At 43.7% G+C, this 138558-nt stretch overlaps 1 protein-coding gene across 3 annotated transcripts; it reads left to right on the top strand.

The window, feature by feature from the left end:
* Positions 1–22284: 22284 nt before the first annotated feature.
* MAP2K4 (mitogen-activated protein kinase kinase 4) lies at positions 22285–132721 on the top strand (the record flags this gene model as incomplete). Of its 3 annotated transcripts, none has more annotated exons than XM_080712573.1 (12): positions 22285–22402; positions 41102–41134; positions 59066–59168; positions 73526–73700; positions 90250–90369; positions 101964–102083; positions 105377–105428; positions 108383–108510; positions 117272–117349; positions 120284–120432; positions 130450–130495; positions 132608–132721. In XM_080712573.1, 12 exons carry the CDS (start codon positions 22285–22287, stop codon positions 132719–132721), a joined length of 1236 nt encoding a protein of 411 aa, XP_080568699.1. The 3 variants fall into 3 exon arrangements, with proteins under 3 accessions (XP_080568699.1, XP_080568698.1, XP_080568700.1); XM_080712572.1 differs by having other exon boundaries at positions 41069–41134; XM_080712574.1 differs by lacking the exon at positions 41102–41134.
* Between the last annotated feature and the right edge of the window lie 5837 nt (positions 132722–138558).

The following is a 138558-nucleotide window of genomic DNA, read 5'->3' as shown; positions in this document are numbered from 1 at the left end:
AGAGGTGGAGCCTGACCTGGAATAGTGGCACACACCTATAATTCCAACGACTCAGGAGGCTAAGGCAGGAGGATCATAAGTTCAAGGCCAGCCTGGCAAATTAGTGAGACCCTGTCTCAAAATAAAAAGAAGTAAACTGGGTGTGGTGGTGCACACTTTTAATCCCAGTACTTGAGAGGCTGAGACAGGAGGATCTGGGTTTGTGGCCAGCCTCAGATACTTAGTGAGGCTCTCTACAACTTAATCAAACCCTGTTTCAAAATAAAGAATAAAAAATAGAGCTGGGGGTATAGCTCAGAAGTAGAATGCCCCTTGGTGTAATCCCCAGCAGCACAATAAAAATTAAAAAAAAAAAAGAAAGAAAAAGGGTCAGAATGTAGTTTGGTAATAAAGTGCTTGTCTAAAGCCGGGTGTGGTGGCACACACTTGTAATCCCAGTACATGGGTATCTGAGACAGGAGGACAGTAGGTTAGAAGCCAGCCTCCATAATATAGCAAGGCCCTTCACAACTTAGTGAGACCCCATTTCCAAATATGAAATAAAATTGGAAGCCAGGTGTGGGGGCACACGCCTGTAATTCCAGCATTTGGGAGGCTGAGACCAGAGGATTACAAGTCTGTAGCCAGCCTCAGCTACTTAGTGAGGGCCTTTGCAAATTAGTGATGATAAGTCGAGTCCCTGCTCTCCACCATGTGATCTTGCAGCAGGGACAGGAGGCAGAACCCTGGAGGTGAAGATATCACGAGACTCCAGGTACCTCGAGACTCCAAATATCCCGAGACTACAGATGTCACGAGAGAGTCGGCATGCCTATAAAACATCAGTGCCCTGGATCCACCATGTGACTCAGCCCACCAATCAGGACTATGCACAAGTCTCTAGACTATGGCCTGTCGGTCCCTTCCCCCACGGCCGGCTGACTCCCTGGAGGGTGCCGTGTTGGGTCTGAATAAAGCAGCAGTCTCTGATAACCCAGTTGGTGTTTTTACCTCCCTCCTAAACTCCCTAACTCTATTTTCAACCTTTCAACTAGTGCTGAAACCCAGGAGGATTTTTGGTCCCCCCCCCCTTTTTTTCCCCTTTTTTCTCTCCTTTTAAGTTCTGGACTCTCCAACCCACCAGGCTTGACCAAGAGGTCCCACACTGGCGCTCAGCTTGAAGGCGTGGCTCCAACCACCATTGCCACCGCCACCACTTGCCGGCTCCATGCAGCCGCAGCAGGCACTACTAGCCGCCTGGCTGCCAGCTACCAGTGCCACCCGCCACAGGCACCTCTGCCCACCCCATGACGGGCTTGACTTGCAGGTGCAGCTCCACACACAACCGCCATTCCAGCTTGGCGCTCAGGCTGCCACCGGAACCACTGACCATTCTGTTGCGCCTGCTCCAAGCCAGGCTCACTGGGCAGTGCGCACCCCATGGCCTGGCCTCAGCATATGCTGCCTGTCTGGCAGCCATTTTTTTTCTGCATCGAGGGCCCAGCAGCCACGCCGCCTGCACTACTGTTTGATTCTGCCCACGCACCAGCTGCCAGTGCCGCCCACACCAGGCACCTCTGCTGCTCACCCCGGCTCCACCGCAGCCCCAGCAGCTTCTCAGCGTTTCTGCCACAGCCTGCACTGGCCAGCAACACTTCACTCCGATAAGTTTCCTCCCCTTCCCTTAGCCAGCGGGTCCTGCCCATTCTCCAGATTTGGGTTCTATGCAGGTCCACTGGGACCCCAAAATTGTGTAAAGAGAGTGGAGACGTCATTCTCAACCATGACCGCCATTTCGGGCTTTAAGCAGGATTATCGGGGACGTCTGTTTCCTGTTTTTCATTCTCACCCGTAGACCAATTATGGGAAGCCAGCGGGAGCACCTGTCTGGCCTCAATACCAGTTGGGTAATGGGTTGTGGTGCCTCAATGTGGGGAGCCATTAAAGCTTTCCCCTAAAAGAAAATTTCTGACTCAGCTGACTGTCCTTTGCCCAGAGTCAACAAGGTTTGGGGTCATGGAAGGTTCAAAGTAAAAAGTCTTAGAGAAGATCAGGTGGTGATGTTCAAAGTATAAGGTCAGAGAAGATCAGGTGGTGATGACACCAGGGTATTTATTAATCTACCTGTAATTTATGTGCTTTGGATTGGTCTGTATTATATTCTGGTGGTGATAACATGAGAATGTTGATTGACCTGTATCTGTATAAATATCCCAGGAGTAATAGACGAGAGGAAGAAAACAGAAGGAGAGATGATGATATTGACCCAGAAGTAGTCGTCAGTGCAATAGAGAATACTGACCCAGGAGTAGTCGTTGACCAGTAGAAATACTGACCCATGAGCAGGGGTCGGCCAGTAGAGATAGTAGGTTGGTGGCCCCCCCATGTTAGAATAAATTAAATATTCTGAGAATCAATTTCTTAAGAGTTGAATTCTTTATCCTCACGCCTCTCTTCAGAACCCGTACTTTTGCCGGCTGGCTCCGGCACCCAAAGAATGGTTAGCAACTTTTGAAAGTGGTCCAGTACATGGTTGGAACCCAGGGGCATTTGACCCACAAGCTACACCTCCTGCTCTATTTTTTTAATTCTTTATTTCTTGAAACAGGGTCTCACTGAGTTGCAAAGGGCCTCATTAAGTAGCTGAGGCTGTCCATGAACCGTGATCCTCCTGTCTCAGCCTCCCAAATGCTCTCCCCCATCAGTCACCCATTTTTCCGTCAGCTGCCATTTTGTGATGGTGCGTAATCGCTACCTGGTGACATCACAGTCCCCATCTTGGTCGCCATCTAGTCACAACTTTGTGACGTTGTACAGTCACCATCGTGGCTCATACTAGCCTATAATTTTGCTGAGTTACAGGCACAGTTGCCATTTTGTGGCAACACGTGGATGCCGAAGTCTGACCCAGCCGAGTTACAGGCCCCAGTTTCTGAGGGCCCTGATCCACAAGATCTCTGCTCACCACCGCAGCCACCATTCTATTCCGGGGCAGCCTCCTACACTAACCCACTCCTTTCTGTCCCATCATCCTCCCTTAAAGAACCAACTCAGGAGGCTTTTACCCTCTATACCCTCTTAGATCCATCTACTGAGGCAGGATATGTGGTACTGGCAACTCATTTTATTGGGCAATCATCCCCTGATATTCGGAAAAATTTTTAAAAAGGCTGAGGATGGTCCTCGACCCCCTATTTGAGATTTGGTGGACATGGCATTTAAAGTTTTTAATTCCAGAGAGGAACAGGCGGAAGTGGAGCATACACTCCGACTTCGCCAGAAGGCAGATTTGCAAGCCGGAGCCGTGGTAGCTGCCCTGCGGCCAGCGGAGGAGGCTCAGCCCTTGGGGTGACGATCGCCACCTAGGGGTGGAGATCAGCAATGACAACTACCTCCGGGAGCTTGTTTTAAATGTGGACTCAATGGTCACTGGGCACATAGCTGCCCTCAATCGCATCCACCAACCAGACTGTGCCCGGCGTGTGGCCAGGAGGGACACTGGAAAAGTGAGTGCCCTTGGAAAACGGTAAGCCCCAGGTGCCTCAACACAGGGGTACCACCTTTCCAGACCAGGCTCTGCCACTGGCCCTATTCAGCCTGGCTGAGGACTGATGGCTCCTGGATCCCTCAACCTCCATCCTCCTTGCCTGCCCAGGGTAACTCTCCAGGTAGCGGGTAAGCCAGTCTCCTTTTTGGTTGCCTGCTCAGTCCTTCCATCCTTTCTGGTCCTAGTTTTCCTTTTCCAATCTCGGTACAGGAGATTGACGGCAAGCCCTTTTGCCCACGTACTACAGGCCCTCTTTTACAGGACAAAATTTCTCTGCCTGAGGCTCAGGCCAGAGATAGTCATTAGTCTAATATATAATTTCCTACATGTGGGACCTACGGCACTCAAGCATTTTCTAAGCCCCTTGTTTTATTTCCTCTCCTGCAACAGCTGATTAGTAAAGTCAGTGCCTCCTGTTCTACTTGCACTGCTGTTTCTCCCCAAGGAGGCCTTTGCCCCTCCTTTCCTACTCACCAAATGAGAGGTGACACCCTAACAGGTTGGGTAGAGGCTTTTCCCTCAAAGGACGAGACAGCCAGCATGGTGGCCAATGTTCTATGCTTTTACATCATCCCTTGATTTGGACTCCCTAATTACTTACAGTCTGATAATGGACCAGCTTTTATTTCTAAGGTTACTCAACAGGTGGCACAAGCCCTTGGCATTTCTGGGAAGCTCCACATCCCATATCAGCCTCAGTCATTAGGAAAGGAAGAACAAATGAATGGGATTCTTAAAAATCATCTAAGGAAACTCTCTCTGGAGCTGTGGGTATCATGGCCCGAACTCCTGCCACTGGCTCGAAGCCCCACCTTCATGAGCCCCTTTGAACTGCTTTATGGTCGTCCTTTTTTGCTTAATCACACTCTCCCTTTGGACCCCCCTCCTTTGGCTTCCTATCTCCCTTACTTGTCTTTTATCAGGCACCTTCTTAGGGAACATGCTGACCAGTATCTTCCCCAAGCTGGTACTGGAAAAGCAGCTCCACACCCTGCAGTCAAGGCTCTTAAGCCAGAGGATCAAGTCCTCCTCAAGTTGCTTCAACCAAAACATCTACAATCTACCTCATATCTGGAAGGACTCCAAGAGCCAACAGCTGCTGGGCTCCTTCCCTTCCAGGCAAGGGGCAGTAGCTGATGGGCTTCTGCCTTTCCCAGGACCCACTCTCATGATTTGCCTCTTCTTTTAATAGCTCCTCGTCTGTTAAAGTCCATCCCAGCACACATTACCAAGTTGTCCAGGGTAACATCCAACTCCCGCTGCAGCAATACTCCCACCTGCCCGCTTACGGAACACCCGACCTCTCCCAGCCAAGGGGCCCCCTACGATGACCCTGACAGCAGGAAGTAGCTTAGACTCGGTCTCCACCCATTATGACCAAAAGGCCAGGATAATAAGTCAGGTCCCTCCTCTCCCCCATGTGATTTTGCAGCGGGGAAAGGAGGTGGAAACCTGGAGGCGGAGATATCGCGATAATCCAGGTTCCTTGAGACTCCAAATATCGCGAGACTACAGATGTCATGAGAGAAATAGCATGCCTATAAAACATCAGTGCCTCCGATCCTCCACGTGACTCAGCCGGCCGAGCAGGACTGTGCGCAACTCTCCAGACACGTCCCCCACGGCCGGCTGACTCCTCGTAGGGTGCCGGGTTGGGTCTGAATAAAGCAGCAGTCTCTGATAACCTGGTTGATGTTTTTACCTACCTCCTAAACTTCCTAACTATATTTTCAACCTTTCAAGTGAGACCCTATTTCAAAATAAAGAATAAAAAAAAGGGCAGGGGGTGTAGCTTGGGGGTTAAATGCCCCTGAGTTCCATCCCCGGATCTGCAAAAAATAAAAAATAAAATGAAATTTGGCTGGGGGTTTAGCACAGAGGTAGAATGCCTCTGGGTTCATCACCAGTCAGTGCCACAAAAATTAAAATTAAAAAATAAATAAATAAAGTGCTTGCTTAGAATGCATGAGGTGCGGGGTTCTATCCACAGTATTCCCCCCACCAAAAAAATAGTGGAGCCTGAAACTATGTTTTATTTTGTTGGTATTGTTTTTGTACTGGATATTGGAGCCAGGGTCATTCTCTTTCCAAGCCAAATAAGCCAGTCTTATTTTATTTTTATTTTGGAACAGGATCTTTCTATGTTGAAGAAAGTCTCACTCTTTGCTGAAGCTGTCCTTGAACCTGAAATCCTCCTGTCTTCGCCCCCCAAGTACTGAGATTTTTTTTTTTTTTTTTTGGTGGTGGTACTGGTGTTCCTGGAAGCCCTTCTACCTCCGGGCTACACTCCCAGACCTATTTTTACATTTTTATTTGGAAACAGGGTCTCCTAAGCCAGCACGCGCGGCTGGCTTCAAACCCACGTGATCCTCCTGTCTCTGCCTCCCAAGCACGGGGATTACAAGTGTGCACCACCACGCCCGGCAAGTACTGAGATTATAAGCATAAGTGTGTGCCCACCATACCCTGCTTTTAAAATTTTTAATTTAATTTAATTGATACTGGGGATTGAATCAAGGACTATTCTCTCTGAGCTCCACTCCAGCCTCAGCAACATAGCCAGACCCTATTTCAACATAAAAATAAAATTTGGCTGGGGGTATAGGTCAGAGGTAAAATGCCTCTGGGTTCAATCCCCAGTACCATAAAAAAGAAGAAGAAGAAAAAAGAAAGAAATAGGGTTATTCTAAGTTGCTGAGCAGGTCTTGCTAAGTTGCTGAGGCTAGCCTCAAATCTGCAATACTTATATCTCAGCCTCTCAAATACTGGGATTACTGATATACACCACTATACCTGGCTATTTTTTATAATTGTAATTTTTATTATTATAATTAGTAGTAGTAGTAGTAGTAGTAGTAGTAGTAGTAGTAGTGGTGGTGGTGCTAGGGATTGAATCCAGGAGCATTCTACCTCTGAGCTACACCCCAGCCCTTTTTATTTTTTATTTTGAAAGAGAGTTTTGCTAAGTTGCTGAGGCTGGCTCCCAACCTGTGATCCTCCAGGCTCAGCCTCCGAAGTACTGGGATTACAGGCATGTATCACTACCCCAGCTGGGGGATAGTCTAGATCCAAACTCCTATAGTTTGTTTCTAGACTATTGTAAGCCTAATTTCTGTGGGTAGTAGTTATGATAACACAACGCCAGATGTAACACCATTGTCTGGCCATCAGGATGCCTTTGGAAGCAGTTAAAATGGCAAGATTTTTTTGTGCTGGTTTTTATCAAGGAACTTTTAGAGTAGGAACTCCTGTAATATAATAGTATAACAGATTACAACAGTGGAATAGTTCAGCCTCTCATCAATTAAAAAAGTGATAATAAATCTTGCATGATAGTGCATGCCTGTATTCCCAGTACTTGGGAGGCTGAGATAAGAGGATTTCAGGTTCAAGACCAACTTCAGCAACTTAATTAAATCCTGTTTCAAAAGAAAAAATAAAAAATAAAAAGAGTTGAGGAGCCGGGCATGGTGGCACACCCTTGTAATCCCAGCATTTGGGAGGCTGAGATGGGAGGATCCCGGTTTACAGCCTGCCTCAGCTACTTAGTGAGGCCCTTTGCAACTCAGTGAGACCCTGTTTCAAAATAAAGAATAAAAAATAGGGCAGGGGGCGTAGCTCAGAGGTAGAATGCCCCTGGGTTCCATCCCCAGACCCGCAGAGAAAGGTAAAAACAAAAATGAAAAATAGGGCTGGGGGTATAGCTTGGAGGTAGAATGCCCCTGGGTCCCACCCCGGTACCAAAAGAAACCCCAAAAAACTAAACAACAACAACAACAACAAATAGTTTTAGGTTAGGAGGCTGAAACAGGAGGATGGCGGTTAGTGGACAGCCTCAGCTACTTAGTAACGCCCTCCAAAACTTAGTGAGACCTTGTTTCAAAATAAAGAATAATAAAAAATAGGGTAGGGGATGTAGCTCAGAGGTCAAATGCCCCTGGATTCCAACCCCAGACCCACACACATACACACACACAAAAAAAACCCGAAAGAAACCATGTTACCTTATAGAGACACCTAGCTATAATGAACAGTTTTCAATGACAAGCAAATTTTTATTTTCATATTATTATTGTTGTTGTTGTTGTTGTTGTTATTATTATTATTATTATTATTATTATTATTATTTGTGGTACTGGGGATTGAATCCTGGAGTATTCTACCTCCAAGCTATATCTCCAGTGCTATTTTTTTATTCTTTCTTTCTTCTTCCTCTCTCTCTCTCTCTCTCTCTCTCTCTCTCTCTCTCTCTCTCTCTCTGAAGTACTGGGAATGAAATCCAGGGTCATTGTACATCCAAGCTACTCCCCCAGCCCTATTTTTTAGTCTTTTTTTTTTTGTGTGATACTGGGGATGGAACCCAGGGGCATTGTACCTTCGAGATATACCCCCAGTCCTATGTTTTAGTCTCTTTAGGTTTTGTTTTTTGGTTTTTTTTTTTTTTTTTTTTTTTTTTTTGGTGGTACTGGGGATGGAACTCAGGAGCCTTCTACCTCTAGGCTACACTCCCAAAACTACTATTTTATATTTTATTTGGAAACAGGGTCTCGCTAAGTTGCTAAGAGCCTCACTCAGTAGCTGAGGCTGGCTTTGAACCTGTGAGATCCTCCTGTCTCAGCCTCCCAAGCACAGGGATTATAAGCATGCACCACCACACCCAGCTTAGTCTTTTTAGTGTTTGAAACAGGGTCTCACTGAGTTGCAAAGGGCCTCACTAAGTAGCTGAGGCTGTCCACGAAGCACAATCCTCTGTCCCAGCCTACCAAATGCTGGGAAGCATATGCCACCACGCCTGGCATTTATTTATTTATTTATTTATTTATTTATTTATTTATTTATTTATTTAGAAACAGGGTCTCACTACATTGCAGAGGGCCCCATGAGGTTGTTGAGGCTGGCCATGAACCTGCGAGCTTCCTATCTCAGTACTGGGATGACAGGTGTGCACCACCACTCCAGCCTATACCAAGGATTCTTGAAAGTTTCAGGAGTTCTGATCATGTATTCATTTTAGAGAGATTGGGTAAGAGACCTCAAAACCCCTTAAGCTTTCACTATACAGTAATCCCAGTGCTTGGGAGGCGGAGACAGGAAGACTACAGGTTTGAGGCTAGCCTCAGCAACTTAGTGAGACCCTTGGCAACTTAGCAAGACCCTTTTTAAAATAAATACATAAGAGCCAGGTGTGGTGGCACATGCTTGTAATTGTAGTACTTGGGAGGCTGAGATGGGAGGATTGCAGAATTGTAGGCCAGTCTCAGCTACTTAGTGAGGCCCTGTTTCCAAATAAGAAATAAAATTGGACTGAGGGTATAGTTCAGAGGTAGAATGGCCCTAGGTTTAACGCCCAGTGCCACAATAAACAAACAAACAAACGACTGTGGTGGCACATGTCTGTAATCCCAGTACTTGAGAGGCTAAGACAGGAGGATTTCAGGTTCAAGGTCAACCCTATGCAGCAGTGAGACTCTCATCAATCTAGTGAGACTCTGTTTCAAAAATAAAAATAAAATAGGGCTGGAAGTATAGCTCAGAGGTAGAATGCCTCTGGGTTCAATCTTAAGTACTAAAAAATAGAATTATAGTAGATAATAAATATAGGGGTCAGGGGGTTTTGAGGTATAACTCAGAGATTCAATGCCCCCTGGTTTTAATCCCCAGTACCAGGCCGGGCATGGTGGTGCACGCTTGTAATCCCCACGATTGAGAGGCAGAGACAGGAGGATCACGCAGGTTCGAAGCCAGCCGCGCGCACTGGCTTAAGAGACCCTGTTTCCAAATAAAAATGTAAAAATAGGTCTGGGAGTGTAGCCTGGACCAATAAATAAATAAATAAATAAACCCCAGTACCAAAACAAGCCACCCGTTCAGCCGGCTATGGTGGTGCACACATGTAATCCCAGTACTTGGGAGGCTGAGACAGGAGGATTGCACGTTGATGGCCAGCCTCAGCAACTTAACGAGGCCCTTTGCAACTTAGCGAGACCCTGTTTCAAAGTAAAGAATAAAAAATAGGGCTTGAGGTATAGCTTGGAGGTAGAATACCCTTGAGTTCCATCCCAAGTACCACACACACACACACACACACACACACACACACACACTCCCCCAACCTCCCTTTCACCCTCCAGAATTCTCTTTGTGTGGTTCCTCAGAGCATCTCCTCTTGGTCCTTTTTGAACTGAGCTTTCCTTTGTCTGTGGTCACCTGATGTCAACCGGCGTCTTTTTTACTCTGGGGTGACACTCTAACCTTTGCTGGCCCGATGGCTCTGCCAGCTTTGGAGAAGTCAGACTTCGTCCTCACTGAGCCTGTGACCTTTACCTCACCTTGGTGGCCAAGACTCCCCCCAGTCCTCTCAGCTTGAGCAGTGGGAGGCCCCATCTGTCCCTGCTGCCTGTGCCGGGGCTGGCTGGCTGGCTGCCCGCCCTCGCAGAGATGCTGCCTGCGATGGTTTGTTCTTACTGAACTTGCCTCCTTCTGACAGAAGCTTTCAGGAGCATGCGGTGGCTCCCGAGGTCCCCGAGGTCCTGAAGATGAAGAGCAGCTAGCTCCTTCTTCAAGACGCAAGCCCTGTGTGACTCATCTGTCATTGCTAATCAGCACAGAGGGGCTGAACATTAGGGACACAGAGAGAAAAGGCTTGGGTTGAACCAGACACCAGAGTTTTCAGTTGCTGTTATCATTGTTTTTTGTTTTTAATTGTTTTTCAGAATGCAGCCTCTGCATCACGCAGCGTTAGGAGAACAAAAGGAAACCGGCGTGGTGGCGCACGCTTGTAATCCCCGCGCTTGGGAGGCTGAGACAGGAGGATCGCGCAGGTTCGAAGCCAGCCTCAGCTACTTAGTGAGGCTCTCAGCAACTTAGCGAGACCCTGTTTCCAGATAAAATATAAAAAAGGTCTGGGAGTATAGCCCGGAGGTAGAAAGCCTCTGCCCACCCCAGTACCACCAAAATAAATAAATAAATAAATAAATAAATAAAATAAAATAAAATAGCCAGGTAGAAAGTCCTACAGAGGGCCACTGCAGAGAGCTTCGGGCTGTGCATATGGAGAGGTGCAGAAGAAACAGCATGAATCCAAAGCACAAACTATAAGCCTCATCTTGGAAGAAGTGGGTATCAAGAATTAAGCAAGAAAGCTGGGCAAGGTGGCACACACTTGTCATCCCAGTATTTGGGAGGACTGTGGCTCGAGGACAGCCTCGGCTACTACTTAGGCCCTTTACAACTCACCGTGTTTCAAAATAAAGAATATAAAATAGGGCTGAGGGTATAGCTCGGAGGTAGAATCCCCCTGGGTTGCATCCCTAGTACCACAAAAAAAAAAAAAATTAAACAAGAGCTGGACGTGGGGGTGCACGCTTGTAACCTCTGTACTTGAGAGGCGGAGACAGGAGGATTACAGGTTTGAGACCAGCTTCAGCAACTCGACCCTCAGCAACTTAGTGAAATTCTGGGGAAAAGAGTACAAATCTGTAGCCCTGTTGGAGACAGGGAGAGAGAGAGAAGTTTCTATGGGTTTTATCAGGTTTTTTTTGTTGTTGTTGTTTGTTTTGTTTTGGTTTGGTTTTTTTTGGTGGTACTGGGGTTCCTGGAAGCCCTTCTACCTCCGGGCTACACTCCCAGACCTATTTTATATTTTTGAAACAGGGTCTCTTATGCCAGCACGGCTGGCTTCGAACCTGCGCAATCCTCCTGTCTCCGCCTCCCAAGCGCGGGGATGACAAGCGTGCGCCACCATGCCCGGACTGGTTTTATCAGTTTAATAAGATAGTTGGGGTCTGGGGTGTAATTCAGTACTAGAGTACTTGTTTAGCATGTCGGAGGCTTTGGGCTCAATCCCCAACACGCAATGCAAAAAAAAAAAAAAAAAAAAAAAAAAAGACTTCCGGGAAGATGGCGACCGAGAAAAGCGGGGCTTAAGAGTCCCGCTAACAACCAATCTCCATTACCACAAAAAGAGCGCCTTTCATAGCCAGAAAACACCATCACCAGAAAACAAAAAAAAAAAAAACCACCAGGCTCCAGAGAGAAAGCAGACTGAGAACAGAGCTCAGGGCCACAGAGGAGACACATGCGCCCGAGGACGCGGCAGCAGCGCCATACTGCCGGCGGCAGTGGCGAACTCAACGGACGGCTACAGCAAGCCAGGTGAGCCGCTGCGGAACAGCCAGGCGGGATCTTTCAGCGCAGACAGCATTTAAAGCTCCCAGTGGCTGAGCTCAGCACACGCTGCAGGGATTCAGAGTGGAAATCAAAACCAGAGAAGAAAAAATACGCCAGCCTCATGGCCGAGGGCGTGGCAGCGGCGCCATATTGCCACCGGCGGCGGAAGCAGCAGTGAATTCACCGAGTCCAGTACAGCTACATCTGCGTACTCAAGAACAGTGAGTCAAATTGCGGGCCACAGAGGAGAAATCGCAGTATTGGGCCTCCTGGGACTTGACCCAGTGAGGGAGTGGTGGTGGCAGAGATATCACACCATAGGAGAACGTGCAACCTGGCACCCCCCATAGTTTAAAGCAGCCTCTATCGACTCCCTGGGTCGGAGACTCTGTGATACAACCCAGTAAAGGAGTAGTGGGGTCTGAGATAATACAGACTCGAGATCCAGAGCACCTTAAGTGAAGTCATAGTGACCCAAGGGAAGAACCCAGAGAAGGCACAAACTTCTGAAATCATGGGAAAGAGGAATAACACTGGAGCAATGAATGCCCACAACTCCACAACATCAGAACCCGATAAAACAGAAAATCAGAGATTTCTAGAAGATCAAATCAGGAAAATAACTGTAGAAATAATAGAGGTGCTTCGAAAAGAACTCAGAGAGAGCCAAAAAGAGATAAAGGATGCAATTAATGAAGTAAAGGCCTCAATTCAAAGCACAAACAACCGATTAGACCACATGGAGAACAGAATATCGCTCTTAGAAGATGAGCAATCCAAAAATGAATGCATAGTTTCTAATCTAGAAAAAAATATCCAACAGCAGGAATCTGACATTGAAGAAATATGGGCCCATCTTAAGAGAGCTAACCTAAGAATAATTGGAATAGAGGAGGGAAAAGAAAGTGAAACCAAAGGGATCAACAATCTCTTCAAGGAAGTAATAGCAGAAAATTTTCCAAATATAGAGCAAGAGGTTGATACACAGATCCAGGAAACTTATAGAACTCCCTTTAGACAGGATCGGAGAAGAGGATCCCCACGCCATATAATTGTCAAAATGACCAATGTGGAAGCCAAGCAGAGAATCTTAAAGGCAACAAAAACAAAGGGCCAACTGACATTCAGAGGCAAACCAATTAGAATCACTCCAGACTTCCCAAACCAAGTAATGAGAGCCAGAAGGGCTTGGAGTAACATATTCCAAACTCTGAAAGAAAACAACTTCCAGCCAAAAATTTCCTATCCAGCAAAACTTTCTATCAAATTAGATGGAGAAATAAGAAGCTTCCATGACAAACAGAAACTGAAGGAATTTATGTCTTCAAAACCAGCGCTAGAGAAAATACTCAAAGAGATTAACTACAAAGAAGAAATAGGTAACACTCACCAGAACCAGAGAAACAAGAGTTTCCATCCAACAGACAACTAAGATTGGTTATCTGTGGAGATTCATTATTTTAGTCTTTTACCTATCTCTAAGTTGTATTGTTTGCCTTTATTGTTGTTAATTTTTAGGATTTCTAGTTGGAATATTAATATACCTTCAGATATAGCATTTGGAAATATTTTATCCAATTCTATTAGTAACTTTTAACTCTGTTTACATTGTCTTTGGATATACAATATTTTCTTTTATTTTTTAGGGAGTTTGTATATTCTTCTGTTGCCTGTGCCATTGAAATCATATCCAAGAAATCACTGCCAATTTCAATGTTGTGAGGTTTTATGACCCAGATTTTCTCCTAAAAGTTTATAGTCTTAAGATTTATATTTAGGTCTTTTATCTATTTTGAGTTAATACTTGTATATGGGATTAGGTAAAGGTCCAATTTTATTCTTTTCCATGTAATTATTATTTTTCAACAATATTTAGTTAAAAGATTATTATTTCCACCACCAAATGTTCGTGGAAACCTTGTCAAAAATAACTTGACAATATAGGGAAGAATTTAGCTCTAGGCTTGTATTTAACTCCAATGGTCTATATATCTGCCTTTAGAACAGTACTACACTGTTTCAATTATTGTAGCTTTATATGGTTTGAAATCAGAAAATATATATCTGCTAGCTTTGTTCTTTTTCAAGATCATTTTGGGTATCTAGAATTCATATTCCATATTAGGATAGAATTTTTTCTGAAAAATAAATATATAAATATATGATAGTTTCACCTAAAAAAACAGAAAAAAATATGCTCTAGTAAGAAAGAAAGCAAAAAGAAATATTGAAATGCTATCTTTAAATCATCAAACGCTTGGTATCAGACAAATGAAACTGTTATGTGAGATTATCATTTTTAATTTTGGATAAATTGCTATAATACTAGATGTCAACCACTAAGCCAAGCATGGGAAGGAGGGATGGGGAGAGAATGGGGTGGGGATCGGGTGGGGGCTGACTGGGCGATGTGTGCATGTATGTCTACAAAAGTTTGTATCCCACTATGATGTATGAATACAGTGCACCAATAAAATAAATTAAAAAAAAAAGTATCTTGAAGATTTTTTCCCCATTAATGAAGAAGCCACTAAATTATCTCAGATTTCCTCTATACATACGAAAAAATATATATCAAAGAGATATGAACTGGTGTAGACAACTTGCTTTTGTGGACCTTTCTGTTCTTACAGAGCAGCTCCCAGTATTACAAGTACCACTTGGTTCCAAGAGGAGAGCTTTGTGTTAAGGGAGGCATTTCCTTCTTTCCTTCCTTCCTTCCTTCCTTCCTTCCTTCCTTCCTTCCTTCCTTCCTCTTTCTCTCCCTCTCCTCCCTCTTCCTCCCCCCTCTTCCCCCTCCTCCTCCTCCTCCTCCTCCTCCTCCTCCTCCTCCTCCTTTACTGGAGATTGAATCCAGGGGCATTCTACCTCCTAGCTATACCCCCAGGCCTTTCTTATTTTTTGTTTGGAAACAGAATCTCAGTAGGTTGCTAGGGGACTCCAAACATTGCTGAGGCTGGCCTTGAACCTGCAATCCTCTTGTCTCAGTCTCCCAAGTATTGGGATTACAGTTGTGCACCACCATCTCCTGCATATCTGTATTTCTTATAATTTCTTGGTGTTCAGGTTGAATCAGAGAATAAAAACTCAGTAGAAGTGGGGTGGGGTGCTGGTGTGCATCACCACACCCAGAAACATGACCATTTTATCATGCTTGCTTTAGCACATATCTCTTTTTCTATTCCTTTATCCTTTTTCATTCACCCATATGAGTATGAATTTCCTTAAGCACTTTAGCGTCCATGTAATTAGCTAGAGTTTAGTGTCTGTTTACAGCCTTTTTCTTTGGAATAAAATTTTACATACTATAAAATGTACACATCTTTTTTTTCTTTTTTATAGTACTAGAGATTGAACTCAGGAGCATTCCATCTCTACCCTAAGCCCTATTATGTATGTATGTATTTATGTATTTGTGGTACTGGGAATGGAACCCAGGGACATTTTACCTCCAACCTATACCCCCAGTCCTATTTATTCCTTTATTCTGAAACAGCGTCTCAACTACGTTGCAGATGGCTTCACTAAATCGCTGAGACTGGCCATGAACCTACAATCCTCCTGTCTCAGCTTCCTGAGTACTAGAATTACACGCATGCGCCACCGTACCCGGCTCCTATTTTACTCTTTTTTTGGAAACAGGGTCTTGCTAAATTGTTGAGAGCCTCACTGAGTTGCTGAGGCTGGCTTTGAACTTACAACCTTCCTGTTTCAGCCTGCTAGTTACTGGGGTTACGGGCGTGTGCCACCACACCCGTTTTCTTAATTTTTGTTTGGAAACAGTCTAGCTAGGTTGCTGAAAGTCTCACTCTGTTGCTGAGCCTGGCTTCAAACCTGTGATCCTCCTGTCTTGTCTTGGCCTCCTGAGTACTGGGATTATAGGTGTGCACCACCAAGCCTGGCAAAATGCACAAATCTTCAGTATACATTTTATGTGTGATTGTGACATATGTTTGCACTTGTGTAACAAAAATCCCTTTCAAGTTACAGAATATGGCCATTGCCCCCCCCCCCAATGCTCCTTATTACCCCTTCTAAGTTTATTTCTAAGTTTCTGCTCCTACCAAAGAACCTCCTGTTCCCTGGTTTTTTTTTTTTTTTTTTTTTTTTTTTTTTTTTTGGTGGTACTGGGGATCCTGGAAACCCTTCTACCTTCGGGATACACTCCCAGACCTCTTTTTATATTTTTAAAATTTGGAAACAGGGTCTCTTAAGCCAGCGCGGCTGGCTTCAAACCTGTGTGATCCTCCTGTCTCTGCCTCCCAAGCGCAGGGATTACAAGCGTGCGCCACCACGCCCGGCCTGTTCCCTTTTTTTTTAATTTTTTTTTTTCTGTCAAGTGAAGTTAGAGGAACAGAAAACAGAACTTGAGGCCAGGTAATGGATGTAGTTCTTGCGTAATAAAAATCATATTCTTTTGAAATATATATTTGTGTCTGCTCAGACTATGACTGATACCATTGATGTTACTCTTCACTTGTGGGTAGTGACATAAGGATTTTTTTTTTAATTCATATAAATAAGCTGTGATGAACATTTGCCTATAAAGCTTTTTATGCATGCCTGACAGTTAGTGGTCAAAATTAATATCTCCTTTCATCTGAATCCAGTTGGAACTGGTTCTTTTGATGGCAGGAAATGGGTCAAAGAGGCTCACCTGCCCTGTATTTCCAGTGGAATGCAATGCTCAAATGATATTCGAAAGCTTGAATGGCTTCTAGCCCTTTGCCTGAAGGGCAAAGCTAGTCATTGGCTGGCCCGATCCTTCCTTGATTTGGGAATGAGCAGGAGATGGGTTTTGCTCAAAGTTAACTGCTGAGCTATTACAGAGAATATCTGGTGACCGTTTCGGCTATAGAAAAGGTGTCTGACTCTTCTTATTACTTACTCCGAGGCTGAAATTGGGGTCTTAAGGTGAAATCCACTTGCAAATTACTTTTGCTTTATGTGGGATGGAGAATAAAAAGTGTGCTCTTAATCTAACTGCAGAGCCATGAATGATGAAGAACAAGCTAGAATTCTCAAAGGGGCCCCTAAGCAGGGGATCTGCACACAGTATTCTTGCCCCGAAGCCTCTTTCAGGACCAGGTGCTTTGGTCCTGATATATCTTGCTCTTATCAATGATATTAGTTCATTATTCTAAACCTCTCTGGCAGGAAGAAAAAAGCAGAGTCCAGTATTTCCAGCCTATTTGGAGGATTTCCTTATGTCCATCATCATCATCATCATCATCATCATCATCATCATCATTATTATTACTGTTATTTGTGGTACTGGGGATTGAACCTAGAGGCATTTTACCTTTAAGCTATACCCCTAGTTTCTTGTTGGAAACATGGTCTTGCTAGGTTGATGAGAGTCTCACTACTTGCTGAGGCTGCCTCAAACCTTTTGATCCTTCTGTCTTAGCCGCCCAAGTACTGGGATTACAGGCGTGCGCTACCACCTATTTTGTGTGTGTGTGTGTGTGTGTGTGTGTGTGTGTGTGTTACTGGGGGTGGAACTCAGGGGATTTTCTACCTCCCGGCTACACTCCCAGACCTATTTTATACTTTATTTGGAAACAGGGTCTCACTAAATTGCTGAGAGCCTCGCTAAGTAGCTGAGGCTGGCTTTGAACCTGTGAGGTCCTCCTGCCTCAGCCTCCCAAGTGCTGGGATTACAAGCATGCGCCCCCATGCCTGGATCCACCCGTTTTATGTACCTCTTTAAAGACCAAATCTCCACACACAGTCATGTTATAAGTATTAGGGGTTAGGATGTCAGCACATGATTTTTTTTTAGGGGGGCACACATTTCAGTCCTACAAATACAAACAGAGCCAGGCATGGTGGCACACACCTATAATCCCAGTACTTGTGAAGCTGAAAAAGAAAGATCACAATTTTGAAGCCAGACCAACTTAGAGACCCTGTTTAAAAAAAAAAAAAAGGGTTCAGTAGATCAGATGTAAAATGCTCCTGGGTTCAATTCCTGGTACAACAAAATAAAACAAAATTAAAAATCTAAACCAAAAACCCAAACCCAAATATAAAAAATAAATTTTGGGGGGGAGTACTGGAACTGAACCCAGGAAAGTTCTAGCTCTGAACCACACCCCCAGCCCTATTTTATTTATTTTTTTATTTTAAAACAGAGTCATGTCAAGTTACTAAGGGTCTCATTAAGTTACTGAGGCAGTCCTTCGATCTGTGATCCTCATGTCTCAGCCTCCGAAGTGCTAGTATTACAGGTGTACACCATCATTCTTGGCTATATTGTTCTTTTTTTTTTTTTTTCCTTTTGGTACCGAAATTGAACTCTGGGCATTCTACCCTTACCTACACCCTCAGACCTTTTTTATTTTGAAACAAGTTCTATCTAAGTTGCTGAGGCTAGTCTTGAACCTGCAATCCTACTGTCTCAGCCTCCCAAGTACTGAGATTACAAGTGTGCACCATCATGCCCAGCTTCATTTGATATTTATTATTTATTTATTTATTTATAATGGGATTTGAACTCAGGAGCATTTCACCTTCAAACTACACCCCCAGCCGTATTTATTTATTTATTTATTTATTTATTTATTTAAGGAGAGAAGGTTTATTGGGACTCAGTTTCAGAGGTTTCAGTCCATAGGACCAGATACAAAGCATAAATGTCAGCAGCTACCTTGGCCGGGAACATAGAGGGACTTTGTTCTTTCAGGGTGGCCAGAAGCTTCTCTCACATCATGGAGGAGAGAAGCTGTTCTCACACCATGGAGGCCAGAAATCACTCCCACATTATGGAGGTCGCAAGTGGCTTTCCCATCGTGGAAACCGGAAGTCGTCTCATCATGGAGGCTGGAAGTCATTCTCACATCATGGAGGCCAGAAGTTGATCTCCCATCATTGAGAACAGAAGCTGTTCTCACATCATGGAGGCCAGAAGTCACTCCAATATCATGGGGGACAGAAAGTTGCTCCCACATCATGGAGAATGGAAGTCTGGATATTTTTTTATACTTACTTATCCTAGACCTAAAATAAAAGCCCTCTGCAAAGGAGACAGCCACCTTCTAACCAGAAACTTAAAAAAAAATGTTGGGAGCCACAAAGGAAAGCCACTTTGTTATGTCATTTCTTTTCCCATCAGCATTATACAAAAGTTGTAGACATTTTTTTTTTTTTGGTACTGGGGAGGGAACCCAAGGGCATTCAACCTTTGAGCTATACCCCCAGCTCTATTTCCTTATTCTTTATTTTGAAACAGGGTTTCACTAAGCTCCAGAGGGCCTCACTAAGTAGCTGATGCTGGCTGCCAACCTGCGATCCTCCTGTCTCAGCCTCCCCAGTACTGGGATTACAAGTGTGCGCCACCATGCCAGCCTGCTAGCCTGGACTCTGGACTAAACAACCTGCATGGAAACCTTCCTTTTGTTTTTTTTTTTTGTTGTTTTTTTTGTTTTTTTTTTTTTTTGGTGGTACTGGGGTTCCTGGAAGCCCTTCTACCTCCGGGCTACACTCCCAGACCTATTTTTACATTTTTATTTGGAAACAGGGTCTCCTAAGCCAGCGCGCGCGGCTGGCTTCGAACCTGCGCGATCCTCCTGTCTCTGCCTCCCGAGCGCGGGGATTACAAGCGTGCGCCACCACGCCCGGCTGGAAACCTTCCTTTTGGAAAGTAAGATTTCTCCTTTGAGGACCTCACATTTACAATACCCCAGGACCAATGAGATCACCGTGAGCTATTGATTTCAAGAAATATATTTGGCTAATGTTTATAAAAACCCAGACTTGGAGATTTGCTCATCTGGGCCCTGGGAGAAGAGTTCTAATAGGCTCTGCATTTAGTATACTTATGTGTTTTCATCTTCAATTTGCCTTTATTGCCCTCCAGATGACTTTCCCTGAGTCCTATGGGTAACCACTGTTAGGGGTCTAAGTAATTTCGGTGATGGATGAGGTTGGGCTTGGAGCAAGAAAGCAAAGATTTTGACCTAGGACATATATCCAACATGCTATGCAGAAATTCTAGCAACAGATAAGACCTAGTTGGAGGGACTTTGGAAAAGAAGGTCCTGGTATACAATGTACAATGCTTCCAAAGGGCAGAAAACACCCAGTTCCATGATTTAGATTTGTTGAGCTATAGGATAGTTGACTATTATATTATAGGCAAGACATACTTTTTGTCAGAAATCCATGTCTTACCGTTATAATTACATTGTGGTTCGACCACAAACCCGTAGTCTCATAAGGTACTTGAGACTTTTTTTTTTTAATTTTGCTTTTAGTGGCTGCCTTCCTACAAACAGTTGCTTCCTAAAATCAGTCTTCCTAACAGCATTGAAAGAAACCCGATAGTGTTTTGAGGGCTTGTCATTTTGTGCAATTCGTAACGATGGCTATGATTGGTCTTAGAAGTAGAGGACTGGGGAGAGGAAATCCAGTGTATTTTTAGGGGAAGATGGTGAGGTAGAGGGTACATTTGGGGAGGTAAGGAAGTTCGGGGTGTGCATGGCAGTGTTTTATAAATTTAAAGTGTATACAAATTATTTTGGGATATTATTAAATACATAGGCTCTGATTCCGAAATGTGTGGGGATGGGTCTGCAACAGCATTTTTTGGTAGAACTCTTAGGGCTCTCCTTTGGGAAATGTAGAGCTCTGGGATATTAGTTGGGGCCAGAATGGGTTCTCAGATTCCAAGAAAGAGGTGTGTGTGTGTGTGTGTGTGTGTGTGTGTGTGTGTGTTGTACTTGGGATTGAACCCAGGGGTATTCTCCTTTTGAGGTACACCTCCAGCCGTATTTTGTTTTCTCTTTTGAAACAGGGTCTCACTAAGGTGTTGAAGGCCTCTCTGAAATGTTGTGGTGTCCTAGAACCCGTGATCTTCCTGTCTTAGCCTCCTAAGTACTGAGATTATAAGGCTTGTGCCATCATGCCTGGCTTCAAGAAAGAGGTTCTTGGCAGGCTTGGTGGCTGCACGCCTGTTATCCCAGAATTTGGGAAGCTGGGGCAGGAGGATCAGATTGGAAATCAGCCTCATCGAATGTACCAAGACTTTCAGCAACCTAGTAAGATCCTGTTTCAAAACAAACAAACAAACAAACAAATAGGAGACAAGCAAACAAAAAATAGGGTTGGGGGTGTAACTTGGATGGAGAATGGACTTGGTTTTAACTCCAGTACTACATTAAAAAAAAAAAAAAAAGGAAAGAGGCCAGACGTGGTGCTCCTTTGTTATCTCAGTACTTGGGAGGCTGAGGCAGGAGGATCGCAGTTCGCAGACAGCTTCAGCTACTTAGTGAGGCCCTCAGCAACTTAGTGAGACTGTTTCAAAATAAAAATAAAATAAAAAATAGGGCTGGGGGTGTAGCTCAGACATAGAATACCCCTGGATTCAATCTCCAATACTGGGAAAAAAAAAAAAAAGACTAAAAGCCGGGTGTGGTGGTACATGTTTGTAATCCCAGCATTTGGGAGGCTGAGGCAGGAGGATCCGGGTTCGGGGACAGCTTCAGCTACTTAGTGAGGCCTTTTGCAACTTAGTGAGACCCTGTTTCAAAATAAAGAATAAAAAATAGGGCAGGGGGTGTAGTTTGGAGTTCGAATGCCCCTGGGTTCCATCCCCAGATCCGCAAAAAGAATTTAAAAAATAGGGCTGGGGGTGTAGCTTGGAGGTACAATGGCACTGGGTTCCATCCCTGGTACAGCAAAAAAAAAAAAAAAAAAAAAAAGATGAGGGGGTGTAGCTTGGAAGTAGAATGCCCCTGGGTTCAATCTTAAGTATTGAAAAATAAATAAAAAGCTGTGTGTGGTGATGCACGCTTGTAATCCCAGTACTTGGGAGGCTGAGACAGGAGGATCGCGCAGGTTGGAAGCCAGCCTCAGCTATTTAGTGAGGCTCTTAGCAACTTAGTGAGACCCTGTTTTCAAACCAAATATAAAAAATAGGTCTGGGAGTACAGCCTGGAGGTAGAAAAGCCCCTGGATTCTACCCACAGTACCACAAAAACAAACACACACAAAATAAATAAAGAGGTTTTGTTTTGTTTTTGTTTTTTGGTGGTACTGGGGTTCCTGGAAACCCTTCTACCTATGGGCTACACTCCCAGATCTATTTTATATTTTTATTTGGAAACAGGGTCTCCTAAGCCAGCGGGGCTGGCTTCGAACCTGCGCGATCCTCCTTATCTCAGCCTCCCAAGCGCGGGGATTACAAGCGTGCGCCACAACACCGGCTGAAATAAAGAGGTTTTTAAGTTTTGGGGTCACAGACCTCTGTGGAATGTTATGAACACTCTTTTCTTACACACACACACACACACACACACACACACACACACACACACACACGCCTGTTTTGGGCTGGCCGGCAGCAGCCCTGGTCCAGGTACCCGGGCCCAGGGCACTAGAGACCTGGGCGGTCCAGCGCCCGAGCATCTCTGTCCCAGGGCCTGCGGAGGAGCGCACATCAGCCCGGGGGCGTGGCCTGCGCCGGGGGCGTGGCGGAGGGCGTGTCGGGGGCGTGGCCAGGCGCACGCCGCGCCCCCGGCCGTGCGAGAGGCCGAGCTTGCTGCATTGCAGCCGCCGCGGCGCCGCTCGGCTCCTCACTCCCAACAATGGCGGCTCCGAGCCCGAGCGGCGGCGGCGGCGGCTCCGGGGGCGGCAGCGGCAGCGGCACCCCGGGCTCCGTCGGGTCCCCGGCGCCGGGCCACCCGGCCGTCAGCAGCATGCAGGGTAAGGACGGCGGCCGCGCCGAGACCCCGGGCCCCGGGCGGCGCCGTCCGCCGCGTCGCGGCCTGCCTGCCCGAGCGGCCGCGGAAGCCGCCCGCGCCTCCGCCCTCGCCGCTCCCGCCCGGCCGCCGGCCGCGGGGCCTGGGTCGGGGCTGCGGGCCGCGCAGGCCCGGCCGCGGCCTCCGCGGGCGCTCGGCCTCCGAGCCCCCGGGCCCACCTGGCCCCCGCGGCCCCGCTCACCTGGGCCGCCGCTCCCGCTTCCGGGGACGCCCAGGTAGGCGGCGGCTGCAGGCTGCAGGCTGCAGGGCTGCAGCGGCGCCCCTCGGCCCCGCGGCGCAGGGCCATCTTGCTTCCAGCCGGGACGCAGCTGGAACCAGACCCCCCGAGCCGGCCTCGGGGCTCCGCGGGGCTGCTGGAGCCTCGGCGTTGCCAAACTTTTGCATGCACGGTGTGTGTGCGCGGGGAGGAAGGTGCCCGTGTGTCTGGGGAAGGGGAAGGGGGAGGGCGAGGGCTCAGGCCTGTGCCACCTGTAAGTAAGGTAGGTAAGACGGCTCTGGGCCTATGGGGAGAGGAGGCATATTTTGGTGGCAGGCCGGAGATGATTTTTCTGTGCTCGCGTTGCATGCAGAAGAGAGAATAAGGGTAAAAATAGAAGGCTGGATTTGGGTTTAAATGGTAGAGGTAACCATAGAGGGGATAGGAGAGCGAGGGGTCAAAATGATGGTGTCTGGACATCTTGAGGCAGCTCTCCTAATTAATGGCTTCGTCCACTCGGAAGGCTTATTTGCTTTCTATAGCTCTTTGACAGGGGTGTCGGGAAAATACCAGGCCCGACCCCTTTACAACCATTTCCTTAAGTTTACTGGGGAATTTTGAGTAGTAATGGTGTTTTCTTTCTTTTTTTTTCCTTTCGTGTGTGTGTGTGTGTGTGTGTGTGTGTGTGTGTGTGTGTGTGTTACTGGGGAGTGGAACCCAGGAGCTTTTCTACCTCAGCGCTATACTCCCAGACCTATTTTATATTTTATTTGGAAACAGGGTCTCACTAAGTTGCTGAGAGCCTCACTAAGTAGCTGAGGCTGGCTTCGAACCTGTGCGATCCTCCTGTCTCAGCCTCCCAAGCACTGGGATTACAAGCGTGCACCATCATGCCTGGCTAGTATGCTTTTTTTAAATTTTATTTTTTGGTACTGGGGGTGGAACCCAGAGGCTTTTCTACCTCCCGGCTATGCTCCCAGCCCTATTTTATATTTTATTTGGAAACAGGGTCTCACTAAGTTGCTGAGAGCCTCACTAAGTAGCTGAGTCTGGCTTCGAACCTGCGTGATCCTCCTGTCTCAGCCCCCCAAACTCTTGCTGTTCCACCACGCCTGGCTAGTAATGCTTTTTTTTTTTTTCAAGACAGGGACTCTCAGAAATTTCTGGATGACTTTAGCACACTATTTATGTTGGATTATTAACAGAATCAGTGGGGTTATCCTTGTTAGTGGGTATAAATATGGTTGCCTTTTGGCTAAACGTTTTCTGAAGGGCTCTTTGTGTCTAGGTGGGGTTCAACAGACATTTGTTGAATAATTTGTGATTATAAAAGCAGCACTTTGATTCAGGAAGTAGAGATAGGATTTTTTTTTCATCTTTATATGACTTCCCATAAGGTAGTTTCAGTATATATAAGAAACGGTGATAGATATGGAGACTGGATGATGTCAGCTCTCAGAGGACAGTTTTTGTGGGGGCCCTAAGCCATTTAATTCAAATTGAGTTCGTTACTGGATGGCCAGTATGATGCACAGCAGGTTAAAGAAACAAGTTTCTGATTGTAAGCTTTTCAGTGTATGTGGTTTTAAGGGGGAACGAAACAGTGAGATGATAGTTTAGGATTGTCTGGTCTATCTGCAGTAGTTGTTGCATAAAACTTGTAAAGACATTTCAGATTTTGGAGGAGGGAGAAGGTTGACAGTTGGAAAAAACAGTATACATTTTTGTTGTTGTTGTTGACCAAAAAAAAAAAAAAAAATATATATATATATATATATATATAGCAATTACTGAGAGTCAGGCTCTTTTTTTTATTTTATTTTTTTTGGTGGCACTGAATATATAGAGAAGAGTGAATTGGACTGTTGTACCTTGATGGAGCTAACCCCTTTGTGAGGATAGAGGAGGGAAAACTGTAAGCAGGTAAAGAAGAAAAATTACTCATTGAGGAAAAGTGTTACAGGAAGGTGACAAGCCAGTTTTGTGATGAAAGACATAGGGGAGGGCAGTCTGCTTGATAAAATGGTCAGAGAAAGCCTGTCTGGAAAGAACAGAAGAGGGTTGTTGTTGGTAGAGGTGAGTGTGAAGGTCCCAAAGCAGGTAAGAGCTTGGAGTGTTCTGGGAACTCAATCTAAGTCCTGTAGTAGAATTACTCTGATGGTCTGCATCCTCCTTTCATATATATATATATATATATATATATATATATATATATATATATATATATATATCCAGTAAACTGAACTTTTAAAGTTTTTAAAAGAGAGAAGAGTGCCGGGCGTGGTGGCGCACGCTTGTAATCCCCGTGCTTGGGAGGTGGAGACAGGAGGATCGCGCAGGTTCGACGCCAGCCGCGCTGGCTTAAGAGACCCTGTTTCCAAATAAAAAAGTATAAAAACAGGTCTGGGAGTGTAGCCCAGAGGTAGAAGGGCTTCCAGGAACCCCAGTACCACCAAAAACAAGATAAATAAATAAATAAATAAAAGAGAGAAGAAGGACCTCAGACCTCTGTTGGAATTGTGTTGACTTTTCTTTCTTTCTCTTTAGTGTCAGGAATTGAACCCAGGGCCTTGCACATGCTAGAACAGTACTCTTACCACTAAGCTACGCCCCCAGCCCCTGAGTTTTCTTTTATCAATACCGTGCCTACCTTTAATCAGTGCAGGAACGAATTAGTTATATCTTGTTCTAGAACTGCTTTGATCACTCAGAATGAAGAGAAGCACTTGAAATTCGCAGGATGTTGTTCAGCCAGTCCAAGGTAGAAAGCTTGAGCAGAAGCGGCAACTTCGGATCTCTCTTTCTTGTGTATTTTGCTATTTTGGAGCCAAACCTCCCATTCTTGATCTACCAAAGACCTTTTATGGCATTTATTTATTTACTTATTTTTGCGGTACTGAGGATGGAACCCAGGGACATTTCTACTTCCGAGCTACGCCCCAGCCCTATTTTTTATTCTTTATTTTGAAACAGGGTCTCATTGAGTTGCAAAGGGCCTCACTAAGTAGCTGAGGCTGTCCACAAATGGTGATCTTCCTTTCTCAGCCTCCCAAATGCTGGGATTACAAGCGCGCACCACCACGCCTGGCTTCTCAGCCCTGTTTTTTATGCTTTATTTTGAAACAGGGTCTGAGTTGCAAGGGGCCTCACTAAGTAGTAGCTGAGGCCGGCCCGGAATCGCGATCCTCCTGTCTCAGCCTCCTAAATGCTGGGATGACAAGTGTGCGCCACCACACCTGGCATTGGCCTATACTTCAACCGACAGATACTGGACATCATTTTATGAGCTAGACACCGTGGTGGGCACTGGATAACCCTGCACACTTTTGCATGGCTTGACATTGTGGCCCAAGAGCGGTCAGAGTTGGGAAACACGGTTTTCTTTCTATCATAATGCTGAAGAATAGAAGCTCCAGAGTCCTGGGTTTGTGTCCCCTCACCAGAATTTAAGCTTTCTGTGAGTATGGGCAAGGTACTTCATCCCTCCAAGGTCTCAGTAGGAAAGTAAGAATAATGCTCGTTTTGTAGGAATTTTGAGAATGCATGTGAAGCATGGGACCTGGAGGATAGTAAAGATGGCAGTGCTTGTTGTCATCGTGTGTAGCAACAATCCTGTTATCCGTGGTAGTTTCTCCTTAGTAAAGGAGTCCCTAACCCCTCCAGACCTACCACACAGTTTTATCAGCTTCAGTATTAGGGTATCTTACTCTGTAGCCTGTTGCTATCAACCATTTTTTTTTTCCTTTTTTTTTTTTTTTTTTTGGTACTGGGGATGGAACCCAGGGGCATTCTACCTCCGAGCTACATCCCCCAGCCCAACTTTTTTATTCTTTATTTTGAAACAGGGTCTCACTGAGTCGCAGAGGGCCTCACTAAGTAGCTGAGACTGTCCGCGAACCCGGATCCTCCTGTCTCACCCTCCCGAATGCTGGGATTACAAGCACGCCCGGCTGATGTCAACCATTCTTCAGTACTGAGCAATTCCTTTTTTAGAATATTCTAGAGGAGACTCTATTCTGCTTCAATAGCCGATCGTCTACCTATTCTGGATTTGAATATTCTTTTTTTTTTTTCCCCCCCTTGTGTGACACTGGGAATTGAACCCAGGGATGTTCAACCTTCAAGCCACACCCCCCAGCCTTTTTAATTTATTTATTTTTTTGCCAAAACAGGTGCGTTGGTCTCGAACCTAAGATCCTTCTGTCTTGGCCTCCTAAGTACTGGTATTACAGCTGTGTAACGCTGCATCCAACTAGCCCGAGAAATTTTTAAGTCAACTTAAAAGTATGAGATTGACCTGTTCATATTTGAGAACCTTCCTACCTGTGACCTGAGTTTTCTGTTGTGGCAAATGAAAAACCCAGTGGATTTAGCCAGGTTCGGATGAGGCGTGCGAAAAGCCGCAGGTGTTTAGTCTCAGGTGAGCAAGGAGAATGTCTAGAACATAATATGAGGTAGCATCACTGCTGGCATGTGGGGAGATGGCTTATTCTGGTTTATAGTGCTTTCCAGTTAGTGGAGAGTTCAGCAGCTTCTGTAATAAAAGTGTTTTAGTCTGTGTGATCCCCCTCCCCCCCGTAGTTGGTAACAGCTGGCTTTAACTTGCAGATAGCAGTGTTTTAAGAAACAACAACAAAAAGTAAGGAGAGTGTTGGGTTTGCACCCCCAAAAATGTAGCCTCAGGTAGCTGCTCTGCTGTGTATAAGCTCTGTACCCTCGGGGTCATTACCAGCTTCTCTCAATTCTGGAGTTTCTCATTTGTTTAAACAGAGATAATACGTAACTTAGAGGACGCTTGCGAGAACCATAGTATTTAATTAATGCATATGAAAGTGTTTTGAAAAATCATAAAACAGTTATAAGTATATGAGGATTATCAGAAATGGTATTTAATAGCCAGGTGCGGTGGCCAGACTGAGCAACTTAGTGAGGTCCCTCGGCAACTTGGTGAGACCCTGTTTCAAGATAAAAAAATCATAAGGACACTGGGGATGTAGCTCAGAGGTAGAATGCTTCTGGGTTCAACCTCTAGTACCAAAAAAAAAAAAAAACCAGTATTTACCTGCTTGAGTTACTAGTCATTTAAAATGTAATAGATAGAAAAAGGTCTCTTAAACATGAGTAAACTTTATTATAAAGATAAAATAAAGCCTTTCCCTAAACTTTTTACTTGGGTGGATGAGGAAGTGTGTGTGTGTGTGTGTGTGTGTGTGTGTGTGTGTGTGTGTGATATTGAGATTGGACTGAGGGGTGTTCTACCTCTGATCTCTACCCCAAGCTCCTTTTAAAAATATTTATTTAAACAAGTTTTTGCTAGGTTGCTGAGACTCGCTACTTACTGAAACTGACCTTGAACCTGTGATCCTCTTGTCTCATCCTCCCAAGTACTGGTATTACAGGTGTGTGCCATCATGCCCAGCTCAAAATGTCAGTATTTATTTATTTATTTATTTATTTATATTTTTTTGTGGCACTGGGGATTGAACCCAGGGGCATTCTACCTCTGAGCTACACTCCCAGCCTTATTTAATTTAATTTAATTTTTTTGGTGGTACTGGAGGTGGAACCCAGGAGCTTTCTACCTCCAATCTATACTCCCAGACCTACTTTATACTTTATTTGGAAACAGGGTCTAAGTTTCTGAGAGCCTCACTAAGTAGCTGAGTCTGGCTTTGAACCTCTGTGCGATCCGCCTGTCTCAGCCTTCCAAGCGCTGGGATTACAGGCTTGTGCCTCCAAGCCCAGTTTTTATTTTAATTTCAAAACTGTTGTTAGGTTGATGAGGGTCTCACTACTTGCTAAGGCTTCTGTCTTAGCCTCCCAAGTACTAGGATCACAAATGTGTGCCACCACACCCGGCCAAAATGTCAGTTTTGAAAAAATATTTTCCTAAAGTGGTTAGAATAGTTTGAATTCATAATTCTGAAGAACACTGAGCCATAGGTAAAGCACTTGTTACAAGGAATAGCTATAAAGTACATGTTGTAGGTGCCTCTGGTTTCTAATGCGCTGATTTGAGCAGTTGTTTTATTTTTCCTTCTTAGGACTTAAATATGGGTATATAGCAGTAAACTTCTGGTCCATTATTTACCTACATAACCTCATTTGAGCATTTTGTATGTATCAGTTTAAGTAAAAGGATGATAACTTGGCTTCTATTTTATAAAAACACATAAAGCTTTAAAATGTAATAAAATGTGTCAGTTAAGAAAATGTGAAGATTTAAAGTCAGTTTACTTTTTTCCCTCCCAATAATATTTGAATATATAAAATATAAGTCAGGCATGGTGTACACATATCTGTAGTACCAGGTATTAGGGAGGGAGAGGCAGGAGGATTGGCCAGCCTGGGCAACATTAAAAGCCCTGTCTTAAAAGAAAAAGAAAAGATATTTTTTAAAAAAAGTGTGTGTGTGTGTGTGTGTGTGTGTGTGTGTGTGTGTGTGTGAGTGATTATATTTGGCTCTCTATTTTTAACATTTAGTCTGTAGTTTAAAAAGCTGAATTGTAGCCAGGCGTGGTGGCGCACACTTGTAATCCCAGCATTTGGGAGGTGGAGACTGGAGGATCGCAGTTCTCGGACAGAGGCAGCTACTTAATGAGGCCCTCTGCAACTCAGTGAGACCCCCATTTTTTAAAGAATAAAAAATGGGGCAGGGGGTGTGGCTCGGAAATAGAATGTCCCTGGGTTCCATCCCCAGGCCCACAAGAAAAACCAAAACTGAATTGTGAAGCCAGGCATGGTAGTGCACATTTGTAATCCCAGTACCTGGGAGGCCTAGACAGGAGGATTCAGGTTCTCGGCCAGCCTCAGCTACTTAGTGAGACCCTCTGCAACTTACTCAGACCCTGTTTTGAAATACAGACTAAAAAAATAGGGATTGGGGTTGTAGCTCTGAGGTGGAACCCCCCCCCCCCCCCAATCCTCAGTACTGCGAAAATAACCCGAATTATGGAATTATGCAGGCACTGAAGAGTTTCAAACTTGGAATTGTTTGCTTCTTCCAGTGTGTTACATAGTACATCGTTTACTATTTATTTATCATAATCTGATACAAATCTAGCTCATCATATTAGTCCTAAAGCACCGATTGCATTTCTCTTTTTTTGGTGTGTGGTACTGGGGATTGTACCCAGAGACATTCTACCTCTGAGCTACACCCCCAACTTTATTTTTAACTCTTCATTTTGAAACAGGGTCTCACTCAGTTGTGGAGGGCTTCCCTAAGTAGCTGAGCCTGACTGCAAACCTGCGATCCTCCTGTCTCAGCCTCCCAACTACTGGGATTGCAAGTGTACATCATGCCTGGCTTGTCCTTTTTCTTTTTTTTTTTAATATTTGAATTTGAAACAGGGTCTCCTAAGTTGCTACGGTTGGCTTTGAACTTGAGATTCTCCTATCTCAGCCTTCCTAATACTGGGAGTACAGGCATGTGCCAGTCTGCCTGGCTGTATTTCTCTTATGTTCCTTTAAAAACGAGGCCATTTTAATTTTAATGAGAGCAACATCTTACTTTTAAAGTACACATTTTCTTTCATTTTACTGTAATGTGCCTTATCAGAGTGAACATGTGCTGAAACTTGCTTAGGATGGGTATTAATTAATCCTGTACATTGAGCTATTCCTTCCCTCCCTTCCTTCCTTTCTTTTTTGGTGTAAAAAAAGATATCTCTCCATCCCCACTTACTTTTATTGTTTTGAAATAATTAGATTAGGCAACTGACATTTGAGTAATGTGTCCAACTAGGGGTGGGGTGGTTTTATTTTTTATTTTTTGTCAAATCGAGCTCATATTTTTAATAACACTATATATATATATATATATATATATATATATATATATATTTTTTTTTTTGGTGGTACTGGGGTTCCTGGAAGCCCTTCTACCTCCGGGCTACACTCCCAGACCTATTTTTACATTTTTATTTGGAAACAGGGTCTCCTAAGCCAGTGCACGCGGCTGGCTTCGAACCTGCGCGATCCTCCTGTCTTTGCCTCCCAAGCGCGGGGATTACAAGCGTGCGCCACCACGCCCGGCTTAATATATATTTTTATTGGTCCATTGTAGTCAAACATCACAATGGAATACATGACTTGTGAGGGTATACAAGCACACATCATCCAAGTAGCCCTCATCCCCTCCCATTCCCTCCCCTCCCTCAATCCCATGCTTGATTTGGTGATTAACATTGATTCATTTGTTTACGTATATCATGCGCTTTGAAGAAATTCCATCTTCCCCCATCCCATCCTCTCTGATTGGTCACCTTAATTGCTCTTCCATGGGGCTTTTTCATCAACTAGGTCTCCTCCCATTATCCATTTTTTCCTAGTTTTTGCATATTAGGGAAAGCATCTGATTTTCTATTTTCTGTATGTTTCTCTCTGTATGCCGCATTGCAAGTTTTGATCCCGCTCCTGAAGGCCCTGGCGCCAGTCTGGCGCCTCTGCAGACTCTGATCCCGGCCTCGCTGGCTCAAGCACTGGCCTTGCCTCATAGGAGGCCCCAATCCCGGCCTCACTGGCCCCAGCTCCTGCCTCACCCCTCGGCAGGCTCCGATCCCGGCCTCAGAGGCCCCAGCACCGGCCTTGCCTCACAGCAGGCTCCAGTCCTGGCCTTGCTGGCCCTGTCACTGTCCTAACCCCTCAGCAGGCTCCAGTCCCTGTCTTGGAGACCCCAGCACTGGCCTTGCCTGGGGTGGTTTTATTTTTAACTAATTAAGTATTTAATTTTTTTTATGGTGTTGGAGATCGAACCCAGGATAATCTACTTCTTAGCCACACCCCAGCATTTATTTATTTATTTATTTATTTATTTATTTATTTATTTATTTATTTGTTTATGGTATTCGGGGGGTGGAACCCAGAGGCTTTCTACCTCCGGGCTATACTCCCAGAATTATTTTCTATTTTATTTGGAAACAAGGTCTCACTAAGTTGCCGAGAGCCTCACTAAGTAGCTGAGGCTGGCTTTGAACCCGTACCATCCTCCTGTCTCAGCCCCCCAAGCGCGGGGATTACAAGCGTGCGCCACCACGCCCGGCCACTGTTTTATGTTTTATTTTGAAACAGGGTCTTGCTAAATTGCGGAGGCTGGCTTTGGGTCTGTGTTTCTCCTGTGTTAGCCTCCCAAGCACTGGGACGGCAGGTGTGTGCCATCATGCCGGAATTCAACTTGCCGTTGTTCTTTTTCCTGTTCTTCATGGGCTCACACTCCGAGCTCTCCTTAATCATGTCAGCCATTCAGAGTTTGGAGCAACAGTCTTTTCCAGAAGAGATGCAGATTCAGAAACAGATGAGAGGTTATTTTAGGCTTCAGCCATGCAACTAGGCACTATTTAGGTTGATTTTGATTTTGAAGGCTTGTTGCTTCTTTTTTGTCTTTTTTGTGCTGGGAATTGAACCCAGAGGCCTTCTACCTTCAAGCAACACCCCATCCCTTTAGTTTTTATTTTATTTTTGAAACAGGGGCTTGCTAGTTTGCTGAAGCTGCCCTCGAACCTGTAATTCTCCTTTCTTAGCCTCCCAAGTACTGGGATTACAGGTGTGTGCCACCGTGCCTTGTCTTTTCTTGTCCCTGGGGTTGGAAACTAGGAGCTTTCTACCTCCAAGCTATATACTCTGAGACCTTTTTATTTTTTAATTTTGAAACACGGTCTGAGTTCCTGAGGGTCTTGCTAAATTTCTGAGGCAGGCAGGCCTCTAACCTGCAGTCCTGCTGTTTAGCCCTTCAGATACTGGGGTTACGGGCTTGCACCATCAGCTCTGGCTTCTTTGTCCTGGGGATTGAACCCAGGGCATTCTGCCTCCAGCCCTATTGTTAATTTTTATATTGAAACAGGGTCTCACTAGGATGATGAGAGGCTGTCGTCCTGTGTCGGCCTCCCGAGTGCAGGATTACAGGGAGGTGCCCCATGCCTGGCTCTCCTGGCCCTCCTTGATGTTCTTTGGGTAACAGAGTTCAATAGTGGCATCTTAATCCGGAGGCATTGTGTTTGGGAATCTGCAAGTGAATAGAAGACTTGAATTAGGTATTGACCCAAGATGCCAGTATGGACTCGAAAGTTAGGATCCCCTTAACACTGTATATGGTATGTAAAAGGAACTTGTTTATTTTAAAGATGAATAACTGTTATGTTTTTATTCTGATTTTAGTTGTCATTTGGGCAAATTACTGTCTTTGTTAAGGGGCCTGCCTATCTCTTTCTCCCACCTCTGCACAGCCCTCAGGTGTCTCTTCACACTTTAAGCAAGGTTGGGAGTTTAATGTGTACTTACAGAAAGGATTCAAGGATGTGAACTTGGGAGGTTGGCCTAACTGGCTGCACTGAAAACGACCACTGGCTAGTCGTTAACACCACTCAAATTGGGCCTCTTTTTTTTTTTTTTTTTTTTTGTGTGTGTAGTACTGGGGATTGAGCACAGGGGTGGTGTATACCTCTGAGCTAAACTTCCAGGCCCATTTTATTTTTTATCTTGTTTTTTTAAAATTTTCTTTTTTTGTGGTACTGGGGATTGAACCCAAGGGCATTCTACTTCTGAGCTACACTTCTAGTCCTGGTTTTTTTTTTTTTTTGAAACAAGGTGTCATGAAATTATTGAGATTGGCCTTGTGATCCTCCTGTCTAAGCTTCCCAAGTATTGGGATTACAAGTGTGTGTTATCATGCCCAGCTTTATTTTTTACTTTTTTGTAGCACAGGGATTGAACCCAGGGCCAGTCTACCTCTGAGCTAACCTCCAGCCTTTTTGTTTCTTCTTTGTTTTGAAACAGGGTCTCACTAAAGTGCAGAGGTCCTCACTAAGTAACGGAGGCTGGCCGCGAACCTGTGACCCTCCTGTCTCAGCCTCCCAAGTACTGGGATTATGAGCATGCGCCAGCATGCTTGCTGGGCTTCCAGCTCTGTTTTTCATTTAATTTCAATTCAATTTATTTATTTATTTAGTGCTGGGGATGGAACCCAGGGACATTCTACCTCCAAGATAAACCCCCTGTCCTATTTTTTACTCCTTATTTTGAAACAGGGTCTCACTGAGTTGTAAAGGGCCTCACTAACTAGCTGAGGCTGGCTTCAAACCTGCGATTCTCCTGTCTCAGCCTCCCAAGTACTGGAATTACAAGTGTGCACAACCACGCCCAGCTCTCACTCTTTATTTTTTAATTTTTTTTAAAATTTTTTAAAATTTTTTTATTTTTGCAGTATTGGAGATGGAACCCAGGGGCATTCTACCTCCGGGCTACACCCCAGCCCTATTTTTTAATCTTTATTTTGAGACAGGGTCTCACTGAGTTGCAAAGGGCCTCACTAAGTAGTAGCTGAGGTTATCTGAAAACTGCTATCCTCCTATCTCAGCCTCCCAAATGCTGGGACTACAAGCGTGCGCCGCCACGCCTGGCTCTTCATTCTTTATTTTGAAACAGGGTCTCGCTAAGGTGCAGAGGTTCTCACTAAGTAGCTGAGACTGGCTGTGAACCTATGATCCTCTTGTCTCAGTCTCCCAAGTACTAGTATTACAAGCATGCGCCACCATGGCAGGCTCTTATCTTTTATTTTGAAACAGGGTCTGAATCGCTGAGGACCTTGTTAAGTTGCTGAGGCTGGCTTTGACCCTTGGGTCCTCCTGTCTCAGCCTTCCAAGTATTAGGATTACAGGCATGTTCCACCGTACCTGGCAAGATGGAGTGTGTGTGTGTGTGTGTGTGTGTGTGTGTGTGTGCGTGCACGCATGCGCGCACATGCGGGAGTACGTGTGACTGTACATGTGTGTTACTAGGGATTGAACCCAGGGGCATTCTGTCTCTAAGCTACATCCCAACCCTATTTTTATTTTTATTTTTATTTTTATTTTTATTTATTCATTGTTATTTTTGAAACAGGGTCTTGCTAGGTTGATGAATGTCTCACTTAATACTTCCTGAGGCTGTCCTTGAACTGAACTCTGTTCTCAGCCTTCCAACTATTGGAGTGAGAGGTGTGTGCCACCATGCCCAGCTAAGGTGGGTCTTTTGAAAGAAGAAAGCAGCTGCATCAGACACATCTTGATCTTCAAGAAAAACATATCATTCCCCACACTGAGAAAGAGGAGTAAGTGGATACCGCAGAGCTCTTTCAAGGTGTATTTCATTTTACTCAGAATCGCTCAAACAGAATTTCAAAGAAAAAAAAGCGTTGCCAGACATTAACTCAGATATATATCCTCTCAGCGTGTGAATGTATATATTTGGGAAGCCATTATTTATTTTTTTTATTGCCTGGCTTTGGTAAAAAGTAAATGGTGCTGCGTGGTTCCTTTGCTTTCGGCAGTCTGCTTGGAATCTGGGTTAGGTGTCTGTGAGGGGAAAGTATTTACTTTTTGGGATTGCTGTTCCTCAGGACAGCAATCTACAGTTTCTCTGTAAAACCAGAGAAACAGTATCTTCCTCTGTTCTCTTTCCATCACAGTAAGTAACAGGCAAGACTGCTGTGACCTCAAAAGGTGCAGAGACTTCTCTCCACCAGCAGGCAGATGCTCAGTTCAGTAGCAGACACCACTGGGCATCCTCGGTTCAGCTCTGAGGCCCCTGGAGGCGGCATCCGCTCCCACAGGTCGGAGTCTCTCAGCCGCCCTTGGGATGCCAGTCACAAGTCCCGGGAGTTTCCCCATGTCTCTTACCCACAGCCTATAAACTGGAGTTCCCACAGTCCCTTCTTCAGGTCCAGCTAATATGCTTGACACACTTAGGAGTTTATTATAAAGGGTATTTACAAAAGATATGAAAAGATGCAGAGGCTGAGGGCTGAGGGGAGGGGCTGGGAGCTCCCAGGCATTCCCTAGCTATCCACGAGTTCTCGAGCCCTGTCCTTCGGGTTTTATGGATCCTTCCTTGCATGTCAAGTGCTGATAGACTGGGTAGGGAAACCTAGCCGGGCCTGTCTGCGTTAGGCTTTCTGTGTAGCATTCTTCCTTCCGTGCTAGACGCCTCTGGAGCGAGGAGGTCTTTTAGACAAGGGGCGGTCAGAGAATTAATTTATTCCACGCTTCTTTCTAGGGATGGAAGTCGGGCCTAGCACATGCCGATCAGGTGTCCTGCCGTTGAGCTACACGCCCAAGACAGAAAGGAGAGACTTAGAGTTCCAGTGAAAGGCTTAATTGTGGAAGAGAAATTCTAGTTTCTGTGGCCTGCCATCGGCAGAGTTATGAGCCAGGAACCACGGCCGAAAACCAGAAGATATGTATCGTATCGTGGGTAGAGAGTGGCAGGCGGCCCCGGGGGTCCTCCAGAGTCCTTTCCTTTCAATTTCCTAAAGGTGACGAACGAAGGGAGAAGGGCTGGCTCGGGGCAGGTTAAGCTGGCCTCGTGAACACCTGGAAGGTAGGGAAGATCCCCTGATTATTGCTCTCCCAAGGGAAGGATCGGGAATGATGTCTGACGGAAGCCACTTGCCCTGTCCTCGGCTCCGTTTTGGGCATTTTAATCAGCACAAGACAATGGTTATTATCCCATTTTACAGATGAGGAAATTGAGTCGGATAGAGGTTAGATCCTTGGCCAAAGTAAAAAAAAAAAAAAAAAAAAAAAAAAATTGTTGCTTTCCCCGAGTCTACTGTGCTTCACGGCACGGGCTTGAGAAGATGACATGGTGTGAATTACATGGCCGAGGAATAAATAAGGTGGCCAGTGGCCGCAGGAAGAAAAAGAACTGGCATGTCCAGACAACAAAATCCTGAGTTTAAAAAACGTGGAAAGAATTTGGTTTATGAAACCATGATGCAAACAGCTTGTAACTGCTAGAGTAAGGATGCTCCCTTTTGACAAAGTTTAAGAAAGGCGAAGAAAGGAAACTTAAGGGGAAAAATTCAGCAGGAAGTTTGTGGAACAGATTTAGGACAAGCTTAGGTTACAGCCTAGATGATGTAGGATGGGTAGCCGTAGTGTAATGCGTGTGTCAAAATTTTAAGGTTGAAGTTGGAAATTGACCAGCAACTAGACTGTGTGTGTGTGTGTGTGTTTGTGTGTGTGTGTGTTTGTGTGTGTGTGTGTGTGCGTGTGTATGTGTGTGGTGTGATTGAAAACAGTGACATTTATTTTGGTTAAGTGTATTTTTTCAAGATAAATAATTTTTTTTTTTTTTTTTTTTGTGGTACAGGGGCTTTTTACCTCCGGGCTACACTCCCAGACTAATTTTTTATACTTTATTTGGAAACAGGGTCTCACTAAGTTACCGAGAGCCTCACTAAGTAGCTGAGGTTGGCTTCGAACCTGTGCGATCCTCCTGTCTCAGCCTCCCAAGCGCGGGGATTACAAGCGTGTGCCACCACGCCTGGCCTAAGATAAATAATATTTTAATGTATGTATGTATGTATGTATGTATGTATGTATTTATTTATTTATTGGTGGTACTGGGGTTCCTGGAAACCCTTCTACCTCTGGGCTACACTCCCAGACCTATTTTATATTTTGATTTGGAAACAGGGTCTCTTAACCCAGCGAGGCTGGCTTCGAACCAGCAATCCTCCTGTCTCTGCCTCCTAAGCACGGGGAATTACAAGTGTGCACAACCACGCCCGGCTTAACGTACTTTTTTACAACTAGACTCTTTATGCTTATGGCCAGAGAAGATTTTGTGGCCTAGTCTAGGGGCCATGGCTCAGAAAAGCAGCCGGTTTCCTTTTATGTTAGCCTGAGTTAATAGTGTGGTTCTTAATACGCTTTCGAAAGCAGCGCACAAATCCAGAAGTCTAAGGAATAAGAAGGAGCCGTGGAGGATGTGGGAAACCATGTAGGCCCAGCCTTGTGCCGGCTTGTACTGTCCACCTAGAGGAAGGAACTGTAAAACCCCAGAAGGGCTCTTATGAAAGCAAAATTAGCTGAAGACACAGTTTTCTTTCCTTTTTTTTGTAGTGGTGGGGATTGAACTTGGCCATTCTATCTCAGAGCTACACCTCTAGCTCTATTTTATTGTGAAATGGGGTCTCAGTAGGTTGATGACTCACACTACTTGCTGAGGCTGTCACTGAACCTGCAGTCCTCCTGTCTCAGCCTCTCACGTCCTGGGATTACAAGGTGCACCACCATGCCTGGCTGAAGACAGCTTTCAGATTCTAAAATTACCTGAATTTATTCTTAATGTTATGAATAAGTGAGAAAACAAGGCTTCAAGTGAACCTCATTTCAAGTGAAAGAAACTAGACGGCTGTTCTGATACTCTTCTACTTTATAATAATGTTTGCTTTTTGTTTCTTACATCTTAAACAGGCTTTTTAGCTACTGTGGGCTAACTCACTTTTTTCTTTTTTATAAATACATTATATTGTAGGATTGGGTTGTAGCCAGTTATTAGATCTCAAAATTGAAGAGTGAGAAGGAGGGAAAAGGGTGTGAATGAGGGCGGGAGAGGCCAGGGAGAGGAGGGGGAGCAGCAGACCCTGATGCACAGCTGTATTTCTTTTGTAACTTTACCAGCTTTTTACCCTGTTATGCCTTGATATTTATTCTTGGAAGGATCTAAGAGTTACTTAAACTTGCCCGGGACCAGGAAAAGCGAACATGATTCAGATATCTCTCATCTCTTGTAATAAGGGAGTTGAAGTGGATGACCATGTAAAATTAAGTCCCAGGTACAGATAACTCTCAGGAATATAAAGGAGTCAGGCACACAAGACTTAAAATAAGCACTTACCTGCAGGCTCAGCTGATACTTAGTGTTCCCAGAGACACGTCAGTGAATGGGAAGAGAGCGTGTGGGACAGGGGAAGCGCAAGCTGAGTCTGTGTGAACGGAGTTAGTAGACTCTATCCACAGCCACAGACTTGCACTTTGGGAAGATGAGCACCTGGGGAGGCGTTCTCAGATCTCCTTCCGCCATCTTGTACCAGCGCTTTGAGCCGTTAGGCGCTTTCCCCAAACTAACTTTCTGACTTTCCCAGGTCTTCTTTGTGAATAGGTATACGCCCACATGTGTGCACGTGTGCCCATACACAGTCTTCGAGAGGTGTAAAATGATTTAGCTGAAATAGCTTTTTACCTTGTTTAATTAACAATATTTAGAAAAGTCATGTAATTCACAGAAATGGTGAGCCATTATATTTGGTGCTGGCTAATTTAGCCCTTGTTTTGCCAGTACTTACTACTAAGTCTTTGCTGAGTGAGAAAGAACGCTGACGGGTGAATGCTTGTTTTAGGACTCAGAATTCATTCAGTTGGTGATTACTTTACCTCTCAGTAAAAAGAGCAAGTTTATAGTTATGCCTTGAGAATTTTTCCCCCTCCCACTGTAGCGACTTGAATTGATTCTGTACTCATGTCAGAAGTTTTAAGTTTTGAGAGTTTTTTTTAGCATTTAGACTGGGTTTAGTCCGTAATGTGTTAGAATACTAATTGGTGACAGTCTACTATTCTCAGTCACATATACCTTAAAAAATTCTTACTTAGCCATTTGTGGCGGCTCACACCTGTAACCCTAGTACTTGGGATGCTGAGGCAGGAGGATGGCAAGTTTGAATCCAGCCACTGCAACTTCATGAGACCTTGTTTCAAGAGAGAAAATTTAAAAAAGGCTGGGGGTATAGCTCAGTGTAGAGTGCCCCTGGGTTCAATCCCGAGTACTGGTAAAAATATTTATTTATTTGTTTGTTTGTTTGTTTGTTTAGAATGTTAAGAGCAAACCCAGGACCTTGTACATGATAGTCAAGCACTCTACCACTGAGCCATAGCCCGGCCCTTTTTCCTTTTTCCTATTTATTATACATTCTATCTTGTATTTTTTTTTTTTTTTTTTTTTTTTACAGTTCCAACTCTGGTTCTTCAGACACCTTTCATTTTTTGCCCATTGGCCATTCAGACTGCTCATCTGTTCACCTCTCTCTCACCTCCTTTTTTATCTTGCCAGTAAAGAGCAGCCACCCGCCATCTTTAGAGCCACAAAGAATCCTGCCTTGAGATTGTTCCAGGCTTGCCCAGCCTCCTGCTGCTGTGGAGGAGGAGCGGTTCCCTTTGGGGCCCCTGTGGGGAGGCTCCTTTCTGAGCTCTGTGCAGGCTCCTCAGTGCTCTGTCCCTCCCACTGGTGCACCCAGAGAGCTCCCCTGACTGGCTCTGCCCATCTTTCCTGGTAGGAAGCCGGACGTCTGACTGACAGATGCTTAGGCTTAGAGTGCCGCAGATGTCCGTCTCTCTTCCTGGATTCTCTCCTGCTGCACGTTCAGTGGGAACCATATTGATTTTCGTGGCGCACTGCCTTCCGGGTCGGCCAGGGCTGCTTCCCACAAGTCTTTGCGTTCCCAGTGGTAGCCGGCAGTGAGTTGCTTTTGTTGAGTGCCAGAGGAGCCTTGGGTCAGAGTAGCTACAGTAGCCTTTTGCATTGTAGTGCTGTGTACATGATACCCGTCTCTTAGAATCCTAAGAATTTTAGCTACTGGATGAGAAAGACTACTTAAACATAACCCCCCGCCCCCGTATGTATGTATGTAGTGGTACCAGGGATTGAACCTTGAACCCAGATGCATTCTACTCCGAGCTACATCCTCAGTACTTTTTTTTTTTTATTATTATTCTTTATTTTGAAACAGTCTCACGAAGTTGTGGAGGGCTTCACCAAGTAGCCGAGGCTGGCCATGAAACTGCAGTTCTCCTGTCTCAGCCTCCCAAGTATTGGGGTTACAAGTGTGTGCCACCATGCCTGCCTTCCTTACATGTTTCGATTGAATTTGTATAAGCAAGAACTAACTCTAATTTGTTTTCCTTATTTTATTCTCCAAAGCAATAATAAATAAAAGTATGGGTTGACTACTCATGAGGCTACATATTCATTCAATAAACTAGGCAGGGACGAGTGTGAAGTAATATTTTGTGAAGGCTTTGTGTGTGTGTGTGTGTGTGTGTGTGTGTGTGTGTGGGTGTGGTGTTAGGGGTTGAACTCAGATTCCAAGACAGCTGCAGCAAATAGTGATACTCTCATCAACCTAGCGAGACTCTGTTTCAAAATAAAATGGGGCTGTGGGTATAGCTCAGTAGAATGAGTGTGGGTTATTCTACCTACAGAAACAAAACGAAACTACTAACACTTTTGAATCTTGGGTGGTAATTAATTATGGGTACTTCTAAATCTAATTTGAGCTAGTAAGATAGCTTGTGGTATATTCTGAGGTTGTAGGTCGAACACATCGCAAAAGTTGATGGGGCTGTAGTAAAACTTCCAGGGGCTAATAGCTCCTCTCTTATTGAATAGATGCAAAAAGTGAAGATTAAGACGGTGTAACACTTAAAATTTAAACCTGGTTGTAGAGCTTTACGATACAGCTGAGCTTTTAAAGATGCCCTCGTGCTGTCTTTGTATTGGTGGGGCAGTGTGATTCGAACTGTTCTTGGATTCGTTTTATTCAAAATGTAATATACAAATGCAATGTCATGTTCTAATTTTGGTTTGTTTGATTTACAGTAAATGAACTGGAACTTATCTCTTTTACTTTAGGCTTTCAGATAAACTTCTGTGAAAAGGCACAAAGTAAGCTACAAATTTTGATATTCTCCTACTTTTCATATCCATCTTGGTATTGGGAATGTGTCCACTATTGTTTCAACTAACCAACCATGGTAATTTTACGTTAAAAGAGCTTCCATTTTTCATTACACCTCCCCAGTCAAAAAGCAAAACCCCCTCAAAAAACCTCCAAAGCAAATAAAGCATTGTTACATTCTTGTCTGAAATTGTTCTTGTTTTTGCTTATAATTGAGATAGAAAAAAATAAGTATATAGATATTCAGATATACAGGTATAGAAAAATATTATAAATATTGAGGCTTAACTATAAATCACAAGTTGAGGAAAGTCCATTTTTTTTTTTTTTTTTTTGGTGGTACTGGGGTTCCTGGAAGCCCTTCTACCTCCGGGCTACACTCCCAGACCTATTTTATATTTTTGAAACAGGGTCTCTTACGCCAGCGCTGCTGGCTTCGAACCTGCGCGATCCTCCTGTCTCCGCCTCCCAAGCGCGGGGATTACAAGCGTGCGCCACCACGCCCAGCAAGGAAAGTCCACTTTTAAGATGATGGTACATAAAGTACATAGTTGCATTAAAGACACTATGCTTTAAAAATTCGCTTATTTTAAAGCAGACATTTAATGCATTAAAATTTTTCTTCAAAACAAAACTGATTTCTTCTCTCTCGCCCTTCCCTTTCCCACATTTGCATTAGGGCACTAGTCCTTATAGAATACAGTATAGATTTTTCTATAAAATACATTGATAAAGCTAAAACAAATGCATTTTGAACTTTAAACTTGTATAAATACATTTACAAAAAAAGCTCATGTTAAGATGACTATTCTCCAGTTAACATAAAAGTATTTCAGAATATAATGTAGCTGGGTATGGTGGTGCATGCCTGTGATCTCAGTGTATGGGAGGCTGAGACAAGAAGATTTCTGGTTCACAGCCAGCTTCAGCAAGTTAGCAAGACCCTGTGTCAGAATAAAAAAAAATACAGAGTTAGGGATGTAGCTCAGTTGTAGAATGCCCTGAGTTCAGTAACACGCACACACACACACACATTTCATCTTCTGTTTATTTACTTATGGTCTGTGAAAGAAAGATGACTATCTTTTATAATTATCATTTTTAAGTAAATTTGTAATAGGGGAAAAGTTTAATATGGAGAGAGAACATTTCTAGTATGTAAAAAAATTTTATGTAATAAAAATGCTTAGTCATTATTGGCTGAACATTGACTTCCTTTGAAATACAGTGACAAAAACTTTCTTGAATGGTTCACCCATGATGTAAATATATAGAAAGCAGAGATAAGGCAGCTATGGCCTAGGTTAACATTTTTTTAATTTATCCATTATCATCACCTTTTTTCCTTAAATAATAATCTACGAGTTTATCCTGCCCATTGTGAACCTATGTATGTGATGCAAATGTAATGTATTGAAGTTACCACTTTTGATTTATGCTATCTTAATTTCATTAAGATAATTTTTATACTGTGATAATTTTTATCTTTTAGTACATTTTCACAAAATACTGTTTAATATTTAGTATGACAAACTTTCAGCGTTTATTGACATAAACTAAGAAAAAATGACTGAGCCGGGCGTGGTGACGCACGCTTGTAATCCCAGTACTTGGGAGGCTGAGACAGGAGGATCGCAGGTTTGGGGCCAGCCTTAGCAAGGCCCTCTGCAACCTAGTAAGACCCTGTCTCAAAATAAAGAATATAAACATAGGGCTGGGGGTGTAGCTTGGAGGTAGAATGCCCCTGGGTTCAATCTCCAGTACCTTTGAATTAAAAACACACACAAACACACACACAAAAAGAAAAAAGGCTGACTTAGGGTCTCACTAAATTGCCGAGGTGCTTGTTATTTTGCGGAGGCTCCTCTGGTTCCCATCCCGGCCTCCCAAGTACTGGGATGACTAGTGTGTGTGTCACCACATCCCACACTTTTCTAAAATTTAAAGTTGGATTCACGTTATTGCTGTTTTCTCTTAGTTCTCCTTGTATAGATAAAACAAGAGAAACATTGGTTAAGTTTAAAACTGTGTTCAGTGTCTGCAGAGAGCTCTGTAGGGTAGATGAAAATGCCTTTGGAGCCTCTGAGTGGTTCTGAGCTTTTCTGTTGTTGGAAGGCTCGGTTTTCAGCGCCTCCTACTTTGATACGCGGGGCGGATGTGAGGAGGGCCTCCGAGGAGGGGCGGGGCGCTTCACCGCGTGGGCGGGGCTTGTGCGGCCCCGTCATCTTGTGGGCGGGGCTTGTGGGACCTGCTTGGACGCTGGCTTGTGTCTTCAGGCCGTGGCTGCTTTCTTCTGGCTTTTCGCATCTCTCGTTTCGTTTCTCCCTCTTCTTTTCAGGAGGCTCCTCCTCTTTGTTTTCCAGCCTTTGGAATCTCCCAGTTATTTTCATTAATTTCTGAAACACATTTTAGATACTTCCGAACCATACAGCGAGTGAGGTTTTTGTTAAAATAAGTAGAATAGCAGGCTGTGAGCCTTAGCAGGCTCAGAGTGCAGTGGACTAGAGGCCATTCTCTGTGGATCATAAGCATTCACGAACTGGTGGTACAGATACGTCGACGGGAGCGGAAGCCAGGGTGAGGACACAGAAGCTCAGGTGTCCTGGGCTCCTTTGCTTTGCTGTTCTCATGAGAGAAAAACGAGCACGGGGCTGCTGCGACTCCCATGACCACTGCAATTTTTTTTTGGGGGGGGAGGGTGCTAGGAATTGAACCCAGGGGCATTCTGCCTCTGAGCTACACCCCCCAGCCCTCTTTCATTTTTTATTTGGAAACGGGAGCTTGCTAAGTTGCTGAGAACCTCACTAAGTTGCTAAGGCTATCTAAGAACTTGTCATCTTGTGTGTCAGCCTCCTGAGTACTGGCATTACGGGAGTGCACCACCATGCCTGGCATGACCACTGCTTTTTTTTTTTTTTTTTTTTTTTTTTTTACCTTGAGAAGGGTTCTTGTTTTGTTGCTCGGGCTGGCCTTGAACTCCTGGATTTACGGGCTCCAGCCTCAGCCTCCTGACAGCTGGCCAGGCAGGTGCTGTTGTAGGTGGCGAGCACTGCTTTCTTGATGAGAGCGCAGCTCACAGATACAGCAATGGGCTGTTAACCTGGGCTGTGTGTGCTGGCTCCAGTCTCAGCTGAAGACTGAGGACCAGGGTCCACTTAGCAGGGACAGGAGGCGCCGGGCCGTGGTAGGAACGGCCAGCCCTGAGCTCACTGATTCTGCGCTCTTAGGACCCACGCTTTCAGCCAGACTCTGCCGCTTACGTACATTCATACGTTTTCTCCAGGGCTGGTCTTCTGATGGCATGACTCAAAAATTAAAAGTACAATTTATAACATTTCCAGTCTTTTGGTTTGCTTGGAATACAGACATTAACTTTAGTTGAAGATGGTCACTTATTTTTGAAAAATTAAGGCCTAAAGTCATCAGAGGACTGATTTTTTTCCCCCCCTGCTGGGGCACAGTCCATTTCAGAATCTTCAGTTTTCTTTTAAGAGTATTTCAGAATTATCAGAGAAATTTACATTTAGTAGATAATTGCATATCACAGTAGTAGGGTGGGGCAGTGAGCACAAAAATTAGTTATGAGTACAGTCCAGTAAGTTTGAGTACTGCTGGCTCAAACGCTCAGTTCACCACCGATCAGAAAGATTTATTGTAAGATGACTCACATGACTAATGGAAGCTCTGAGGATTAATTTTTCCATTGTTTGACTTCACATAGTTTTTTTGTTCTTTATATTGTTACATCACTTTATTTCCATCAGTATATTACAATTGTTTGTTATAAGTTAGTGGAGTTTTATTGGAGGCTTGTGTGTCTGTATTTACATGCACAATGGGTGTGAGATTACATAGCTAATTTGGGATTCAGATTTCTGTAGAAATTTAATAAGTCTACTACTATGTGCCTCCTGGTCGTTCTTATTATAAGTGAAAGCTTATAAATGATTAGATATTTGGTTCCCCAAGTATATATACTTAAGATAATATTTATTTTAGATGATAAGAAAATTAAGTTTTACCTAAGACAGTAGTGTTATATATATATTTTTAATACTGTTGGATCATTGAATTTTTTTGAAGTCTGATATAAAATACTGTAGAGAAAATATCTTTCCATTTGTAAACAGGGTTCCTGCATATTTGAAAGATTTATTTGTTAATCACTTGAAGATAATGCTTTTGTACACGTAAAGGTATTTATGTAAATTTTTTTGCGGTTTGTATTTATGTAATTTTCGACCAAGTTTGAATTACCATATCTCATTGGCTTTAATACGCTAACTTATAGTTCTTTAGAATATAATTTGCTTGCTTTATAAAACCAGGTGTTGGAATGGGAGTTTACGTAGAAACATAAATGTTTAAGAAATGCTTTTATAAACATTGAATTTACCCTTGGTGTTGTCTCATTCTTATTTTATCTTTTTTTTTTTTTTTTTGGTGGTACTGGGGTTCCTGGAAACCCTTCTACCTTTGGGCTACACTCCCAGACCTTTGGAAACAGGGTCTCGTAAGCCAGCACTGCTGGCTTCGAACCTGCGTGATCCTCCTGTCTCCGCCTCCCAAGCCCGGGGATTACAAGCGTGCGCCACCACGCCCGGCTTATTTTTGGTATCTTTTGAATGAAAACTTGGACTCATGAAGGGTCTCTGGGCCTAAGGATTTTCCTTAGAAAATGCCAGAAGGGGTCCCGTGCTAATCTGAGTGAGAGCAGTTAGCAGTTGAGCTGGTGCTCCTTTACTGATGTAGTGTGTACTCAGTGGTGGCCTCAGCCTCCCCCTCACTGCATTATACCATCAGCCCACAGCTGGAGAGATCTTGGGCTCCGAGGGACCTTTTGAGTAGCACTGAGTTTCTGTAGCTTCGCCTTTTACACTTTTGGTAGCTTTAAACCTTTTCTCCCCCCTCAACTCCGTGGACTAGAACTCAAACCCAGGGCCTTTTGGAGCGTGCTAGACAGGCACTTTTCCAAGGAGCCATATCCTCAGCCCATTGCGTGTGCGTGCGTGTGTGTGCGCGCATGTGGGGTGTGTGTGTAGTTTTTATTTACTTTTTTACTGCGGATTGAATCCAGGGGCATTCTACCTCTGAGCTATACTCCCAGCCCTTTTTATATTTTATTTTGAAACAGGATCTTGCCGAGTTGCTGAGCCCTTTGACTCTTGCTGAGGCTGGCCTTGAACCCGTGATCCCTGTGTCTCCGCGTCCCGTGTAGTGGATTACAGGCGTGTAACATCACGCCTGGTTTGTGTTTGGCTTTTAAGAATCGTTTTACTTGGGAATGTTTGCATAGCAACTGACTCTTTATTTAGGAAATTATATGCTTCGGAGCTGTTATCCTGTACGGCAGTAATTGAAATTAGACTACAGGTGGTAGTTATTTTTGGTGACACTGCGCACCAGTGTATTTGGAAGAAAAAAAGAAGGCATTCTAATGACTTGACTCATTTAATTGTAAAACTATTCCTTTATACAATTAGTATCCCTAATTGCTTTTAAACTGGTGATAATAAAAAGAAATAAAAGAAGAAGGATGTTTTGTAAACCTTTTCTAAAATTTTGGGGAGATATTAATAAAATGTGCTGTTATGAAAAATGTCTGTAAGGCGCTGTTTTGACTTTATAGGAAATGGGGTAGAGAAAGAAAGGTGTGGAGAGAGGGCCTAGCCTTCCTGCATTTAAAATAAGAGCTCAGCAAATTCAGATGATTCAGTTTCTAAATCTTCATTTTTTTTTTGGTAGCAATAGTCTACAACTATAATGGCTAAGATTTTTATCATTTGGAAATTATTAAACTCAGTTTAGCTTTTCAGCAATCTCAGGAAACAAAATGAACACATTTGCTTCTACTGGATACTAGTGCAGTTTATTTAAATTTATATAGATGGCAGAGTTAGTTGAAAAATGAGATTTTTCTAGGATTAGCCACAAGCCAGACTGACATCTAGTCTTCCTCCCTATCCGTGGGGACTAGGTTAAATGGCTAGCACAGAGTTTATCTGCTTGGAAAAAGAGCTTTTCTACTAGTTAAAGACCAAGAGTTGTAGTAGTGTTATAGGTTGAATGAAGATTTACCTTTTTCTCTTTATTTCCTATATGCCTTATACTGTTCCAAGAGGAATGTTTCCTACTTATTTTTTATTTTTGACCTTGGAAGTTGGTTAAAGTATGAATTCTTGAAAATTATTTTTGTTAATAGAAGGAAGGTTTCTAATAGCTGCTGCGCCTTAAAAGTAATTTGATGAAGGGCAGTGTATGATTCTTTTGGGGAAAAAATTTTGTGATTCTCCCACATTTCAGAAAGTTTCCCTTCATATGCCAGTTGAACTTCACTACTAACGACAAAGGGATGCTTGACTAAACTTTTGGGGTCACACAGTAGAAGGAACAGTTTCCAGGTGATTCCCAACTGCATCCCCAGTTAATTAAAGTGATTTTGACTTTAGCTTATAAATTTAGGATGATGGTTTTCAAGTGTGGTATAGTGAACACTTGATTTTTCACTGCACACTTTTCTGTTTTTCAAATCTAGAGAAATAATGTCCAGATAAGAAGGATATTATACTCTGCCAGGCATGGTGGCGCACACTTGTAACCCGAGTACTTGGGCAGCTGAGTCAACAGGAGGATTGCGTAGGTTCAAAGCCAGCCTCATCTATTTAATGAGGCTCTTAGCAACTTAGTGAGACCCTGTTTCCCAATAAAAATATAAAATAGGTCTGAGAGTGCAGCTCAGAGGTAGAAGGCCCCTTCGGGAGAACAGCCAAGTGAACCCGAATCAGAGAAGCAGATCAGGGGTGTCTAAACAGATTCACTCCCCTTCAGAGAGGCTTTTACAAGGACGAGGAAGCAGAGGCACCGACCTAATGTACTTTATCTCTGTAGATAAATAGGCATCACCAATAGTCAGAATGATTGTGTCCTTCTTTAAACATGAAGGAAATCCAGAGCCTCTTCCAGGATTCGTATGTTCTTTGAGAAGTTGAACTTGTGTAGACAGGCTGTGTGGAAGCAACAATAATAGATGACTTGCCGTGTGCCCGTCCTGGTTCTGCACGCTTTAGATTGACCCTGTAATTCCCGCAGCAGTCTTCAGAAGTGGCATAGTTTGTGTGGCAGGGGAAGCTGAAGCCCAAGGGGTGAAGTGAACTTCCTAGTCCTGCACCTAATGAGTGGCAGGATCGAGTTGGCCATGATCTGCTCACAGGTTACAGGTTGTGAACTAGTTACTGTCTTACTGTTTCTGGGGAAGCCAAAGAAGCAATGGGTGCCCAGGGGAATGCTCGACTAATCCCAGTGGCCCTTGAGGGCTCTCTCTTCACTTGCAAATGGTCCTGAGCTCCAGACCTTTTATTTAGATCATTTTTGGTTTTCTGGTACCAGAGAGTTCCAAGCCTTACTGAATGTTACAGTAGAGTTTTCTTTCTGTGACTCTGAAGCCAGGAGAATTGGGGCAACTACCACTGGAGAAAAAAAATGTTTAATGAAAATGCCAAAACTCTTCTGGCCTAGACAGGATCCTCAAATGACTTGTGTGCAGGGGGGGCACAGCTGAGCGAGATTAGTAGGTTAGGAGATGGGGTTGTGAGCTGTATGAGGACGGGTATGTGCCTCTGTACCCGATGTCTCCACACGTTGATGCTTTTAGCAACAGGTCTGTGCCTGTCATGCACACTTCCTTTTTTGGAGGGTAAAAGAAAGAATATAATTTTAATTTTGCAAATGTTTGATAGAATTTTTCAGATATATACAAAAAAGTATAATGCTCATTATACCTATTACATAGCATTGACATTTATCAATATAATGGCCGATGTTAATTTATTTCATTTGTTCCTCTTCCTTCCACTGACATGTACTGATCTATTTATGTAATTAGATAATTTTTCTTTTTTTTTTTTTTTTTGCGGTTCTGGGGATGGAACCCAGTAGCATTCTGCCTCCGAGCTACACCCCAGCCTATTTTTTATTCTTTATTTTGAAACAGGGTCTCACTGAGTTGCACAGTGTCTCACTAGGTGTAGCTGAGGCTGTCCAAGAACTGCAATCTTCCTGTCTCAGCCTCCCAAATACTGGGATTACAAGCCTGTGCCACCATGCCTGGCAGATAATTAATTTTTGGAGTTGCTGAGGGTTGAACCCAAAGCCTTACACATGCTAAGTACATGCTGTACCACCAAGCCATACTTTCCAGCCTACTGAAATACTTTAAATTATCGTTATAATTTTATCCATGTAAATGTCAGTCGCAAGTCTTCTGAATGAATAATTAACCTTCAATACTATTATCATCACTGTTCAAAAATGATCAGATAGTTACTCAGTGTTCACATTCCCCCCAAAGCTTTATAGACGCTTTATTTTTAGTTTGTTTAAGATTTCAACAGGGTCTACGCACATATTTTGTTTGCTTGATATGTCTCTTCAATTTCTTTAAACACATAATAGCTTTCTTTTTATCTCTTATTGTTGAAGAAATTAGGTGATGTATTTTGTAGTATTTCACATGTCCTGTTAATGGTCTTTAACGTGTTTCTCTTTGTCCATATTCCCTTTAATTATAGAAGAGAAGCTTGACCAGGTAGAGATTCGGAGTTTGGGAAGAGTGCTTCCGAGGTGCTGTCTGCCTCCCGTTGTGTTGCATCGGGGCCTATGGCTTCCGATTGCAGGCTTGTTAAGATCGATCAGGAGGTGTCAGTGCTCCTGTGATCCCAAAAGGAGAAGTTTTCCATCAGTCAGCCTTTCATCTGATGGTGCTGGCCAATTAATTTTGTCTAAATTAATTCTTATTGCTTATTCAGTTTTATTAATTACTTAAGGACTCTGCAAATACTTGCTGGATCTAGGTGAAAAACCAAAGTTTATATTTAGAGTGCAAAATTGAAAGCAAATTCTAGACCTAAGTATTGATTGTAACTGTGCCAGTATTAAAGGTTCTGGAAGTGTACGTTTAAGCACACACACATTATATACAAACTGTACGTTTATCCTTCAGACTCTGAAACGTGACTCGACTTCCTCGTACATCAAGCTAGCCCCCTCCTTTACTTTTAAAAATCCATTAATCTTTCAATGTAATTAAAAGCCACATCATGTAATGAGACATTATCTGGTAAAATTGAAGAACAGGTGTTCTAAATTAACAGTCTAGCTGGGCATGGTGGCACAGGCTTGTAATCCTAGCTCCTAGAAGGCCGAGGCAGGAGGATTGCGAGTTTGAGACCAGCTTGGGCAACTTACTGAGACTCTGTCTCAAAATAAAAAATAAAAAGGGTTGGGGCTATAGCTCAAAAAAACAGCAAAACAAAACAGAAAAACCAGCTTTTTTATACTAGTCAGTCTCATAGTGCTTAGAATACTCAGGTTGTTTAAGTGCCTTCCCGGTACTTGGGAATCAGAATTATGAAGGAGTTTGGTTGGTAGAGAAGTAAATAAGAGTTTTCATCCAAGACATATTAAGAAAGAAAAACAACAAAAAACCTTAGCTGGGCGGGGTGTGGTGGCACATGTTTATAAGCCCCGCTTGGGAGGTGGAGACAGGAGGATCGCGCAGGTTTGAAGCCAGCCTTAGCTGGCTTAAGAGACCCTGTTTCCAAATTAAAAAATATGTGTGTGTGTGTGTGTGTGTGTGTGTGTGTGTGTGTGTGTGTGTGTGTCTGGGAGTGTAACCCGGAGGTAGAAGGGCTTCCAAGAACCCCAGTACCACCAAAACCAAAACAAAAAAACCCAACAACCTTAGCTGGGTGTGGTGATGGTGGTGTACACTTTTAAGTCCAGTATTTGGTAGAATGAGACAGAAGGTTCACAGATTTGCAGCCAGCCTCAGCAACTTAATGAGGCCCAGTTTCAAAATAAAAATGGGGTGAGGGTATAGCTCAGAGGTAGAATGCCCCTGACTTCAATGCCCAGTACCATATACACACAAAACAAAAAAGAAAAAGAAAAAACTGGATGAACTTTCTGTGTTCCAATCAGCAGTTACTCTTTAGTGCCCACTGAGTTGTCTTCCAATAGGTGATGGACTCTTCAGCGCTAATAATTCCTTCACCAGTCTTCTTTTTTGTCATGGTTATTCAGTCATACAACTGTATGTATGTAGTAAGGCGTCTAAAACTGATGTTTTGATTTTCTTTCTTGGGGAATGATAAGATACAAATTGTAAGTAAATTTACAAACCTCTCAGTCAAGATGTTTTCATGTCCTGCATTCACACCAAGTAGGTAGGATGCATATCTTCTAAGTGTTATTCACTCTTGATTATTAATTTAGTGTTAACTTTTTTTTTTTTTTTGGCGGTACTGGAGATGAAACTCAGGGGCATTCTACCTCCGAGTTACACCCCCAGCCCTGTTTTTTATTCTATATTTTGAAACAGGGTCTCACTGGGTTGCAAAGGGCCTCCTTAAGTAGCTGAGGCTGTCCACGAACTGTGATCCTCCTGTCTCAGCCTCCCGAATGCTGGGATTACAAGCGTGCGCCACGACGCCCGACTAATTTAGTGTAATTAAAAAAAAAAAACTTTTATAGAATACATTTACAGGCAACAAATAGTTCTTCATTGTTTCCACTAAGAAACGAAAGGTTTATTCACATCTTAATGTTTTTGAAATTGGGAGGTATTTAACAAGGGTCAAAAGAAGCTATTCAGGCGGGGAGAGGAGTATAATGGTGCTGTAGTTACTGCTGATACATGTACAATACCAGCTTTGTGTAGAGGACACCTGTTCCTGTCCCACCTCTCTTATTGCCTTGGTAATAACACAGTTGGAATTTTAATTTAAATTGAACTGTGCTTTGTTTCCTTGGGCCAAGGGTTACGTTCACTGAGAAATTGTCCGCGTCTCATAGCTTTCTTTATCCTAATCTGTTTGGTAATGGAGCTCTTATAGAATTGAAGTCCACAAGAGTTAATCACTCGGTGCTGGTGGGAATCCTTCTTGGTAGAGAATGGATCCAGTTCATCTTTGTTAAAAATCTGGCTTCTATGGTTGGTACCATTGTCCTCAGTAAACTTTCCAAGAAGGAGAAGTCAGATGTGCTTGTTTTGGTAGCTTCTCCGTTTGCGTGCTGCTGTGAATACCTTACCTGTCGGCTGAAATCTAAATGGCCTTGGCTCGGGGCTGTTCAGTGGAGCTCCAGGTCAGTGTCCTTCAGCCAAGAACACTCTTTATTGTTTCTTCTTCATTGTGTAGAAAAAATGTTTTCATGACATTATGGTCCAGATGAGGGGTTTGGCAGTGCTTATTGAAAGAATGTTGGTGGTGTAGCTAGAAAATGTGGCTGGGTGCCTATTTAATTCATGAGCGGTGAGGTAAAGCAGAACAGGGATAGGGTGTTGTGGGCTCTGCGGTGTGGTGAAAGTCAGCGTGGCCTGAGCGGGCTGTGGAGTTTGCTTCCATCTAGAGTTCAAGGAAGCCATTCTTCTGAGACTGTCTGTTGGTGTGAGGGACGGCTGGAGGCCACTCATGGGCCCTGGGGTATGGATGGAAATCAGAACAAGATTTAGGACTTTTCTTGACATAACTTATAACCTTTGCATATTGGGGTTCTTGTCCCTAGAAAGATGACTTACAAAAAAGTAAGAGTCGGCTATGTGGGTGGTTTCCCAGAAGTCCTAGTACAGTTCTGTTGGGGCAGAGTGAGGAACCTCTGCGGGAAACTTAATCGTCATGTTGAAGAGTCTGATCAGGGGGCAGAGGGTCATCATAATGAAAGAGACCGCTTTGCGCTGTTCTCTGTAGAAAATGTTGCTGGGGTTGGTCACGTAGGGTTTGAGCCTCCCTTGACTCCTTTGGGCTCTGTCTGCTGATATGTTCACAAGTTTGAGGCTTCTGAACGTAATTGCCGTGTGGGTTACACAGTGTTGTAGGTGCTCGGTGGATTTGAAGTGGCTTGAGCACCTAAGCTGCTGAGCACCTTTACTGATACTAGTTATGCTGTGAACCTCCCTTCCTTCTTCCTGGCTAGAACTTTTAGTAGCATGTATAACGACAGTGCTTCTGTGTGAATGACATTCGTTCAGGTATGTGGCAGATTAGGCCTTTGTTTCTTATTAAGAATTATGAGAGATAAAGGGATAAAAGAACTTTAGACATGAGCTAGGGACAAATCAAGGACACAGAGAATTCAGCATTCTTTCTATTCTCCCCTAAACTTGGGGTGGAGATATGTTAACAGTTAACAGCTGCCATCCTTTGTATATCCACTTGGAACTTTTAGGGTGATTATGTAACTGTGGAATTCCAACTCGCAAATTCCCATGGAGTCTGCTTGCAGAACCATTGGAGCATGGAGTTGGGGTTTGGGGATCGTATTGTATTTTCCTATTTTATTACTCCTTAAAACATCATTAAATTTAGCAAATGCCCCTGGAAGTCACAAAAGATATGATCCATCCAAAAAATGATAGGAATATGGGAATGTCCAGGTGTATGAAAGGGCCTATTTTGAAAGCATTTTTATCATATTTTTAGGCCTTTTTTTTTTTAAACTCGTTCCCTAGTCCTCAGTAAAATTGAGCTAGAGAACAGGGTGTTCCTTCTTAGAACGGTTTGGAGTAAGTGGCAAGGAGATTGTAATTAAAACACAGACAGCAAATGCTTAGTGTAGAGAACCCGAGACAAGGAATTTTAAGAAGGGAAAAATCACTTAACAATTTTAGTGTCTTGAATTAATTACAAGGGATATTTTAGAGACCTGTGTGTGTATGGATAAGTTAGGATACATTCATATATTTTCCTAAAATGATAATTTATTAGTTATATTATTTACTACTCAGGATTTTTTTTTTTTTTTTTTTTTTGTACTAGAGATTGGACCCAGAGGCATTCTACCTCCAAGCTACATCCCCAGCCCGATTTTTTATTTCTTATTTGGAAGCAGGGTCTCACTAATATGTTGCTGAGAGCCTCACTAAATTGCTGAGGCTGGCTTTGAACCTCCTGTCTCAGCCTCCCAAGTACTGAGATTACAAGTTTGTGCCACCATGCCTGGAGACTGCTCCAGTAACTATTGTATATTAATGTTTTCTAATGTTAATATTTTTATGGTTTTTTGATAGCAATATGGTTACAATTATGGATATGCCATAATTTTTGTAAGTAATTTAGCATAAATATTACTGCTTTGCATAATCTTTAATTTTCTCAGGATAAAATCTTCTGGAATTATTGGTTGGTCCTAAGGGTATTTTGAGATGTTTGTTAGATACTGCTTTTTAGTAAGTAGGCTCACTGTTTTTTTGGTGCTGGGGATTGAACCCATGGGTATTATACCTCTGAGCTATACCCCTAGCTCTTTTTATTTTTTGTTTTAAAACAGGGTCTCACATTGCTGAGAGTCTCACAATGTTTCTGAGGCTGTCCTCGAACCTGCTGTCCTCCCGTCTCAGCCCCTCAAGGACTGGGATTCCAGGATCCTGGCTAAGTGTGGGTTCATTTGTACTCACAGCTGTAATTTGTTCATTCGTTTGTCTGTGTTCATTTGTTTCCTGAGTAAATGTTAAAGACTTAGGGATCTGGAATAATTCCAGGGACTGAGATATGTAACCAGAACATTGAATTTCTGCCCTCTTAGCGTATGACAAAGGTGCGGTCGGGAAGGCAGACGTTGACTAAATGCCCACAGATGTCAGAGTGTGGGAGTGATGTTTCTGAAGAGTACCCGATGCGTGCCTTTGTTAGCATCGATAGTAGGATTCTTTTTGTGTGTTGTATTAAAGCAACTGTAGTTTAGATTTTTGTAAAACTAGAAGAATTTGATTACTTTTCATGCTAGCGGTCTATTTATACTGCCATAAGTACGCCCCTTTTGAGATCCCCACTCCCCTTCACTTTGGACTCTGCAGCTGAGACAAAGGTATATTTGTTTTGTCCCTTAATGAATCTAGGAGAATGGGCCTGTAAAGATCCGAAGGCGAGATTTTGCTAACAGACAGAATCTTTTGAGCATCTGTGGGATTGTTGTAGACATGCATCTCCAGCCCTTTACAGTTTTGCTTTTTTATTTTTTATTTTCATTTTTTGGTGGTAATGGGGGTGGAACCCAGGGGCTTTTCTACCTCTGCGCTATACACCCAGGCCTATTTTATACTTTATTTACACTTTATTTGGAAACAGGGTCTCACTGAGTTGCTGAGAGCCTCACTAAGTCGCTGAGGCTGGCTTCAACCTGTGCGATCCTCCTGTCTGAGCCTGCCCAGCGTGGGGATTACAAGCCTGCGCCACCACACCCGGCATTATTCTTTTATTTTTGAAACAGGATCTCACTAAGTATCTGAGGCTGGCTGCGAGCCTGCGACCCTCCTGTCTCAGCCTCCCAAGTACTGGGATTACAAGATGTGCCACCACGCCCGGCTGGCTCTTGTGTTATTTTGATAACCCCAGGTCTTTCTGGATTAGCTGCCTCCCTGAATATTTTTCATGTGGTTGGGATATTCAGGACTTGGTCAGAGGGATTTTCAGTATAACCTGAAGAATTATTTACTTATTGGTATATACAAGTAAGTAATTCAGTCTGATTAAGATGCTATTATTGACTTGATTGATAGCTCAAAGGCATGGATACCTATAGATCCCCATAATGATTCTCTGTATAATTGAAGTAAAATTACTGGTGATCACAGGAAGGCATATGTAATCAATGTCTGATTATCAATGAGTAGCTGAACCAGAATGAAGAATGAATTTCTCTTAATAGGTTTGGAAGACACCTAGTAGGGTATATTGTTAGCTTCATCTCGTAAACTCGACAAACTCTTTTACTAGGACTGAAATGTTTACTTTTTCTTTTTTTCTTTTTTGGTGGGCAACTTGAGAACAAGTTTGGAGCTTTTAAGCCTTTAAGCTCTCTCTGAAGATTTGGGATTACCAAACAAGGGCGACCTAGTAGTGTGCAACAAATAGAATGCTTTTTTTTTTTTTGCCATTGTCTGGAGACCATGAGAATTGGCCAGGAGCTGTTAAGCCTTTCGTATCAAAAGCAGTACCTTTTCAGGAACTGATAAAGGAAAACAGAATCTGTGATATTTCAGGTTTAGAAAAATCTTCCTACCCAAGGAAGGGTTCTGAATCGCCTGCTAGAGGTCAGGAATACTGAGGGTGAATCATTCTAGTCTTTTCCTTGGCAGAGGAGCTTCTGAGGCTCAGGCTTGCCAAACGTGGAAGTGTTTAACATTTAGGAGGCACTGGCTGTTAGGGCTATGACGCTCTAGGGCAGGCTTTCACCCTCAAGCAGAACTGGATACGATTGGTAATGATGTTATCCAGAATGATCAATAGTAAAGCTGGGAAAAGTTTTCTTTCAGAAAGGGAGAAAATGGAAGAACAGAGTCACTGGTCTCAAAATATCTTAGAATACAGTACAGCAAATTCCATTAGCTTTCAAGGTCCGGGAATAATCCTCTGTCTTTAAGTGTGTTACAAAGACAAATTTCCAAGAAATCAAAAGGCATATTCATTAAAATATTTTTTGTGTGTTGCTAATCTCTCACCAGAAGGTTCTATCAATTTTCTTTTCTACCAGCAATTTATTATTAGTGATTCGTTTGCCTACTCACTCTGATCTCCGTGTTTTTTTTTTTTTTTTTTTTTTTTTTTGTGGTCCTGGGGGTGGAACCCAGGGGCCTTCTACCTCTGGGCTATACTCCCAGACCTATTTTATATTTTATTTGGAAATAGAGTCTCACTAAGTTGCTGAGAGCCTCACTCAGTAGCTGAGGCTGGCTTCTCACTTGCGTGATCCCTCTGTCCCAGCCTCCTAAGCGCAGGGATTACAAGTGTGCGCCACCGCGCCCGGCTTATCCGTCTTCTTATCTTTCATAAAAAACCTTCAATTTTACCTGTTTCACGTGATCACAAGTTTAATATGTTTTTGGTATTAGTACCTTTTCATATATTTAGTCTAGTTTGCCTTTATGTTCATATCCTTGTCAGACGTTTTGTTTCTTGACTTGTGCGATGTCTTTGTGTGCATGTGCATGTGTGTTCGTCTGTGCAGTCAGTTGTTCGTCCATCTGTCCATCCTTCCTTCCTTTTTTGAGATGGGATCTCACTATGTTGCCCAGACTGGTCTGGAACTCCTCCACTCCAGTGACCCTCCCTCCACGTCCTCCCTAGTGTTGGGATTGTAGGTGTGGCCACCGTGCCCAGCTTTGAGCTTGTTCTCACTGACTACCTGAGGGATTTTTTCCCCCCAATACTGGGAACGAAACCCCGGGCCCCATACACGGTAGGCAAGCGCTCTGCCACTGAGCTCCAGCCCCAGCGGCTGCGCGTGCGGCTTCATGTCCTCTTCTATTTGCTGTCAGGTAAAAGTGATTTCAAAATCATGTAGAAAATTCATACGGCCCTATTCTTACTTCCGGAAACAACATGTCTGGTGTTCTCGGGAATTCGCACAGTCCCATGGCTGAGGGAGGAGCCAGGAGGAGCGCCGCGGCCCTTGCAGTCTTCCTCCAGCCCTCAGATCCAGGGCTATTCTCCTGAGTCCTCTGAGGTGGGAAGACTGTGGGTTTCAAAGATATTTTTTATTAGTAAGTATAGTTACATGTTTAACAAACTGAAGAGAATAAGTACAGGAAAAAGGAACCTTGATATAAGAATGAAACTCAGATTTGCCACAAATGCTTAAAGATCCAGTTGTGTTGCAGAGTATCCTTATCCATCCTAAAATGATTTTGTGAGATCTGTTGATGTAGAAAGCAGTCTGGTCAGTGAGTAAAGCATGTTAGAAACAGTGTCATAGTCACGGGCACCACAGGACAGCCTGTCCTCCCAGGAATTGGGAACCTGAGACAGGAGAATCGCAGGTTTGAGGCCAGCCTTACCGACTCAGTGAGACTTTGTCAGGTTAAAAAAAAAAGGGGTGGTATAGCTCAGTGGTATATCACCCCTGGGTTCAGTTCCCAGTACCACAGAAACAAAACCAGTATCATGGTCTGATTTAAACTGTAGGGGAAAATACACATCTGTGTCTGTGTGTAGGAAAGAAGTCTGCAATAGAAAGTAAGCAGTGATTACTTTAGTGTAATTGGATTGATAATCATATATAATTTTTTTAAGACTTCACACACGGTGCGGCACACCTGTAATCCCAGGACTCAGGAGGCTGAGACAGGAGGATCACAAGTTCAAGGCCAATTTGGGTAACTTAGACCCTGTCTCAAAATAAAACAAAAAAGGGCTGGAGTTGCAGCTCAGTGGCACAGCACTTCTGGGTCCAATCCCCAATACTGGGAAAAGAATGTTTAAGAACTTCACCTATTATATGGATGTCTATAATTTTTTTTTATATATTTTTGTTTGTCTTTGAACTTTCTAGTATTTTTTATAGTGGACATGATTTTTACTTGTGTAATTAAAAACTGTTGATACCTCTATCTCCTTCTCAGCCCAAAGAAGCTGCTCTTCAGGAAATATTTGAAATACTTGTATTATTAACTAGAAGGTGAATGTACCGTAATGTTTTAGCCCATTGTGGTCGAGAATGCTACAGATCTTCCACTCAGATGTTTATATTAAACTTGAGGGAAAATGATTTTATTAAACTGGAGACACTAAATTATAACACTGGTGAGATGGTAATATATTACAGTTTTTCAGTATATCTGTTGAGATAAATGATTTCCTACAGACACTCATATTTTCCTTTCCAAAACTGTTAGTACCTGTATAAATTTGAAGTACTGTTTCTGATGTTTTCTAGCATTGTGAGTGATTTTTGGTAACAACTTTAAACAGTTTCTGCTTTTCCTTAATTCTGAAACATTTGTTGTTGCCTTTCAAAATATTGTTCTGCATTCACTATTTGTTAAAGCAAGTTTTTATGCCTTTTTTGTGTGAATTTCCCATGTCCTCAAAATGTCTTATGGTGTGTTTTATTGCACTTGAAACTTTCACTTTTTATTTATTTCTCAGGTAAACGCAAAGCACTGAAGTTGAATTTTGCAAATCCACCCGTCAAATCTACAGCAAGGTTTACCCTGAATCCCAATACTACAGGAGTCCAAAACCCACACATGTGAGTATTTGGGTAATCAAGTAGAAGGCGCAACTCGAGCAAAAGTTTTAAGGTTATTGTGCTTTACGAATTTTTCCAAGCAGAGGGCTTGGTGTTTGCTTTATCTTTAATGGACCATTTGAAGTTTTACTGATTTGGACTTAAATAGAAAATTACTGATTCTGTAGTTTAAGTTGGTAAGCATGATTTTCCTATTTAAAAGTTTACTTGGTAAAAAGAGCCAAAGCTTACATGCATCAGCAGTGTTTTAGTATTCTTCTTAAAGTCTTTGAGAATATTGTCTGTATTTTTTTCCTTCTCTATTTCCAGTTAAATGGCAAGTTACAGTTAGTGACACAATAGATTCCTTTTTTTTTTTTTTTCATTAGTACTAGTAATTGAACCCAAGGGCATTCTACTTCCAAGCTGCATCCCTGGTCCTTTTTATTTTTTATTTGAATGGAATCTAGGATTATTCTACCTTCAAGCTCTGCTCCCAGCCCTATTTTTTATTCTTTATTTTGAAACAGGGTCTCACTAAGTTGCAAAGGGCCTCACTAAGTAGCTGAGGCTGTCTGTGGACCTCAGCCATCCTGTTTCAAAATAAAGAATGAAAACTAGGCCTGGAGGGTGCAGCTCTAAGGTAGAATGCCCCCCTGGGTTCCACCTTCAATACTGCAAAAATAAATAAATAAATACAATGCAGGGCTGAGCATCAAAGCAATGTACCATTTAGAGGTTGGAGGGCGACAAATAGACACTTGAGAAGTAGGAAGCAGATTAGGAATGTGTGGTGTCCGAGAACAGGGGGAAAGGGGTTAGCCTCAGCATTGATGTTTTGAGAGGACTAGCAAGGCGGCTTTGGTGATCGAGCATCCTGAGATACGTGGGTGCAGTGGTGCATGCCTGAAAGCCCAGTACTTGAGGCTGAGACAGGAGGATTGCAGGTTTGAGGCCAGCCTCAGCAGTTTAGCTAGATTTTATTTCAAAAAGACGTACATACATAGATAAAATAAAATAGGGCTAGCAGTGTAGCTCAGAAGTAGAATGCCCCTGGGTTCAATTCCCAGTACTACCCACCCCCCAAAAAAAATATATCTGTAGGTACACTTTTTTCTTTTTTTAAAAATGAATTTAGGTCTGGGCTAGTTAGGCCTCACTAGCCACATTGAAATCATATGCAACTTAATTAACTAATTTGGCAGTGCTGGGAGTAAAACCCAAGTCCCCCTGCATTGCTAGTACTGAGCTGCTCACTCAGCCCCCCAAGACACCCCTTCTGACTTCTCTGATTTCTTATTCTTGGGGATGGGGTTCTTAGCCAGCACTGGGGATGTGGTCCAAAGAGAAAGGAGCCTCGGCGGCCTGCACAGCGCGTTGGCCTGGGCGGCTTCCCCCGGCTGCTCGGGGCTGCGGTCAGTGCTGAGCAAGGCTGGCGCAGGCTCAGCTCCGGGGAGCGTGCAGGCAGGAGGACAGGACGCAGCCGTGAATGTTGGCCTTGTCCTCCTTCATAATTAAGCACTTTTCCCCTCGGTGATAAAACATTTGTTTTTCTTAAATCACGTTGCTTCAAAGTCCTGCATTTATCCAGTTTGTCGAATACCGACTGAATATGTTAGGATGTGAGCGTTTCTATCTGGAGCATTCGAGCAATTCTTCTGGGCATCTCTTTTCCTTTTGCCTCATCTTAGATCTAGGCAAAGATGCTCATTTTGTTAGCAGAGCCAGGAAGCAGGCAGTTTCCATGGTAACCGACAGACTGAGTTTACCGTGGAAATTTCCGGAATTAACAGAGCCGCATTGCAGAAGGATGCAAAAGGCAGCATTCATCTGGGGACCCCAGCAGTGCGGACGCAGAGGAGCATCGCCGCGGTGTGCGGGGTATGTGTGTGTTTACCTTGTCTAAGGAGGACCAGAGCGTACACGTGTGTTGTAGAGAAAAGACCAGGGCCGCGAGGCTGTCGCTACCCGCTGGCTGGCTGTATTCAGCCTCGCTGAGGGGAAAAGGAGGGAGGAATGGCCTGAGAAGGGAGGTCTGCGGAGAGCCTTGCGGGGGTAGGATCAGTGAGGCCGAGAATGTCATGAAGCAGGAGCAGGAAGCACTTCACATTCATCAGATGGCAAAAGGCTCTTATGGATGGAGTTCTAGGCACAAGACTGTATTTATCAAAGGCAAAGCAGTAGGCGTTGGCGTGTTTGGGAAGCGCGGTAAGGTCGTGAGCGGTACCTGCTGACGTCTGTGGATCTGAGATGCCCCCCGGCGAGGGAAGGACGCGTGCGGCCTTTCTCCTGTGTCTGACCTACGTGGCCAGAGAACCCGGAGGCCGCCAGCTCCCTGCTCCTGCTGCGCCCTGCTCATCTGCGGGGGCTTGAGGGAAAGTCGGGAATGTATTTTGAGATTATATTCTTGAAATTAGATGGTAGGATTGGGGTAGGTAATTGGGGTTTCTTATAGAGCAAAATCGCAAGTCTGAAAGAGGAAAAGGATATCGGCAATAGATATAAATTAGATTATTAAATGATAGATGTGGTTTAGATGCCTAAGTAACATTTAGGTAGCACATCTTTTTGTCAGCAAACTACAGCTCATGAGGTGAATCTGGCCTCTTTGCTTTTATAAGTTAGTTTTCTGGAACATATTCACACCATCTGGTTGCATATTTGCAACAGAGACTATTGCTTGGGAAGCCGGAAATATTTACTGTCTGGCTCTTTGGGACTCATGATAAAATTTGGGACTCATGGTTTAAATGATGAATTGGACTCATAGGGCTTTCAAAAGAAATTGACAGAGCAGATTTGGTGGCTTAAAACAAGATAATTTTATTCTTGTTTTTCCTTTTTCTTTTGGTACAGAAAAAATTGAACTCAAGTACATTCTACCGCTGAGCTACAGCCTTATTTTATTTTTTGTGGTACTGGGGGTTGAACCCAGGGGCATTCGACCTCCGAGCTACACCCCCAGCCCGATTTTTTATTCTGTATTTTGAAACAGGGTCTCACTGAGTTGCAGCGGGCCTCACTAAGTAGCTGAGGCTGTCCGCGAACCGTGATCCTCCCGTCTCAGCCTTCCGAATGCTGGGATTACAAGCGTGCGCCACCACGCCTGGCTCCTATTTTATTTTTTATTTTGAAACAGGGTCTCAGTAAGTTGCGGAGGGTCTCGCTAAAGTGCTTAGGCCAGCCTGGACTCTGTGATCTTCCTGTCTCAGCCTCCCGTGTATTGGGATTACAGGTGTGCTACCCGGCTTATTTTCTAATGATTCTAGAGGCTGGAAATGTAAAATCAAGGCATCGCAGGTTCTAGAAGGCCTCCTTCTTTCCCTCCTCCTCGTTCTGGTGGTACTTTTATCTTTTGGGGTACCGGGATTGAACCTAATGGCATTCTACCTCTGAGCCACACCCTGTCCCACTAAATTGCCGAGAGTCTCACTAACTTTCTAAGGCTGGTCTTGAACCTGTATTCCTCTCTCTCAGTTTTCCAAGTACAGGGAGTACAGGCGTGTGCCACTACACCAGGCCGACTGAGATTTTTATTTTTTATACTGGGGATTAAACCTATGGGCGATTTTACTTCAGAGCTCCACCCCCAGCCCTTTTTGTCTTTTATTTAGAAACATGGTTTTTCCAAGTTGCCAAGGCTGGTCTTGAATCTGTGATCCTCCCGCCTCTGCCTTACAAGTACTGGGATTGCTGGCGCATGCCGCCTCGCCGGCCGGCCTTTGGGTGCTTCTAAGTGTCCCTTGGCTGTGCGGCTCAGCTGTCATCCTGCCTGCTTCTTCACTTGACCATCTTCCCCGAGTCCTTTTCCTTTCCCCACTTTGGTCCTGTAGAAGGTGCCTGTATTTAGGGCCTCCCCTAAGCCAGGCTGGTCTCCCCTCGAGATCTTTGGTAACATTTGTAAAGATGAGGTGAGCTTCAGATTCTGGATGGACCTGTTTCTTCAACTCTAGTCTGTTAAGGCTAGCCAGATCCTGGCAAGTTTCCCATGGGAACCTGTGAAGAATATACTACAGGAAACTTGTTGAGCTGCTGGAGAAGATATTAAATTCACTTTTGAAGGAGAAGATGGCATAGACATAGTTAAAACCAGAGAGCACAGCCTCTGTCATGCAGACATCAGCTGTGGTGCTCGCTACTCACAGGAGAAGTGCTGGGACAGTCACAGGAGACCGCTGCAGGCCAGCGTGTGAACTCTGTATTCTGTCCTTCTTGTCTTTTCTTTCTTTTGGCGCTGTGTTTGAACCCAGGAATGTAACCCTAGTGCTTGGGAGGCTGAGACAGGATCGCAGGTTCAGGGCCAGTATCTCAAAATAAAAAGGATTGGGGATGTAGCTCAGTGGTAGAGGAGCCTTGGGTTCAATCTCTAGTACCAAAAAACAAAAACAAAAAACAAAACAAAAAAAACCCAAACAAACAAACCCAAAGCATTCCACTGAGCTAACCCTCCCTTCCACTCTCCCTTCCATCTGCTGTGGATTCAGTCCAGGGCATTTTACTTCTGAGCCACCCTCAGCCCCAGCCCTATTTTATTTTTTATTTTGAAACAGGGTCTCAGTAGGTGGCGGCAGTGGTAGCGATGTGGGAGGGGAATTACTAAGTTGGCGAGGCTGGCCTCAAACCTAGGATCCTCTAGTCTCAGCCTCCCAAGTACTGGGATTACAAGTGTATGCCACCATGCCCGGCTTTTTCTTTATTTTTTATTTTGAGAAACAATTTCATTAAGCTGCTGAGGCTGGCCTCAAACTTGAGATCGTCCTGCCTTAGCCTCCTGAATTGCTGGTATTACAGGTGTTTGCTACCATGCCTGGCTTATCTCTTTATATCTTTCTCCAACTCATGCCTAAAGAGCAAATGAATTTGGGATTTTATTGGCACCAAAATAAGAATCAGTTTTGAGGACTAAAACTCATGGATAGATTAAGAATTAGGTGATAAGTAGATGGCCGAGTGGCAATATTGAATGTATACACCAGATTATAGATGAGCGAGTCTAAGACCTGGCTCTGCTGGAGAGCCTTGGTATCGCTGTGGGAGTATAGAAGCTGTTAGGAGAGAAGGCCTGGGGCCTTTCCTCTTAGCATATGGGTACCTTCATAAGCCACAGCGGTGATAATAGATATCTACCTTGTATTTCCGGGAGGTCTTATTTAGCATATTAGGGTGTATTCTTTTTTTGTGTGTGTGGTACTGGGGATAGAACCCAGGCTCATTGTACCTCTGAGCTACACCCCCCCACCACCACTATTTTTTATTTTTATTTTATTTTTTTGTGGGTCTGGGGATGGAAAGCAGGGGCATTTGACCTCTGAGCTATACCCCAGCCCTATTTTTTATTCTTTATTTTGAAAAGGAATCCCCACACTTGGGAGGCGGAGACAGGAGGATCACGCAGGTTCGAAGTCAGCTGTGCTGGCTTAAGAGACCCTGTTTCAAAAAAAAAAAAAGTATAAAAATGGGTCTGGGAGTGTAGCCTGGAGGTAGAAGGGTTTCCAGGAACCCCAGTACCACCAAAAAAAAAAAAAAAAAAAAAAAAAAAAAAAATTAAAGGGTCTCATTAAGTTGCAGAGGGCCTCACTAAGTACCTAAGTAGCTGAGGCTGTCCACGAACCGTGATCCTTCAGTCCCGGCCTCCCAAATGCTGGGATTACAAACATTCGCCAGTATGCCCGGCTATTTTTATTCTTTATTACAGAGGTCCTCACTAAGTAGCTGAGGCTGTCCATGAACCGGGAACCTCCTATCTCAGCCTCCTGAATGCTGGGATTACAAGCATGCACTGCCATGTCCAGCTTATTAGGGTGTATTATGAAATCTTTAGAGAATGATGCATGTATATGTTACGTTGAAGAATCAAATAGCAAGCAAGGGATCCCAGTGTGGATCCCCTGCAGAGAAAACCCTCATTCCGCACGTTGATAGCCCAACGTCTGTATCCTGTGTGTTTTCACATAAAGCCTCTGATACAGGCTGTCCCGAGAGAATCCTCAGAACTAAAGATGATTAGCGGTAGGTCCGAATTAGAGCCCAGTAAGAGTAAGCAGTATAAATGAGCCTTACAGACTCTGTTGAAAGTTGCGGAGCTGTAGATGAGGCTGCTGATGGCTAGGAAGCATCTGGACCTCAGCACCTGTGGGTGCAGAGTGGACACAGGTCCCAGTCCACACTTGCAGGGAGCGTTTCCTGGAAAGAGGAGACCGAGTGAAGCCTTTGCTTCCTTCCCAGTGGTCTACGGCTTTGTGTGCTCTGAGCAGCAACCTGAGACAGGAGAGAGCTATGGGGATGAATTTTCTACATGATGTTGAATTGTGAGCTTACACCTAAATACCTTCACAGAAAGATGTCAGTCGTTTGAGTCCGACTGCAGCTATACTTGAACGTTTGGTTTTCCTGTTGGAATTATATATGTGATTGGTATGGAAAAGAAATAAAATGAAACAGAAATTTAAAGCGTAGCTTGAGATTAAGTTAAGCCGGTTCATCACAGTTCACATATACAAGCTAAAATTTAAGCACTGAAAGGTTGTGGTCGTGCCTGCCTATGATCCAGACGACTCAAGGGGCCGGGACAGGAGGATCTCAAGTTTGAGGCCAGCCTCAGCAGCTTAGTGAAATCCTGTCTCCAAATGAAAAACAAAGAGGGCCCGGGATGTAGCTCAGTGGTAAAGTGCGTCTGGGTTCAGTCCCCAGGGTAGGTGGAAATGCCCTGGACTTCATGTTCATGTCTGATGTAAAATAAGTGTTCCAAATGTGTCATCAAATAAAATGTATTTCTATAAAATGTTTTTTCTCATTGACTTGTTTGGATAAATGTTCCCAGAATAATAAAAGTAAGCTTGAGCCGGGTGTGGTGACGCACGCTTGTCATCCCAGCATTCGGAAGGCGGAGGCCGGAGGATCGCCGTTCGCAGACAGCCTCAGCTACCTATCGAGGCCCTTCGCAACTCAGTGCGACCCTGTTTCAAAATAAAGAATAAAAATAAGACCGGGGTGTAGCTCGGAGGTACAGTGCTCGTGGGTTCCATCCCCAGTACAAAAAAAAAAAAAAAAAAGTAAGCTTGAGAACGCAATTGCTTCATAGTAACATGTTGGAAACATAATTCACACATTAAAGGTAATACAGTAGCTCTGGGTTATTGATGAGAAGCAGTCCAGGCTGTTGGTTCTTACTTGCTTCAGGGCCTAACGTGCTTGCTGACTTTGTACAAGGGATTTCAGGTTTGTAGCAAAAAAAAAAAAAAAAAAGATATATGAGCAGCATTATGCTGCTAAAATATTTATTAAGAAAAATGAGCAAACGAAAGGCTGAGCATGAAGACGACTTCCTGCCTCATTCTGCAGGCTAATATGAACATGGCTAGAATAAAGGACAACGCAGGCCGGCTTCTCTCAGAGCAGGGACTGTGCCTCTCCCCTCGAGAGTGACGCCCTGCCGGTCCTCCAGGGAGGAGACGGTGCCCACCCACTTTTTCTAGGAAGCATAGTCATTTGTGAGTAAATCTTTGTAGGTGGATGCAGAGCGAGAGTTAGAATTTTTTTTTTTAATGGGGTCTTGTCGTGTTGCCCACCTGAACTCCTGGGTTCAGGTGATCCTCCTGCCTCGTCCCCGTGGGACCACAGGTGTGTGCCGCGGTGCCCAGCGTGAGAACGGGATCTGTGTATCTGCCGCTGTCAGTTCTGGGAATGGTGAGGGGATTCGCTCCTGGAGCAGCCAGTGCTTCTGATTCACACCAGGGTGGGCCTTCTTCGGGACTCATACATATGTGGAGGCCAGTCCCTCTCACAGAAGCAGAGTGGGGACCAAGAACCATCTTCTCTCGTTTTGTCTCGGCCCTTTGATGGGGGAGTAGCTGATGTATTATAAGGTGCACATATTTAGAGTTGGCCAAGTTTCCACGTGTACGCCTTTGAAGCTATCACCAGTGTTCAGGTCACAGTGCTACCTGTCCCTCCCCAGACTCCCCCCGCCGTCAGGGTCTTTATAGCTAGACATGTGGCTTGGTTCTTCTTATATCGTCCATATCCCTAGTTAATGTATTCTATCCATCTTTTCTTTCTTGAACATGTGGAAGGCAGTTTCACCATCCTTATCTACCAATTCTTTGTGTGTGTGTGTGTGTGTGTGTGTGTGTGTGTGTGTGTGTGGTACTGGGGGTGAAACCCAGGGGCATTCGACCTCCAAACTACACCCTAGCCCTATTTTTTACCCTATTTTTTATTCTTTATTTTGAAACTGGGTCTCACTGAGTTGCAGAGGGCCTCACTAATTAGCCGAGGCTGTCCGCGAACCGTGATCCTCCGGTCTCAGCCTCCCCAGTGCTGGGATGACAAGCGTGCGCCACCACGCCCGGCTCCTTATCTACTAATTCTAGCAGCCCTGCCATTTGGGGTGTTTCGTTGGTTGACTTCCCACTATTGGTCATATTTTTTCCTGCTTCCGTGCATACTTTGGTGATTTTGGATTGTATGCCAGACATCACTGGGTAATGGGCATTTGATGTTACATATATATATATATATATATTTTAATTAATTAATTAATTATTTATTTATTTATTTATTTATTTATTTATTTATTTTGCGGGTCTGGGGATGGAACCCAGGGGCATTCGACCTCCCAGCTACACCCCAGCCCTGTTTTTTATTCTTTATTTTGAAACCGGGTCTCAGTGAGTTGCAGAGGGCCTCGCTAAGTATCTGAGGCTGTCCGCGAACAGTGATCCTCTGGGTCTCAGCCTCCCGAATGCTGGGATTACCAATCCCGGCATGCGCGCACGTTCTCCCTCCCTCCCTCCCTCCCTCCCTCCCTCCCTCCCCCCCTCCCCCCCTTCCATATATATATTTTTTTATTTTTATTTTTATTTTTTGGCGGTGCTGGGATTCTTGGAAACCCACCTCCGGGCTACACTTCCAGACCTATTATATATTTTTGTTTGGAAACAGGGTCTCTTAAGCCAGCACGGCTGGCTTCGAACCTGCGCGATCCTCCTGTCTCCGCCTCCCAAGCGTGGGGATTACAAGCGTGCGCCACCACGCCCGGCTGCATTTGGTATTATAAACGGCTTTGAGGCCTGTCCTTTGATTAAGTTACTTGGAAATAGTTTGGTCCTTTCAGGCCTTGTGCTTCGGCTTTGGTGGATGACTTGTCTAGACCTGATTTGACTTCACCGTTTAGGACCTGCCTGTTACGAGCCTGGGTTCCTGCTAGTCCTTTTGGGCAGTTCCTCCCTGTGGCTTCTGTAGGGTCCTCACAGATGTGGACTGATGGGGACTCTGCCTGTCTGTGGGTTCCTCTTGCTCTGCAGCTCTCTCCTGTAGGGCTCCTGTCTCGTAGGGTCCATTTGTGTGTATGTGTGTGTGGTGATAGGGATTTACCCAGGGCCGGTCTACCTCCAAGCTGCAGCCCCCAGCCCTGCTTACTTTTTGTTTTGAAATGTGGTCCCGCTAGGTTCCCGAGAGCCTCATTGCATTGCTGAGGCTGTCCTCGACACTGTGATGTCCTGTCTCAGCCTCCCAAGTGCGAGGATACAGGTGTGGCCACTGCGTGTGCCCGTTACTCTCTATTGACGATACTCAGTGTCTTAAGGGTTGTTTCTCACGTTTTGCCTGTTTTTTCAGTTGTGAGGCTAAGTCTGTCTCCTGACACTCCACGGTGGGCCACGAAAGTGCCACCCTGCTACCGATCTGGGAGCGGGACTCATGGAAGTAGGGAGCAGTGTATCGCTGAAAGATCATCGTTCAGTAAGATTTTTTTTGCAGGATTCAAAACTTTTTTTTTTTTTTTGACGGTAATGATTCGTGTTTTTAATCGTAAGGAAGCAGCTGTGGCATTCATGAAATGGCTGAGAAAACCTGAGGAGGGAACAGATTTGGATGGACAGACACCAGGGTTGTTGACAGGCGACAGCGAGGAGAACGCAGTGCAGAAGGAGATCTCGGCCACGGGCACAGAAGCAGCGCAGGCCACGGCGTGTAAGCACCTGCTGGGGCGTCAGCAGGGAGAGCGAAGGGCTGGCTGATTGGGAAGCCAGAATTGCTAAATGTATACATATGTAAATTTAGAAATACATCGAGACGAGGGTTGATGATGCTATAGCTTAGAAACAAAGCAGCAAAGGAAGCACGAAGAAGGTAAACAGCTGGCTGAAGAGCGCTCTCGGGCGGAACGACGTTCTCGAAACGGCATTCAAGTCTAACAGTAAAACAAACCCCAAATCCAGAATGCAGCTGAACGCAGTGCTCCCGCCCTGACCGCCCCGACCAGGCACCCTGGGCACTGACTGCAGACCCAGTGCGGAGGCCTCGCAGCCCGCGCAGCAAGGGTGTGCTCTCTGTGTGTGTGTGTAATACTTTTGTTATTTTTTTAAAATTTCTTAATATATATATATATATATATATATATATATATATATATATTTTGGTTGTTGAGGATGGAACCCAGGGACATTCTTCTTCTGAGCTACACTCCCAGCCCTATTTTTTTTTATCCTTTATATTGAAACAGGGTCTCTCTGAGTTGCAGAGGGCCTCACTAAGTAGCTGAGGCTGTCCTCGAACCACGATCCTCCTGCCTCAGCCTCCCAAATGCTGGGATTACAAGCGTGCGCCACCACGCCCGGCTATAATATGGGTTTTTAAATGACTGCTCTGTTAAAGTAATTTAAGCAGAATCTATAAAGCAGTAGATTTTCTTTATGACATTTTTGTAATCTATACACATAGGAAAATACAAAAGAAAAATTCTTTCTGAATTGATTGATTTTTCTTTTTATCTTCCACATGTGTAGCTTTGGGTGGACTTTCGGATTGGATAATGTGGGAGGAAAAAGAGGCTCAGATACTTGTGTTCGTGCTGAATTTGCAGGAGAGTCACAGCCGTGTTCATACTGTGCTGCGCATGCGCCCATGTGCATGTGTAGGTGTGCGTACACACAGACTAGGTGGCTTAAACAGTATAATGTGTTGCTCAGAAGTTCAAGATCAAGGTGTGGGCAAGCCACGTGTCGCAGGTGGTCTCTGTCTCACTGGGTGCCGTGGCACCTCCTGTGCGCATGTGCGAGGACAGGACTTCTGCTGTCTCCTCGTAACAGGGCCCTCATTCTGTGGCATTAGCACCCCACCTTCATTCCTGCATTATTGGACTTGTCTTCAGTGCAGTCACATGCGGGTTAGCGCTTTATGTGAGTATTTGGGAGGGACCTTATTCAGCCCATAGCAGGTGAGAAGTAGAGCCTTTATGTGAGTGCGCTGCAGCCTGGAATTAGAGAAGAGCCCTTAGGAAGTGCAGGGAGAGTGGGCGGCGGCTGTGGTTACTGCCCCGGGGCCCTGGGCTGGATCTCTCAGTTAATAAAAAGAACTTTGGAGTATTCACTGAAAGCAACAAAAAGCTACCTGTATAAAGTTGTATGGGATGAGGAGTACCACTCAAATAGTATAAACTTACCATCTCCCCTGGGTCGCAACTGTGGTTTAGGACGGAAATTGACCAGTGGCTTGAGATTAATGGCAAGGTTCAGGCTTGGCCTCCAGCCTGGGCAGCCCGGGCTTTATCTGCTGGTGTCCCACTTGAAGTCCCCCGGTGTGGGCTGGGGAAGCGTGAGCTCACCGCAGACCTCAGGTTGGTGTGACTGCAGGCCGCGCGAGCACGCTTGCCGGGGGCACGGCCACAGCGTGCTTTCATTTGATGTTTGCGACTCTTCCCTTTGCAGCGAGAAACATGAAACTCTGGGTTGTCATCACCGTTTCCTGGTCACCTTTTGCTCTTGTCAGCTTTACTGAGCTAGAATGCACCTGCCCGATTGGTACCACATCTGAAATGTCCACTGTATTCAACTCTGGGATGTTTTCATTGGCCCAAGAAGATACTTTGCATCTCTTAGCTCTTAACCTGTTCACTTAAAAAAAAAGAAAAGAAAAGAAAAGAAAAAGGGCCAGGCGTGGTGGCGCACGCTTGTAATCCCAGCATTCGGGAGGCTGAGGCAGGAGGATCGCGGTTCGCGGACAGCCTCAGCTACTTAGTGAGGCCCTCTGCAACTCAGTGAGACCCTGTTTCGAAATAAAGAATAAAAAATAGGCCTGGGGGTGTAGCTCGGAGGTAGAATACCCCTGGGTTCCATCCCTAGTACTACAGAAAAAAAAGGAACTTTATCCAGAAACCATACAGTAGACTGCAGTAAGCTAAATTCTTAGTAGAGACATTCCATAATACTAAAACTTCCATTAGTGAATACTCAGGAAATGTTGCTTGTAGTTTACAAGTAGTTTTAGTTACCCTTTTCCAGCTGCTATCAGCAGTAGGCTGCGGCTGTGTGTTTTGCAGTGATCGCCATGGAAACGTCTACTTGCCAGTGATTGTAGAATAATAATTACAGTGGGGCGTGGTGGCGCACACTTGTGATCCCTGCGCTTGGGAGGCTGAGACAGGAGGATCGCGCAGGTTCCAAGCCAGCACCGAGGCTCTCAGCAACGTAGTGAGACCCTGTTTCCAAATGAAGTATAAAATAGATCTGGGAGTGTAGCCTGGAGGTAGAAAAGCCCTTGCGTTCCACCCTCAGTACCACAATAAAACAAAACAAACACTGGAATAATAATTTCCACGTGTGGGATTTCTTTGTGTTAGTATGTATTTCGGGCTTACCCTGTGTATTTCATGAAAATGACTACTGAGAGAACTTCTCTCTTCTTGCCTAGCCTGATTCCACCCGGCAAGGTCAGTTCTGGCTCCAGTGTTAGTCTCTGGCCACCGTGCCACTGACTGCAGAGCCTTGGGACTCAGAGGCTGGAGTGTCAGCTAACATGGGGGAAGGTTCCGAGCTGAAAAGACCTGTATGAATACTCTGACGCGAGACTGTTACTAGGAATGCCGATTCACTGAGTTGTTTACATGAAGTGTTACTAATCTTGGAACTATAACCTTGAATCTTGATTATTATTAATATTAGTTTATATGACTATTCTGGAGGAGAGATTTTAACATTCTAATTTTATTTTTTGTATGTGTACTGGGGGTGGAACCCAGAGGCTTTCTATCTCCGGGCTATACTCCCAGACCTATTTTCTATTTTATTTGGAAACAGGGTCTCACTAAGTTGCTGAGAGCCTCGCTAAGTAGCTGAGGCTGGCTTCGAACCTGTGAGGTCCTCCTGCCTCGGCCTCCTATGCGTGGGGATTACAAGCATGTGCCACCACGCCCCGCTTAATATTCTAAATTTTTGAGAGCCTTAGAAGAAGCTACAGAAAACACACTAATTGGAGAAAATAATCCTAAAATTTGGAATAAAAAAATAACCAAGTTATAACCTTGTTTGTATCCCAGATTAGAATTTAAAAGAAATTTGGATCATTTAGTATGAGGTTGAAAATGTAATTGATATTTAATGGACTGTTTATGAATGTTCCACTCTATGATGGTGATGATGATTGTGTGTGTGTGTGTGTGTGTGTGTGTGTGTGTGTGTGTGCGTGTGTGCGTGCATGTGAGTGAGGAGGGGCGAAAGAGGGAGAGGGAGGAAGGGAGGGAGATTTTCTATATATTTCATTGGATTAACTTACATATTAACCTCCACTTTGGGAATTTTGGAGGTGATATTTAATGCAAATCTATAATAAGTAGGCTCTTCTTTTTCTACGAGTAACTCATTTTTCATCTTGGTACTCTACCTATTGAACAAAGACCAGAAGTTTCAATTTTGAGTGGTATATGACAGACTTCCTCTTAGGCCGTCTGTCTGTCCTGGCTATTCAGCTAGCTGCCCCTCCCTGAGCGTGGCCTCACCAGGAACCCTGCAGAGCGCTAGCTCCCCACCTCCCACCTGGGGAGCTTTAAAATGCTGCTTTCTGACTCCTACCTCAGAGACTCTGATACCTGAACTTTGGAACTTAAAAAAAAAATCTCCCCAGGTAATTCTAAGGCGCGGCATAATTAGGGTACGGATTCACTAGCTAAAAATTGAGCCTCAACTAATTAATGTTGGGTAATATAGAGTAAACATTTTTTGTTAATGAAGCTTGTAGCTCCTGGTATTTTTATTTGATGCTGCAGTTTTGTAAAATTTGAAAAAGATCTGATATTTGGAAATGGGAATTGTTTGATAGTATTAATATGGTCAATAAGTGGAAATTTGGTTTTATGAGTGTCGTTGAAGCTATATGCACTGGCTACATTAGTTTTTTTTTTTAATTTTAAAAATTCATTGTGTTAAAAAAAAAAAAACCAAGATGACATGCAAAATAAATAAATAAATAAATACCTCCCAAAAGCTAGAGGTCAGACTATTTAACTTATGAGAAAAAAATTTATCCCACGTATTACGCAGTGCAAATGAAAAAGTCGAAACCTATCTAAAATGTGGAAACGTTGCTTCCCAATATTTTGACAGAGAGAGGCTGAGAACGCACAGCATCGAGTCGTCGGGAAAGCTGAAGATCTCACCTGAGCAGCACTGGGATTTCACTGCCGAGGACCTGAAGGACCTCGGGGAAATCGGACGAGGGGCCTACGGCTCCGTCAACAAGATGGTCCACAAACCCAGTGGGCAGATAATGGCAGTTAAAGTAGGTGACGCCACGCTTCCTTCTGGTACTTAATCCGCTGGGTGATTTTTCTGGCGCAGCGATAACCTCTGTTGCTCTGTTCTCGCATTTCTGGTAAGCGTAGGTGTTTAAGAAGTTGTGTGTGACTCCCTGGAGAGTGTTGTGTGTAGACGTGTCTCACCGGTGGCACGTCTGTCTCCTCTCTGGAAACATGACTGTGTGCAGTGTGCGTGTTCGTTGCACTTTTGGCGCGACGCATTGACAGGTTTTAGGCTCCAGCCTTCCACTGCCAAGGTGAGTTGAGGCTGGGCGGCTGCGCCCTGGGAGCCGAGCCAGGCGGGAGCTGGAGAAGAGGCGGCGCACTGGGCTGGGCAAGGTGCGGGGCTAGGGCTAACAGCAGTCTTACTGAAGGTTTCCTGGAAACCACGCACATGCTGTTGCCACTAACCTCAACCTTACTCCGTCCTGACCGGCTCGGCTTCTGTGTGTTTATTTCGTCTCTACTCAGTACTGCCCTGTTCCCGGGTTTTCAAGTTGTGTTGAAATGAATACCTTGTAATAATGCTTTCACGTTCTGTGCTTACCGTGAGTGCCACGCCACTTAATATGTCCATTTTAAAAAACAGAAAGGCCACCCGTGGAGATCTGGCCCACTGCCTGTGCCGGGCAGGTTTACGCCGACACCTGTAATGAACAGTGATGTCCATCTGACTCCTGTTGGGTTCGTGTAATTGTATTTTGTTCAGATGTTTAACAAGCATTTGTTTTATGTAAGGTATTTCAGAAAAATCAGCCACAAGGAGGCAGTTTAATAAGAAGTGAATTAAAGCAAGATGTGATAACACTCTCACTAAACTTAAAAAATTCCACGTAGCATCCCAGTTCCCAGCAGTCGAGAGTGCAGACGGCATCAGCTACTCGTCGTCTTGTTATTCCCCTGGCTTGAGAATGTCAGAGGGGCTTCATCACCAGAAGAGGTCCCTGGGTCTTTACTTGACACTGGGAGTGTGTTTGTATCATGTGAATTTAAAATGTTTTCTGTGTCCAGGTCCACAAAGTCCACATGTAACTCTTTTAGCCTCCATCATTGTGGAACGTTTCTCTTTACTCCTGGGTCATAAAAAAGTGATATGAAATTAATGGTGGGGGAAATTTTTGTGATTCTTTCTCTGGGTTCCTGTTGTTGCCTATAATTTTGCAATGTGAGGGAAACTGTAGATTTTTGCTTAGGAAGATGTGTATGTACACACATTTTGCATATGACCTGCAGATCTCTGAAGATGCACAGACTAAGATCTCTGCTTTGGATTATATGTTGAGATAACCTGATGCTTTTCTTGGAATGTGAAATTATTTTCTATTCTTACTGCAGAATCAGTGGGAAGAGTCATTTTATTAGACCTCTGGGTGAGGGTTGTTGTATCGCCTTTATGTATGTACTGTGCACCTGTACCCTCCTGTTTGAGTTGACTGGGTCTTAAGGGAAAGCTTTCCTTTATAATTAAACTTACAAGCTTTTCTCCCAGGTATGAGGGAAAGTACTTCCGCACTTGGGAGGCAGAGACAGGAGGATCACGCAGGTTCGAAGCCAGCCGTGCGCGCTGGCTTAGGAGACCCTGTTTCCAAATAAAAAAAAATATAAAATAGGTCTGGGAGTGTAGCCCGGAGGTTGAAGGGCTTCCAGGAACCCCAGTACGACCAAAAAAAAAAAAAAAAAAAAAATTACTGTTTCTTTGCTGGGCATGGTGCATGGTGGTGGCACAGGTTTGTAATTCCAGTTCTTGGGAGGATGAGGCAGGAGGATCACAGGTCTGAGGCCAGCCTCAGCAATTTTGTGAGGCACTTTGCAACTCAGTGAGACCCTGTTTCCGAAAAACCCCACAAAATAGGGCCAGGAGTATAGCTGAGAGGTAGAATGCCTCTGGATTCAATTCACAGTACTGAAAAACAAAACAAAAGAAAACAACTCGTTATTTTCTGTCAGGTGTTGTGGCGCACGCCTTTATTCCCGGTACCTGGGCGGCTGAGACAGGAGGGTGGCAGGTTTGAGAACAGCCTCAGCAGTATAGTGAGGCTCTCGGCGATCTACAGACCCTTTTACAAGCAAGCAAGCAAGCAAACAGGGCTGGGACGTGGCTTGGAGTTAGAATGCCCCCGAGTTCCATCCCCAGCACCACAAAGCAAACACCTGCACCCTTGTCACAGTTTGGGCTGGGGGTGCTTCATTTTCACATTTAAAACTAAAGTTTTTCTCAGTGATTAATTTGATCCCATTTGGAGTTGTATAATATTTACTCAAATTTTGAAGGAATTAAGAGTAAGAAAAAACAAAATTTTGTCTCCAGCATTCATAATCTTATTCTGTCAGTGGCTACTGTGAGACCCCTTGTGGGAACGCTCGCGTAAAGCCCCACTCCTGACCAGGACCACTAAGGCCGTCATGGGACCTGCAGGCTGGACTCCCGAGGACTCCACCACCACGAGGTGCTGCTTTTGCCTAGTGCCTTGGGCACTTGGGCAGCCGCAGCAGCTTGGGGTGGGGAGGCTGAAGTGTGGTGTATCAGTCAGCACTCAGATGCAATATGTCATTGGCCTGCACAGCTTCACTAATCCTGGAAGAATAAGCCTTTTTTGCGTTAACATTAAAATTCGATACCAATCGACGGGTGATGTATGCCATCTACTGTGAATTTTAAAATGTCTTTTTTGGTGGCTTCTTCAGAGAAGCGTGGTCTTTCGTCACACCTAAGTGTGTTACCTCATCCTTTAGGTCTAAGACCAGATTGGCGAGTATAATTACACAGAAGCGGTGACTAAGAAGTCCATAGATTTGACACAGTGGTTCACACAGACGAGAACTTTCCTTTGCTCTAGGGGAAATGGGAAACACACTTATGGAGCACTCGCCTAACGTTGTACTACGCATTTTGGAAAGAGAGAAGATTGATATTCTCTGAGATGTTAAACCTATCCTAGAAATTACCCTTAAGACTTACTTGCAGTAGCTATGCAAAAGGGAACGGTGGGATTATCCTGAATTTTCTCTTTATTATTATTTGTAATTTGAGAACGCCTTTCCCCAGACTTATTTTGCCACATATAAGAAATGTTTGAAAAAGGGGACCTCTTAGCAGAAACACTGATCTCAGAGACTTCATCTAAAGGTATAATCAGAGTCAAGGTAATGTAGTATATGTAAAACTTACACTTAGGAGAATCTCTTCACGTGGGCCTGAGCCCATCTCCTAGGCTGCAGTGAGGTGGTGCTGAGGCCCCAGATGTGGCCATTTTAGCTGTGCACACCTGGTCTTTTCTTCACTGAACCCCATTTTTTAATTTAAAAAGCTTATAGGTAAAAAAAAAAAAACACATAAAAATCGTACTTATTAGTGTGGTAAGGTGATGTTTGGATGGATATATATATATATATATATATATATATGTAATGTTTACATTAGATTAAATGTATCTGTCCACTCATATCATTTCTGTATGGTAAAATAATGTGTTAGGGTATATCCTTTCTTTTTGCTTTTTGAAACGTGTTAACATTATCATCACCTCTAGTCATCAAGCTAGAACATCCTACTCTTATTTAGTATAACTTGGTACCCACCGAAAAATTGTTCCCCACCTGTCTCTCTCTCCAGCTGCTGGCAGCTGCCATCATGCCGTCCACTTCTGTAAGATCAGTGTCTCACATACCAGGTGAGCGTGCAGTCAGGCCTGCGGCCCTCCGGTGCCAGCTTCTTCCATCCACGTGTCCGTGACTGACAGGATCTTGTTCTCCTTGTGCCTGGTTATATTCCATGTGAACATGCACTACGGTTTCCTTATCCATTCCTCTGTTGCTGTACTTAGGTTGCTTCCATTTCATGGCTGTTGTGATTAGTGCTACAGTGAACACAGGGCTTAATGCCTCATTTTGCATGATCGCGGAGTAACCACTTAATAAAAACATGAGACATGAAGTCACTGTCCTCTTCAGGGTAAGGTAGGTACCTGTCCAGAAGAGTTAACTGTAATATGGCAAAACCTAGGGTTCAGACCCAGTATTTGAAGATGCAGTCAGGATTAAGTTTTTCAGCTAGGTTTAGAGAAATTTAGGCCTAGTAGAAACGCCCACCAGTGTTGGGCATAGGGGATCAGATTTAGGATGTCATTGGAAATCCTGGGATGAAGGAAAAAAGATGGAAAGAGTCGATGAGGTGTCACAGTTGAGACCCAAGGGCTAAAATCAAGTGGAATTCCAAGCACAGATTGCTGGCAGAGGGAGGAACGGCTGGCAGTGTGCCTCCACCTGAGCCTGTTTACGGCAAGCCCTGCATGCCCAGAGTACCAGCTTCCCCGTTGTTTTCCAACAGACTCATGCTCACATGGACTTATTGAAGTGATACATGGCCTTTTCATGTTGTAGACAATGAACAGAAAAGCAGGGAGAATGGAAAAGTGAGAATAAAGATGAGCGGGAATATAAGGGAACGAGGTTGCTTATCGCTAAAGGTGGTATTAACTGAAGCCTGAATGCTGCAGGAAAGCTGTCGTCTCATTGGAGAATGGAACTGGCATGGGTAAGGAGGTAGGGATAGGAAGATGCTGAGGCTGTCACGGTGACCCTTAGGAGGACCTTTCAATTGGCTTGGAAGCTGCCTGGGGGTCATCAGGAAAACAGATTGGTTGAAGTTAGGTGTTTACACAAGAAGGGTTAGCGATGTGATCTTGTCTGTAAGAGCTCCAGGTGGTTTATTCCTGTTGTTGATTTGCCTGACATGTCTTGTTCCTTCTGTCCTCTGCTCTGCTTTGTTGATTTAAACATTCCTGATCTTGGCCTGAATTTGGCCTGATCACTTGAATTTGGTATCCAGATTTTGACTTCTGAATACTCAAATCTTTAACTTGGAATTGAAGCCTAGCTTTTCCCAGTGCTTGTTGGGAAGGAAGGGATCTCTGATGAGCAGTATCGGCATGCCAGAGCCAGCCTTCCTTGAGCGCTGCGGAGCTTGCATGTGCGGCTTAGGCAGGCCTCCTCGGGGCAGATGGCACAGCAAGCAGGAAGTCAGGACCGGAAAAGTCGCCTGGCTTGCTTGCCCATCACTGTAGGGACCGTGCCACTCCTGTCAGAGACGCCAGAACGGAATGTTTTTGCTGGGTACTGTGATTGCAGGAGTTTCAGTTTGGTGTTTAGATACTGGTCTTGCATATTGTTCTGAAAGCACTAGAATGAAACTTGACAGGGGTGGCCTTAAATTTGAAAACCTTTCTGTTGAGCTGCTTTTAATGATACAGAGTTAGGCCACGGAAAGACCATGATGCTGATACTTAATTATCCAAGATGTTCACTTGTGGGACACAGAAATCATGGCTGTGTTGTTTTTCATAGAGAATGGTTGCATAGAGAATGGTTATCTTTGCTTTTATTAAACTGGCCAGATCATATATATGGCTTAGTTAGGAAATTCACAGCTGGGTGTGGTGGCGCATGTCTGTAGTCCCAGCTCCTCTGGAGGCTAAGGCAAGAGGATCCAAGTTTGCCAGCAAGGCCCCCAGCACCCTAGCAAGACACTGGATCAAAAGAAGAAATAAAAAGGGTTGGGATGTAGTTCAGAGATAGAATGGTCCTTGGTTCAATTCCCAGTGCCAAAGTAAATAAATAAGTAGATTAATAGATAAGTAAATAAACAGGTCTGAGGACGTAGCTCAGTGGTAGAGGACTTGCTCAGCACGTACAAGTTTCCGGATTTCATCATTAGTACCAGAAAAAAAAAAAATCATGATTGACAGAGGTATTTTGTAATGTTTCCTAATCTTGCTTACTACCTATGGTGTTTGTGGAAAGTGTACGTGCATAAGTAGATCGCTCCAAAGAGTGGGTGGATTCTAAGGGCACGGCACAGCCCCCTCCAGTCATCCTGGATTTGAACTACACGTGTGTTTCCTCTGCTGTTGCTCTGCCATTACTTGGAGAATTGTATGTAGAACTTGGTGTTAGTCAGCTTTTGGTCACTGTGACCAAAATACCCTATACAAACAACTTGGAGGATGAAAGGTTTATTTGACTCAGTTTCAGAGGTCTGGTCCATGGTGGGCTGGCTCCATTGCTCTGGGCCTGAGGTGAGCAGAGCATTGCGAGGAAAGGTTGTGGTGGAGGAGAGCTGCTCAGCTCATGGCGTCTGGGAAGCAGAGAGAGAGACACACACACACACAGACACAGAAACACCAGGCAGAAGAAACCCTCCAGGAATGCCCCTATGACTCACTTCCTCCAAACTAGGCCACTTCCTAAAATTTCTACCACCTCCTATCATGCCATCATCAAATTATCAATCCATCCATAGATTACTGATGAACGTTAAACCCCTTGTTCCATTCTCTTCCCACGTCTCAACATTGCTACATTGATGAACCATAACAAACCCAATAAATAGATAAAACCAGTACTCAGTACTCTTCTGGTGATACAGAGAAAGAGGCACTAGGGTGGAGTGCATGCTAAGTATGTGTGAGGCCCTGGGTTCAGTCCTTAGCACATGCTTGCGCGCGCGCGCACACACACACGTACACACAGGAGGTAGGAAGTGGAGGCCCTGTCTATCCATATTGAATGCCCTCAGGGCATCAGCTCAGCGGAAGCATAGGAATATTAGGGACGTTTGTGAAATGGTTGCTCTTAGGTGAATTTAACCAACTATTATGTGTTCCTGAACATACTGGAGATCTACTTTCTGAAACTTCCTTTCATCCCTTGGTCAACCTGACTTGTGACATTGGCTTGTCTGAGTTTCTGTAAAAGTTAATTGGAGAGGAACCTGGCTGATCGTACATGGGGGACATCTGAACAAATGTCTCTATTGCTTGTTGTCTTATGGCTGTACTGGTCATGTATCAGATTCATACTGTTGTCTCACTGGATTGTCATGCATACTGTGGTGGTGGTCTGTATTTTAGGCCCTTAAAAATTTCAGTGTGAAGACTGACATGGGACCCACTCAGGGTGTAAGGCAGAGTTAGGGAGGAGGAAGAAGGCACTGCCCTTGTCAAGGCACATCAAGCGTTGTCCTCAGGGCAGCCTCCCCACGGTGCGCCACAGAACATGCTTTTGGAATTGACCTCCCCAGTTCTCTGATAGTGTGTCACAGATGATAGGTAAAAGGAATTAATTTGGCCTCAGTAGTCCCATTGAGAAGAATGGGAGGTACTACTATGAATTAATATGGCTAAGATTCTACTGGGAGTTCATTACATTGATTTTGAAGATTTGAATGAATTTGCATTTAAGAATTAGAATACTTTCTTCTGGCTTTGAGACAATTGACTTAATAGACACTTTTTTTTTTTTTTTTTTTTTTGGTGGTGCTGGGGATTCCACCCAGGGACATTCTACCACTGATCTATACTCCCAGCCCCATTTGTTTTTTATTTTGATGCAAGGTCTTGCTAAGTTGCTGAGGCTGGCTTTAGAACCTGCCTTCTTCCTGTCTTAGCCTCCCAAGTACTAAGATTCCAGGTGTGGGCCACCACATCCAGGTGACAGTTACTTTTTGATATGAAAGCAGTTTTTTGCATCTGTGATTACTATTACAAATACTTGCCTTGGGGGAAAAAAACTATTTGTTGTCATCCGCTTTGATATTATTAGTGACGGCATTGTGAGATAACATGGACTTTTTTTTTGGTACTGGGGATCGAAACCAGGGGTATTCTGCCTCCAAGCTGCACCCTCAGCCCCTACTCTCCTCTTCCTCCTCCTCCTCTTCCTCCTCCTCCTCCTCTTCCTCCTCCTCCTCCTCTTCCTCCTCCTCCTCCTCTTCCTCCTCCTCCTCCTCCTCCTCTTCTTCTTCTTCTTCTTCTTCTTCTTCTTCTTATTATTATTATTATTATTATTACTAATTTTTTTTTTTTAATTTTGAAACAGGGTTTTGCTAAGTTGATGAGAAAATCGCTAAGTTGCTGAGGTTGGTCTCAAACCTGTGATCCTCTGTCTCAGCCTCCTAAGTACTGGAATTATAGGTGTGCACCATCATGGATATTTTCATAAATGATCTTTGTAGAAGATTGTAATTGCTAAGGATGAACTTGTGTAGCAGGGATATTAGTTTTACTGCATTTGTGAAATGTAGAATTCTGTTTCTCAAAGTAAGAAAAGAAGAATTCCTAAGATTTCCTGTGGCACACAGGAAGTTGTTAGCATATCCGCATGCTACCGTGGTTTCTGGAATTTTCTAGGTTTCTATTAGACCTGAATTGTGGACATTCCTGCTAGGAGAGCAGTGTGTTTGTAAGAATGAGAACAGCAGGGACTGGATGTATCATACCCTTTTGTGTTTTCTTACCCTTTTGTGTCCTAGAAACCTTGGGAGGGTCTTTAACAAAGAATATTTAATGAATGAGCTAGGGGGTGTTTATGGTGCTTGGCAACCACAGGAAGCAGACACATTTTCTTCCGTCCTTCCCTCCCTCCCCTTTCTCCCTTTCTTTCTTGGTCCTGGAGCTTGAACCCAGGGGCATGATACCTCCAAATATACCCTCCATTCCATTTTTTTTTTTTTTTAATTTTGAAACAGGATTTTGCTAAGTTGCTGAAAATCTTATCGAGATCCGGTGTCAAATCTGTGACCCTCCTGTCGCAGCTTCTCAGATACCGGGATTATAGACCTGGGCCGCCCAGCTGCCTTCTAATTTTAAATGTAATACACTCGAGCATTACCCTATCACTCTCTATTTTCTGTGGCGAAGCGTTCCACCTAAAGGCCCACGTGTTTGCGTGGGTGCGTTCACCAGTGTCCTCTTGGTAAGAAGGTAGACGGATCTCATGTCCTAACCAACAGGAGCGGTTGTTCTAGCCATCAGACTAACTTGACAACACATTCGGCAGCAGCGTGAAGCAGGGGATGCAGATACCTTGGTAACCTTGGATGACAGACAGTAGGTGCTTATGTAAAGAAGGAGCCGCATGCACTGAACGAGCTCTAGCCAAGGGTGAGCGCTCGGAGAACCCACGTAGCTCTGCGGAGGAGTAAATGCCTCCTGGTGTTGTGAGTTGGGCTGAAAGGCCCCTCGGCCTTGGCAGAGGGCGCGTTTCCGGTAGCCTGCGTCATTTCATCGTATCAGTAATCTCCGCAGTCCTGAAGGGGTTTCTTCTGTAGTTACTGAATCCCTTGCCTTGCTGAGCCTCATTGTGTCCGTGCCCTAGTTTCTGATCCAGGCCGTTCAGTCCTCTTTCAGGCTGGGATGCTCCTACCTTACTCCTACCCCATTCAAGTACCTGAGGCTGAGCCGTGCTCCCGGGATGTGCGTTCCCTCCTGTGCCCTCTGCGCCTGTGCGAAGCCTGGCCAGGATGGCATGCGAGTGCTGGAGACCTCCGCCAGCCCCGTGCTCTCGCCCTTCCGCCCTAATTTTCCTGCCTCTTCCGTTTTCACCTCTCATTCCCCCATACATTTTCTTCGTTTCAAAACAAAATGAAACTAGAATCAGTTAGGATTGATAGCCCGTCTCTAAGTGTACTCCTGTTGCTGATGTCAAGTCTGTCTACTACATCACCGCTACCCAAGTCATTTCTAGATTCCTGGGGTGTTTGCTGGTGACTCATAGTCTTTTTGCAAGGAACATTCAGATTCTAGGAACTGACATATTTAGATTCTAGGAACTGACATCTGTCATACATGCGGTGGAACTGCAGGATGTATGACTTGTAATTTTTTTTTTTAACTCTGAGCTTTTTGAATATGTTATGACCTGTTTTCTCTTTTTCCGAACAGGAAGGGATCCAGGTAACTGAAAGTGCCTCCTCACACATGCTTTGTTCAAGAGCGAGGGCGTGTCATTTGCCTGACCTTTTCTCTTAGCCTGGTGGGAAGAACCCTGGGCTGATCTGGTGAGAGGCAGCAGCCGCGGCGGCTGTCACGCCAGGACACAGGAGTGGGCATGGCCATTCCGTGGTGCTCCGCTGTATGGTGTGTGCCTGGCCGCTCTGCCACCAGGAGATCTCTGCCGGCTGGCTGGGAGTGAGAGCCTGTGGCCAGGACCACTGTAGAGTCAGCTAGATGTTTATTTAGCATCTAAGGCAAAATACTCTTTGACCCGCTTCTTAGTGCCCACCTGGTGGGTCTTTGTTATTGTATTCTCTGTGGTTCTGGGGCTGGAGCCCAGGGCTTTGTGCGTATGAGGTTCTGGGGCTGGGGTTCTATGGTCTCTGTGGTTCTGGCGCTGGAACCCAGGGCGTTGTGCCTGCGAGTGAGCATTCTGCCGAGCTGCACCCCAGCCCCGTGCGCCTTCCTTCATTGCTTGCTGTACAATTTCATCCCTAGCTGTGTGTGGTCACCTGCCTCCTGGTTCTCGGCTGCACTTGAGTCTTTACCCCTGAAGAGCGGTCAGTTTACTATCATGTGCTTTCTCCCTATTCCCTCCCCAGCCCTGAAAAGAGACTTAGGAACGGAAGGAAATAGGCACCGTTGTGACGGGATTGAGTCCTGATACCTCAGTAAGAAAGGGCCCAGTCAGTTTTTCTCTAGAGTACACACTGCCTGTTAACAGTCTTCCTCCTGGTTGCTTCTTTCTCTCCGTCCTTCCCACACCTTTCAGCAAATTTACCTCTGTTGTTTCTCCAGTCCCCAGGTGATAGTCTTCCTCTATTTGGAAAGTCCTTCATACTTATCGGGGCTAGCCTGTTAGTTTTGAAACTAGCCAGTCTCCCTGAGGAGTGCCAGCAGTTGGGGCTGGGAAGGTGGGGTTGGCAGGGTTCACATGTGAGGCTGGAGAGTCTTGTCAGTGTGAAAAGGGCTTCCCTGGAGATCCCGGTGTCAAACTAGAGCACGCCTACACGTACACCACACTTACATAACTGTCCAGTATCACTGAGAGGGATATTTGTACTTTAAATTCAAGTTCTTAACACCCAGTGCGTTCCACATGAGGCCAAGTGGAAGGGGGGGTCAGCCCTACCTGAGGGCTTCCAGATGCCGTGGTACACAGGAACTTTAGCTTCTAGGCTTTGAAACCATTTCTACGTGGTCGGGACTGTTTCCAAAGTGGACGTTGCTGTCTTTTATAACAGGCTAGGAGAGGGCAAGCAGATACTTTTTTTTTTCTTCTTTGCAGGTCTGGGGATGGAACCCAGGGGCATTTGACCTCTGAGCTACACACCTACACACCCTGCCCTATTTTTTTTTTTTTGTGTGTGTGTGGGTTTGGGGATGGAACCCAGGGGCATTCGACCTCCGAGCTACAGCCCCTGCCCTATTTTTTTATTCTTTATTTTGAAACTGGGTCTCACTGAGTTACAAAGGGCCTCACTAAGTAGCTGAAGCTGTCCTCGAACCATGATCCCCCGGTCTTAGCCTCCAAATGCTGGGGTTACAAGTGTGTGCCTCCACTCCCAGCTCAGGGTTGGCAGTTTTAGAAAAGTCAAGTTCTCTGTGTTTTACGTGTTTTATTTTTAATTTGATAAGAACCACATAAGCTGGGCCTGGTGGTGCATGCTTGTAGTCCTAGTACTTGGGAGACTGAGGCAGGAGAATCACAGGTTTGTGGCCAGCCTCAGCTATTTAGTGAGACCCACGCCAACTTAGTGAGACCTTGTTTCAAATAAAAATGAATAAAAAAATGGGGTTGGGGATGTAGCTCTGAGAGAGAATGCCTCTGAGTTCAATCCTCAGTACCAAAATAAATAAATTAATTTATAAAACCACATATAACTATTAAATATTACTAGTTCTAATATCAGAGGACTAAAACTTTTTTCCCCATGACTAGTTATCTTGGCATTTCTGATCTCTACCTAAATGCTTTTTATTGGAATTCATCTGCCTTTAAAGTCTTGTTGAGTATATAAATATCCCTGAACACAACATTTGGACAATTTTAAAAATATGTTATTAGCTTCAAATATGTAAATTTCTTCACTAGAAAATGGTGTATGTGTAGGGCAGTACGTCTTGTTTTCTCTACTTTTGTTTAAATGTTTTCTCTACATTATGTTCAAATAAGGTAAAACAGAAGTGTCTATAAAAGTACTTTTCATTAATGGAAAAGAGATGTATATTATATTTAAAGAAAGATACTTTAATTTGTCCTGAGGGCATGTAATAACTTAAGGCAGGTCAGTAAAGTAGTGAGAGGTATAAATAAGCATTTAAACCCCATAATGAAGAAAAGTAATAATTTTGACAATCTCTGAAATTTGGGTAAAAATGAAGCTGTTGAAACTTAAGATTCTTAAGATGACTTTTAAATATTTTGTGGTGTCTTACAGACTTTTTATCCCTGAGCGATTTAGGCAGATGGGTAGGTAGACAGGGATAGACGGGGGTGGGAGGTGGGTTTGTTGAGCTCAAATAAACATTAGCCTCACCTTGCTTAAATTTATGATGTAAATGAATGGAAATTTCCTAGAATTAAAAGCGTTTACATTGATTTCCAAAAAATTAAAAGCATTTAGATTGATTTCCAAAAAATTTCCTAGAGAATTTGAATAGCATAACTGGCTTTACTTTTCCACTTTCTTTTTCCTGCTCCCCAGTAAGGAGAGATTTGTAAAGTGAAGGGAAGTTTGTCCTTGGTGTGTTTCATTTTTGCATACTCGTGGTCGCTTAACATTAGAAGATTCCCAGCCGGGCGTGGTGGCGCGTGCTCGTGATCCCAGCACTTGGGAGCCTGAGACAGAGGATCGCAGGTTTGAAGCCGGGCTCGGCAAGTTAAGACCCTCCGCAACTTGGTGAGACCCTGTTTCCAAATAAGAAATAAAAATCGTGCTGGGGGTGCAACTTGGGGGTAGAATGCCTCTGGGTTCAATCCCCAGTACAGAAACAAAAACAGAAAGAAAAAAAAAAATCGAAGCTTCTTACCTTGTTTGAGATGGTAGAAATCTTTCCCATTGCTGTTGTTTTGATTTCCCACGGGAAGTTCTTTCCTGGTAGTGACTTGTTACTGAGTATTCGCTGGCTTGGATTGCTGATTACCATTCGGTATTCTCCAGGTTAAGTTACTGAGTTTTGAATTAAAATCTTAGTCGTCCTGTTGTAATTAGAGCTTATAATTACTCCCCTTTTGGGGGTCCTTTAGGTCTTTTGAATTAGTTTAGTTAATTAAGTGCTCATATAGGGTAAATGTTAAAACTCAGCCTAAAACTAAAGTTAGGTTATTTGGCTGTACGTGCTTAGTCAGATAAATTGGATGCGGTCCCAGCGGCTAGTGACAGGCATCCAGGACGTCAGGAGGCTCACGTTAGGCCAGTGGGCATCCAGCGGCCTGTACTCAGGTGAACAGACCTCTGGGCCAGGCGGTGATGTCGGGTTAGAGCGAGGCCAGAGGCACTCTGCCTGTTGGGTTGGGAGCAGTCGGGTCAGGGATTGCTGCACCAACAGTGCAGGGGTTTCAGTTAGGCCACTAGTTCACGGGGAGCATGTATCCTTTCCTTGTTTGGGAAATTGGATTTGGAAAGCCAGTAATTGATGATAACTGTCAATGTCTTGACCATACTATGCTTTCCAAGAGCTGGGATGTAAGGATTTGTGCAAATATAAATTTAGAAAACCTGCCGGGCGTGGTGGCCGCACGGTTGTAATCCCCGCGCTTGGAAGGCTGAGACAGGAGGATCGCCCAGGTTCGAAGCCAGCCGCGCTGGCTTAGGAGACCCTGTTTTCAAATAAAAAATATAAAAAAATAGGTCTGGGAGTGTAGCCCGGAGGTAGAAGGGTTTCCCCCAGTACCACCACCAAAAAAAAAAAAAAAAAGAAAAAGAAAAAACAAAAGAAAAAACCATATAACGAGTTCAGGGAAACAAACTGATAAAGAGGATTTTAAAATAGTGTTTTGTGTGTGCATTGCTATATTTAAAATGGATCCCTACAAGCCAAAATATACATAATACCTTTTTTGTGTTTGGTACTGGGGATGGAACCCAGGGGCATTGTACCTTCGAGCTATACCCTCAACTCTGTTATTTATTCTTTATTTTGAAACGGTCTCACTAAGTTGTGGAGGGCCTCAGTAAGTAGCTGAGGCTGGCCACGAACCTGTGATACTTCTGTCCTAGCCTCCCAAGTGCTGGGATTACGAGCATATGCCACCACACCTGGCTTGATAATATCTTCTTTTTTAACTTGTGTGTGTGTGTGTGTGTGTGTGTGTGTGTGTGTGTGTGTGTGGTGCTGGGGAGCCCAGAGGCATTCTACCTCTGAGTTAACACCTTCTGCCCTATTTTTTATTTGGAAAATGGCTTTTTGCTAGGTTGCTGAGAGCCTCGCTCAGTTGCTGAGTCTGGCTTTGAGCCTGCGATCCTTCTGTCTCAGCCTCTCACGTCCTGAGATTACAAATAGATGGCGACACACATGGTTCTTTTTTTTTTTTTTTTTTTTTTTTCTTTTTTTGGTGGTACTGCAGTTCCTGGAAGCCCTTTCCACCTCCGGGATACACTCCCAGAACTATTTTATGTATTTTTTATTTGGAAACAGGGTCTCTTAAGCCAGCGCGGCTGGCTTCGAACCAGCATAACCCTCCTGTCTCTGTCTCCCAAGCGCGGGGATTACAAGCGTGCGCCACCACGCCCGGTGATCACATGGTTCTTTTTAACCTTTTATTTTTTGTAGTACTGGGGTAGGAACCCAGGGGCATTGTGTCTCCAAGCGACACCCCAGCTGTATTTTTAATTCTTTATTTTGAAACTGGGTCTCACTGAGCTGCAGGGCGCCTCACTAAGTAGCGGAGGCTGTTTGCGAACTGCTGGTGTGTGGCTTCTTTTTTAACCTTTTAATAGAGTTATTTAAGAGGTAGAACATTTCTCCAACTAAAGGGTTATTCGTATTTTCTTCCCTGCTTGTCTCTAATTAATAGCTCTATTTTAAATTTAGTCATATGCGATTATTAAATCCCTAGTAATCACTTTCTTAAATAAATATTTTACAGCTATACTTTTAATGTTATATTTTAAACATGTTAATAAATGCAATTAAATAAGTGCAGTTAAAATGATTGAAGAAATTATTAATGTCGTATTTTGAACAAACACAAATAACATCTCTGGCCTATTTTCACTTCAAAAAATTAACCTTTTTGAATGCTGATGTGGATTTAAAAGCTAAATTACCAATTTCCATACTGAAAATATAGAGATGAGAGATGGGGGAATTTAAAAACTTTAACAGCACTAGTCTTTTCTGTTTTTCATTCGTATTTTTAATCCTTGTTATCTGGCAGTGATTATCCATGAAAGATCTAAATAAATTAGTGTATTTAAGATAACTAGAAACATTTTATTTGATATGGAATATTGTAGTCAGCAGGGAACAACTTTTAAGCAGTATAATTAAATCTGCTTATATTTGGAGAGTATGGAATTCTTCATTTAGTGCCTAACAATGAAACTGAGAGAAGCTGCTATTTAAACAACTGCTTGTTCTTCTGTCACATGGAATACATCCTTTGTATCTCTCTGTGCCTCGGGCTTCTCGTCTCTAAAATGGGCTCAAGAATTTAATTGACTGCCTTCATCCCTTTCAAGAACATTAAGGACAGATACCTGGAAGTCCTTGGAAGACAAAATGCTACTTGTGTATTTTTTGGTACTAACATGCCTTGTAAGTATTGTTATGTTTGTACACAGTGGTGCCACACGTGTGACATTGTGAACCTTTTTTTTTTTTTATGAGAACAAAAGTTGTTTGCATGCTTTAATGTTGACCTGTGGTTCTGTTGCTAACGTTTTACCTTTGCTGAGCCTGATTCTGTCCTCTCTCTCTCTAGTGCAGTGGGAACTATTCCTGTGAACACCTACGTATTTTACACTGTTCCTGGGTGGGAGGTGGGAGGTGGAGGTATTAATGGTCTCTTTTGGCATTCTCTTAGAAATGTGCAGAGATGTGGTTGTACAGGTTGGTTAGGGAAATGGCCCAGGTTTGCAGTGTACAGAGGAGCTGCACATCAGCTTAGGTATCGCTAAAAGAGCCCTCTGTTTCATCATTTTGAGGTTTTCTTTTACAGCTTTGTGCTGACTCATTAGCTGGAGAGTGAGAATTTTATTATTATTATTATTTTTTTATTGGTACAGAAAGTGCAGTGAAGAAAGAGAGTCCTAGTGTCGGATGTGAGAGTCCTGGACTCTCGTCTGTGCACTTTCCCTGCTCTCGCCTCTTTCCCATCTCTGATGAATGAGGATGCTGGGAGTGCGTGGGGCGTGAATACATTTCATGATCCCAGACAGTTCTGAAATGGTGATTGAAAGGATATATGTAGCTTCCTGCAGCTACTCATATGAGCATTGTTATAACTCGTTATGATTTTCTCTGTATTTGCACATAAGTGTTAATTTTCTGCCCCAGAATTTTGTTGCATAACTGCCAGTATCATTAGTCAGTGCTTGTGGGTCAAAAATCCTGTGTCCTTTAAGGAATTTTTAAGTGCTTTGTTGTCAATATTTATGAAAACAATCATTCTTGTAAAGTGTAAGAAAAGACGGTAATTTTTGTGTCTGGGTAGTATCTGGGAAGCTTGGTGGTTTTCAGTCTTGCGGTAGAGGTTTTACTCAGGTTTCTAAAACTATTTTATGTTTTTATGACATCTGCTGTCATTCTTTTCCAGAGAATACGGTCAACAGTGGATGAAAAAGAACAAAAGCAACTTCTTATGGATCTGGACGTAGTAATGCGGAGTAGTGATTGCCCGTACATTGTCCAGTTTTATGGTGCACTCTTCAGAGAGGTAGGAATAAACGATTGGGGTTTTAGCTGGGCCAAGTAAGAGGATCGCGGCTTTAGGAGTCTAATCTGCGTGTCAGGCACTAGTGATGGATTCCTCCTCTCAGCATTTGGTGTATAGCTGCGCTAGCTCCCACCACACACTGCTCCTTTGGTTAAGGGGTCAGTCTCATAGGTACACATAGATAAATAAGTAAGTATATTTATATGCATATGTGGAATATAGATTCTATAATTTCCTTCTCTGCTCACAAATATTTTCTGTTAGGAACCTGACAGATCTGATATCAGTATTTATACTCTTGGTTTAGGTTTTATTTATTTTGCCCTTCGTCCTCTTCCCTTCAACTTTTGCCTTGCATCTACATTTAAACATTTATTTTTTTTCCAGCCACCATTCTTGGGCATACCTATTAGATATGGAAAGTAGTAGTTACAGTAGAAGTCATTTCTCTAATCCTATTAATTTGATTTTTGTGTAGGAGCCAGCACTCTGATTTCTTGATCTCAAAGTCATGTTTCTTCTTCTGTTTTTTTTTGTTTTGTTTTTTTTTTTTTTGTTTGTTTTTTTTGTATGCGTGGTACTGGGGATGGAACCCCCAGGGACTTTCTACCACAGGGTTACTCTCCCAGTTTTATTTTTATTATTTTATTTGGAAACAGGATCTCACTATGTTGCTGAGAGCCTCACTAAGTAGTTGAGGCCGGCTTCGAACCTGCATGATCCTCTTGTCTCAGCCTCCCTAGTACTTGCAAGCCTGTGCCACCATGCCCGGCTAGGTTTCTTCTTTTGACATCTGGTTATTGTGTGTCTCACCGCTGCCTCTAGTTGTTAACTCACACACAGATTTCCAGTCATCCACCTGCCTGAAACCAAGAAGCCAGGTAGGGCCAGGAGTGAAGCGGGTGCCACAGCAAATGAAACACTTCAGCCTGGTCTGGGCTTCGTGAAAATGCATTTAAGCTGGGCCTGCCAGCACACGCCTGTAATCTCAGTTCTTGGGAGGCCGAGACAGGAGAGTGGCAGGTTTGAGGCCAACATCAGCAACTTAGCAAGACCCTGTTTCAATATAAAAGTAAATAAATGAAAAATAAAAAGGCCAGAGGGTGTCATTCAAAGGTAGAATGCCCATGAGTTCAGTCTCCAGTACCCACTCGCCCCCCAAAAGAACCATGATATTTAGTTGAATAGGACTTAAAATAAACTAAGCTTTTCATATACTCTTAAAAAATATTATTCTCATCTTGAAAATTATAAAATGAGCTGATAGGGTTGTTATAAACTGGAAAGGAAGAAAACTTTCCACTTCTCTTTTCCTTTTGAGGTACTGGGGATTGAACCCAGGGGCATTTTACCACTGAGCTACCTTTTAAATTTTGAGACAAGGTCTCACCGAATTGTCAGTCTCATACTTCTGGTCCTCCTGTCTGAGCCTCCCAAGATGCTGGAATTACGGGTGCACTCTGCTTGCCTGGGTTCTTTTGGGGACCGTATCACAAAGAGTATAACATTAATGTTATTTTTGTTATTACTCTAAATATTAAGATTTTAAAAAAAGGCTGAATGTAGCACTGAATAAAATAATAATACAATTCTTAAAATTGCAAGACATTAGAGATTAGTCAGACCAATTCTGAAAATTTATTTCTCGCATGCTCTTAGTAGGTAACCGTAGCAACTAGAAGAGTTCTGCTTCCTGGTGGAGCCCATTAGATTTGTACTTTCTACTATTCATACTTTTTTTTTGAGGTACTGGGGATGGAGCCCAGGGGCATTCTACCTCTGAGCTACACCCTCAGCCCTATTTTTATTCTTTATTTTGAAACAGAGTCTCACTGAGTTATAAAGGGCCTCACTTAGCTGAGGCTGTCCGCGAACTACGATCCTCCTGTCCCAGCTTCCCAAAAGCTGAGATTATAAGCGTGCGCCACCGCGCCCAGCTTTGCTTATAAGTTTTAATGACTTAAATATTCATTTTTATAACCAGGTGTATTGAAATTTTTAACTTCCTTCATTATTTTCACAGCATGGCCGTGCCACATGTATATATATATACATGACTGTATTCCTAGAACTAAATATTACATAATGTCATGCTGTTTGTAAGATCATGAATCTAGAACTTCCTTCATGTTGCAGAAGAATCTTTTTATCTTGTCTTCACTTCATCCCCAGACTATGAACTTACTCTTCCTCGACATTAGGTCCTCTGGCCACTTGTCTTCATACCCAAGTCAGAGTGGCCACCTAGGCAGTGAGCCGGGCTTTGTTGTCTTCTGACTAGTTGCCACCATTGGCTTCTTCAAGGCTGTGTCCAGTATCTCTAGACTCTCAAGACTCACTGTGCTGAAATATGGCAGTCCATTCCTCTACCCATCCTTCAAGCAGCATTTAAGTAGATAGCCTCAGCCTACATAGTGGGGAGTCTAACTTTATGAAAAGAAGGCAAAGTAGGTGATACCTGTGACAGGATATTAGAAATAATGTAAAAACCAAAGCCCTGAATAGTGTGTGAGCAGTGTCTTTTTGGTTTCCTACCATGAGTAGCTGAGTAAAGCTTGGTTTTATATTACAGAAAGACTGAAATATGCAGCTGTTAGCACTAACATATGCTTAATGCTTATGGTTTTTACATACATTGTATTCCCAACAGTCTAAGGGGATTTGGTGTATTATGGCCTTTTTTCACAGAGGTAAATGATATTTGGAGTATTAATTTGACAAAAGTTACGGGGTAATAAGTGGTAGAGGTTAGACTTCCAAGACAGAAGCTCACCGTTTCTTCTTCATCACAGCAGTATATAGAGACCAAAATATTTTTAGGAACTACACGGTAAACCTGTGTAGAATCATGAATGCTCAAGTAGATGAAACGAGAACTTTCCCTCTAACTCTTAAAATAAGGAGTAGGTATTCTGATAGGACCTCCAGTTCTAATAATAGGGAGGGATTCTGGGTTATGAGAGGAGAGGAATGGCGGTGCATGTTTGCCAGCGGACTTCTCACCACCACCACCCACCACCACCACCGTGAGCGAGGCCCTGGGGAGTTAATGTCACGTAACTGACGCCACCGCAGGCTCCAGCTCTTGGGCTGGTTCCTTCAGCTGTCAGCCAGTGAGCTTGCAAGGTGCCCTCTTTCTTGTTCTTGCTGCTCCCACACGGGTGTTAACGTTGCTGTAGGCGACTAACCCTCCGGAAGCCCTTTAACTTCTCCAGAGCAGTGAGTACTGTCTGATATTGAAGTGGTGACTTACGTGTTGCCATCGTCTTTAATCACCCACATAGGCTTCTTCCTAGGCTGCAACCAAATGCAAATGAAAAACCCCCAAATACAACTTGGGTTTGATTTTGATTAGGACATTCAATTGCAGTTTTCTAAAAGTGTTTCCGGACTTTACTGATAGTTTCTTAGTGCTGAAACCTAGTATCACTTGTGTGTGTGTGTGTGTGTGTGTGTGTGTGTGTGTAGGTAGTGCTGGAGATTGAACCCCAGGGGCATTCTGCCTCTTTGGAAATTTTTTTTTCCATGTATTCTGAATGCCCCCAGCCCTATTTTCATTTTTCATTTGGTAACAGAGTCTTGTTAGGTTGCTGTAGCCTCACTAAGTTGCTGAGGCTGGCCATGAACCTGTGATCCTTCTGTCTCAGCCTCCCAAGTACTGGGATTCCAGGCATGCGCCACCACGCCCAGCCTAGTATCACTTTTAAATGTCTTTTCTTTTTGTGGTACTGGGGTTCCTGGAAGCCCTTCTACCTCTGGGCTACACTCCCAGACCTATTTTATGTTTTTTTAAAATTTGGAAACAGGGTCTCTTAAGCCAGCATGGCTGGCTTCGAACCTGCATGATCCTCCTGTCTCCGCCTCCCAAGCGCGGGGATTACAAGCGTGCGCCACCACGCCCGGCTTAAATGTCTTTTAATGTACACATCTTCAGAATGTAACACCCAGTAAACCCTTATTGAAGACATCCTTTGTTTTTCCTTGGTGCTGGAGATTGAACTCTGAACTTTGCTCATGCTAAACATGTGCTTTATCACGGAGCTCCACCCCTCAGCCCTATTTCAAGCATCTTTTGAGCATAATTCACTATAATGTAGGTTGTATCACACGTCAGCTGTTTATTTCTTTTTATTGCTGGTACTGTCTCTAATATTCTGCTATATGGACTATTTGTTTATTCATTCACCTACTAAGTGATATCTGGGTTGTTTTCAGTTTGTGTCTCTTACAAAGAGAGTTGCTGTGTGCACTTATGTACAAGTCTGAGTGAATATAGACTTTTATTTCCCTGGAGTAAATACTCAGGGGTTGAATCCTACATCATATAGTAGGTTTATATATTTAACTTACAAAAAGGAAGCTGCCGACGCACTTGCACCTTTTATACGTATATTAGTAATGTATGAGCATTCTCTTTCTCCCTTATCATTTACATTTTAGCCATTTTAATATGTAGCTGGGTGTGGTGGTGCACACTTCTAATCCCAGCACTTGGGAGGCTGGGACAGGAGGAGCAGGTTTGTGGCCAGCCTCAGCTACGTAGTGGGGCCCTCTGCAATTTAGGGAGACCCCATTCCAAAATAAAGAATAAAAAATGATGCTAGGAGCATAGCTCAGCGGTATATTGCCCCGAAAAAAAACAAAAATAAAAGATGTGTTAGGACCTCATTGCCATTTTAATTAATATTTTCCTTATGACTGGTAATGTTTTACTTCTTTTTATGTGCTTATTTGTCTGTCTTCTTTAATAAAGCTTCTGTTCAAAACTTTTGTCTATTTTAAGGGAGGGGTACTGGGAATTGAACCCAAGGGCTTTGTACCTTTAAGCTATACACCCCAGCCCTTTTTATTTATTTATTTATTTTTATTTTTATTTTGTTGTGGTGCTAGGGATAGAACCCAGGGGTTTTCTACCTTCGGGCTACACTCCCAGACCTATTTTTTATTTTATTTGGAAACAGGGTCTCACTAAGTTGCTGAGAGCCTCACTAAGTAGCTGAGGCTGGCTTTGAACCTGCGCGATCCTCCTGTCTCAGCCTCCTGAATGCTGGCATTACAAGCGTGCGCCATCACGCCCGGCTCTCTTTTTTATTTTTTATTATTAGTTTTGAAACAGGTCTCTCTAGGTTGCTCAGTCTCCCTGAAGTTGCTGGGGCTGGCTTTGAACCTGTGTTTCTTCTGTCTCAGCCCCTCAAGTACTGGGATTATAGCTGTCATCATTCTGAGCTCCATTTTATTTAAATTTTGTTTTGTTTTTAGTTTTGGAATTATTTTTATGTATTCTGGATACAAGCTTACTATTTGATATTTGCAGATATTTTCTTCCTGTCTGTAGTGTACCTTTTTATATTCTTTTTATTTTTCCTCTTGCGGTACTAGGGGTGGAACCCAGAGGCATTCTGCCTCCGACCTACACCCCCAGCCCTACTTTTTATTCTTTATTTTGAAACAGAGTCTCACTGAGTTGCAGAGGCCTCACTAAGTAGCTGAGTCTGTCCCAACCATGATCCTCTTGTCTCAGCCTCCCAAATGCTGGAATTACAAATGTGCGCCACCACAGCCCAGCCCTTTTAATATTCTTAACAATACTTTTTTTAAAAACAAGATTTTTAGCTGGGCATGGTGGTGCACGCTTGTAATTCCAGCATTTGGGAGGCTGAGACTAGAGGATCATCGTTCGCAGAGGCCCTCTGCAATTTAGTGAGACCCTGTTTCAAAGTAAAGAATAAAAAATAGGGCAGGGGGTATAGCTTGGGGTCGAATGCACCTGGGTTTCATCCCCAGACCCACAACAAAACAAAACAAACACAAAACAAAGCAAGGTTCTTTTTTCCCTCTTTCGTACTAGGGATGTAGCTCAGCGGCATTCTACCTCTGAACCACACCCCCAGCCTCCCCTTTTTTTAATCTTTATTTTGAAACAGGGTCTCACTGAGTTGCAGTGTAGTAGTAAGTTTAGTAGCTGAGTAGTAGCTGAGGCTGTTCACGAACTGTGATCCTTCTCTCTCAGCCTCCCAAATGCTGGGGTTACAAGCCTGTGTCACCATGCCCCGCCGTAAAAGATTTTAACGCCGGTAAAAGGTACATTTTCAGTTCTTTTCTATATTATGTTTTGATGTCATATGTAAGAAATCTCATCTATCCCCATGGTCACTTAGGTTCTTCTTCCTGTTTTCTTTTAGTATTTTCATAGTTTTAGGCATCACATGTATTTTCTTTTTTATCCGTTTTCCACTCGGAGTTAATGTTTTTCTGTGGTGAGTGGTTTGTATTTCTTTTTTTTCTCATGTGGATGTCATTTGCATCTTTGTTAGAAATCCATTGTCCACACATATGTGGGTCTGTTTCTGGACTGTGCAGTTTGTTGATGTTTCCTTGAATTTAATGTTTCCTTCAACTTGTTTAGAATTTTCAGATATGAATATGACTTCATCCGTATGTGATGCATAGTACTCCTGCATGAACTTTCAGATTTATATAGATGCCATCCTTCCGTGTATGTCCGCCTTGGTAATTTTTATTCAACGTAGGTTTCAAGCTTTTTGATGTGAATACAAACCTGTCATATATTAACTTGGTAGATATATTTTAATTTTTGTGTAGCATTCTAATTAACTATAATTGATTTTTAAATAATCCCAATATTATTGGTTATTTCTAAGTTTTTATAATTATAAGCAGTGTAAAAAATGAACATTTTTGTTCATTTCTTTTTCAGGTCTCTTTGACAGCCTAGGTTACAAATTCCTTAGAGTATGTTTCTGGAAATATAATTGCTAGATGTAATGATAAAAATAATATCCTCACCTTAGATGGATATTATTTTATTTTTTTTGCTGGAGCAATTCTTTTATTTATTTATTTATTTTTGGTAGTACTAGGTGTGGAACCCAGGGGCTTTTCTCCCTCTGGACTATACTCCTAGCCCTATTTTATACTTTATTTGGAAACAGGGTCTCACTAAGTTGCTGAGAGCCTCACCAAGTAGCTGAGGCTGGCTTTGAACCCGTGAGATCCTCCTGTCTCAGTCTCCCAAGCGCTGGGATTGCAAGTGTGCGCCACCCACGCCCGGCAATTCTACTGACTTATTTTTCACCGGTAATGAATGAGAATTTTTATAGCAGGGATTATATCCAGGTGTTAGTAATGGGGCTTGCTTAATTTGTGGTTTCCATTGTTAAAAGAGCCGTGGTGTCAGTTGGCACTCAGAGTTTGGTTGTCATGTCTGCTGGAAGGAGGGAAAAAAGTAAGAACTGAAAGCCGCACGTGGTGGCCCACACCTGTAATCCCAGTACTTGGGAGGCTGAGACAGAAGCCATTTAGTCTGCTACCATGCTCAGCAAATTTTACATTTGATTTGTTCTTTTAATAACTGTTTTGGGGAAATAATTATTTCCTACACTGAACAGATTAAAACTCATAAAAAGTTTTTTTTTGTTGTTTTTTTGGTGGTACTGGGGTTCCTGGAAACCCTGCTACCTCCGGGCTACACTCCCAGACCTATTTTATATCACTTCTATTTGTAAACAGGGTCTCCTAAGCCAGCGCGCGGCTGGCTTTGAACCTGCGCGATCCTCCTGTCTCTGCCTCCCAAGCGCGGGGATTACAAGCATGCGCCACCATGCCCGGCTAAACGTTTACTTTTTAAAAATCACTTTGGATCCAGACGTGGTGACCCATGCCTTTAATCCTAGTATGTGGGAGGTTGAGACGGGAGGATTGCAGGTCCGAGGGTGTCCTCAGCAAGTCATGAGACTCTCACCAACCTAATGAGACCCTGTTTCAAAAAACATAAAAATAAAATAGGGCTGGGGTGCAGCTCGCAGGTACAGTGTCCCTGGGTTCCATCCCAGTAACACAACACACACTTCACATGAGTGTGTTTTGTTTATATTTGTGAGTGAGGTAAAGGGGCAACGACGCGGGTTCGGCGTGGAAGGCGGCGGTGCCAGCAGTGTGCACCGAATAACTCGCCCTTTGCCCATTTGCATTGCTACGTCTAGAGACGCCACATTTCTGAATTGCTCAGTCTTTTGGATCTGTTTGTTGGCTTCTTTGTTTTTATGATAACTTTATAAAAAGCCTTTGTCCAGCTGCTCAGTGGCTGTTTTTAAAAACTGCCTTGGTTACTGGTGGCTTGATGAAAATTTTCTATGTAAGTTTTGAGGTCAGCTTGTCCAGGTTAATGGGAATTTTGTTTAGAATTTCATTGAATTTATAGATTAACTCGGGGGAAATTTGACATCTCTTCCATCTGAGTCTTCATGTTTGTAAATATGTCCTATTTGTCAACACTGGTCAAGTTGTCATTCTTCAACGTTTTAGTTCTTTTCCTAAGAGTCCTGCCTCATTTGGTAGGTTCCAAGGTGGGTTATAGTTTTCATTTCTGCTGTGAATGGCCTCTTTTTAAGCATTTTATTTTCTAGCTGCTTACAGTTGGAATGTAAGACTGTTACTGGGTTTACCTGGGCCTTCAGGAATCGTGTGATCTTAGAGGTCCAGCATTTCATTATCTTCTACCTATCCTTTACAGTATCTCCTCATTTCATGATTTTTCCTTTGTATCCAGGCATGTGCTTCTTCTGTCTTTGTTTTCAACATGGAAGTTATATTGCTTGTCACTACTCTTGTAGACCATCCCCTCTTCTTTAAATATCTGCTCTTAGTTATGGCAAACAGGGACTGCCAGAGCGACGAGAAGTATGTTAGGTTGTGTGCCTTAGAAAGGACAAGGCTTTCATCTCCTGAAGCTAATTGCTCTTTTTTTTTTTAACTCCCCTTCCCATCCCATTCTCAGTTTACTTCTTGCCTTCTTTCCTTGCTCGTGTGTGTGTGTGTGTGTGTGTGTGTGTGTGTGTGTGTGTGTGTGTGTGTTTCTATCTCTTGCCTACCATTCCTTCTCCTTTCAGTTTTGTAACTATAGTTCTTAGCATCTGCCAGGCACCTTATTTTATATAAGATATATATATATATATATGACATATATATAACTTTAGATATATATATATATCATATATGTGATATATATAAGACATATATAACTTAAGATTATATATATATAATCTTAGCTCACTTGACATTTATCGCAGTCCGCTGAGGATGGCGGAGTTGTCTCATTTTATAGATGAGGAATTCTGGGCTGCCATAAATAGAAAGTAGAAGAGCCTGGATGGTAAGTCAGGCCTCTTAGACTCTCAGCATAAGTATTCTTCTAGTATTGAGGGTATTTCTCTCCCCTCTTGGTTTTTAAAATGTGCTTTTTCTCTGATAAAAGTTCGTAGTAAATCTCTTAGGATGGTGTCTTTAAAATAAATTCAAGTTTTTGGGTGTTTCGGGTGGAGGATGTGGTCTTTTGTGGGAGAATTCTCTAAAAAACACTGGAGAAAAAGATACTTGGAAAGACTTATAGAAAATTTTAAGTAGAAGTTCACCATGTCAAACGGGACTTAGAGCAGTGTGCTCTGTGTAGCCCTGTAGCTGTGTGAATGTTCCCCAATACAGGCTTCTGAGCTAACTGGGCAGCATGACCGCTGGGGGCACTGGATGAAATACAGATGTTCAGTGTTTATTCTTTTAAATAAGATAGATTTCCAAGGATGCACTTAGTAATCCCCCCACCACCACCAAAAAAAAAAGAGGGTGGTAAGCCAAATAGGTTTGGGAACCTCTGTATGGGCCTGTTGTGAGAGCACTGCCAATCATCTCAATGTTTTTCACAACATATGCTCTCCTGCATGTAACTAAGTTAAAATGCTTGTGTTGATGGAAGAAAGAATTTAGGGAAACTGGATTCTTCTATTCATGGCTCTGCCATTACTTAAAAGGGCCATTTTATCTTATTGGCATTCATCTCTGATATCTCAATCTAGATTAGGCTTGGTGGTAGGAGGTCAATGGGTAGAAAATCTTAAGAGAGTACAGCTGGATTCATAAATTACTGACAACATAAAATTAATTTTTGTTATGTTCTTGATGGTATTTTTACTTTCATAAGCTATTTCCAGCCTGGCATGCTGACATACACCTGTAATCTGAGTATTTAGGAGATTGAGCTAGAAGATTCACAGGTTTGAGGCCGGCTTCAGCAACTTAGTGAGACTGTTTCAAAATAAAAAACAAAATAGTGCTGGAGGTGTAACTCAGGTAGGATGCCCCTGTGTTCAATCTCCAGTACCACCACTACCAAAAAAGAGTACTTTGTAGTTCTTATTTAAATGCAGGTAACCTTTTACAGAGTTATTATGGTATTTGTTTATATTCTTTGTTTCTCCTGCCTACCTCTCATGAATTGTATAGTTGTCAAGAAATTTAATTTTAGATAAACTTTATGAGATTATTCAGTGATTTCTACTTTTTTCTTTTTGTAATTTATTGAGTATTTAAGCTACATTCCCATGTGAAATGATATGGCATGATTTTATCAAGTGATACCAACACACTTGCAATAGTTTCCCCTTATTTGCAGAAGATAATTCCAAGACACTCTGTGTATACTTAAAATTTCTGAGATTAACATAACCTGTATAACTGTTTCATATACTGTGCTATTTTCTTATATATGTTTACCTGTGATAAAAGTGAATTTTATGCTGAGCACAGTGACACATGCCTATAATCCCACAACACGGGGAACCGGAGGATCGTAGGCCCCAAGTCATCATTGAGTAACTTAGAAAGACCTTGGTTCAAAATAAAAAATGAGAAGGGCTGGGACTATAGATTAGCAGTAGAGTATTCCTGGGTTCAATCTCCAGTGACACACACAAATTTTTTTTAATTTATAAATTTTCCACAATAAGAGAGTGACGATAATAATAAAATAGAACATTTGTAATTTATTAAAGATTAATAGAACATAAGCCCTGTGATAGATACTATGACAACTGATAGGGCAACTAGTATAACCAGTTCGGTGGCACATACAGTGTGTATAAGCTAAATAAAGTGATGGTCAGGTCCTGGGAGGGACGGAGCAGGACAACACGAGATTTCTTCATGCAACTCAGCACACTTTATGAAGAAGGATAGGGATCACTAATTTCTGAAATTTCTCATTTAATTTTGTGCCATCAGCGTTGACAAGTAACTGAAGCCACAGAAAGTGAAACCTTGGCTAAGTGAGGACTAATGTATTTCTCTTCATTTTTTGGTAAAATTGCTTATTTTACAGGTCTAGGAGAGTCCGTAATGCTGCCAGCAGTGTTTGAATGATGTAGTTTAATTCCAGCCCGCATTTGTTCATTTAAGAAATTTCCAGTGAGCTCCTGTCCTGGTAGAAGTTACATTCTATTAGGAAAGGTGTGTCAAGAAACATAGCTATACTCCAGATTAGAGGACAAGGGCCCTGTTTGTACAACCAAGATTAAATAAAACTTGTTTGAAACAGAGTTCGTGTGTAAACCTGAATAGAATATTCTGCCTAGGGCATTAATATAGAATCACAAGTTATCACTAGTTCAAGATTTGATACAAAAAAGATGAATAAGATTGCCTCTTTTTAAATTATATGTGTTTTTTTTTTTTTTTTTTAGTAAAGCCAAGATAATCCTAAACATAAAGACATATAATAACAACAGATGTTTGTTATTTTGTAGGGTGACTGTTGGATCTGTATGGAACTCATGTCTACCTCGTTTGATAAGTTTTACAAATATGTATATAGTGTATTAGATGATGTTATTCCAGAAGAAATTTTAGGCAAAATCACTTTAGCAGTAAGTACCTGGTTTTTAAATTGCTTATTTTTATATGTAATTATTTAAAGAGGTTGTTGTGTTGGCAATGTGTGTATCTAAATGTCCTTCATAGCATGTTATTACCTTCCAGGAAAATCATTTGTAGTGGGATAAAGCAAAGTCATCTTGTGGGGTAAACAACACAACAGGCAGTAAGAACACTTCAGATGGGTCTAGATAACACTGACCATGCTGTTTGCGCTCAGATCCCCAAGAACCACGAGAGGCCATGGTTTAAATGCACTTTTGCATACATTTTTCCTCTGTTGCTTGAACTATTTTCAGATAGGTCAACAATTATAGATTTATCCCCGAATTAGTCAGAATTGCCAAAGTCTCTTTGAAGCCCTTTAATTGGAGAGTATAGGCGAAGTGTATTTTTTGTGGTTTAACATTCGGGTCGGGCATGGCGGCACAAGCCTGTAATCCCAGCACTTGGGAGGTTAAGACAGGATGATTTGTGGCCAGCCCTCGCAGCCTAGCAAGATCCTGTTTCAAAATAAAAAATAAAATAGGGCTGGGGGTGTAGTTCAGAGATACCCCTTACCTCCAAAATTTGTACTATCCCATCTAAACTGTTGAAAATGTTAAGTAGCACTTTCATGAATCAGCATTAATATTAATTATGGTTAAGAATGTAGACAGTTTCAGACTGTATTTTAGTTGTAAGAGATGAATGTTATAATTATATTTTAAAATTTGATTAAACTATAGTCATTTATCTTAAGATTGGTAGATCTTATGTTAAAAGGTTGTCAAATTAATGGTTAAATTTGCCAAATTAATGGTTCAATGTTTTAGAAGCTAGCTAAATTTTAAGATATGAACTCTTTCATATAATGTTATGCTATATAAAGAAGCTGTTAGACTAGAAACTTACTCATTATTCAGATGAGTATATGAAATCTCACATTGATTATCCATCTCCCTCCAGTTTACCAAACTACTATTATCTGGAAATTTGCCCTCACTCATCATAATAATGATGTTAATGGTTTGTGAATACTTATTTGTGTCAACCAAGATCTATAAAATTTAATCGTCAATGCAATTCTCTGTGTTAAATGTTGTAACCCCTTTTTTTAAGATAATGTGAAGCATGGAAAGTTTAAGTAATTAAATTTGTTTTGATGTTTATATAGTTGTAAGTAGTAGACGGTTAAAGCCCAGGCAGCCTGATCCCAGAACCCCACTCTTCATCAACATCATAAAAATATATAGTTAGCCAAGCCAGGCGTGGTGGCACACGCTTGTAATCCCAGTGCTTGGGAGGCTGAGAGGGGAGGCTCTCACAGGTTCAAAGCCAGCCTCAGCTACTTAGGCACTCAGCAACTTAGTGAGACACTGTTTCTAAATAAAATATAAAATAGGTCTGGGAGTATAGCCCGGAGGTAGAAAGCCCCTGGGTTCCACCCCCAGTACCATCCACACACAATTTATTTTATATATATAGATAGATAGAGAGATAGATAGATAGATATAGTTAGCCAGGTGTATTGTAATCCCAATATTTGGGAGGCTGCAACTGGAAGATTGAAGGTTTGTGGCCAGCCTCAGCCACTTAGGCTCTCATCAACTTAGTGAGACCTGTTTGAAAATAAAGAATTTAAAAAAAATATTTGGCTGAGGATGTAGCTTGGAGGTAGAATCCCTCTGGGTTTAATCTCCTGTACCACCAAAACACAAAATACTCCCCCCAACCAAAAGCAAAACAGAAGAGTATAGTCATGAAATTGGAAAACAAATAAAATTACTTTATCATATATTGTAGTATATATACTGGTTATTTATTATATATTTGTGTTTTCATACTTAATGATCTTTTTTTCTGTGTGTGTGTATTGCTGGAGATGGAAACTCCATGTCATACACCTAACCGAGTTTTTATTTTTTATTTGGAAACAGGATCTCATAAAATTGCTGAGAGCCTTGCTAAGTTGCCAAGGCTGACTTAAAACCTGTGATCCACCTGTCTCAGCCTCCCAAGTCCTGGGATTACAGGCGTGTGCCACCACCCCGCTCATGATCATTTTATATATTAAGCACAGCATCTAACATTACTTTTTGTTAAGTCTCTTGCTAATTAATAAACCAGCGCACACAAGCGTAGCCAACACTCCTCATACCCGATAGCTTCATGATAGCAGACTTATCTTTTATTTTTTTTTATCTTTTTTTACAGCAAATGGCCGACCCGTTGTTTAATTTTATTTTAGTTGGTAGTTGTCGATTCATCTCCATTCCATCCCTTTCTGAACAAAGCTTACTTTCAGGTCACCAGCGTGATCAGTCAGGAGGATAAATGACCACGCTGGCTGACAGACACACTGGCTCTGCAGAGTCACTCTGAAGGCTCAGTACCCAGCAGGGATGCATGTTTGTGAGGAGCTAAGAGTTTAGGAAAATGATTTATTATTGTCCTTAATAATACCCCCACCCCTGGTGTTGCCCGGGGGCAGTCTACCTCCAAGCCACACCATCAGCCCTATCTAATTTTTATTTTAAAACAGGATCTTGCTGATGGTGCTGAGTCTGGCTTTAAAACTACAGTCACCCATCTCAGCCTCCCACATACTGGAGTTACAGGGTGCAACGAACAGGATACAGGTTTTTTTTTTTTTAACTATTTTTTTTTTTTTTTGGTACTGGTGATTGAACCCAGGAGTATTCTACCTGTGTGTGTTACACCCCCAGCTTTTCTTATTTTTACCTTGAAGCAGAGTCTTGCTGAGTTGTTGAGGCTGGCCTTGAACCTTGCGACCCTCTTGTCTCAGCCGTCCAAATACTGCATTTCCAGGTCTGTACCACCAAGCCTAGTTTTAATGACTATTAGACAAATTATATGTTACTCATTTCTTTTTAAAAGAAAAAGAATTTTGACAACTAAGTTTTCAGATCTAAAAATCATCATTTGGCATCTTCATAAAAATGATGGATAGAGCCGGGCGTGGTGGCGCACGCTTGTCATCCCCGCGCTTGGGAGGCGGAGACAGGAGGATCGCGCAGGTTCGAAGCCAGCCGTGCGCGCTGGCTTAGGAGACCCTGTTTCCAAATAAAAATGTAAAAATAGGTCTGGGAGTGTAGCCCGGAGGTAGAAGGGCTTCCAGGAACCCCAGTACCACCAAAAGAAAAAAAAAATGATGGATAGAATATTGAAATATAAACCTTAAAAAGCATACAAAGGGCTATATGGTCTATTACTTATGATAAAGTATTTCACTGTTTTAGTAAAAGAAACAAGATCTTTATCCCATTTCTTTTTTCCCCCCTAGACTGTGAAAGCACTAAACCACTTAAAAGAAAACTTGAAAATTATTCACAGAGGTGGGTATTGATTGCCTTTTATACAACAGAGACTAACTTTTTTCATTAATTGGTAAAAGGAGTTATACAAATAATTGTTACTGGATAAGCTTTTCTGAAATATTTATAATCTGAGCAAAAATATACTCTATGTATTCTAACACTTCATTTATTTATGTTTTCCCCCTCATTTAAGGTTCTGTACATTATAGTCTAACTATAGTATGTTGGTCTTAGAATTTAAATTATGCTATGTTATTTTCCCTTAGTTAAAAAACAACTACTTGCTTGCTTGATAGGTAATGTTTTAATGTTTTGTATAAAAGATCAAGGTGACCCCGTGGACATTCAGAGAAGAATCTGAGGGGCTAGGGGATAGTATCCTGGCCCCTTTTTCTTTTCCTTTTTCCTTTTCTTTTTCTTCTTCTTTTTCTTTGTCTTTTTCTCTTTCTTTTTGGTGGTGCTGGGAACTGGACCTAGGACCCCCTGTGTGCTGGGGTTAGGCAAGTGCCATGCCACTGAGCTCCGCCCCCATCTCCTACTCTCAAGTATTTTAAAACCATGCCACTATCCCAATCAAGTACTTCTTCACTTTAGGTTACCTTTCTTTAATTAAACAAGATCTTTTCATTAGCATGGTAAATTGAAGTTCCTTGAAGACACGATGTATTTGTGAAAACATTGATCTTGGTCCAATTCGGCCAGCGTTCAAATTTTAACATTTGCTGTATTGAAAACCAAACTTCGGAAGGCAGTAACCCTATGAAAATTCTGAATTTAATTCAGCAAACTAATCAAGTACTTGCTCTGTTTGTTACTGTACGCGGGAATCAATGAACTGCTTTGAAGAAGCACATGAGGTTGCTACCCAGTAAACCTGGGATGAACAGTCTTCAGACAGTACTTGGCAGTGTGTGATTCAGCCTGATAATAAATAGGAAAAAAGCCAAAGGTCCAGTTTGTGGAAGGGAACACCTTGAATTCTAGACAAGATATCTACTCGTGGTTAAAGATATTAATAATTGAGGCATTTAAGTACTAAGATAGTTTGGGATTGACACTGGAAAATGATGAGTTTATGGCCATCTCTTTATTGGATCCAGTTACCCCCCCCACACACACACACACATTTAGAATGCTTTTGATCACAAGTAACAGGAAATACATAACTGGCTGAAGCCGCAAGGGTGTGCATCGTCTGTCATAACAAACCCACAGACAGGCTCCTTGAGGGATGATGTGATGTGACTCTGACCTTGTGGGGAGTTGGCTCATCCTCCGGGGAGTGGTGACTGCAGCATTACCAGTGCCATGCCCAGTCCTGACCTCCCCCTGAAGAGACCCTCACTGCTGTGTGGCTCTCCTAAGAGCAGGGAAGTATCGCTACATGTCTACAGTACTCTTGTCTCCCTCCCAGAAATGCCCCAAGTCCTTAAACTAGTAACTGTCAAGCACCACGAGACTGTCCTGATACAGCTGGGACCCGCCAGGGGCTGAGTATTGATTGTGTGGATGTAGGAGATGAATGCCTCAGCGAGGTGAAGGTTCCTCTGGGAAGGACCGAGTGTTTAGGAATGGGTGTTTGAAGTTGTGTCAGTGACAGTGAGAGATCTTTTCTGATTTTTTTCATGGTTCAACTTGGAATTTTATATTGATGTCTTTTTGTATCCTGTACATCTTTGCTCTCAAGTGAGCCACGATGGTGATAGTGAAATGGATGGATGGTTTGTGAGAGGGACAGAGAATTGGTGAGCAAAGGGGGAAGCCTGATGAGGCAGCGTTGGCACCTTCTGTGTTGACTGACTGTCATGAGGAAGGGGTTTGGTGGCCGCAACTTCTGGGAAAGCACAGGATTCTGGGATTGGAGGAAACGAGTTCATGGATGAGTCCGAGAAAAGAGTCGGTTGGGAGAAACTAGATAAAACCATCTAAGATTAGGAAAATCTCTTAGAAATAATTAGGTGGCTGCACTTGTTGAGAATAGCTGATGCCCAGGTGCTGTAGTAGATGTTTGAGTATCCATAGCCCTGTGAAGGAGGAACCCTTCTCACTTTGCTGAGGAGGAAGCTGTGGTTGCTGAGTGAAGTCCAGTAGCTCACTAGGTTGTGTGGTGAGAGTCAGACCTGGGCTTTGGCCCTCACGGCTCAGATCCCAAGCTGGTGGTCTATTCTGTGCACTGTAGTTCATACTCTCCTCCTTTAAAGGTGTGGGGAGTTGATAATTTGTACACTTTATTTTTAGTTGTATGGCTTTGACATTTTCTGTAAATTATGTTAGTGTATTCTCTGAAAGCTTAAGCTCATTTTTCCTATTTTGACTTTTATATAATGAATCAGTTCAATGAATATAAGCCTATTAAGACATTTTATAATGCCTAAATTTATTTGGAAGCATCTCTTTTCTTTAATGGTGCTGATTATTGAACCTAGGGGCATTCTACCTCTGAGCTATACCTCCAGTCGTATTTCATTTTTATTTTGAAACAGGATCTCGCTAAGTTGTTGAGAGGCTTGCTAAATTGCTGAGATTAGCTTCAAACCTGTGAGCCTCTTGTCTGAGCCTCCCGAGTACTGGGATTACAGGTGCACCCACCACACCCACCCTGGAAGAATCTTTTGATATTTAGTTTTAGAGCATCAGCATTCAGGAAAGTGTTTTCCCATTTCTAGTAGTGAAACATAGTTTTGTGTATGTTTTATAAATAAGATGTTTAAAAATCATTTTTAGATTAAGATGTTGCTGGTAAAGGGAGTTTTGCTATGATACAGTAGGAAATTCTAGACATTAAAGTCCTGTGTTTAAAACGTGAATAATTGCATGAGCTAAATAAAAATGTTCTGCTTTTTACATATCTGAATTTAAGGACTCATGTATGTTTTCTAGGGTTTTTAAACATTTTTGCTTAAAAATATTTTAGAATATAGGTCATTTGATTGGCTAATATATGCCAAATGACATCTGTCTATGTCTTGCAGATATCAAACCTTCCAATATTCTTCTGGACAGAAGTGGAAATATAAAACTCTGTGACTTTGGCATCAGTGGACAGCTTGTGGACTCCATTGCCAAGACAAGAGATGCTGGATGCAGGCCGTACATGGCAGTAAGTGTGAAGCCCATGCCCTTGCATGCTTTTCCATGGGGGCAGAGCCCAGGGTCAGTTCTGACTCCTCGTCTTCCTTACTCTGTGTGAAATGTCTCAGACACTGTTGACGCACTCTCGCTAGTAGGCTGCCATGACATTTCCTTCCTGGGCTGCCTCCCGGGGCTGGACCCTCTTCCTGGTTCTTTGCAGCACCTCTTCCCAAACTCCAGCTGCTGATGAGCTCAGGCTGAGGAACCAGGCCTTTTTTTTTTTTTTTTTCCTTTGGTGGGTCTAGGGATTTGACCTCCGAGCTATACCCCCAGCCCCATTTTTTATTCTTTATTTTGAAACAGGGTCTTACTAAGTTGCGGAAGGGCCTCACTAAGTAGCTGAGGCTGGCCGTGAACTGCGATCCTCCTGTCTCAGCCTCCTGAATGCTGGGATTACAAGCGTGCCCCACTCTGGCCGGCTGTGTTCAGGCCTTTTAAACTTCTCTCTGTTGCCCACATTTCTCTCGCGAGCTCACCTGAGCTCAAGGATGTAAAGACCGCCTCACTTGCTCTCTACTGTGCTTGCTGCACCTGCCGCTTGGCCGATGCTCTGGAATTGATGCGGGTAGTGATGGCTCACAGTTTGTCTCTCTTGCCTGCATCTCACTTGTACACTCTAAAATCATATATTGAATGCCCTGTGTTATTTTCCTCTGCTTAGATTCTATTGAAAATGACAAATACAGTGTGTCTGGTATAGCTGTCTTGATCTCCAACACTGCTTCCTCTCTGCAAGCCCCATGGGCTTCCTCTGGCCCTTCCTCTGTACTGCAGTGAGTGGCAGCTCCTTCCTGGTGGCTCAGGACACGCTTTAGAGCCTGCCTGCTTTCCTTCCTTCCTCTTCCGCGCTTTACAGTGAGTCCATCAGCAAAGACTGTAGTACATAGGTGTATCTCAAATCCGTCCTTTCAAAACCGTGGGGCTGGCTTCTCCTGCCTGTTGCCGTCATCCATGCAGCGCTCCCTGCTGCACCATGCTCTGCTGTGTTGTTCTTAGTGCAGCCGCGGGGTGGGCTGACAAGCAGCACGTCAGATGCCTTAGCATCAGCCCCGGGCACTTTCAGTTAGTCCCTGCTAGGGAGGCCGAGGCAGGCGGATCCTGGAGCCCAGGTGTTCATGGCCAGCCAGGAGAACATAGCGGGAATTCGTCTCTTTAAAAAACTAAGCAAACAAACAAAAAATAAAAGTGTCAGCTCCCTGGGCTCTGCCTTGGCCCCCTGGCTTTCTGAGTGTTGGCCTTGTACCTTCTCCTCTATCCCGCCCCAGCCACCTGACTCCCTTCTTGCTCTTCCACAGATAGGAGGAGGGCATTACCACTCAGGTCTTTAACATCTTCTCCCTGAACTCTCCCTCATGGATATTTTTATTTTCTATTTTATTTTTTGCAATATCGAGGATGGAACCCAGGGGCAGTCTACCTCCTACCTCCAAGTTACACGCCCAACCCTATCTTTTATTCTGAAACAGGGACTCACTGAGTTGCAGGGGGCCTCAGCAAGTAGCTGGGCTGGCCACGAACCTGCGATCCTCCTGTCTCAGCCCCCCAAGTACTGGGATTACAGGCGTGCGCCACCATGCCCGGCTGCAAATATTTTTAATATGCTACTCTTGCCTTTCCCTTTGGTCTCTGAGCAAGTGCTGCGTCCTTAGGAAATCCCTCCTGGCCGCCTTCCCTCAGGTAGCACTCCGCACCTCTGGCTCCCTAGCCCTTTTCGCTTCTTGGCACTCGCCGCCACCCGTTTTGTTTTGTTGTGGCCCTCTTGTGTGCACTGGGAGCCCTTTGAGGCCAAAGTCGTCGTTTTGTTCATTGCTGGATACATAGGCCCGAAGACAAGTTTTTGTTGTTGTTGTTTGTTTATTCATTTATTTTTGTGGTACTGGGGATTGATCCAAGGAGCATTCTTTCTCCAAGCCCTTTTTATTTTTTGTTTTGAAACAGGATCTCACTTGGGTGTTGAGAGCCTCACTAAGTTGCAAAGGCTAGCTTCAAATATGCAATTCTCCTGTCTCCGCCTCTCAAGTAGTGGGATTACTAACCTAAGCCACCACACCCAGCTTTTTTGTTTTGATTTTGAATGGGGTGTTTTCCTGACAAATAATTGCTAATATAAAATATAGCTGTTTGATATGTTTATTGATATACTTTAAAAAAAGTTTTAGGTGGTAGTCAGGGTACCATGTTACAAGTAATTTTTGCTTTGGCAATTCCTATAGGTATTAATTTTTTTCTTATACCTTTAACTATTATTGAACTTACTTTTGTTGTTTTATCTAGAACTTTTAGATCAGTGTTGAATGATATTAGGATTCTTGAATGTATATGAGATTGATACTTTCTGACTTAAAACCAAATGCCTATTGACTATTCTTTATTCTTTAAGAGTTTCTTGTTCCTGGTTTACTCTGTATGTTGGTGGGGGGGAGCGCAAGCATGTGTGCATGCGTGTGTGTATGTGTGTAAGAAATTAAGTAAAAAATGGCTGTGAGATTTTATTAAATTTATTTTTTTTGTGTGCGTGTGGTACTGGAGGTAGAACCCAGAGGCTTTCTACCTCCAGGCTATACTCCCAGACCTATTTTTTATACTTTATTTGGAAACAGGGTCACACTAAGTTGCTGAGAGCCTCACTAAGTAGCTGAGGCTGGCTTCGAACCTGTGCGATCCTCCTGTCTCAGCCTCCCAAGGGCAGGGATTACAAGTGTGCGCCACCACGCCTGGCTTTTATTAAAGATTTTTGGCATCATTCAGTGCACAAATGTTCCCTGTATAGTTTTACTTTTTATTTTTTATTTTTTATTTTTTTGTGGTACTGGGGGTGGAACCCAGAGGCTTTCTACCTCTGGGATATACTCCCAGACCTGTTTTCTATTTTATTTGGAAACAGGGTCTCACTAAGTTACTGAGAGCCTCACTAAGTAGCTGAGGCTGGCTTCGAACCTGTGCGATCCTCCTGTCTCAGCCTCCCAAGCGCAGGGATTATAAGCGTGCGCCACCACGCCCGGCTCCCTGTATAGTTTTAATATGATGAATCATAACTACATATATTTCCTATAGTTGAAACATGCTGACATTCAAGCAATTTTTATGTTTTATGTATTTTTACTTAGTATGCCAGTATTTATGATTTATGCTTAAAATGTCTTAAGTGATATTGTAAATGTTAGGGTTATGCTAGCTTTGAAAATTGAATTTGAAGAATTCTATTTTCTTGATACTGCTAAAAGTTATCATCATGTTTTAGACAAATATTTGTCTTTGGCCTTCCCAAACTCAAAAAAATTTCCACTGTTCAGGACAGTTCAGGTAGCGTAGTCACATCGTTTTTTGTTCCTTAGAGTTGAAGTTTTTCTTGGCTGAAGTCTGTGGGGGAAGAATAGATGATTCTTTGAAAACTATGATGTTTTGCTTTTTCCTCAGCATCAACACGGGTTTGCTTGTGTCCATATATATGTGTATATCCTGTGCACATTTTAACTTTCTCAGTTGTGTTTAAATGTGAAATGTAAAGCTGGAGTGTTTTTAATATCCAACTATGTGGTAGTTATAAACTGGATGCACAATTTCTTTGGTATCCATCTTTCAGAAAGTAGAGAGTAGGTGCATGAATGTGGACCAGGCTTAGTGAATTGCTTCCCGCAAAGAGCATGTAGCAGCTGGGCACGGTGGTACAGGCTCGTAATCCCTGTACTTGGGAGGCTGAGAAGGAGGATCGCAGGATGGAGGATCGTAGGATGGAGGGCAGCCTCAGCAGCTGGGGTAGGGGTAATAGCCTGGAGGTAGAAAGCTCCCTGCCTTTAATCCCAGGTACAAAAAAAAAAAAAAAAAAAAAAAAGAAAAAAGACTGTTCTGAAAGTTTGTCACAAAAGGCACTGTGGCCTCTCTTTTGGACTGCTCCCTCTGGAGGAAGGCATGGTGTGAAGACACTTGAGCAGCTTTATGAAAGGCTCACGCGGCGAGGACCTGAGCTTTTCTGCAGTTACGTTGTGAATTGGCTTAGGGAGGAATCCTCTGGTATCAGCCCTAGCAGTTTTATGAGACCTTGAGGGGGAGGCATTCAGCTTACACACCCCCTTGAAAGCTGACTCAGAAGCCAGGGGACCCCGAGAGCTTGCTTCAAGCTGCTAGGCTTCACTCTAGTGTGTGTACAACATATTAATGCAAAGTGCTTCGCTGAGTTTTGTTCATCTCTTGGCTTATTACTTGCTTTCAAAGCATCATATACAGATCTGCTTTTGGGGACATACTGAGATTCTCTGTGGCCTGACAAATGATCAATTAAATAATGAAATATTGGAAAAGGGCTGTATTATTTAGTTACCTTCGTTCAGTACTTTTTTGCTTATTTAATCCAAAATGATTAAGGAGAATTGTTCAGAAGTTGTTCATACATCGTGATTGTCAGTTTCCCCTTATACCTTGGCTTCGTATATTTATTTTAAATTATATATTTTTATATGAAAATTTTTATCTACTTTTGTTTTTATTAATGTTACATACTCTGTTCCCTAAGGTAGTTTTGTCCTGCTATACTTTTAAACTGCGTTCTGTTTTGCAAGCCTGTACCTCTGATTTAGATTTAGAATATAGGGTATTTAATTTCATCAATCTTAGGTCTATACTCGTCAGAGAATAATTTTCAAAATGTTAAAAAGACTGCATATAGAAATAGTGAGTGTGGTGAAAGTGTATTTATCTTATTAATGAGAAAACTGAGTGGTCAGCATGCTACAAAACCAGCTCAAAGAACATTTGTGATTTCCGTTATTTATGCTCACTAAGAAAGTTGGAATGAGATGGGTAGGTTGAGTATCTAGCCATTAGAGAAAACTGCTAATGATTTCCAGGTCAAGAAGACTTTAACTTTTGGGATTATTGAATGGAAATCATTTGTATCTCCACTGAACCAAAAGCTTCAGGTTAATGTAAGTGTCTGGACCCTAGGGAAGAGTAGATGATTATGCAAAACTAAAGTCCACTTAGTCCTCGGAGAGCTTTGCTAGATAACGCTCCACCATGACAGTACAGTGAATGGGAGTCCTTTTCATTCTTCTTACTTTCAGGAGTTGGGTATATTCTGAGACACACATACTAGACTTGTAGCTCCTAGTCACATGCACATCCAGTGATTTCAGGGTAGCCCCCCAGCCATAGCTACAAATGACGGGCTCACATTTTAAATGTGTGCTCTGGGTGTTGGCATGGGTCACAGCCAGTCAAGATGGAGACCTGCCTGTCACCGGGGAGACACCCTCGTGTTTGCTCCCAGATATTCTGTGTCCCGGTGGCTCCCACCCTGCCTGCGGTGGCCATCGATCCTGGTACCTGTCACTGTCGGTTTGGCTTCCCTTTCAGCTTCATACTAATGTAATCTTACAATGTAAACTTACTTGCGTCCACTTCTTTCAGCGTGTTTTGAAGATCTATCCACGCCACTCTGTGTAGTAGAGGTTCGTGCATTCGTACTGCTGAGAAGTTTGAGGGTTTTTTTCTTCTCTCTATGGTTCTCGAGGTTGAACCCAGGGGCATTCTTCTCTAGCCCTTTCTTTATTTTTTGTTTTGAAACAAGGTCTCTCTTGGTTGCCAAGAGTCTTGCTACAAAGCTGAGGCTGGTCTCAAACCCGTGAATCTCCTGTGTTAGCTTCCCAAGTATTGGGATTACAGGCATGTGCACCACAGCCAGCTCGGTGCTAAGTTTTTTTAGTGCCTGTTATGTCTATTTATTTAAGTCTTGCTTTCTCAACATTGTTTTGAGTCTTCAGTTTAGACCTCTTGAATGTCTTTTAATTAAATTTATTTCTAAGGAATTCATAGTTTTTGATACTATTGTTATGTAAATGGAATTAAAATAATTTTTATTATTATCACATACAAATACAACTCTTATGCATATGTTGACAGTAGGTCTTATGACCTTGCTAGTTTCACTGTTAGTTTTAATAGGAACTTTCTATATAAAGAGTGGTAGTAATTGTGATTGATATATCTGTGAATAAAGGAAACTTTCCCCTTCCTCTCTTGCCTTTTGTATTGGCAAGAACCCAATATAGTGCTGAGTGGACGTCCTAAGAGTAAACGTCTTGGCCTTCTTGCAAATACTCTATTAGTTGGAAGTGTTCTGTATTTCACCAGTAGGTATATACTCTAGGTTAATTAGGTGTCTTTAATTGACAGAGAAGGTTCTTTCTGCTTTTAGTGTTAAGAGTTGTTTTTGCAGTTGTTAGTGGGTTTTGGATTTTGTCAGGTATTCTGCGCCTATTGAGATGACCATACGTTTTTCCTCTATTTTGTAATTATGGTGTATTACATTGATTTTGTTTATGATATGTTCCCACTTCATGTATTTTTAGGCTTGCTTGTATTTGGTTAATGACTTCTGTGCCTTGTGTATAGGGCTACCGTCATACAGTGTCTGGGGGTACAGCTTGTCTTAGCCAGGTTTTCATGGACTCATAAAATGAGTTGAGAAGCATACCATCTTTTTTAGGGGAGAGGGAGGACTCTATAAGACTGCTTTTATTTCTTCCTTGCATGTTTGTAAAAGTTCACCAATGAACCCACATAGGGCTGGACCTTTATTTGTCAAAAATTTGTTTGTTTTTGGCAGTACTAGGGATTGGACCTGCACTGAGCTACACCCCAGCCCTATTCTTTTTTCTTAATTTCTTATTTGGAAACAAGGTCTCACTAAATTGTGGAGAGCCTCACTTAGTAGCTGAGGCTGACCATGAACCTGCCATCCTCCTGTCTCAAAAAGACTTGGGATTACAAATGCATGGGAAAGTTTTTAATAAGTTTATTAAATAAAGTAATTCTAAGATGATTCATATTTCGGTATTTTAAGAAGTCTTCATTTTTAAACAATGTCTCCATTTCATTTATTTTTTCATATGAATAGTAATTTCTCCTGCTGCTTCCTAATTTTGGTAATTTGAGTCTTTTTTCTGCCAATTTTGTTGCTCTTTTTCAAGAATCATTTTGGTTTTCCTGACTTTCCTCTATTATTTTATTTTTATTTTTTTATTTTTTTTATGGTACTGAGATGGAACTCAAGGCCGTTCTACATTCCACTTACACTCTCAGCCTTCTTTTTTATTCTTTATTTTGAAACAGGGTCTCACTGAGTTGCAAAAGGCCTCACTAAGTAGCCGAGGCTGTCTGTGAACCACAATCCTCCTGTCTCAGCCTCCCAAATGCTGGGATTACAAGCGTGCGCCACCACTGGGTTTCTTCTATTATTTTTCTGTATGTACTTCCTTCCTCTACTTTTTATTACTTCCTCTTGCTTGCTTGGGGCTTTGTTTTTTTTCTAATTATATTTGCTACAAAGTTATGTTACTGATTTTAGATGTCTTTGCTTCTAATATATGCATTTAGTGCTATAGGTTTCCCTCTGAACATTTTTTATTGCATCCCATAAATTGTAATAAATTTTAATTTCATTTTATCTAGTTCAAAGGATACCATTGATACTTCTTTGATCAGTGTGTTATTTAGAAGTGTATTGTTTAACCTCTAAATGCTTAAGGATCTTGTAGGTGTCTGTTACTAATTTCTAGTTTAGTTACTGTCACCTGAGGACATGCTTTGCCAGATTTTTATTATTTTTGGATCCGTGTGATTTATTAACAAATGTTTTATGGGAATTTGGGAAAACCATCCTACAATTGTTGGGTGGAACATATTTTCTTTCTGGGTTGAATATTGGGACATTTATATAAAGTGTACCTTATCAGGCAAATAAATGTATTTAGAACTAAAAACAAAGTAAATAGCTTTCAGTAAATATTTTTGCATCAGCCGGGCATGGTGGCACAAGCTTGTAATCCCAGCATTTGGGAGGCTGAGACAGGAGGATTGTGGTTTGCAAACAGCCTCAGCTCTTTAATGAGGCCCTTTGCAACTCAGTGAGACTCAGTTTTAAAATAAGAATTAAAAATAAAATAGGGCTGGCGATGTTCTCAGAGGTAGAATGCCCCTGGATTATAGCATCACAGTGTTGAAGTTAAAATACACAACAACTAATACATATTAGTTGTTGCCGGCAGGCGCAAGGTGTAATGCAGTCGACCGTCCTGTGGCATTAATACCCTCTTGTTTTCTCCTGTCCACCCCGACATCTATGAATGATGGCACCTGATTTCAAGGAAATGTAAAGATACTCCCTTCACAGAATTATTAGGAGGGTTTCGGCTGTTTGTATGATGGGATAACATTTTACTTTGCTGCAGTGCCGTAATTTGGTTAAAAATGACTGATAAACTTAAATTTGTTGTAAAGAATGGGTGGAACAGTTAAAATAATTTTAGCTTATACTTTGATTTTGTGTCTTAAAATATACTGTGGTATGACCTTACTCACTAGAACTAGAACACAGCCCCCGCCTCGTACTCACGGTTAAAGAAGCTATTAGATCTGATCTCGTGATTCTTTACTTTTTCATTTTTCCTGTTTTCTCCGTTTCTCTCCTGGCCATTTTCAGCTTCAGCCTGAGATCCCAAAGGTTCTCCCCCATGAAGAGTTGCTGTGTGTCCCCCTCACAGCAGCAGCCATTACTGCAGATTTTCTGTTTGTTTTCAGTATAATAATTCCCCTTACTCCCAGTCTGGCCCTGGTCATGGACTCCTCTAAGAATATGCTGGCATTGCAGCCACACGTCCAGCCCTTTGTTCGCATTTGCCTGTTTCTCAAGGGTAAGCACTTAATGACCTTGACTTTTCTTTATGTTCCAGCCTGAAAGAATAGACCCAAGCGCATCCCGGCAGGGCTATGACGTCCGCTCTGATGTCTGGAGTTTGGGGATCACGTTGGTATGTTTTTGTTGACCTGATCGTAGTAATGCAACAGTCAGAGATTTAGGAGGGAAACACACTGAGAAGAATAGTGGCAAAGCTACTGTTTTACAAGCATCACCCACAAGTACCTCTTCTCTCTGCCTATAGACTGTATTGAAATTTTGATTACATGAAACATGTAGATGCTTTAGTTTGGGCTGTTTAAATGAACTATTATAAACTAGGTAGTTTGTCTGGAACAGACACTGGTTTCTCCCAGTTCTGAGGGAGCACAGGGAAGACCAAGGCGCTGATAGACTTGGTGTCCAGTGAGCTGCTCCCTGGCTCACTGATGGCTGTCTTCTTGTGTCCTCACAGGGCACAAGGCAAGGGACGTATGTAGCGTCTGTATTGTAACTCCCACTCGTGAGGGCTCCCCGTGATGACCCATCTCCTCCCCAAGGACCCGCCTCTCAATACCGTTACACTGGGGTTTCGGTTTCCACACACTTTCATTCCCCTGCCCCCCGTTCTTTCTGTGGTAGAGGGGATTTACCTAGGGGGGGCATTCTACTTCTGAGCTACATCCCTGGCCCTTGTTATTTTTTTAAATTTTGATACAGGATCTCTAAGTTGCCCAGGTTGGTTTGGATTTGTGATACTCTTGCCTCGGCCTCCTGAGTAGCTGGGATTATGAGCGTGAGCCACCGTCCTTTGCCATATATTTTAATTTTAAGGGGGCACACACAGTCTGTAATAGTATCTTTACGTATTTATTTCTTTCTTCAAAATTTTATTTTCTTGGGCTTACGGAAGATTTTCTGATTTGGGATAGCCTCTATAGTATCTCTTACACTGTTTATGACTTTTCTGCACAAGATGGGGTTGTCCCGTGAGGTAAATAGCCCAACCCCCCATTATCAATTGAACTCCCTAAGACCCTGTAGTCCAGAGGAAAAAAGGTTCACAACAAGGAGCTCTATGTAGCATATCAATCTCCATTTGTTCGCTGGTTCTCAGATCCTCTTCCTTAATCAGAATCGCACAACCCCTTAGTTATTCTTGGCGAGCAACGTTGTCAAGCTGATGGGCTCCTTGATACGGTGCAGGGCCGCCTGCACACCTCTGCAGTTGACTCTCTTTCTACCCTTCCCTTGTGAGCAAATATGGGGATACTTCCTAGGACGTTTTCTTATTATGAAGCTAGTCGCTGAAGAAGAAAGGTCTGGTGACTGCTTCCGCACACGATAACAAGACCTATGATTTCCATCCAGGTCAACTGTTTGCATATGAAGGACACTTAAGAATCACAAATATCTGTTAATAACCTAACTGATTATGTTTAAAAAGGAGATTTGTAAAAAATTTTGTTTCATGGAACCTCCCCTTCCCCCCACCCACTGGGGATAGAGCCCAAGGCCTCTGCGTGCTAAGCAAGCGCTCTGTCACCGAGCCACATCCTCGGGCTTTAAAAGCTTGAGCATAGATATTCTTAAAAGCAAGTTTAAGGACTTTTAGCTAAACCTTGTTGTTTGAAAGCAAGGTGCTAAAATTGTTTCGTCATTTAGTTTTCATAAGAATGATATGAAACTTATAAAACTTATAGAATTAATTTCTAAGACCCTGAGTTCTTCACTCTATAATGTGCAGTCTCCTCTTTCCTTTTCTTATTAAAATATGTTCTCAAGAATAAGCTACTGGCCGGGCGTGGTGGCGCACGCTTGTAATCCCCGCACTTGGGAGGCAGAGACAGGAGGATCGCGCAGGTTTGAAGCCAGCCGCGCGAGCTGGCTTAGGAGACCCTGTTTCCAAATAAAAATGTAAAAATAGGTCTGGGAGTGTAGCCTGGAGGTAGAAGGGCTTCCAGGAACCCCAGTACCACCACCAAAAAAAAAAAAAAAAAGAATAAGCTACTGAAGTTATTTCTAATGCTGTGAATCCCCAATAAAGTTTATTCTTTCAAAGCATTTGTTTATTCTTTTAAAGCATTTGTAATTGTAACCAAGAAACACAGCCAATGGGATGGAAGGCTGTGTGTGCACGCACAGCTCTTGCTCTCCTACCCCGGAGCAAGTGGAGCCAGTAGGGAGCTCACGGGCTTTGGGGAGAAAACCTCTGCGGCAGCACACGTGTGCTCTGCTCTCCCGCTCGCTGTTCTCTCTCTCTCACCTGCCGGCTTCCTCTCCAGTAAGTGAGGAGCCTCGTCCTCCTCTCCTAGTCGCCTGTCAAAACACATAAAGATTTATTATGCCCCGGAATAGATTTAGATTTATTTCTTGGGGAAAAAAAGACCTTCAATTCCCAGATTCATATTTTCAGAACAGAGGAGGGGAAGGGTGAGAATAAGAGTCACTGGTTATGAGCAAATACTTTGACCCTTGACATGGGACAGATACACATAAGACTCAGAGCTGTTTTGTTTCTGTTTTAGAGATAGTGTTCTGAGTTCTTTGTGGGAGGCAGGGTGAAGAGTTTGACCCTGACTTGATTTCTTTATTAATAGTAAAGTTTGGTTTTGTTTGAAGTAACAACAGATTAGTAAGCTCTGGGTTTGTTGAATTTCTAGTTAAAAAAAATTTTTGACTGCTATTCTGGACCCCGGCCTTCCAAACAAATGACTGCAAATTGAGCAGAGAATCTGTACTAAAAATGTTATAATCCAAGCTATGCAGTCTCACAAACAGAGGCTGCTCTGGGCATGCACCGAGGGAACGTTATTTAGGCGTAAGCTTGGTGCTTGCCTGCAGCCAAAGCCCTTGAGTTTGGTTGGTACCAAGCTCTCTTCGTGGTCCTGCTTTCCACGTGTAATCCTCCTGGCCTTCCTGTTCCTCAAGACTCCATCCCAGCCTGTTCTGGTCGCCTGGGGGCTGTTGCAGAGTTTCGCTTGGGGTTGAGAGTGTCTCCGTGGCTGTTCAGTGAGGAGCAGTAAGTAACGTGTAATGAATTTTGCTTTTCGTCTTTACTCTTTAGTACGAGTTGGCCACAGGCCGGTTTCCTTATCCAAAGTGGAACAGTGTGTTTGATCAACTAACCCAAGTGGTGAAAGGAGACCCTCCACAGCTGAGCAGCTCTGAGGAAAGGGCGTTCTCCCCAAGCTTCGCCAGCTTTGTCAACTTGTGGTGAGTGCTGCCGGCGGGGATGGACAGGCAGCGGGGGTGGGGGTGTGCGGCATTGATGCGGGTGTTGGAAGGGTCCTTAGTCATAGCACTCGGGCCTCTGTGACTGCGGAAGGCTCCAGCCAGCAGGGCAGCGGCCCCATCCTATTCTACTGCTCAGGTGTGGACGGGCGAGAAATAGCCGGGGATGAAGGTGGGCGTGTGAGAAGCTGCTACTCCAGACCTGCAGTAGATCCTGCAAGAAATACCAGGTTAAGCCTCTAGGTGAGGCTGATCATCTTACTCTGAGATAGTTTCACGATGAAATTATACCAGAATTTATACACTGGAAACTTAGGAAGTCAAGACCTTGCCAGATCAGACTTTCAGGGGTAGATCCCTGCTCTGATGTAGTAGGATGTTGGGTGGATGTCATAGGGACAGGACTGGGGCTTAACTTGATTGGTAGAACTACAAATTTTGGCTCTCTGAAATCTTACCCAGAGGCTGTGTGCACCTCACCTCTGTTGTTGTTGTTTTGTCCTCTTTTTAACAGCTCTCTTTACATGTGTATTTGGCATGTACAAGTAAAAACTTTCAGATATGGTAATAAAATGGTCATGATTTATACTGTTGCAGTCTCTACTTAAAGTAGGTTTTATTTTATTATTTTGGTGGTACTGGGGTTCCTGGAAGCCCTTCTCTGGACTACACTCCCAGACCTATTTTATATTTTATTTGGAAACAGGGTCTCTTAAGCCAGCGCAGCTGGCTTTGAACCTGTGCGATCCTCCTGTCTCTGCCTCCCAAGTGTGGAGATTACAAGCGTGCGCCACCATGCCCAGCTGTCTTTTGTTTTTATTTTTATTTTAATTAAAAAAATTTTTTCTTTGGTGGTACCAAGGATTGAATGGGCATTTTACCTCCAAGCTACACCCCTAGGCCCTTTCTTTCTTTCTTTCTTTCTTTCTTTCTTTCTTTCTTTCTTTCTTTCTCTCTCTCTCTCTCTCTCTCTCTCTCTCTCTCTCTCTCTTTCTTTTTTTCTTTCTTTCTTGTATTGGGGTTCCTTGAAACCCTTCTACCTCTGGCCTATACTCCCAAACCTATTTTCATACTTTTTTTTAATTTGGAAATAAGGTCTCTTAAGCCAGCGCGGCTGGCTTTGAACCTATGCGACCCTCCTGTCTCCGCCTCTCAAGTGCGGGGATTACAAGCGTGTGCCACCACGCCTGGCTTTATTCTTTATTTTGAAACAGGTTTTCACCAGGTTGGGGGAGGGCCTCACTAAGTAGCTGAGGCTGACTGCAAACCTGTGATCTTCCTGTCTCAGCCTCTTAAGTACTGGGATTATAAGCCTGTGCCACCACGCCCAGCTGTAAACTTGTAATAATTATGTTATCAATATAATTTAAAGCATAGGTTTCCAAAGTGATCAGTACTGCCCCCTGGGGCCCATGGGAATGAAAGATAGATACATCAAAATGCAAATTAGTCACCGCCTCTTTGTGTTTATTTGCTCAAAGAAGGTGGATTTTCTGGGAGTAATGTTATTTTCTGAAAAGGGGCAGTAAGCCAAGTAAGTTTGGCATAAATTTTAAAAATATGTTTGTGAGCAAAAGCCACACCATTTAGAATAGCTTCTTATTCATTCTAAAAAGTGCTGTTTTGTTTCTTTTTTTTTTTTTTTTTGCCAGAAAAGCTGTTTGTCTGTGTTCTAAGATTTAACATTTCAAGGTTTAACACTGTACTCTTTTCAAATAATTGGAAAATGTTTGGCTCTAGTTTTCAATTAGCTTTTATATTCTCTAACCAAATTCTACTTTTGTGTTGGTCTTTCAGAGGGAGAAAGAACTCAATTTTTTAGGTAGAAAAAGGCCATAAGGATGGACTTAAATTGGCTGTTATTTCTTTTCTCTGTGTGTGTATGTGTGTGCGTGCGCACGTGTGCACATATGTGTTTAGGAGTGGGTACTGGGATTGAACCCAGGGATACTCTACCTCTAAGCTGTATACCTATCCCTTTTTATTTTATTTTGAAACAGGGTCTTGCGTAGTTACCCAGTTTGGCCTCAAACTTGCAATCCTACTGCCTCAGCCTCCCTAGTAGCTGGGATTACAGATGTGCATTCTCTTTTCAAGAATAAACTAAACCAGGTATGGTGGTGGTTGGTTGTAGTCCCAGTACTTGGGAGACTGAAATAGGAGGATTATGAGTTCACAGCCAGCCTCAGCAACCTCTTGAGGTCCTCTCTAACTTGATAAGATCTTGTTTCCAAATAAAATATGAATAGGGGTGTAGCTCAGAGGTGGAATGTCCCTGGTTCAATCCCCAGTACTGAAAAAAAAAAAAAATCCTATTTTCCTGGGCTAATTTGCACAAGATGTATGTAGTTTATTTAATCGTACAAGTGGAGAATTCAATATATTTCATTTTTATAAAATGTGTACTTTAAAAATCCCACGTAAGTCACAGAGTATAACATCTAAAATGATCTCTCCAAGCTGGGTGTGTTGGCGCACACCTGTAATCCCGGTGCTTGTGAGGCTGAGGCTGAGACAGGAGGATCCCAAGTTCAAGGACAGCCTCAGCAGGATAGCAGACTCTCAGCAACTTAATGAGAGCCTGTTTCAAAACACAAAATAGGGCTGGAGGTGTAGCCCAAGGGTAGAAAGCCTCTGAGTGTAATCCCCAGTGTCTGTCTGTCTGTCTGTCTGTCTGTCTCTCTTGCACACACATGCATACACACATACGTGTAAAATGATTCCTCTACGAAGGTTGATTACTTTTTAATGCTTGGATCTCTGTTTTGATTGGGTACTGAAGATTGAACCCAGGGCATTCTACGTCTGAGCTACACTCCTGGCTTTTGTATTTATTTTCTTTGTTTTTGAAACAGGTCTTACTAAGTTACCTAGACTCTCGCTAAGTTGCTGAGACTGGCTTGCCCCCGCAGTCCTCCTGTTTCAGCTTCCCAAGTAACTGCTATGACAAGCGTGTGTCGTGACACCCATATGTATGTGGTACTCACCCTACATTTTTCAGTTTCAGTTTCCCTTGGCATCATAACAGGTGATGGTTATGGACATCAGTACCTCGATGCTTACTGGTCAATTCTTGGACAGTCTCTGTCCTCTACCTGAGTCATTCAGATTTCTAAGCGGTTTTCTCACAATCCAGTCCTGCCTTGCTCTATACTCTTTTCCTTTTCCTTTTTCTTTTTTTTTTTTTAATTCTTTATTTTGGAACAGTGTCTCACTGAGTTGCAGAGGGCCTCACTAAGTAGCTGAGGCTGTCCGCGAACCGCGATCCTCCTGTCTCAGCCTCCCAAATGCTGGGATTACAAGCGTGCGCCACCACGCCCGGCCTGTTTTCCATTTTATTAGAAGTGTGATTTTTATGATGCACCCCTGATTGTGTTGCTTCTCTACTCAAAATTACATAGAATAGACTTTTTTTTTTTTTTGAGTGGTACTTGGGTTCCTGGAAGCCCTTCCACCTCTGGGGTACACTCCCAGACCTATTTTATATTTTTATTTGGAAACAGCGCTGGCTTCGAACCTGCGTGATCCTCCTGTCTCCACCTCTCAAGCGCGGGGATTACAAGCGTGCACCACCATGCCCGGCAGAATAAACATTCTTAGTGGAGTAATTTTGCCCCCAAAGAAGCAAAAATTGAGTTTTTGAGGAACAGAATATCATGATTCCCACCGTGCTATGTAGTCCCCCAAAGAGCTACAGGATGTTGGTGGTATTTAAATATCATGGTGGGAGGTGCAGTAAATAAAATGATTAAGGAACAGTGTGCTGGAGACTCTGTCTTAAAATAGTCTAAGTTAAAGCCGGGCGTGGTGGCGCACGCTTGTAATCCCAACATTCGGGAGGCTGAGACCGAAGGATCGCGGTTCGTGGACAGCCTCAGCTACTTAGTGAGGCCCTCTGCAACTCAGTGAGACCCGGCTTCAAAACAAAGAATAAAAAATAGGGCAGGGAGTGTAGCTCAGAGGTCGAATGCCCCTGGGTTCCATCCCCAGACCTGCAAAAAAAAAAAAAAAAAAAAAAAAAAAAAAAAAGTCTAAGTTAATGTGGCTTTCGAAGCCCATTTGAGCAGGGCCTTGTTTATCAAGTTAGATGCTCTTCTCACTGTTCCTTTGAAGCTGGTTTTCTGCCAGACTGAATCGCTTCCATTGTGTAAATTGTAAGCATATAGATTGCCGGGCGTGGTGGCGCATGCTTGTAATCCCAGCATTTGGGAGGCTGAGACAGGAGGATTGCAGTTCGCAGACAGCCTCAGCTACTTAGTGAGGCCCTCTGCAACTTAGTGAAACCCTGTCTCAAAATAAATAATAATAATGAAAAAAATAGGGCAGGGGTGTAGCTCGGAGGTCAAATGCCCCTGGGTTCCATCCCCAGACCTACACACACACACACACACACACACACACACACACACACACACAAATAGCATATGGAGAATAACCTGTGGGTGTCTTCATTACCTTGAGATAGATGAGGGTCTCTAAAGCAGCATGCAGAGAGCAGCTGAGTGTAAGAGACAAGACTGACAAGAGTGGATTTTATTGCAGGTAAGAGCTGTTGATTGAAAGCCCTCACTGAGTGAAATGCCCAGCCACACAGTGGGAGGAAACGCTTCCCATCCAGGCATCTGACATGCCAGTTGGATACAGAATATTTAAATATTTAAATACTTGTAAATATTTAAAAAGGAAACCAAAAGTGGCAAAGGAGCTTAAAGGCAGAGTATTGCTCTTATAGATATCAACAAACAGATTAAAGAGTGCTTACTCTGTTATTGGTAATCAAGGGAAAGCAAACAAAAACTAGAATGAGATAGTACCACCGTCAGCAGGATTACCACAGCTGAAAAGACTGGCAGTCCCAAGTGCCAGGGAGGGAAGGCAGAAGGGAGATAAAGAACATATAATTCCCTCCCGAGCTTGGGGCAGCAGGACCTGGACAGAAAGGCAGCTGTGGGACAGGCCAGCAGGAAGTCCACCTCAGCCCAAAAACACCTCAGGGAAGGCTAGTATTTCTTATCAACGTGTACAATATACTTAATAAATGTGGGCTTGAAACAAAGTTCCACCGTGGTATGATGTCGGCACTCAAGAAGTTTTGGGTTTTGGAACATTTCAGTTTTTGGACTTTGGATTAGGGACACTCAGTTTATGTCCACTCCTGCCTTACAGTTGGCCGAAAGGACCTAAAGCTCAGGCTCTGCTGAAACAGCTTCTGCTGGCGATACTTGTCTTGGTCAGAGCGTGGAACAGGTGCAGAGCTGTTGTGACAGACCCTTGTTGTGAGCCGAGCCCCTTGGCAGGCTGCCGGTGTCCTTGTGGCGGCTCTCCATCTGTCTCTCGGTCACCGTGGCCTGGGCCCAAGCTCGACTTGCAATGTTTGATAAGCCCCAATGCCCTGTTAGGGATGTCGAAATATTCAATTCACAAATGGAAACACTCACTGGTTCAGAGACTTGTCCCAGAAGGAGAAATCTGAATAAATACTATCTTGGGAAATTGTGAATGTAAAAATTGGGGGAAATTTTAGAAGGAATACTTGGATCTCAGGAGAAATGTTGCCTTCCTGTGGTCAGCGTCCTTCCGAGTTGGATGGTTGGAAGCGGCGCACACAGCAGCTGGGTGTCGCAGATGGACTGGCTCTTCTCGAGGGAAGGAGTAAAAGGTGCCCAGGAGGTCAGTGATAGAGACACAGAAGACGACCCAGCAGTCTGCTCAACCAGTAGCAAGCAAGGAGAGGTTAAGATAAAAATTCCATTAAATTAAAATACCAGACCAGATTAGCTAAAGACAGGAGCTCATATCTAGGTATATTGTGGGAAAAGATAAAGAAGACCTGACAGGCTTTGAGTTAAACACACACATGCACACACGCACACACGCGTGCGCATACACACACACACAAAAACAAGCGTGAGCAATACTGGAAGAGTAGAGAAACAGTTCTAGAAGGGCGTGTGCGGCCACTTCAGAGTTTTGGGGTGCATTGGGTATCTCGCCATGATACTTCCACAGTACTGGATGCTCATTTTAAGGTGCCTTTCAAAATTATCGTCATTGCTACAAAACTAAGGAATCTTTAGAACTCTGAAACTAAGTGATCAGAAATTATGGGAGCTAAGAGTATTAAAACAAATATGAGAATTATAATAGAGCCTTAGTATGAGCTTGAACTTGTTTTCTGAATTCATAGTAAGTATGCGGTACAAAATACCAAAAGTAGATAATTTAACTTAAAAAATAAAAAAGCATTTGAAAGGCCCTGATTGGAAAGATGATGACCCTCACCCTCCCTCCAGTCAACAGGCAGAAGCAGAAGCTCTCACCCAGGCCTGAGGATTTCCACAGACGAAGTTCAGTGGGAGGGGCGTAGGCCAGGGCAAACTAAGCAACAGCCAGCTGAACGGGAGGGAGTAGAACAGCCGACAGCAGGGACGTTCCGCAAAGACTTCGAGTATTAGGATGACCAGAAACAAAGGAAAACAAGCTGCTTAGAAGTGCAAGGAGAGCCACTAGAGCCTCCCTGTAAAGAGTGCCATCGCCATCGGAGTGGTGGGCAGGCCGGGCGCGGTTGGGGCTGTCGGTGGGCCGGGGCAGTGCTGGCGCACTCCGGGCATGGCTTCCTGAGGTCCTGTAAATACTCTGCCGTCTGCTCTGTCCAAGGTGGTAGCTGTTACCTATGAAATACCCCCAGCGTGATGAAGGAAGTCGAGTATTTATTTAATTGAAATTAATTTGGCTACTGGCTACCTTATTTGATATAAGATGAATGGAGTCTTCATGTTAGCAGTGATATAGAAACGGAAGACAGTTGATGTTAATAGTAATTCCCTCCAAGATCCTCACTCAAATAACGTCATGAGTTTATGTGTTGATTCAGTTTTCTGCTTCAGAAGGTGAAACATAAAACCAAAAAGGCATGGCTGTTTTACAAAGAAAGCAGAGCATCAGCCAGGCGTGGGGGCGCACACTTGCAGTCCCAGCATTCGGGAGGCTGAGACCTGAGGATCGCGGTTCGAGGACAGCCTCAGCAACTTAGTGAGGCCCTCCGCAACTCAGAGACCCCGTTTCAAAATAAAGAATAAAAAATAGAGCAGGGGGTGTAGCTCGGAGGTCAAACGCCTCTGCGTTCCATCCCCAGACCCACAAAAAAAAAGAAAAAAAGAAAAAAAAAGGAAGCAAAGCGTCTGTTAGGGCGGCAGATGCAGGAGGAACGCTCAGAGCACGGCGTGCAGGTGGAAGCCTCGGGCTTGCGGCTCGCGCTCCTCTGGGCCCAGTAACAGACAGTGGCACTAGCATGGAACTTTCCTAGATTCAGCATCCTAGGATGTGAACAGACAACAAGAATCCGACCTGCTGCTCAGGAGTCGGGGAGCGAGAAAGCATTGATGCCAGCCACTGGCTGACTGACAGGCAGGGCCGCAGAACAGCGAGAAGGGAGATGCCGGCCGCAACAGAGGGCCGGCTCTGGTGCTCCGAGTGCCAGCACCGGGCTGGGCCTTGAGCCAGACACCGCAGGACCTTGCCCCGAACTGCTTGCTCGGTGCAAAAGAGGCAACGGAAACTGCTCCGTAGGCTAGCCACTGGCCGCTGGGTCAGTTCAAGAACGTAGGCGGCACTCAGGTGTCTGTGAATGAAGGGATGTGCGTGGAGGGTAAGCACGGTCTTTTGAAATGAATCTGCCAATCAGAATCCCACAGTACATGAAGTTTAATGCTGACAGAGCGTCTAACAAAATGGACCGTGAATTGCCTTTAAATTGAGATAAATTTATGGAATAATTTGAAATACATTGTAAAATAGGATTAGCATCTTTAGGATACTTTATAAGTTACGATACATTTATAAAGGTGTAAATTCCACTAACACTGATACAACAAAAGTGAAACAGCTTGCTATGGAAACTATTCAACTAGAAGTCTTGGAAATGAAAATAAGTAGTATAGTTACTGCTACAAAGGGCACAGACTTGATGTACTCTGGACTGGAAACACTTGGAACCCCCAGTGAGGGAAATGGATGGCGCGCAATCCCTGGGTGGCATCTTAAAGCCGGGAGGGCGCCCGGAAGAGTCAGGGAGAAGAGCGGAAATATGGAGCAACCCTGAAGGTGGAGGAGCAGTACTCAAGGGGATCACAGGGCAAACATTTGGGAACTGACCTAGGATGTGTTCAGAGATGGAAGGTAAAATCCCTGTAACATGTAGGATAAACAGTGGTAAACTCTATACCTAAATACACTGAAGCAAAATTGCACATCGGTGATAAAGTCAGGTGAAGAGAAAACATGATGTGCACGAGCTTGGTAATTGGGCCGCCAGCGGACCGGACACTGTCACGGTGACCGCTGGAGGAAGCCGAGTGGAATGGCCTCGGCCCAGAGTCTCACACACAGGCACCGAGTATCGGTCAGAAACGGAGCAGGTGTTCTCATGAATGGAGAGACCAGAGTGTGCCATTCACAGACCGTCTAGAAAGGACATCCTTGAGCAAGTGAACTCAGAAGAAAGGAGCCCCAGATGGGGTCCCTGGAAGGCAGGCTTCCGAGAGGCGGGGAGCAGGAAGCTCATCAGTTAGCGACTTGAGGGGAAGAGGCAGGATGGGGGGGTGGTCTCTGAGCAACTGCAGTCTCAGCAGGCCTCAGGGGCCATGGGGTTGACAGCCACCGGCCCTGGATTGCTCAGCCCGTTTGTCTTCCGTCAGAGAGGCTAAGGGGAGCTAGAAGACAGCAGTCCCCATGGTGGAGGAACAAGTCATTCATTCATTCATTGTGTTACTGGGGATATAACCCAGGGGCATTCCAGCTCCGAGCTACACCCCCAGCCCTATTTTACTTTTTTTTTTTTTTTTTTTTTTTTTGTGGTCCTGGGGGTGGAACCCAGGGGCTTTCTACCTCTGGGCTATGCTCCCAGACCTATTTTATACTTTATTTGGAAACAGGGTCTCACTAAAAGTTGCTGAGAGCCTCACTAAGTAGCTGAGGCTGGCTTTGAACCTGCGCGATCCTCCTGTCTCAGCCTCCCAAGTGCGGGGATTTGCGCCACCACGCCCGGCTACTCTTATTTTTAAAGCAGGGTCTCACTAAATTTCTGAGGCTGGCCTTGAACCTGTGATCCTCTTCTCTCAGTTTCCCAAATACTGGGGTTACAAGCGTGCACCACCATGCCTAGCTCTCATGAACTTTTGACAAGAAAAATAAATCGAGGCTGGAGGGGAGTGCTGATTAAGATACGGGCCAGGACAGCAGAGGTAAATAGAAACAAAATAAAATGCTTGTGACAGCAACAGGCAAGGCAGAGCTCAAAGGGAAACCACCCAGAGGACCCAGGTTTGTATATACTGATGATAGCTTTTAGTAGGCTTGCAGTATGTTAAAACTTTTGGGCTGGGAACTCAGCATTGAGACATAAAGCCAAGAAGTTTTGGGAAGAGGATAATTTGACAAAATTCATAATACAGTTTACATCCTAGGATTACTAGATTGTCGGTTTCTCTTGAGTGGTCTCTGTTTCTTATAAAGTATATGAGTGTATTCACAAAAATACTGTGCACGTGTCTCATTTTATATATACATATGCATAGATCCTGAGCTACCCACCTCTCAGCCATGGATGTACAGCTTAGTTTTCAGCCATTAACTTCCCTGCGTTTTTACCAGGGACCCTCCAGGGCACACCCTCGGGTTACAAACTGTCCGTGTCTAATTTTATATATACATATGCATAGATCCTGAGCTACCCACCTCTCAGCCATGGATGTACCGCTTAGTTTTCAGCCATTAACTTCCCTGCGTTTTTACCAGGGACCCTCCAGGGCACACCCTCGGGTTACAAACTGTCCACCTGTGTGCGTTCGCTCTTCTTTGTTTAGCGGGTTGTCTGCTTTGTGTGTTACGTTGCATTTGAAGGGGGGGGGGAGATTTGATTCTCTGTAATATTTTACCAAAGAAATAAATACTTAGGTAGCTGGGTCCCCTTTTAATACTGCTATTTTTCTGTTGTTTCAGCCTTACGAAGGACGAATCCAAAAGGCCAAAGTATAAAGAACTTCTGGTGAGTGTGGGGCCTGGGGTCCGGCCCCCTCGCCCAGCTCCTCTCAGCCTGCTGGCTCACTCGGCTGGCAGTGGGCGCCTCTGCTAAGCAGCTTGGCCGTGTCGAGTGTTTTAAAAATGACGACTTAAGGGCATTTGGAAAGAGAAAACTTCTGGTTATATTTCCTACTAATTTACTTGTTAAACTCTTAGGGAAAACTTTGGTCTTAAAACATGTTATAAAATTATCTTCAAAGAACTCCAGCCTTTGTTTGGAGGGGCCATTGTCCACCGCGTAATATTATCCTTATCCTTAAGAGAAAACCGTAACCTTATCTTTAAGAAAAGTTAGTGAGAAGTTTGTATATTGTACTTTTTGTGTGTGGGGGGGGTCTGGAGATGGAACCCAGGGGCATTCGACCTCCAAGCTACACCCCCTGCCCTGTTTTATTCTTTATTTTGAGACAGGGTCTCACTGAGTTGCAAAGGGCCTCACTAAGTAGCTGAGGTTGTCCGTGAACCACGATCCTTCAGTCTCAGCCTCCTGAATGCTGGGATGACAAGCGCACGCCACCTGGTATATTGTACTTATTTTGTGTCTATTAAATGCTCACACGCAAATTTGTATTGTATGGCCTATTACCTTTTCTTTAAAAGTTCTCAAGCCAGGCATCGTGGCACAGGCTTGTAATCCCAGTACTTGGAAAGCTGAGACGGCAGGATTCCGGTTCACGGACAGCCTCAGCTACTACTTAGTGAGGTCTTCTGCAATTTAATGAGACCTTGTTTCAAAATTAATAATAATAATAATAATAATAATAATTAATAATAATAATATCGGGCTGGGGTTGTAGCTCGGAAGTAGAATGCTCCTGGGTTCAATTCCCAGCACCATATAAATAAATAAATAAATAAATAAATAAATAAATAAATAAATGTTCTCATTCACATGATGGAACTCAAGCTGACTACTGGGTGTGGTATGCTCTGGGCAGAGCATATCAGGTACTACAATCTGAGGTAACTTCTAGCTCGCCAAGAATGTTAGGTCTAGCTCATGGTCAAATCAGCAATGATTGTGAAGATACCCAACTAATATACTTAAGAGAAGCTGTAGAGAAAAACAGTGATAGCTACGGACACAAAGGCTGGGTCGGGGAAGCAGCTGTCGGCCTGGGCTCTGGAGGGCACCTGCAGAAGCTCCGGCTCAGGGCAGGCCTTCTTTTGGAACGGATGGCAGAAGGACGGCAGGCAGAAACCTCAGATTCTTCTGCGGCGGCTGGGATGATGGGGATTGGGGTTTGTACCTGCGTTCAAAGAGGCTAATGCCTGCCGGGCGCGCTGACACACAGCTCTCCTCTTAGTACTTGGTGGGCAGGGACAGGAGGCTCTCAGCGTTGAGGTCAGCCTCAGCAACCTAGTGAGACCCTAGTTTGAAATGAAAAAGAAAAGGACTAGGGATGTAGCCTGGAGGTAGAATGGCCCTGGGTGCAATCTCCAGAATCGTAAGAAAGAGAAAAAAGACCAGCAGCCATGATGGCATGTGCCTGTAATCCCAGCACTTGGGAGGCTGAGCTAGGAGGACCACCAGGTTCCAGGCAGCCTCAGTAACTTAGCGAGGACCCCAGCAACTTAGCACAGCCCTTTCGAGATAGAACAGAGCTGGGTGGAGCTCAGAGGTAGAGTGCCCCTGGGCTCCGTCACTAGTACCACAAAAAATCATAGAAAAAAAGAACAAAGAGACTCGCGACTGGGACTCGTATAGTTCTTTGCTCTCGGGTGGTACAATAGAGACTCCAGCTAGGTTTTAGGAACAAACATGGTTATTTGTTTGCAACAGACACACTGCCCTGTACCCCTCGCCCAGACACCATGTGCAGCAAATACTCCTCAGTATACAGATAAGTTCCCAGACCTCCCGCCAGGGCTCCGCCTCCGATCCTCACCGTGTGTGCTCTGCGCGGTGCGCGCGCGCCCACCAGCAGGTCTGCAGGTGGCACGGAGGCCTCTGCTGATGTCCCGCAGCCGTGTGTGCGAGGAGAGGAGCCTGCGCTTGCCCGCTGTATTCAAACAGAAAACTTAGCCTGAGCTTTGATATAAACTTGTGATGCTTTGGTTTCCCTTTTTCTTACAGAAACATCCCTTTATCTTGATGTACGAAGAGCGCACCGTGGAGGTCGCATGCTATGTTTGTAAGATCCTGGATCAAATGCCAGCGACTCCCAGCTCTCCCATGTACGTCGATTGATATCGCTGTCACGTCGGACTCTAGACAAAAGGGCTGAGAGGACGCAAGGCATAAAGAGTTTTCATCCCGTATCACAGTGTTGTTATTGCTCGCCCAGACACCACGTGCAATAAGATTGGTGTTCGTTTCCATCCTGTCTGTACACTCTGTCACCCGGAACGTGCATCCCCGTAATACCTGATCGATCGCAGTGTTAGTGCCGGTCAGAGAGACCTCATTCTGCTCTTTTGTGACGAACGTGTTCCTGCCGTTTGGAAGTCAGTACGATCAAGCTGTTGACTGTGATAAGATCACATCTGAAATCCATTTCTAGACTCGCAACCTGGAGACAGATGCAGCCTCCGGCATGGTGTTTTGTCAGACTCCGTGTGCCGGAAGGACGCCGCGACGGATGTACTGTGCCTGAACACAGAGGCGTGGGCGTGAGTGGGCTCGTGAGACACATTGCCTTCTGGAGCTGGGAGACAAAGGAGGAATTTACTTTCTTCACCAAGTGCAATAGGCTTACTGATTGGGTGTTCTGTGGCCTTGCAGTCACCGTCGATGTTTGGGGATCGTCGTGCACAGCCAAATTTCCTGCTTGAGACGCCGTGTCCAGTTAGAGTGAATTTATCTTTACCAAAAACAATGTTGCGTTGAAGAGGTGAATGGACACTCACACGCTGAGACGGGACGGGGTGTGTTCTCTTCTCCTTTGCCAGTTCTTCTGCTCCTCGTCAGGAAGACTCAGGAGTCTGCCGCTTGTCAGAGAAGGTGCTGATCCCAAGAAGTTTCCTTCCTCAGAATTCGGTGTGCTGCCAACTGGATGTTCCACCTGTCACAAACCACCAGGACTGAAAGGAAAAAAAAAAAAAGTACAGAGGGCAAAGTTTACAGATGTTTTTAATCCTAGTCTCTTATCCGGAACAGCTCACAGCAGCCCTCGTTTCCCCGTGGCCCCGAGCCTGAAGCTTTAGCCGTGGCAACTCGCGAGCAGGGAGAAGTAGCTGGTAGCAATGTGCCTTGATTGACTAGATAAAGATTTCCCGCAGGCAGCAAAAGACCAAACCTCAGTTGTTGGCTTCTTGCCGTCTCTGGTCCCAGCCTCAGTTTCTAAACCACTTCCCTTCCCCTGGGGTCTGTTGCCACCTTGTGACTTTGGCTTAATCCAATATTTCTCCCTTTTTTTCTATATTAAAAACCTTCGTGATTACCAGGGATGTCCCTCATCAAGGATGTTAGCCCCAAACCTCACAGATTCCCTAATGTTTAAAAGGCTGAGGAGAGTGGGGCCCAGCTGACGCGGCAGGTGGTGAGGAGGCGGCTTTTCTGTCCTAGAGCCACTTCTGCCCAGCGGGGATCAGAGTGATAGTCTTTCTGATAAGCTCTCCACCTGCTAGAATGTCTAGTTGGTCATCTTTTTTTTTTATTATTTTTGGAATTAGAATTCTACCAAAAAAAAAAAAAAAAGAAAGAAAGAAAAGAGACAAAATGAAAAGCCCGGGACAGTTAGAGGAGGTCGCCCGGCTGTTCTCTGGCGCTGGTTCTCTGTTCACCACCAGCCACGCTCCCGCCCGCCAGGTTAGCTCCCGCCTCCCGGCCCTGAACCGCGGGCTTCGTCCGGCAGCCGAGCAGCCCTGAGTGGTCCAGGCACGCTGGGGCGTAGAACAGCGAGGTCCGAGATGCAGGCGATGCCGCCCTTAACCAAATCGTGGCAGGTGGAGCTGTGTCTCCTCCCCGAGCGACGGGACGGTCAGCACTCTACTATCGCGGAGGGGGACGGTGCTGTTTCATGTTACACGCCCGTAACTTGCAGAATTTGAAAAGGAGTTCTCTCTCTGGCCACTTGCCTCCTTTCCCCGTGTGCTCCCTGTGGCGCCCCACACCCTAGACTCCCCCGTGTCCTGAAGGAAGGCGGCGCCATGTCTTCCTTCAGCACTCCAAGCCATCTTCCTTCCTGCTCCCGGGGACTCCCAGGAATTTGTTTCTGTGCCGTCAGCTTCCCGCCCGGCTCAGCATAGGGTCACTCTGCCATTATGCAAATGGAGATCAAAGCAATTCTGACTGTCCAGGAGCTAATCTGACCATTTTATTGTGTGGATGACCACATAAAAAGGCAATTTTAGTGTATTAATCATAGATTATTATAAACTATAAACTTAAGGGCAAGGAGTTTATTACAATGTATCTTTATTAAAACAAAAGAGTGTATAGTGTTCACAAACTGTGAAAATAGTGTAAGAACTGTACATTGTGAGCTCTGGTTATTTTTCTCTTGTACCATATAAAAATGTATAAAAATTATCAAAAAGCTAATGTGCAGGGATATTGCCTTATTTGTCTGTAAAAATGGAGCTCAGTAACATAACTGCTTCTTGGAGCTTTGGAATATTTTATCTTGTATTCTTGTTTGAATTCCTCCTCTATTTAAGATATATACATGGAATCGAAGTGTTTATGTAATAGTTCTATCCTTTGCCTGCAGGTCAGTTGTAATAAATCTAGGATGTGATGACGACTCTGTAACTTGATTTTCTGAAGTCACACCCTGAGATGGGAAAATCTATCAGTGCATTTCACAGTGGGAAGAATGATCTTTCAGAAATGTTTATGGCCGGGTGTGGCGACACACACTTGTAATCCCAGTCCTGGGGCGACTGAGACAGGAGGATGGATCGCAGGTTCAGGGACAGCCTCTGCAAAACCTTGTTTCAGAATAAAAATGAAATAGGGCTGGGGTGTAGCTTAGAGGTAGAATGCCCGTGGGTGCAATCCCCAGTACACACACACACACACACACACACACAAACTGGCTGTGGTAGTGCATACCTGTGATCCCAGTAATTGGGAAACTGAGTCAGGAAGATTGATCACAGGTTCAAGGACAGCCTGTGCAAGTAGTGAGACTTATCAGTCTAGTGAAACCCTGTTTAAAAGTAAAAATTAAGGCTGGGGTGGGTGTAGCTCAGAGGGTTCAATCCCCAGTAACACACACACACACACACACACACACACACACACCAAAAATGTTTATGGCTTCTTTTTCTCCTTGCAATTATACTCTTTGCTTATCCTTAAAATCACAGTTGTGCCCTTGAAACATGGCTTTGCTCCCAATTTGAGTAGGCATGATGCAATGATACATTAAGATTTTTTTTCTCTCCTGATCACCCTGACTTACCTCAGCTTGTGTGTGTGTGTGTGTGTGTGTGTGTGTGTGTGTGTGTGTGTGTGTGTGAGAGAGAGAGAGAGAGAGAGAGAGAGAGAGAGAGAGAGAGAGGGAGAGGAAGAAGAAGACGACGACAGACAGACTGAGAAAGAGAGAAACAGACTGGGGATTGAACCCAGGGGCTTTCTACTCTGAGCTATACCCTCAGACTCCTCACCCCTTTAATTTTTTGTTTGGAAACAGAGTCTCGCTAGGTTGCCGAGAATCTCACTCGATTGCGGAGGCTGACCTCAAACCTGTGGGCCAAGTACTGGGATCGCAGGCTTCCTAATGCTGAAGGAAGGCGCACAGCCTGGCCTGCGTCATGGCGGGTAGGCGTGGCTGCTGAGAGCCCAGGCGGCTCCGTGTATAACTTCTAGCCACTCTCTCTGCCTCTGGCGCTCTGGCTCCCAGGTGAGTGCTAGAGTGGATCCAGGTTGAGTGAATGATAGGTTGGCCTCCCTCCCAGCCACCTGCAAGGAGTAGAGAGGAGATTTTTGGGTAGAGTAGAGAGGAGATTTTTGGGTAAAAGCTGCGGGGTGTTCGACCTGGGAGGTTTGTGGAAAGAAGGATAAAAAGGAGGTCAACAAAAAACCTTGGGAGCCGGGAGCTAATGCAGAGAAGCGCTCTGCAGCCCAGCGCTGACGTTTTCCGTTACTTTACGACCCCTCATTGAAGAGGCCGCGTTCATGGGTCATACAGTAACTCAGCTTTGTGCTAACTGGATCTCTCTGTCCCTAACTGGATCTGAGATGGCATTAGAGAAGCTTTTATAGTAAGTATCACACCTTCTCCTGGGGCATCCTAAGCCTTAGGCTTCCCTAGGAAGATGTGGCTGGAGGGAGGATGTCACAGGGAGCTGCCGCCTCCCAGCTGAGCACCAGCTGTGTGCCAGGCAGTGACAGGAGGCCAACTGCGTGCTCTGCTTTCCTATTCCGTGACTTGTTTCTTCATCTCCGTTGATCTCCGTTGATCCTGAGTGCGGCCCATCAAAATCAGGCCTTAGGAAGCCGGGCGTGGTGGCGCACGCTCGTGATCCCCGCGCTTGGGAGGCCGAGACGGGAGGATCGCGCAGGTTCGAAGCCAGCCTTGGCTACTTAGGCTCTCGGCAACGTAGACCCTTTCCAAATAAAATATAAACTAGGTCTGGGAGTGTAGCCCGGAGGTAGAAGGCACCTAAGTTACATCCTCAGTACCACCAAAAAAAAAAAAAAAAAAAAAAAAAAAAGCTACAGGTCGTAGTGTCCCCTTTCAATAGAACAAAATAAGGCTGAGGTCAATGAAGGAAGTTCTGGTCCAGAGAGTGGTAGGAACAGAGCTGAGACTCAAATCCAAGCCTATCATAAATAAAACCTATCATAAGAGTTTATAAGCACTGCTATTACAGAAATGTGCAAAGCTAAGGTGTGAGCTACATGGTTGGGGGCCCTGTGTTCTGTTGTCTTGGGAATGAATTGAAGGCAGAAGTTCTGTGGGGCGCAATGGGTTTAGCCGTCCATACAACGGCAACTGAGTGATTACTTTAGGACTAACTAGGGAAACTAGGTCCTAGGTCCTCATTCTTTTTTTTTATTTTAATTTTTTATTGGTGCATTATATTCATATATCATATTGGGGTAAAGAACTTGTGTGTACATACATGTACACATCACCGATTTAACCCCTGCCCAATTCCCACCCCATTCCCTCCCCATCCCTCCCTCCCTTGCTTGGCTTAGTGGTTGACTTCAATATATTAAGTACATTGTGTGTTTTAGAGATTTTCCTTCTTCCACCTCCTTTCTCCTCCTTTAGGTTGTCTTGTCTGTTCCTCTATAGGATTTCCTTTTTCATCTAGAGTTCTTCCTATGACCCATTTCTCCCTAGCTCTCACATATTAGGGAAAGCATCTGATTTCTTATTTTTTATGACTGACTAATCTCGCTTAGCATAATGTCCTCCAGTTCCATCCATTTCCCTGAAAATGCTGTAATTGAGGTTTTTTTTTAATGGCTGAGTAAAATTCCACTTTGTGCATACCTAGGTCCTAATTCTTAAGTGCAACACTGGAAATCTCAGCACAGACCGCTGCCTTCCAGTAACATTTGATAATGTTGGGAGGCAAACACGGGAATTTTAGGTCTTTCCCAGAGAGCTTTATTGATACTGTCCACCTGTCTTAGCCCCAGGGGGATAGAGAAAGGGGCTGCAGGTCTTGAAGGGGCCTCCCGGCCTCTCTTGAAGGCCCAGCAGTTGTTTTTTATGTCCAAGGATGTGCACACCAGTCCCAACCCTCTCCTCTGTCTATTGCTTGATATGCAAAAGACAGAACCTAAATAGTTTTGACCTCGGTGAACTTGTTAATCGTGAAGTGGCGTAGGGAAAATGAAAGCGGCGATCGAAACTCTTGCAGGGCGCGCTGGCGCGCTCACCCGTGCAGGGGAAAGTGGGCCTTAGACTACATCCCACAGGGAACACCTTTAGTATTTGAAGCATTCAGCTTGCCGCGGTCCTACACCCAGGGCAGAGGAACAGAAGAATCAAGTGACCTGCTGAAAAAAAAAACATCAGCCGAGCATACGTATCCAGGCCTCTCAGACTTTGTTACGCTTCTTCCCTGGTGGTGACAATAAGATGAATTATAATGTTTGATTGTACAATGTTAGATTTT

The sequence above is a fragment of the Muscardinus avellanarius genome (genome assembly GCF_963383645.1).
Source record: "Muscardinus avellanarius genome assembly, chromosome: 16".
NCBI classification, from domain to species: domain Eukaryota; kingdom Metazoa; phylum Chordata; class Mammalia; order Rodentia; family Gliridae; genus Muscardinus; species Muscardinus avellanarius.
The sequence above is the reverse complement of the archived record's forward strand: the minus strand, read 5'-3'. Positions and strand labels throughout refer to the sequence as shown.